General features: G+C 41.1%; 7 protein-coding genes across 9 annotated transcripts; 5 read left to right on the top strand and 2 right to left on the bottom strand.

Moving 5' to 3' along the window:
* Window positions 1-8,374: 8,374 nt before the first annotated feature.
* On the top strand, window positions 8,375-19,660 carry slc4a1b (solute carrier family 4 member 1b (Diego blood group)). The gene is made up of 18 exons (XM_071527684.1): window positions 8,375-8,450; window positions 10,224-10,276; window positions 11,355-11,535; window positions 11,845-11,980; window positions 12,377-12,449; window positions 13,077-13,119; window positions 13,289-13,473; window positions 14,105-14,315; window positions 14,751-14,954; window positions 15,073-15,221; window positions 15,499-15,693; window positions 15,940-16,188; window positions 16,407-16,496; window positions 16,643-16,809; window positions 16,929-17,170; window positions 17,826-17,995; window positions 18,477-18,650; window positions 18,827-19,660. Exons 3-18 carry the CDS (start codon window positions 11,379-11,381, stop codon window positions 18,905-18,907), a joined length of 2,526 nt encoding a protein of 841 aa, XP_071383785.1. The 5' UTR covers window positions 8,375-8,450; window positions 10,224-10,276; window positions 11,355-11,378; the 3' UTR covers window positions 18,908-19,660.
* Window positions 19,661-26,171: 6,511 nt separating this feature from the next.
* On the top strand, window positions 26,172-32,950 carry LOC139650911 (nucleolar transcription factor 1-A-like). 2 transcript variants are annotated; one of them, XM_071527706.1, is made up of 17 exons: window positions 26,172-26,542; window positions 26,788-26,963; window positions 27,252-27,323; window positions 27,669-27,824; window positions 27,933-27,997; window positions 28,108-28,228; window positions 28,536-28,615; window positions 29,029-29,170; window positions 29,416-29,457; window positions 29,542-29,610; window positions 30,688-30,746; window positions 30,857-31,046; window positions 31,147-31,194; window positions 31,307-31,378; window positions 31,472-31,543; window positions 32,260-32,334; window positions 32,434-32,950. In XM_071527706.1, the coding sequence occupies exons 1-17, from the start codon at window positions 26,515-26,517 to the stop codon at window positions 32,473-32,475; spliced, it is 1,509 nt and encodes a 502-aa protein (XP_071383807.1). In that variant the 5' UTR covers window positions 26,172-26,514; the 3' UTR covers window positions 32,476-32,950. The 2 variants fall into 2 exon arrangements, with proteins under 2 accessions (XP_071383807.1, XP_071383806.1); XM_071527705.1 differs by having other exon boundaries at window positions 28,533-28,615.
* Window positions 32,951-33,220: 270 nt separating this feature from the next.
* On the top strand, window positions 33,221-38,221 carry atxn7l3b (ataxin 7 like 3b). The gene is made up of 9 exons (XM_071527701.1): window positions 33,221-33,319; window positions 33,879-33,936; window positions 34,054-34,177; window positions 34,381-34,513; window positions 34,821-34,992; window positions 35,431-35,531; window positions 35,669-35,691; window positions 36,094-36,139; window positions 37,223-38,221. Exons 3-9 carry the CDS (start codon window positions 34,127-34,129, stop codon window positions 37,300-37,302), a joined length of 606 nt encoding a protein of 201 aa, XP_071383802.1. The 5' UTR covers window positions 33,221-33,319; window positions 33,879-33,936; window positions 34,054-34,126; the 3' UTR covers window positions 37,303-38,221.
* A 1,041-nt stretch (window positions 38,222-39,262) lies between these two features.
* On the top strand, window positions 39,263-49,663 carry smarcd2 (SWI/SNF related BAF chromatin remodeling complex subunit D2). 2 transcript variants are annotated; one of them, XM_071527689.1, is made up of 13 exons: window positions 39,263-39,826; window positions 40,970-41,193; window positions 42,444-42,486; window positions 42,596-42,718; window positions 43,038-43,157; window positions 43,879-43,974; window positions 44,686-44,787; window positions 45,162-45,323; window positions 45,587-45,684; window positions 46,479-46,614; window positions 46,770-46,892; window positions 47,609-47,710; window positions 48,223-49,663. In XM_071527689.1, exons 1-13 carry the CDS (start codon window positions 39,707-39,709, stop codon window positions 48,274-48,276), a joined length of 1,503 nt encoding a protein of 500 aa, XP_071383790.1. In that variant the 5' UTR covers window positions 39,263-39,706; the 3' UTR covers window positions 48,277-49,663. The 2 variants fall into 2 exon arrangements, with proteins under 2 accessions (XP_071383790.1, XP_071383789.1); XM_071527688.1 differs by having other exon boundaries at window positions 46,476-46,614.
* Window positions 49,664-50,564: 901 nt separating this feature from the next.
* psmc5 (proteasome 26S subunit, ATPase 5) lies at window positions 50,565-54,701 on the top strand. Its single transcript, XM_071527686.1, has 12 exons — window positions 50,565-50,620; window positions 51,352-51,423; window positions 51,522-51,591; window positions 51,708-51,805; window positions 51,913-51,969; window positions 52,335-52,565; window positions 52,767-52,893; window positions 53,012-53,202; window positions 53,589-53,687; window positions 53,883-53,993; window positions 54,105-54,191; window positions 54,509-54,701. The coding sequence occupies exons 1-12, from the start codon at window positions 50,597-50,599 to the stop codon at window positions 54,560-54,562; spliced, it is 1,221 nt and encodes a 406-aa protein (XP_071383787.1). The 5' UTR covers window positions 50,565-50,596; the 3' UTR covers window positions 54,563-54,701.
* Window positions 54,702-55,468: 767 nt separating this feature from the next.
* On the bottom strand, window positions 55,469-68,929 carry LOC139650906 (MAGUK p55 subfamily member 3-like). The gene is made up of 19 exons (XM_071527699.1): window positions 68,893-68,929; window positions 66,924-67,042; window positions 66,262-66,339; window positions 65,983-66,063; window positions 65,071-65,208; window positions 63,671-63,752; window positions 63,002-63,087; window positions 62,814-62,888; window positions 62,429-62,625; window positions 62,054-62,118; window positions 61,093-61,110; window positions 60,522-60,563; window positions 58,984-59,049; window positions 58,503-58,661; window positions 57,827-57,907; window positions 57,238-57,331; window positions 56,749-56,857; window positions 56,085-56,204; window positions 55,469-55,648 (listed from the first exon to the last, which is right to left on the bottom strand). Exons 1-19 carry the CDS (start codon window positions 68,927-68,929, stop codon window positions 55,469-55,471), a joined length of 1,827 nt encoding a protein of 608 aa, XP_071383800.1.
* A 13,220-nt stretch (window positions 68,930-82,149) lies between these two features.
* Window positions 82,150-136,976, bottom strand: lrp2b (low density lipoprotein receptor-related protein 2b). The gene is made up of 80 exons (XM_071527690.1): window positions 136,910-136,976; window positions 135,670-135,780; window positions 135,090-135,212; window positions 133,981-134,097; window positions 133,214-133,324; window positions 132,888-133,004; window positions 132,335-132,451; window positions 131,561-131,704; window positions 130,784-130,900; window positions 129,679-129,807; window positions 128,998-129,167; window positions 128,331-128,554; window positions 127,762-127,968; window positions 127,429-127,631; window positions 126,995-127,135; window positions 126,220-126,429; window positions 125,804-125,996; window positions 125,092-125,217; window positions 124,856-124,986; window positions 123,865-124,002; window positions 123,339-123,617; window positions 122,563-122,802; window positions 121,754-121,876; window positions 121,534-121,650; window positions 120,789-121,166; window positions 120,162-120,410; window positions 119,453-119,661; window positions 119,090-119,274; window positions 118,617-118,845; window positions 117,930-118,107; window positions 116,893-117,021; window positions 116,020-116,186; window positions 115,446-115,589; window positions 114,900-115,009; window positions 114,446-114,623; window positions 113,495-113,708; window positions 112,687-112,923; window positions 112,200-112,391; window positions 111,332-111,804; window positions 110,379-110,826; window positions 109,855-110,020; window positions 109,365-109,523; window positions 108,859-109,148; window positions 107,587-107,790; window positions 106,837-107,076; window positions 106,456-106,581; window positions 105,951-106,070; window positions 105,587-105,718; window positions 104,324-104,525; window positions 103,269-103,564; window positions 101,877-102,387; window positions 101,505-101,660; window positions 100,317-100,487; window positions 99,625-99,848; window positions 98,836-99,013; window positions 98,350-98,546; window positions 97,389-97,634; window positions 96,667-96,795; window positions 95,690-95,809; window positions 95,156-95,272; window positions 94,673-94,789; window positions 94,265-94,402; window positions 93,736-93,858; window positions 91,967-92,095; window positions 91,128-91,259; window positions 90,020-90,145; window positions 89,195-89,338; window positions 88,706-88,871; window positions 88,016-88,144; window positions 87,279-87,499; window positions 86,532-86,714; window positions 85,735-85,854; window positions 85,229-85,316; window positions 85,049-85,113; window positions 84,723-84,912; window positions 84,189-84,249; window positions 83,854-83,982; window positions 82,944-83,039; window positions 82,456-82,539; window positions 82,150-82,158 (listed from the first exon to the last, which is right to left on the bottom strand). Exons 1-80 carry the CDS (start codon window positions 136,974-136,976, stop codon window positions 82,150-82,152), a joined length of 13,809 nt encoding a protein of 4,602 aa, XP_071383791.1.
* Between the last annotated feature and the right edge of the window lie 6,424 nt (window positions 136,977-143,400).

Below are 143,400 nucleotides of genomic sequence, written 5' to 3'. Positions count from 1 at the left end.
CATTTTTAAAAATTAGTTTGTTTCTTTTGCTAACAAAGCTGACGCCAGGCCTAAAAAAAAAGTTTAAAAGGAAAACATTGTTCAGAATCACTAAATAAAATCCAAACAAAACAGATTGGGCAACAAAATATGCAAAAGATCAAGGGGGGGTGAATCCTTTTTTATAGCGAAGTACGGTTTTTTTTTTTGCATTTTTTTTTTTTTAGTTATTCTGAAGCACTTTATAGCACTTTTAGTTACTGTTTGCTTTTATGCATGGGTTTTTCTGGTTTACCAGAAAGGTTTTTAAGCACTTAGTTTTAATATTCTAATACATGCTTAACACTTTTCATTATATATGTAGCACTTTATTTTAAACATGCATATATATAGCCTACTGTACATAGCACTTACCTACATTAGGAAAGCCGCTCACCCAAATAGGTGAGATCATACAGCCCATAGGACCTCTCTGCTGGTGTTGTGGGGCCAAGTCTGGTCCCACCTGTGAAAATAGAATGATAATAAAACTAAACATACATATATCAACCATGCTGCTGTTGCTTCTCAACAAAGCTACATAATGGAGAGCAGAGCCAGACCAAAAGGCAAGTGCAGCCATCCTATGTTGCGGTCAATTAACCCAATTCTTTAAAAACCTAACTCAAACCTTAACCTGACCCTATTTCTCACATTAACACCAACCCTGAACATAACCCTAACCCAGACACTGAATATCCAGAGAATACTTTTCACTCTGTTGTGAGAACAGTCTGAAACTCAGTAGACTTTTTAGCAACAACACTAAACTATCCAAATAAAGTGTGACCAATATATATAAGATTGGTTGTGTGTGTGTGTGTGTGTGTGTGTGTGTGTGTGTGTGTGTGTGTGTTTTAGGGTCACTGCAAAATGCATTGCATTCACTTGTGAGAGTAAAATATAGTCAGCAGGGGAAAGGAAAAAGAGACCCACATCATACATTTCCCAATGCGTTGTTGGTGAATGACCTTTTTAATTTTGTTCAATTTATTTATTTTAACAACACATTAAATTAGCATACATTGAATAAACAAGAATGTGACAGTAAAGTTATAGACTTATTTCTGTTGTGGTTCATTTGATGTTAAAAAACCCAGGCAGGTTGGCAAAATACATTCAGCATTAGCAATAGCAAAATATCAATATGCAAAATATAGTTCAGAATGTACAACATGATACCAATAAAGTGTGGCCACAAGGGAGCACTATCCAGGAGCCATTTTTAGAGTTGGCCTCCTTATCTGTCCCACTGATGATGGCAGAGTTCATGACCAAGTGACCAAACGTCCTGCAGGTCAAGGCAGTAAAGTGGTGTGAAGGGCATGGAGGGGGTGTTGAGCTGGTTCGGTAAGGTTGGTTGGGACTTCATTCACCGACATAATCAGATTGGCTTCTTCCAGTTTTGTACAGCTTTGTATTTTTATTTTTTTTAATATATTTTTTATGATTTAATGTTTATTTTAGTTTTTTAATCTCTTAACTTGCTCTTCTTCTTTTTTTTGCTTGTGTAATGTACCGTATCCTGGATTGAACTATGATTGTTCGTTCATCAAATCAAAAAGAAAAGAAAAAATATATAAATAATCACATATGAAATGAAATAAATAAAAAGTGTAAAATAGACACTGCACAAAACAAAATAAAATGCAGACAATAACGACCCCAAAGGACCTATACAAATGAACAATACCGCATCATTATGTCTTTCTCAGGTACTATGTCATTATGCTGAAAACTACAATCATCCTGAATCTTTTGCAATGTAAAGATGGTACTTTCCCCATTTTAAAATATAATCTTCCAATCTAACTTGTTTATAAGAAGCCAAGTTCAGTGAAGTCCTGATAAGAAGGAACTCCTGCATTTTTCCAGGCCCTCATTAAAATCTGCCTGCCAACCACCAGTCTGGATCCAGTTAGTAGTGAATGAAACTAAAGAATGAAGGACGGAGTGTTTTGCTCATAGATTCAGGTATGAGCTACTTTCTTCACTGCAAATGCAAATGCAATGCCGCCCCCTGCTGATTTGCCCTTTATGGACATGCCATCATCCTGTTAAAGATCACTTTTGTTTAGAGATACAGTAGCAGCAGAAATTACTATTACTGATTCTCTACACTTTTAAAAAGTGCAACATATTTATGTGTCTTGGGACAACACATACCGTGTTATTTCACAAAACACATTAATAAAAATTCATGTTGTGTTGTACTTGCTATAGAGACACGCGTTTGCCCCAAACTGACTCAGTACAGAACAACGGCAGAGAAGAAACCTGTGACTAAATGTTCTAATACTTTTTTTATGCATTTTCACTCCCTGTAAATGCTAATAATTTATGAATGTAGGTGTAAATAAACAATGCTTGTTTTTGCTGGTGATTCCCAACAATGGCATCCAGGGACTCCAGGGGTGCTTGAGGGGCTCCAGAGGGCCCCTAAAAAATGGATTAGTTTTATTTCAATAATAATTAATTTTCTAGAAATTAGCACAATGACAGAATGTATGAATGAGTAGTTTTCACTGCCCCCTCCCCACCTACAGTATGCAATCCTATGCTTAATCATAACTAACTACATGAATCTTTTCAGATGTGGCTCTAAGGTGTAATGCATATCTATTTGGGGGTGCTTGACTTGAAGTTCGGGAAGGGGTCCTCAAACTTGTGGGTATACAAACACACACAAACACACACAGAAAGGGTTTGACTAGCTGTCTATCTTGCATGTTTCTGTTAAGATAATGGTCGGTGGAGGCAGCAACACATGGAATGCACTGATAGCCTATTATCATTTTCCATTAGCTATGATAGCAGAATACTTTTTCCCCAAACAACCATCTCTTCGCTCTACTGTATAGTGGAAACAACATTTACTTGGTGTTTTTCAACTCTGGATCCAACACTGACTAAATTTACAAGCATGTAGAAATGTCAAATATATTGCATGTATGGATTGAAACACTGAAAAACATCTCTATTGTCAAAATTATTTTATAAACCATCTTTAGTGGTACACAAATTTTTTTTTGCGCTAATAAATGACTCAGCATCACATGCATGGCCATGACGTCAACCGAGTACAAGGGTGCTAATGTGAAGTGAGATGTTTCTATTTCACCTGAATAAATTAGCAACTGGATCTCTCCTTTCTCTTTTTGTTTTGTTTTTTACCATAATTTGTCACTGTATTTTTTTTTTTTTATTTAACTTTCTATGTTCTATCACTGTGGAAATAAATAAATCCATTCAGATGTAGAATAATGCAGAGCCAGTCACTGTCTTTGTTGGAAACGATAGCTGCTTGTATGTCGTCTTTACTCTGGCACTTTGCCCTATACTCAGTAGATTAAGTCTCTCCCACTGTAGCGGCTGCCAGAAAGTTCTCAGAATAACCCCCCTCCCTGCCCTCATATCAGCACCATGACACAGAACAACTGTGATGGTGCCAGTGTGGGCATCTCTAGCTCAAATCTCAGTGTCAAATCCCTTCCACTTGACTTGAATCACCAGGGTTTATTTTGTATTCAGTTTAGTTGGCAGCATTGGAAGTACAAGTGTTGCCATGTGTCTTCATGCCATACTGCCAAATTAATGAAAAACTGGCGTCTATCACTTGTGTGGTTTGAATATTTCCTTTAAGACATGCTTTTATTTTCTTAATAGTCAAACAGTTGTAAATGTATGGTTCAATTATAAACATCGAACAAAAAGTTCGGAAATTTGTGTTTGGTAGATTATTTCTCTGTTGTAACAAGGCTTCTTGGCAATACATTTTATACCGTTGGAAAGCCTGTTTATTTCCCTTTTAAATGGTGCCCCATTTGTAAGGAACATGCATTTGTGCAATTTCCGAACTTTTTGTTCGATGTTTATTTTCAATCTCATTATCAACATAACCGAGGAATATACATTATTTACATGAAGCTATATGAGTTATATTGGCACTGTCACTGTGGCATGTTCTCAAAGAATCTGAAAAAATGGCTTTACTATCTGAAAATATGGGTGAATTGAGCTAGCCAGCATTGTTTCATTGAATGACAGGAAAGTATTCACTCAGGGAATTGATGAGCAAATCAGATGAAGCCTGGAGGCGAAACACTTTATTGGCTCCAATACGTTTATTGTTGCCCTAAAGGCACGTTAAAGATATGTAAATAACGGAGCGGCCCTTCAGCGTGTGGCAGAATACTTTCATCGCTGTGTGGATAATTATTCCTACTTCCTACTCAGCACCTGGGGGAAAGCAAAACACCAGGCATGTTAAACCTCTAGATCACCCTCACCTGGCCCCTCAAAAAGGGAATCCCCATGGCTCAGTGCCAAACAAATGTTATAACCCAAACCTGAAGATGTCATATCCTATTTCACTCCCTGTGCCCCTATTTCACCGCCTCACACTCTCCTCAACCAATAAACTTAGCATGGTGGCCTATTTTTAGTGCATTTCTCACTTCGCTGTTATTGTACGCGAGATGGGCTACCTATGGCCCCTGAATGGGTGGGGTGAGAGTTAGGGAGGGGGTCATCTTTGGTGGGATAGCACCCTGTGTGAACCAGATGTGGATGGCTGATAGTGTCCTGTGCCCCTGGACAGGTTTTATCTCCCCCCACATCCACAGAAGGGAGGGGTGTTACTGGTTTTTGACCCATACGTCAGCACTGGTCTGGGGTCATTTTATACTGACTAGCTCCTATTTACCAGAGTTAACAGACAACTGAACACACTGATCGCCTATCAGTAGGTGCTGGGTCATACTGAGTTTTGGCGAGGGGCACCTCAGGGTGGGTGGTTCCCCCTGTTATGCATCAGGGGAGCGGTGCCCGCCCAGCGCCCAGTGAACTGCCTGATCGACTTGGCACAGCGCCACATCTAGATTACTTCTCCTCAGGTAAGACTGGATTTAATGATTTCTCAGGAGTTTTATCAATCAATCTCATTGTTTTATCAATCAATCTCTCTGGCTGTTCATGAGACCTGTAATGGAAACAATGCAAGTAATTATGTATAGTTTATTGTTTTAGTGGTAATTAATTAAGGGTGAAATATTACATTGTTGTATAACTCACTGTTGCATTGATCAAAGATGTTTTTTGTATCAAAGTCACATTCCATATTGATCCTAAAATTTGATCAAGGTCAAAACACAGGAATGATCTATCCATTAAACATGACAATGAGCATATTGTAATCAATGGTGCCATGTATCCTTGATCACAACCTGCAGTACTTGACAAGGTGTGTCAAAAATCAATAAAATCAATAAATTCAAGGCTGTACATAACTCAAATATTACAGAACTGCAGACTATAAAATTATGCTTATAGAATTAATGATGCTTGCAACTGCTGTTTATGGTGTCCTGTTCCTTGCAAAGGTTTCAGTTTATATACTACAATTAAAATACGTTTATACTGCACCACCCAATAGAAAAGCCACTGTTGCACCCTATTAACTGTAGTAAGTAAATCTTTCTTATTTTGAAGTTTTTATCGGACTGGAGCCAGTTAAGTTACTCTTTTCCAAATGTGAGGTTTATATGAGGTCAGTTCATTCAAAATAAGATTAATTTGGATTATTTGGCTGCAGATAAACACAAACACATCCAGTCTTTGATGAAACCTTTTGATGAAAGGAAATGTTTCAAAACCAGTATTCATTCAGGGTATCATTCCAAAATGCCAAAAATCTATTTTGAAAGTTCACTGCTTGATATCTCAAAAGCGCAAGTCCTTGCTTCATCCGGGATATTGCTGTTTTTTAAGTGAAGGTCTTCACTGAATTAATTCATTCAGTAAAGTTTTTTTTTTTTAGGTAGAAATCATTTTCTCAGAGTGAGAGTCAGGTTTTTGTCAAATGGTGGATATCTCACTTTGGAACACTGCTTTTTTGATGAAAAAAGATCAATAAAGTTTTGAAGATTTAAAGACTATGGATTTTCAAATTGATTGTATAGGTATTTTATGACGTGTACAGGTACATGTAGAGAATATTTACAAGACATGTTTGTCATTTGTTGTATCCAGTGCTTTTCTTTTGCCATCGGAGGCCAATCAGTATGCATGTGGGAGTGAGTGTGTGTATGCATGCATACATGCAGCCATGCATGTGTATGTGCATGCATATGTTTGTGATCTCTTGTGTAAGATCTGCTGGTAAATGGAGCATTGAAGCAGAGCCCAATGCACAATGTGTTTCATCCTGATAAGAAGCTCTGTGTCAAAAAGCAGATGAAGCCCCCTTCCAGGGAAAAACACAGTGAAGCATCGTCATCTGTGACTTCTTGCTCTTTTTGGTTGTTATAGAAATTGAATGACAGGCCGCAATGTGTTGCAGGTTATGTTCAAATATTGCTGACTTATCAAAAGGAGATTGGGGTTACATATGTCGATGGCTACTGACCTCTCACTCGGGACTGTAAGTAAAAACACCCACCCAGTCTCTCTGCTACACACGCACACATACGCCCACACACACACACACACAGGCACGCACGCACGCACACACACACGCACACACACACACACACACGCACACACACACACACACACACACACTGTACATGTTCATACATAGACACATTCATCATTACATACATACATCATTGGCCTGGATCAACAACATCAGAGTAGAAACATAAATCTTGAATCAGACTGTTGGATCCTAATGAATGAAAATGAAGGAAGCCCTTGCATGACCTATTCCTAATAGGTTCATATGTTAATAATAATACTCTCCCTCCATCTATTTCTTTCACTCTTACAGAGCAATGGCACAGTGTGTGAGGAGCAGGACTCCTCCCTCTGCATAGCTTTCAGAGGGTAAGTTGCTGTGTCCCTTGTCCCTCTTCTCCTCTTCTCTCTGACCCTCCACTAGCTGGAATAGATCCTCCCTACTCTATGTTGACTGTGTCAATACATGATGACTCTCTCCATTGATACACACCATAAAGGAGATTCATTTGTGGAGGGAGGAAATGCATTTTCCAGTTGAAATGCTATTTCATTCACAAATTATGTAAAATGCTATTTGCTGAATATAGCTTAAATACATATAACACGCTAAATAATATCCTGTCCAGATATGTCCTTATAACCCATATGTGAAAATCAATCAATTTAACAGCCGGTTAAGAATACTATTAATCAACCAATGATTCTGCAGATGAAGCCCCACTCTGAAATATATTTACTCAGTATGAGTTTGTTGACCAATTAAAGCAAAGCAAAGATGCATGTTTCTATCTAAATCAATACTGTATGTTGGTTTGATTAAACATTATGACAGGCAGCAAATCATGAACAGGGTTCAAATCAAGACAAGTGCTCAACTGTGTGTGGCTCAAAGAAAACTGACAGTTTCTGCTCTGCCACCTTCAACCCTACTCCTCTGATCTAACTTATGGTTTGATAGTAGATTTCAGCTCTATAACACCTAGATAACACCTCTATAATTATTCAGTGGCTGATTTCTGACCCCCAACATTGATGCATCTAACTTGGTACAGCAACACTTCCTCCTATCTGAAGGGACTCCCCCAGCTCGGGCCTCCATAAAGTCCCACTCCCCCCTGACCCATGAAACCCACTCAAAACCCAAGATGAAATTTCAAACATTCAATTTGAAAATGATTCTGTTCTTTTGATTTCCTGAAAAGCTGACTTTTTGGTATTAACTGGACAAGAGCAATATGCCAGTTTGCAGACATTTTCACACAGTCCCTCCATATATTAGCATGGATAGCTAATATATGGTGTTTCAGAAGCCGGATCCTTGTCTCTTGTCATGTTACAGGCCTCAGTTTCAGGAGACGGACAGCTATGAGATGTCTGCCGTCTTGGAGGAAGGCGGGGAGGAAGAGGCGCTTGTGAAAGACAACTTCATCCAAACGTTCACCATCTCTCCCGGTGATGTTGAAGGTGAGCGGGTGGACCTGGCAGTGTAATCCTAGCCTTTGTTGTCCTCCAAACACGGACAATAAATGTGATAAGATGCTGGTTGGATAATGACACAGTGCGACTGGTCTGGTGCGCTTATCAAGTCGTTGTATTTACTATCAATATTATGGGTGAGACCAGAACACATTGCTCAGTTGTATGTGTGTGTGTGCATGTGAGTGTGTGTGTACGCATGTGTGTGTGCGTACCTGCATGCGCATGTAGGTGTGTGTGTGTGTGTCAGAGAGAGAGAGAGAGAGAGAGAAAGAGAGTATGAATTAGAGTGTGTGTCTGAGTGTGATTGTATGTGTGCATGTATTACAGTCCCACCCATCATCAGACAGCATGCACACACACACACACACACACACACACACACACACACACACGCAGGCAGCTCTAAAGAGGTGGTGTTTATAAAGTCACGCTTTTTTGCCGTTGTGGGGTCAGTCACTTGTCACTGCTGTCAGCTTGGCTGGTGCCTGCAACAGGTAAGTGTCACCTTTTCTGTTAGAATTACGAATGACAATAGTGCAATAATACAAATGCAGGTGTAACATTGCAGCATGAATAATGTGAGAACTGTGCACTGAAAACTATACATTTAATATTATTGTTTAACAATCAATGCTGAAGTAATGATTGTAGCTTAATGCAGGATTTTGTGCTTAATCTTACTCAAATGATGCCCTAAATTACAAAGCAATACAATATAATGTACAAGAAGGCGGCCATATTGGAAGAATGTCGCAGCATGCATGTGACATGCCATTTCCCTGAATAATATGGGGCAACTGAAGGGAAAACGTAACATACATTCCAGTTTGTGTAGCTTAAATGTTATGTTGCAACTGCTAGAAAGTCAAAGGAAAGCCTGACTTGTGTTTAAATGACTGTTCAGTTATAAAATGTGAAATGAGCAATTTGAAAAAGAAATTGACTGCCAAATTGGAATTTTATAAAACTTTAACCTTAAGACTTTGCAAAATAGTAACATTTTGGTGTGTGCAATCATCTTTATTTTCAGATTTTTTTTTAAGAATGAATATCAACGAACATTTTACATGGATTTATTCTTTGGAATGAAATCCTTCCACATTTATACTGTAGATGCAAATTTGTCACTTCATCACAAACATGATTGGACACAGAAACACTTTGTTCTACATATAAAACATCTATAAGTGTGTCTCTTTTGTGTGTACACATGTTTGTGCAGCAATGTGTACACACATTCAAACGCACAAAAATATTGTCACCTGTATGTAATTTGAGACACTTGACACTTCAAAGAAAACTGCGCAGATAGATGTGCAGACACATGCACCTGCATACTATGTGTGGACACTGGATGCACACCCACTCATACTCCGTCATGAAGACTCATTTACACTTATGGAAACGCACACTTACAGAGGAACATGCATATACACACTCAACCGCTCACATGCACGCGCGCACACACACACACTCACACACATACACAGTGAAGTCAGCCTAATCTGGCTCTTCTACCCCTTTGCTCAGCTGTGTTTTGGAAATACATCATTCTGTTGTCATAGACAACTTCAATGCTCAGGTCCAGTCTGAGACAATATGGCTGCTCTGATAGGACATCATACATTTTACATAACAAGGCTATAGTACACTTATTGACTATTAGCTGAATGCATGTTTCACATATAGACAACATATGTGTCTTTATTATGTGGACAATAAAAACAAACATCTATCATATCATCCATCATCCATCCATTCATTTATTCTTTTCATTCTCCACTATGTTTGGATAACCAAAATGCACTGTGTCATGAACCTGCTCAAAGTCTAGACAAAACAAGGGAGTTTGTTAAAAGTCCCTTGTGTGTGTGTTAAAACTTATTAAAAATGTGTAATATGTAATTTGTAATATGTAGGCTAGGTGCATGCATGCAGATTAATTCTAAAATGCCATAGATTTTAATTGCATATATACCAGCTGGCATTCTAAATATTTAGAAAAAAATAAGAAATCTGCAGTTACTAAAGTTTTATGATTTTTTATTTTTTGCATTAATTGAAAGTTTATATGTTTATCTATGTGCTGAGTATTTGTTACAATAAAATAATTATTTTCTAAATGACTGAAAAGTTGGGTGGTACATGGTCTTCATCCAGTGGCAAAAACTGAATCCACTATTTGATTGCAATATTTACTGTAAATCTGGAAAATGTGTTCCTGTGGAAAAACTGATTTCTAACCAGGCTCATTGTGTCTGTTCCAGCTGCCTGGAACATCAACACCAACACCAACGCCAACCCCGAGGGAGAGTGTCAGGTGGCGCACACACACACACACACACACACACACACCTACACACACACACACACACACACACACACACACACACAGATGGTATCATGTTCACTCAACACAAGCTTGTAGGTCCATCTGTAATTACATTTCTATAACTATCAGTTTAGAGCAAATGATCTGACACGGATGAACAACATTGCAAGTTAGATTTCTGCTGTCACCCCTATGCCACTGTTAAACATGCATATGTACACACACACACTGCATACCCACTCCAGGCACGCGACAGCTATTGACAGTCCAAACATGTCCAGGGAGAGCTGTCGGTCGTGTCCCCACCGGAAACTAGCAGTGGACCACGACCTGGAGCCGGCTGGGGGCTCAGCCAGAACAGCCACCATGTTTACCTTGTAGACACAAAGTGTCACCTGCACGTCACCTTTCCACATTAGCCTGATCCACATCCACACTCGCTGAAAGAGCTACCATGAAGTTGATGGAGAGGACAATGACTTGATGTGATACTCCATGGGTTGTTGCACTGGAAAACAGTTCCAAAAATGTCATCAAAGGCCATGTTTTAGTTACTCGGTGGAGTATGAACTTGGTTTTATCTGATCCTGACCCTATCAGAGGTCATCTTTTTTGGGTGGGTGCATAAGCCATGTCCAAAAAAAAAAAAAAATTCTACCATGGTTTGTTTCTTGCCATGGCTTGTTTTTCATCTCTATCATACATGAACAATTCAGGGACACAGAAATATTTGTTAAAATTTATTGTGTGTTTGACCCTTGTACTCCTCACTATTGGTTGGTTACAATACTGGTCATTTAGGAATTTAAAGGAAAAATCCACCCTAAAACAGTTTAACACTGTTGTGTGTTTTTTTTCAGCTATCTAAAGCATCAATAGTAAATGTCAGGTTTTAGCATCAGTCCCTCAGAATCAAACAGGGAGAAATCCATCATGGAAGAGGCAGAGATACCAATTTCTCCACCAACAACAGCCTCAGTAGACCAGAATACGATGCAGCATTTAGGCTACAACTGCCACCCATTTTTATTAGCCAGTCATCACCTGTGTTCCTCTGTGTTTTCAGGTGTACGTGGAGCTGAACGAGCTGATGAAGGACCAGAACCAGCAGACCTACTGGCAGGAGACGGGCCGATGGGTGGGCTACGAGGAGAGCTTCGACCCTCAGGCCGGAGCCTGGGGGCCCTCACACATCTCCTACCTCACCTTCAAGAGCCTCATCCAGCTCCGACGCACCATGAACACAGGTCAGCCATGGATATGAATCAACAAATGAAGACCAAACTTTAATGAGTGTGATGAATGAATCAGACTATAGTAATGAATCAGTATGACTGAATGAATGAATGAATGAATGTGAAGGTTAGTTACACACTGGGGATACAATAAATGAGATTTACCCCCTAAGTTGTGCTTTCAGTATCTCCAGCATACATGAGTTTTGCTTGCTTACTTCTTCTTCTTCTTCTTCTTCTTCTCTTAACGTTCTTTTCTGACCTATGACTCTCGACCTCCATGTGTAACATTGTTGTTTGTGGCCACGTGTCCATGTCCAGGTGTGGTGATTTTCAACTGTGAGGAGCAGAGCCTGGCCAGCATTGCTGAGAAGATGGTGGCTGAGATGGTTAACAAGAAGGAGATAAGGCCTGGAGACAAGGAAGGAGTGCTAAAATCTCTGCTCCAGAACCGCAGGTATCCTCTCCCACCAATGACTTAAATGTAAATGACCTGCCAATTCAATTTTAGGCATTTAGTTGCCGCTCCAAGCAACTTACACTGAGTGAGCTGGGAAGGGTTCAGGGTTTTTGTCTGTTTTTTTTTTTGGTCCCTTTAAGTGGTCTTTTGCCTCTTTCCAGGCCGTCATTCATTGTAAATAAGAATTTGCTTTTAATTGATTTGCCTGGTTAAATAAAGTTGGAACACAATTCCAAAATACTGTATATTGGTTGGGTGAATGTATGCATGCACTGCTCTGACCTGAATACAGACGACCAATAATTAGTGTGTTTATCCCCCCAGCCAGTCGGTCTTCTGACTGACACACACACACACACAGCCAATGACAAGCATTCAATTTTCTCCCTCTAGCCAATCAAGTGACCCAGAGAGCCAAGCCCTGACAGACGGGATGGAGTTGCAGAAGTTTTCAGTCAAAGACAGGGTAAGATGTGGCTGATGTGATCATCCCTGTGATTGGATCATTGCTGATAACATGACAGTGCTCCTGATATCAGATAACAGGGGCAATAGCAGTGACCTTAAAAGAGAAAGTGACTTCTAGCATCAGACCACTTGGGAAAGTCATTCAGACGATCAAAGGATTGAGAGTCAAAGGGGATTCAATTTTTTGGAGAATTTTCATAAATCGGTATTCAACTTTATTGTTCTATTTTCCACCGTCTCCGCTTTTGGATGATTTGATCTTTTCGGCATTTAATTATCTTTGGATTCTCAGTGGATCCTACTCAGTTTCAAGGGTTGTGAAAAATCCTCTTGAAAGTTTGGACACATTTTCTGTCATTGCAAACACAATGTCCAAGTACTGTAAGTATTTCAACACAACTTTTGCTTTGATTTGGTGAGAAGAGAATCCATTCAAATAGAATATCAAAACTTGCATTCATTTTCAAGTAGCATAGATTATCATGACAGGCTTCAAAATTCTAAATTTTCTTAAAAACATTATTATTTTACAAGCATTATGACCATGATCATAATAGGGATAGGAAAGTCTTTGAGGTTCATTCATATGTTGCTCTGCTCATGGATGCATTTTGTTTTCCTTCAGAGGGATGCATCTGACAGTGTTGAGGCCTCCATGGTTCTAGTAGGTGAGCCAACATTTTCTTTTTGGATCTGGAGTGTGTGCATGTGTGTGTGTGTGTGTGTGTGTGTGTGTGTGTGTGTGTGTGTGTGTGTGTGTGTGTGTGTGTGTGTGTGTGTGTGTGTGTGTGTGTGCATATATCTATTCCTGTATGTATGTGTCTCTCTTTGTACCAGGAGCCCTGGACTTCCTGGAAAGGCCTACAGTTGCGTTTGTGCGTCTGAAGGAGGCGGCGGTGCTGGACTCTGCCTTGGAGGCCCCAGTGCCTGTACGCTTTGTCTTTGTTCTGGTTGGCCCCACCAAGAGTGACATGGACTTCCATGAGACTGGCCGTGCCATGGCAGCCCTCATGGCTGATAAAGTGAGTCTGGAGTTAGTGAGTCTAATCATTCGGACCCTGTTGCCCAAAATCAAAATGGGAAAATATCAAGCATGTCCATAAACCAGTGTTGTAGTCGAGTCACCAATCCTTGAGTCCAAGTTGAGTATCAAGTCAAGTCCTCACCGATATGTAACATCATCCCATCAGTGGTTGTAAGATACATTTTCATGGGTTAAGTTTACATGGAGGCCTAGATTGTTAACCAATCAGATAATCAGATATAAATTTACAGCAATTTTGAAAAGATGAATCTAAGGTTTATCTAAGGTGATTGAGTCCCAAGACCAAGATCAAGTCATCAATATTCAAGTCCATGGACTTGAGTACAACACTGCCATAAACATACAGTAACTCTTTAATAGAGCTTGTTCAGATGATGTATGAACGGTAATGCTAACAATATTTATAATACACAGTATCCTCATTTATCTAAAACTCTAAAGAATGGAGGTTGCTTAGCAGAATGAAATGTTTGGAACACTGAAATGTATAGACACTCTGGACCAATGTTGGTGGATATATGAAATGCACATACACATCCATTGTGAAATTCTGTAACATTACAATACAGGCTGCAGTCTTCACCTCCCCTCCTCTCTCTCCATCCCAGGTGTTCAACCAGGCAGCGTTCCAGGCGCAGACCGCCCGCGAGCTGACGGACGCTGTGGTCGACTTCATGGACTGCAGCATCGTCATCCCGCCCACTGAGATCCAGAATGAGGCGATGCTCACCTCAATCATTGGCTTCCAGAAGAAACTGCTGCGGGACCGGCTGCGGCCCTCTGACCCCGCGCTGCGCCTGGATGTCAAGCCTCGCAAGCGTGGGTCTTCACTTACAGTCACCCGTTCTACAAATACACACTCACCACCGTATCAAACGATACTGTCACTGTCGGGTGAAAACCTTGCAACTCCAATTTTGGTGATTTTCACATTTTAACTTCAGTTGACAGATTACATGTTCCTCAAAACAAATTGCATGAACTCAAAAATGCATGGTGTCAAGCTAAAAACATGTCTGTTTTTCTGAGTTCCTGAAAAGTTGACATTTTGGAGACATGAGGTTTTCACTGGACAGTGACAATATGAGATTAAACTTTTTTGATTTTATAGGCTCTGCACTGATGTAACATTTGCAAACCAACCAGTTTTCATTTCTCAATTTGTAGTCTTCAGTGCATCACAATAGGAGATGAATAATGAAACTTCTTATGTAGATAGACTATTCACATCAGATTTAAACTGTTTTCCCCCAGTTTCCAAATCTTCCGGGCCTCCACCTGAGGACCCCCTGGCCCGTACGGGTCGGCCGTTCGGCGGGATGATGCGAGACATAAAGAGACGCTACCAGCACTACAAGAGTGACATCACAGATGCCCTCAATGCCCAGGTCCTCGCTGCCGTCATCTTCATCTACTTCGCTGCCCTGTCTCCTGCTATCACCTTTGGCGGATTGCTGGGTGTGTGTGTATTTGTGTGAGTTTTATGTGCGTGTCTGTGTTTTGCAGATACTGCATTTCTGTTAACCTATTTAGGCAGTAAATCCTATAACCATATTTGTCACCTTTGCCACTCTAGCTGATAAGGTGGACAATATGATGGGTGTGTCTGAGCTCCTCATCTCCACCAGCATCCAGGGGATCATCTTCTGTTTTGTGGCTGCTCAACCTGTCCTGGTCATTGGCTTCTCTGGTCCACTATTGGTGTTTGAGGAGGCCTTCTTTGCTGTGAGTTATACCAATGAAACATATCCACATCTAGGCTATTTTTAGAGCTTTCCATTGGCCAAGACATCCATAATAACTAGCTATGAATATGACTCATGGTGTGCAATTTAAGTGGGTCTTTGTTACTGCTTTGTGATAAATGCTAAACTTATGAGTAATCCATTCTGTTTATTCATTCCTTTTATTCTCTCAGTTATTATTTACATAAATAATATGCAGAATTTCAGTGCTGGTCTTGGCCAGAGATAAACTGAGTCCCCTTGTCCTTCCCACTCAGTTCTGCAAGTCCCAAGACATTGAGTATATTGTTGGGAGAGTGTGGGTTGGCGTGTGGCTGGTCATCATCGTGGTGGTCATTGTGGCCTGTGAGGGCAGCTTCCTGGTGCGATTCATCTCCCGCTTCACCCAGGAGATCTTCTCCATCCTCATCTCCCTCATCTTCATCTACGAAACCTTTGCCAAGCTGGGGAGGGTATACCATTTCCAACCATTTCTCACAATCAGTCATTTCATTACCCACCTTTCTGTTCAAATTTGTTTGATGACATTAACATTCATTCATGCATTTCACCCCCGTCCAGTTGAGGGAACCCCCAAAATTTCAAGCTACACAGAAACCTGAGTTGTTCTTTTGAATGTCCATGATTACACTGCTGTTTGTCGTAGGCAGATTAGAATCACTCTCTTAATCTACACTGTCTTGACCTCACATCTTTAGATCTTCAAGGCCCACCCACTGGTCCTGAATTATGATCATCTGAACTCGACGGTAGACAATCCCTGGCACCCGGTGGTGATCAAGGAGGAGATCTACGACAATGCTACTGGTAACATGACCGTTGCCACCGCCACTGTCAACCGATCTTACCCCAACACAGCCCTCCTCTCCATGTGCCTCATGTTGGGCTGTTTCTTTATCGCCTTCTTCCTGCGCCAGTTCAAGAATGGGACCTTTCTACCTGGAAAGGTGAGTACAGTTAGCATTGATGCTATATTTCTTAGGCAATCCCCAGTTGGTTTCAGAAGAGAAAGTTCTGCCCACTGGAATTAACTGCTTTCAGTTACTGTTCACCAGTGGTTTCTAACAGATTTAACCAGTTTTCCTAGATCCTGTAGGGAGACACTATCCCAAATTAGACAAAAATCTTTGCATTAATAAGAATGTTTCTGGTCTGTGATTCCCAGGTCAGACGCTTGATTGGTGACTTTGGTGTGCCTATTGCCATTTTCCTCATGATTGTTGTGGACATCAACGTTGAGGACACCTACACTCAGGTTGGCCCATGGTCCTCAGCTTTCAAGGCCAACCAGCTTCTGTTTTAAATAAGTCTACGATACCCATTTAATGAGGTTTAAGTATTAAACTTAACACACAGTATGTGTAGATCGGATTGGCCAAAACTGGTGTCTTTTCTGTGCAGAAACTGGTGGTCCCCAAAGGCCTGATGGTGTCCAACCCAGCCAAAAGAGGCTGGCTTATCAACCCTTTTGGAGAGCACCAGCCTTTCCCTGTATGGGTGATGTTTGCATGCTGTGTCCCGGCCTTGCTCGTCTTCATCCTGATCTTTCTAGAGTCTCAAATCACGACGTGAGTGAAAGCTATATCTCCACAGCAATATCACTTTTATTGCAATGAACAACTGAAATGACCAGGTCAAACATGACGTATCCACCCTCTAACCAATGTTTGTATTCATCTCTTACCAGTCTGATTGTGAGTAAACCTGAAAGGAAGATGGTCAAGGGCTCCGGGTTCCACTTCGACTTGCTTGTTCTGGTGGGCATGGGAGGGATTGGCGCTATATTTGGCGTGCCGTGGCTCAGTGCTGCTACTGTGCGTTCTGTTACCCACGCCAACGCCCTTACCGTCATGAGTAAAGGACCAAAGCCTGTGATTGAGAAGGTGATGGAGCAGCGGATCAGTGGCGTTCTGGTGGCCCTGCTGGTTGGTAGGTGCAGTCTGGTTATCCAGTCTTCATGGATCTCTTCTACTATATCTAGACTTATATGTGTAATTTGAGGTTGATATGGAACTTAATTCATGTGTTAAAGTCGAGATGAAATGAAAAATGCATTTTTAACCCTTTTAGATCACATTCCTGGTCATATTGTGCACCTATTATGCCAAAAAATATATGCCAAAAAATATACAAAAAATCCATTTCTTTGTATTGTTATATCAGAATCCAATCATGTTTTCTTCCTGTAAAACAAAATATGCAGTGTGCTTACGTAAGCATGAACCAACCAATTTCAACCAATAATATCATGACATCCACCCATCAATCATTCTTCAACCTGGTGTGTGTGGAGCCAACAGTCCTCTGTAGCTCCGTTTCTCTCTGTAGCTCCGTATCGCGCTAAACTCTAAGCCCCGCCCACTGTTTAGCGGTCCAATCAAATGCGAAGGATTTGATTTAAATCTCTCTTGTAACTGTACACCGCTCAAATATTCCATTTCACTGGGAAATACGTCACAGTACAGAAGCTAAAGACGCTCTAACTTCTGTTTCAGTGGGACTTAATGTGTGCTTTACAGTTCCATCACTTATTGTCTATTGTCCCTATCAAATAAATAAATCATAAATGTCTGTTCGTGTCAAGGTCTGTCCATTCTGATGGAGCCGATCCTAAAGATGATTCCCATGTCGGCCCTGTTTGGGATTTTCCTCTATATGGGAATTACTTCACTCAATGGCATCCAGTTGTGGGATCGCATACTGCTTCTCCTCGTTCCTAAGAAGTACCACCCTGATGAACCCTACGCCACCAGGGTAAGAGTCTCCTGATGACATCATCAATAATGCATAGCGCATGGTGCTAACATTGCCAGGATTAGGGGTTTGATTCCCACTTTGGCCTCTAATAGTAAAAATGTAGGCTATGCAGTCATGGTGCTGTTAGATAAAAACATCCACCAAATACATTTTGTGAGATGTGATGTGATGTGATATGATGTCATGTCATATCATGTCATGTCATGTCATATAATTTCATGTCGTGTTTTGTCATGTCATGTCATGTCATGTCATGTCATGTCCTCTTATACCGTGTCATTTCATGTCATGTCATATTTTGGTCATATCATGTTTTGTCACGTCATCTTATACTGTTTCATGTCATGTCATGTCATGTCATACTAACCCTAATTCTAACTATGTGCTAGTCATTGCAAGAGTCCGCTGAAGTACAATGCGAGGCAAAAAAGCATGTCTATGTTCAACTAACTTCAATATTTTTACATGTTGGTCGCAGGTTAGCACAGGCAGAATGCACTTGTTCACGGCCATCCAGATCGTGTGTCTTGCAGTTCTGTGGATTGTTAAGTCCAGTCCGGCTTCCCTGGCACTTCCCTTCATTCTCATCCTCACCATCCCGCTACGCATGTTTATGACTGGACGCCTCTTCACTGAGCTGGAAATTAAATGCGTAAGTTGGAATTTCTTGTCATTTTAATGAATACAATATGGAAATACAGGCTCAAACAGCACTACTTGGAATACATGGGTACCTGAGCCTGAAAGGTTGTGTGTGGAGGGGCTGTTTGTGCGTGTGTATGTATGTGTCTGAATGGTCCTCAATCCTCTGTGTCTGTTGTGTTTCAGCTGGATGCAGATGACGCTAAAGTGACATTCGAGGAGGAGCCGGGGCAGGACGTATACTATGAATCTCAGATGCCATTGTAGACGTCTTCCATGACAGTTCATCATCCCTTCATCATCCCTTAACTTTAACAAAAATATTTTTATTTATATTTGGCTCAAAGTCTTTGATTGTTTTTTAATCTACTTATGAGCATACAAATATTTTGAGTGTTTTTTAAAATGCAAAATCCAAATATAGATCCTATATTTCACTTGACCATTGCATTTCAAATATATAGGGCCAATATATATATACATATATATATAATTAATGTCTCAATGTTTCAAACATTCCAAAAGTTTTCAGGTGAATTCTTTGAATATGTTGTTTATTGTTTCCTATAGTAGTAAAATATATTGTATCTTCCACACTGTTGCAGTTGGAAAGATTGAGTGGAAAAAAGGGATATTGTACTGTTAAAAGCCAAAATTTTACATATTTCTTGAAGCATGGGGGTTATGCATTGGGGGTAATCTTATAACACGTGCCATTTAAATTATTGTTATATTCACTTGCATAGTAATGACACTGGAGAAAATTCAGAACTCTGAATTAAGTAGTATATGGATTATGTTGCAGTAGAGATGATATTGAGGCAGTCCAACAAACAAAATGTAAATATTCCAGCCAAAATGATCAAAATGGTAACACTGATGTGGGGGAGTAAAGGGACAACACCACTGTATAGTAACAATAACATTTAGAAAATGATGAATATCTGTGTGTTGTTGAATTTTATATTGTGTGTTATATTGCTGTCTTCATGTCATCTCTCAATAAATAATAAAACTACCTCCAAAAATAGTCAGTGTTGCATCTCCAACATGCACAAGCAACACACACACTCCCTCTCTCTCTCTCTCTCTCTCTCTCTCTCTCTCTCAATTCAATTCAATTCAGTTCAGTTCAGTTCAGTTCAATTCAAGGAGGTTTATTGACATGACATACATGTGCACATGTTGCCAAAGCATAGATTAAAACATAAATGAGATAGAAATAAAGTAAAATAAAGTGAAATAAACTGCATATTAAATGCTCTCTCTCTCTCACACACACACACACACACTCCTCTCTCTCTCCCTCTCTCTCTCGTCCTACATTTGTTTGCTGTAAAAATTCCACTTAAAAAAATACTGACTTGTGAGCTGAGATGAAATTTCAGATCTTGCTAGATCCCAATGTATATCACAATTTTAATAAGATGGGGTTTTTTTTCAAATGTATTTACTGAATTATTATTATTATTAGACAACGAGGGTGATACAATGGACACAAAACATAAATGTACACAAATACAGGCTCCACAAATGGACATACAATTAAGCAACATGAATACAAGCAACATGGCAAATTCCAAAAATTTGTTCACAAATGTTATAATGTAACATGGGGGAAATTAAAGGAAAAAGTAATAAGGTTAATCGTTGGAAATATATTAAGTATAAAATTAAGTGTATTAGCCTACTGTACTGCAAGTGTAAATGCTCAGGAATTAAACTTGAAATTAGAAAGAATTTTTCACATATGGATAGTTTTGCTGGCTTTACAATTTGCACTATTTTTCAGGGTATTTATACGATACTTATACGATACTACAACAAGCAACATTTTTGGAGAAGATGACAAAGCACTGTGCCGGTCAACAGGAATTGAAGTCAGACTTGCAACATAATACCGTAGCATTAGAAGTTGCCATGTAGACAATGTGAGAGTGTTTATCCATCTACTTGGGCTGTGTAATCCTGCAATGTTGACCAAAATATTACACAGTGTGCGTATCAAGGATATAAAAGTGCTGACACACCTGGCAGTTTTTTAGGGCAATGTAGGCTACACTCCCAATACCAACCAACTAACCAAGTCAAAACACAGGATTAACATCTATTCAAGTGTTGCCTTGCAAAAAGACATTCCTGTGTGATTAAATAAAAAATGTAAAGGCAACTTATTGATCGATCTTGATCATCATAATTGCCCAGACATGTATTTTCCCTGGTCATCTCTGCCTGAACAGTTGAACCAAAACAGGATGTCTGTCATAAATTTGCTGAATTCTACTCCCAGTGACTCAACAATAAGTCCATTCCGTCTCTCACAGAAACTTTCTCCCTGAACACCCTCAGTTAATTTCAGCCACCAGTATCAACTGTGTTTGAGTGCTTTTACCTCTGTTCTCTAGTTGTGAGTTTGGTAGTTGGTTTTATTGTGTCGTTGTTTCTGCACTGTTGATTTGTCATCCAGTAACAAAACATCGATGGACTGGATTGAAGGAGAAAGGGTCATCTATAGACCCATCAAGGTATGTGAGCATTGTTTATTGCAGTTAAATTGTAAAGATTTTGAGCTGTAATTAAATGTAGCATAAGAGGCTTTTGAGTGACATTATTGCATTTCCTTCAAAGGCATTGTTGAATGTACCAGTGTACAGAGACACTGTACAGCTTTGCTGGGAGTGGAAGTACTATGAAGTACAAGTAAGAACCACTTTTGTTTCAGGCCCGCACAAAATAAAACACCTGACAAATTCTGGTAAAGTGTCTCCTATGATTATACTATATATGAGAACATCTGATGCTTTCTATTGTCTTGTAGAAAAAAATGATGGTGCAGTTTTTGAGGCTTCAGCAACAAAAGCAGGTCCCATCTGAGCTGACAGCTGAGGACATGACTGACTGGCTGGTGGCGCAGGGCAAGACATCTCTCAGGGAGCGGTGAGACTCACTTACTGAATTTGACAATTAAATACAAAGTAATTACTTTAAAACAGTATTTCTATTTTAAAATCTTGTGCCTTTATTTTGAAGGCTAAACGGCCAAACCTGAAGTCTTATTTCTGCTAATTCGAGCAAGTCTTACCTATCGAGGCCGGCGCACACGTGATGTATTTTGAAAACAGCTAGAATGGCTAAATAATGGTGTAAATGTCTGTCTTTTCAAGTCTGTTGTATGGACTAACAAACTTTATTTTTTTATGATTTTCTACTGGCATGGGGGTGAGTAGATAATGATAGAATTTCAATTTTTGGGTGAACTATTCCTTTAAGTTAGTCTGTTACTAATGAGAAGAAAATAGAGCAACAGTTAAGATGAACCTTCTTTTTTCCTTCCATTTAAAGATTGTGGAGGTTTGATCTTGAGAGTTTTGATTCAAGTGTCCAGCCTCTCCTCACACTGGTAAGACCAAGATCATGAAAAGACTCAGTTTGGAGTAAATGATCACATAACACTAGATTGATCCTGTAAATATGTCAAATCTTAATGGTGCATCCCATTTCTTGTTTCAGATGTGGGAGGTGAACATCAGCATGAAAATGATGGTCATTGAGTTTTTAGCCCGAATCGTGCTGAACTCATCTGAAGCCAACAGTTCTTGTTTTCAGTAAGTCACAGTTATGAGATGAGATGAAACTTGAATGATTTCCATGGAGAAATTGTGTCTTTTCAGAAAATGTGTATTTCAACTCATTTTGAGCGACTCTCTTCGACAGAGACCCTCAGATCATCCGTCTGGCTGACAAAGCCATCAGGAGCCTGATGGAGAAGCAGCAGCCCAGCTCCAGCCTCCTCGGCCCCCAGAAGGTGGTGATGCTGGTTGTGCCTAAAGTGCTGCAGGGCTTCTGGATTAATCCGGCGATCCTCTTATCCGTACCCCCGCTGCAGCTCAGCGACCTGGCCGTCGGACTCACGAAGGCCGTTGAGGATAAGCTCTCCGCCTCTCTGACCTCCACGGACTGTCAGGCTGCCTTCTCCCGCTCCATCCGTGATGAGAAGGTCCTTAATATCCAGAACAAGGTCAGAGAGAAGTACACTCCAGATGTCCTGCTGGAGAAGCTGAAGCGCTTTGAGCCAGAGCTGCTGACCAGGATCGTTGACGTCACAGTGGGGGAAATCTGTGTGATGTTCGAGCCACAGAAACAAGTGCTGACCACCAAAGAGGTTCCTCTGAGCCTCCCTACTGAAGCACCTGTGGTTCCTGTGAGCCTCTCTACTGAAGCTCCTGTGGTTCCTGAAGCTCCTCTGAGCCTCCCTACTGAAGTTCCTGTGGTTCCTGTGAGCCTCCCTACTGAAGCTTCTCTGGTTCCTCTGAGCCTCCCTACTGAAGCTCCTGTGGTTCCTGTGAGCCTCTCTACTGAAGCTCCTGTGGTTCCTGTGAGCCTCCCTACTGAAGCTCCTGTGGTTCCTATGAGCCTCCCTACTGAAGCTCCTCCGGTTCCTGTGAGCCTCTCTACTGAAGCTCCTGTGGTTCCTGTGAGCCTCCCTACTGAAGCTCCTGTGGTTCTTGTGAGCCTCCCTACTGAAGCTCCTCTGGTTCCTCTGAGCCTCCCAACTGAAGCTTCTGTGGTTCTTGTGAGCCTCCCTACTGAAGCTCCTCTGGTTCCTATGAGCCTCCCAACTGAAGCTCCTGTGGTCCTCCCTACTGAAGCTCCTGTGGTTCCTCTGATCCTCCCTACTGACGCTCCTCTGGTTCCTCTGAGCCTCCAAACTGAAGCTCCTGTGGTTCCTGTGAGCCTTCCTACTGAAGCTCCTCTGGTTCCTCTGAGCCTCCAAACTGAAGCTCCTGTGGTTCCTGTGAGCCTTCCTACTGAAGCTCCTCTGGTTCCTATGAGCCTCCCTACTGAAGCTCCTCTGGTTCCTGTGAGCCTCCCTACTGAAGCTCCTGTGGTTCCTGTGAGCCTCCCTATTGAAGCTCCTCTGGTTCCTCTGGGCCTCCCAACTGAAGCTCCTGTGGTTCCTGTGAGCCTCCCTACTGAAGCTCCTCTGGTTCCTCTGAGCCTCCCAACTGAAGCTCCTGTGGTTCTTGTGAGCCTCCCTACTGAAGCGCCTCTGGTTCCTCTGATCCTTGCTGCTGAAGCTCCTCTGGTTCCTCTGAGCCTCCCAACTGAAGCTCCTGTGGTTCTTGTGAGCCTCCATACTGATGCTTCTCTGGTTCCTATGAGCCTCCAAACTGAAGCTCCTCTGGTTCCTATGAGCCTCCAAACTGAAGCTCCTCTGGTTCCTGTGAGCCTCCCTACTGAAGCTCCTGTGGTTCCTATGAGCCTCCAAACTGAAGCTCCTCTGGTTCCTATGAGCCTCCAAACTGAAGCTCCTGTGGTTCCTGTGAGTCTCCCTACTGAAGCTCCTCTGGTTCCTATGAGCCTCCAAACTGCAGCTCCTGTGGTTCCTCTGATCCTCCCCACTGAAGCTCCTCTGGTTCCTCTGAGCCTCCCAACTGAAGCTTTTGTGGTTCCTCTGAGCCTCCCTACTGAAGCTCCTGTGGTTCCTGTGAGCCTCCCAACTGAAGCTCCTGCGGTTCCTGTGATCCTCCCCACTGAAGCTCCTCTGGTTCCTCTGAACCTCCCAACTGAAGCTTTTGTGGTTCCTCTGAGCCTCCCTACTGAAGCTCCTGTGGTTCCTGTGAGCCTCCAAACTGAAGCTCCTGTGGTTCTTGTGAGCCTCACTACTGAAGCTCCTGTGGTTCCTGTGAGCCTCCCAACTGAAGCTCCTGCGGTTCCTGTGATCCTCCCCACTGAAGCTCCTCTGGTTCCTCTGAACCTCCCAACTGAAGCTTTTGTGGTTCCTCTGAGCCTCCCTACTGAAGCTCCTGTGGTTCCTGTGAGCCTCCAAACTGAAGCTCCTGTGGTTCTTGAGAGCCTCACTACTGAAGCTCCTCTGGTTCCTATGAGCCTCCAAACTGAAGCTCCTGTGGTTCCTGTGATCCTCCCTACTGAAGCTCCTCTGGTTCCTCTGAGCCTCCAAACTGAAGCTCCTGTGGTTCCTGTGAGCCTCCCTACTGAAGCTCCTCTGGTTCCTGTGAGCCTCCCAACTGGTAGGAGTTCTTCATCAGGTCCGCTCACACTGTAGCTCATGTCTACTTCCATGAAGATTAATTGAGGCATTGATTGTCCTCTTTTATATTTCAGAGATCAAAAAGACCAAGAAGAAGAAGAACAGAGTCTGGCGTTTCTTCCGTCGGCTGGTCCAAACACTGAGGAAAACAGCCGAGGACACTGAGAGGGACTGAAATCCCACTGCAAAAAATAAATTCAGTGTTGCATTGCAATCAGTCCATGTCAGTAATTTTTTTTTTTTCATTTACTGTGAATTGATGCATTGTAAATTCAGAAATGATCATACAGGAATTGCATGATACCTATACATATACAGTCAACTCCAGAATTATTGTCACCCTTCATGAAAATGAGCAAAATGTATTGTATACAAAAAACTTATTTTTTTTATTTATCTCAGAATCGAGAAAATGTATTGCTTTCATCATTTCTTGTTTCACTGGGGTCAAAATATGAGGTTGCACACATGTAAAATCCATTTGTCATCCATCACTTTGTGGAAAATCAAAGAGCTTTCAACTCAGAAGAGACAGATAGTGAAATACCACTAAGCACAGTCAGGGCAATAATCAAAAAGTTGCACAGTTGAGTGGAATGCTGAGGTTATTAGTGTCAAAATCAGTTAGACGCCTCCATCATGCCAACAAGCTCAAGGGTTGCAGGAAAGAAGACCTTACTGAGTGCAACCCATAAACTGAAGCGCCTGAACTTTGTCGAGCATCAATTGAAAGAAATGGTTGCGGGAACACAAAATCGATGTTTTGCAATGGCCGTCTTGTCTCCAGAGGTCTGAATTGAAGAGGGCAGTCCACAAGCACAAACCAAAGAATATCAAGGATCTTGAAGTGTTCTCCAACCTTGTCAGACATTATAGTAAGAGGCTATTGTACTAAACCATAAAACATTTTGTGTTTGAAGAACGTATTGTGTTAAAATGAAAGTGTACGACTCCCATATGTTTGAGCCCAAAGTTACATGTACATCATTACATGTGTTGCATGCGACCGACCGAACCTTAAATCAGATTGACTCCAGATTTAAGTTGTTATAGTTGTTGTGTTCTAGTGGTTAAAAGATTTATTTTGGAGTGGAAAATGCAGAAATCGGACATGTAATGACCCGGAAGCGGTATATTTGTTTACAAGTAGAAAACGGTGGTAATCTGTCTTGTCTTAGCTCTTGCAGTGTTCCTCAACACTAATATGAAACTTTTTCTTTAAAAATGTAAAAGTTTATAGCCTGATATTATCGTTCTGAAGCAATTTTGCAAAACGCGATTGGCAGCCTCTCGTTCTGTGAAAAGTGTCTTTAAAGACCTTGAAATTTGTCTGACCATTGATTCATCAATGAATGCATCATTTTTTTTTTTTTTTTACGTAGAACCCTTACGTAAAAACTGTAGTGGGTTACGCTGCTCTCTGCTCGTGCCTGGTTGGCCGTTCCCTCAGCAGGGACCCGCCTACAAAACGTGGAGAGAGCCATGCTTGTTGTCTACAACCACAAGATCGGGCGGGCTATATCATAATATACATGCAAGGGATATTGAACTTGGTTATTTTCGTGTTTCACGCAGTGTTTTGGATAGAAATGAACGTCACGGTAGTACCTGTAGTTTGTAAAATACCGTCAGGCAACCAATAAGCTTTGACTGGCGGCTAAGCCAAGCTAGCTAACTAGCTAATGTTAGTTGGCTTGCTGCACAGCTTCCTGGAGTCACCTTTCTGAATCCCAGTTTGAACACCAACTCATTACCTTATAGTTAACGTTTACCCCAAGATTTACATCGCTACAGTAGGAGATACTGACACCGTAGAAGGAAAATGAGTCAAATGGAGACTGAAGAGTCAGGTAGGTTCAATGAGATAAAGTATAACAACATGTCATTTCTGAGCCCATGTAAACTCTCAAGATGATTTACATGAATGACTGGAAAGTTTGAAATACACTCAGTTTTTAGCTGTATTGTACTATATCTGGGTTTTCCTTGCAGAGATGACATTATGCTTATTTACTGCAGAATGTCTCCATCTTGGCATGTATTTCTGCTGTTTGAATTTCCATGTTTTGTCTGTGTGGCCATTCTTTGACTTTAGAGTGGGCCACGGATGACCTGCAGAAGCTTCTGCATGCTATGAAAAACAGCATCCCAAAACGTGACACAATGAACATATATACCAAAGGACAGAGGATTCTTGACTGGGAGAAGGTGGCTTTCCACCCTTACTCTTCTGAAGCATGTCGACAAAAGTGGCAAGAGATTTCACAGAAGGTGAGCGACAGACTTTTTAGTGCCTTCACATTGTCTTGTTTTGTCAACCACTGATTGAAAAAAAAACTGCCTTGGAAATCCTTTGTCATTACATGATTTTTGTTTGTGACAGTGAAAAATATGAGCGTCATATCACTATTTTTGGCAATAGATGTTAGATTTGAGAATATGCGAGAGCTGATGTGAAATGTTCTATCATAATGAAATATTCTCTTAATCACGAAGCATATTTCAGTTGAGAACTCGTGCATAAGCGTACAGTGTAATATTCATGTTTTTCTTTCTCAGATGCGCAAGATTCGGACACTCACAGAGCTCATTGTAGAAGCTGAGGATGCCATTCATAGCCCTTTAAACAAGGTGAGGAAAGCTTTATGTAAAGCTCTGTGTTGTCTGTATTGAGCTGCATATTGGGGGTTATAGGTATCATGTACATAGGTCACAGTGGTAGTGGTAGCAATAGCACATTGGTCTTGCAAACAACGCACAGACATGAGTGGTTGCTGGTCATTTTCCTAGCATTATATGGTGATATGGCTTGTAAATTATGCATGCACACTGTGAAGCTATCTGCATAAGTTAAAAGTCCCTCATTGAACTCAATAAGGGGTCACTTAACAGATAAAAGCAGAAATTTGGATGTATTGTGGACTGGAGGGAGATTATGCTAATGAACACCACACACGTGAATGACTTTTCCTGCAGGTCCATCCAGAGCGCCCGAAGAAACCCAACCCTCCAAATGCCATGTTTTATAAGGAAAAGTGGGCCAAATATCATGAGAAGCACCCGGACCTGAGCGGCCAACAGCTGTTTAAGTTGATGAATAAGAAGTACCAGGAGCTCCCAGAACAGAAGAAGGTACAGGCGAGGAGAGGCCAGTGCTAAAGCAGTGGTTCTCAACTGGTATTGCATAAGGCCCCAAATTTTATGTCATGAAATATTGGCTAATTTTTTCATTTATCACAGGCTAAATATGTCAAGAAATTCCAGCTTGAACATGAAGAATATATGCAAAGTATGCTGCATCTCAGGTAGTAAATGAAAAAATATATAATTTGAAAAAAGTTGCATATACACTTGTTAGGTGGTCTAGTAGACTGCCCATATAAGTTCAGTGTCAAGCAAATCCTTTGTCTTTCAGGAAACGTCATAAAGTTAGAGACATTAGTCAGCTTTTTTTGAAGAACACTGAAAGTCCCCAAACACCTACTGGGCTCAGGTCCAGCCAGCAGAGGGAGAAGTTCCTGCAGGCCAACCCAGACGTAAGTGATACAAACACAGCTGGATTTAATCTTTTTTCTTGTAATTACCTATTAATCTAATTTTCATGTTGGTCAAATACAGTTGACATGGCAATAGAGCTGCTAAAAGAACACATCAGATACACCAGATAAAATTAAGTGGTCAACCTTTTCATAGATTGGAGCTAATATGAGGAGGTGGACACACAGACACACAGATACACACACACACACATAGAATAAGCCAAGGACAGATCTGCTCCTGAGACTTACCGTTTAAAATTGTTTTAAATTGAATTTCTAAATGTGATCTCTCTTGTTGAAGCAGGAAGAGCAGCATTCTGAAAAAGAAGGAGGACGGAGCAAGGAGGAGTCCAGACAAGCCAGCACACCTTCCAAGCCCCCTATGTAAGCCACTAATACTAGAGGAACTCAATAAAAAACACACACATGAAGTTACAATGATTGGAATTGAATATGAAAGTCCCATGTTTTTTTTTTATCTTATGTTCAGAAATGAGTAATTTGCATCTCTTACTGTGTTTTTTTTTAAATCATATTTTACATTATATTGCATATATTCAATTATATTTACACTTTTGTCTAAAGCGACTTGCAATAAGTCATTATAATCATCTTTTTTTATTTTATCATTCTTTTTATCACTTTGCTTCTATGTTTCATCACTGTGCGAGTAAACTAAGCAAAGCTAACAATGCAACCAGTTAAATGACTGGCAGCTGAGCGCCCTTTAGCGAATTACTGCAGCTAACAGTATTGTTTGTGTGTGTGTGTGTGTGTGTGTGTGTGTGTGTGTTTAGCAATGGCTATAATCTCTTCTGTAAAGAGCAAAAGTCATCCATGGAAGGTGTCTCCAGTAAAGACTATATAACTGTGTGTGCCCAGCGCTGGCGACAGTTGCCTGAGAGAGAGAAGGACAAGTACAAGACACGCTGCAGAGAGGTCTGAACACACACACACACACACACACACACACACACACACACACTCTCTCTTTCTGTCCTGGAAAGTGCTACATAAAATTGCTTGTTCTTTCCACACACAGCGCACAGCAGTGTAACACAGTAATAACTTGCCATACCACACTCACCACATGACCCTGAAATCAAGTTTATCATGTTGAGTTGTTGTTGTACAAATGAATCGGAACACAATACTAATACTATAACAATGTTTACTTCTTTCAGTTGAAGAGACAATATAAGGTCAAGCTGAGTGATTATCTATGTGTAAGTAATATTCCTCCGACTACAACATGTGAGCTGATGCTGCTAAAGACATTGTGTGATTATGAAGGTGTTTGTGTTCTTCAGGATTTGGAGGGGGAGGAGCAGCAGCAGATCCTAAAGGAGAATGGCATCGAGACTGTTAAGCAGCCAAAGGTCAGAAATTAATTCAGGGTTCCTACACTGGTCTGAAAATGCATGGAAAATGAATTTGATCATTTCCAGCTCTTGAAAAGTTTGAGATTTGCACAAAAAGCCTGGAAAAGTGTTGCTCAGTCTCAATACACAAGACATGTTTTCTGTAGTTGTAGGCTTGCTGTCACATATCATCATACCATAAAGCAAGGAATCTCTGTCTGTATGTGTGTCCTTCGCATATATCGAGAACCGTTCGTCCAATCTACGTCACACTTGGCGGGTGTATTGCTGGGGACTCAAGGACGTGCAGTGTCGGATTGGACACGCGACATGTTTAATATTAATAAACTTTGAATAAACAAGTGAACAGCGCTCTGTGCAGCAGCGGTGCTCAAAGCAAGCAACTGGAAGTGCAGTGTCGAGTGTGAAGTTGTGTGGATGAGCGGTTCTCGAGAAAGCTGCAAGCAGCAATACTGGAGGCCAAGCAATCGGCCCGTTCCGAACAGGCATGTTTTGAACGGGCACTGCACTAGTTGAGATAATTTAATTGAGTAATCGTCAGCTATTTAGTGATGTGGCCTAGTTGACAGTCATATTGCCCAGCCACTATCAGCATACATCATATCGAACATCCATCAAAATCTCTTTTGTCACGGCCATCATGTAGGAGGGCTGCTACATCCCTTCAGGTCCCTTTTTAATTATTAAAGTAGGAAGTATCACTATCCTTTAAACTTGTGTGCAGCTGTTTTGTTTAAGGCACAATCTTGGAAAGGTCTTTTGTTTTCCTATGCTTAGACATTACCAGAAAGCTATTTAAAAGGAATAGTTCACCCAAAAATTAAAATTTGGTCATTATCTACTCACCCTCTTGGGCAAAGGGGCAAAAAATGAAATTTACAACTGTTACAATATATTAACACTTCAGTACTGGGGTGGATTGTAAACAGATGAGGTGGTACCTTTTTTTTATTTGAATGCTTGTTTTTGAAATTCCATTTAATTTTCCATGCCTTTCACTTTACTTTCTGTAAACAAAAGCTAAGAATGTGAATTGATTGCCTAATTAGAAACTTGTCTATGATTAATATACAGCGCTTTAAAAAAGCAAAGCCTTTAAAGACGTTCCTCGGCGAGCCCAAGACGCCGTCTCGGTGAGCATAACTGACTTATATCTGACCATACAGACATCGTGCCTTCAAGATGCCATGCCTTTCATTACTGAAGACAAACCTGAGCCTCTGAATTGTTCTTCCTCACACAGAGCGGGTAATGTAGTGTTCTGCAGAAAACAGATGGAGCTTCTGAAGAGTGACATCCCATATACAAGGGATCGCATGGCCCATGTGGGTCGAATGTGGCAGGGCCTCTCTAAACGGGAGAAGGAAAAGTACAAGGAGAAAGCAGACGGCAACTTCGTGAAATACACAGTGGAGCTACAGAAGTGGTTTAAGGTATAAAGAATCCCCTCCACTTGCTGGCAGGATGAGCTGATTTTTGATGAAGGCCTACATTTTTTCTCTGTTATAATTGGTCACTGTTTACGTTCTGCAGACGTTGCCGGCAGTGGAGCAGGTAGCCTACCTGCAGCATAACCCCAGGGTAAGTATGTATGAAAACTCAAGTACTTATTTCTTGTTTGTTTCTTTATAAAGATGTCTTGTAGGTTGCTTTGTTTTGTTTTCTCAAATTTGTAATGTACTTTAATTTGCAGAAATCTCAATTCCTTGATGTCAAACAAATGAGTATTTATCCTGAAGAAGGACCAAGCAACCACAGACCATCTGTAAGTTGACATGTGGTTGATACAACAGTCTCAACAAAAGCTTTTGGCTACATAGCCTTTGTTCTCAAATTTGTAATGTACTTTTCTTTGCAGAAATGTCAATTCCTTGAGGTCGAACAAATTAGTATTCATCCCGAAGAAGGACCAAGCAAGTACAGACCATCTGTAAGTTGACATGTGGTGATGCAACAATCTCAACAAAAGTTTTTGGCTACAGAGTCTTTGTAGGATATGTAGCCAAAAACGTTTGGTGAAATCCGTGAAGCATCAAACTAAAAGAAAAGAGAAGAGCGTGTGGCTTGAATTTTGTTCATAGTGGTTTTTACAAAAGCCTCGACTGCACCTCGCTGGGTGTGTCTTCTTCCCATCGAAGTTTAATACAACAATCTCAACCCTACATCACCACCAGACCAATGAAAAGCTCTGGGTCTTAGTTTTACTGTGAAGTTTGAAAGACCCCATGAAACGGCATCTTTACTTCTTGATTTGATATTTACGCTTAGGGTGCAGCATGAGGTCACCATTAAAGATACTCTGTTTTCCAGGAAGTAAAAGTAATGGGAGTTTTTTTCATGGGGACTTGAAGTACAGTAAGCAAAATGTATTGTAGGCTGCTGAAGTTGTTTGTGAGGGTCACTGATGGTCATATCTCCTTCAGTCCTGCCTTCAGACTGACGTTCCCAGAACAGATTTGTCACCTCACTCATACAGGAAGTAGTCAACTGCTTAATTCTGTTGAGGATGCCTTTATGTCCGTCCGGTGTTGTATCTCCGGTTGAGCTGCTGTATAATGTATGTACTGAAAGGATATGTCATCTGATTTAGGGTTAAAAAGCCCTATTTTCAAAGCTAAGCATCCACATCTGTCTGTTCACACACAGGATTCGGAAGATGAAGACATTGAGAACAGCAGCAGTGATGAAGAAGAAGAGGGGGAAGATTTTGGCTATATTGAGGTTAGCATACCAGAACACTTTCTTTTTTCTTGTTTTTCTTTTTCATTTTGCAACCATCCATCATGACGTTATAAATAACATTTGTCTGTTGATGCATAGGTTGAGGATGAAGACGAGGATGAGATAATATGGCAGCATTAGATGATGAGATGGAGAACCACACCAGCGGCCTCGTACCCACCTCTACTTCAGAGCGGGACTTCAGGAAGATGAACTAAAGCCACACACAACATGGTGGCCATGTTGCCTGGAAAGTTGCTGTCTCTTGTCTCTGCAGTGTTTCACAGCTTCACTTTAGGTGGCTCGCTCTGTTAAATCAAGCTGTGCCTGCTCCTATATGCTCATGAATAAAGGAGACAACAAAGACTGTTGTTTAAATAATTGAATGGTTAACTCAACTTTTCTACTTGTGCTGTTAAATAAGGGTGAGCATCTATGTTGAAACTTGGAGGAAAGACTGGGCAGCTCAATTTTGCTGTTTGGTAAGGGCAACAATTTTATGATTTTATGTTTTTTCATTACTAGACTTACTATTTTTTGCTTCAATTGACTGGAAAAGATATTTGTAATTAATCATTTTTATTGCTGTAAACCCTTGCTCATGTTGTTCTATACATTGCAGCATTTGAGATGTTCCTCAAATAAACATGTATGTTATATAATGGTGTGATTCATCTGTGGGGGATTGCATGATTTAGAGAAATTCAAATAACCAAGCACAAACCAGACGGAAGAAATAAACGCAAATCGTTTGTAGTCACCACTACAAAGCGAAACAAAAAGTAAAATTTAAATCTAAACGCTACTATGAGGCAAGACGAGGTCACATGTTGGTCTGGGTGACAAATATACTTGTCCACTCAGTTGGAGTTTACTGAGAAAAACCTCAGCAGTGCAGCAAGGAAGGACTTCGTGGAAACTCGTGTAGCGATCGATTGCTACTGCCTGATCTCTCTGATGTAAAGATGGATGCCTGCCGAATTAGGTAAATAAACACAATTACCAATTTGCATGGCTGTGATTGCCGGATTCTTCGTAGATTCGTTTTATATCGGGACACAAGCGTCGTTTTTCCTCGTTCACGGCTCGTACGGAGAGTTGTAAAGCCCACAGCCGCAGTGCAGCACTGCTGTTCGGGGAAGAGCCTCGCAGCAGTCAGATGTATTTCTTCCACAGCAAAACCATTCAATGACCCTGTAATGTGTAATATTGTTTCTGTTTCTTCTGTCTAGCTCGATACATTTGATGCGTTTCATTCCTAGTGTTTGCTCCCGTTGACTTGCTGGTTTCGTACGGGAGAAAACCGCCTCTTGTAACCTTAATCCATTATCTTGGCATTTCCAATTCCTCCAGCCTATTCATAGCCATGCTCTTTGTTTTGTTTAGCAAGATTTTGGCTAAGCTACCTTCATTAGACAGCAACGCTCGGATCAGCTGGGCAGTTTGTTTGTAAATTGGCCTATCTTTTGTGTCGGGTCTGTTTATTGAAGTGATGCCGTGCTACAACTGCAACGTTAAGTTATCTTTCTATTTTGTGTTATTAGTAGGTTATAAACGTGGGAAGTCTGAAATTAACTCCCTGGCAGTGTTCAACGTGCAGTTGTAAGTCACATTATACGCGTCGGTTAGACCACACACTGATATACATTCATTGGTTAAAACATTTTTTTTTTTTTTATCACACAGTGTTGTTAACTATATATTTCCCTCTTGCTGCAGCCCTGTTTTGGCCAATGCTTGCTGCGCTACAGCATGACCACAGCAGTGTCGGCTCATCTTGTAGTTCTGGCAAATGAAAATGGAGGAGGTTTCAATGTCCAGCCTGGACAACAGCAAGCTGGAGGTACAGTAGAGCAAGGCCACGTTACAATGACTATTCAAGCAACCTTTGAATTGTACATTATGTCTACAGCACACAGTGCAAAAACTGTTGAATACAAACTGAGACAGTTAATACAACAGCCTTGTGAAGGGAACAGCTTGGCCCTGTGTCTCTTCTAATACCTTGTCTCTTGGCTGAAGTTCTCCCTGTTTGTCCCCTGCCAGGGCCTAGCTCAGGACATCCTGTCTGACTTGGTGGAGGATGCGTGCCTGGGCCTTTGCTTCGAGGTCCACCGGGCCGTCAAGCAGGGCTACTTTTTCCTGGATGACACGGACCAAGAAAGCATGAGGGACTTTGGTGAGCATGAACACGTTCTGTCTGCCCAGTGAAATAATGATGGATTAATTCTCACCTCCACTGTCACTTTATTACTTCTGGGTACTGAAACGTAGTGTGAATTCACAATTTATTGACAATGGTTTCTTATGCTATGGCCCAATCAGTGCTCTCCCCCAGGTTTTAATGTGCCATATTTGTTTGTAACCCAAGATTTGTGTGTTGTGATTTTCATGGGAACCAACCTTGCTTTTGATTAAGCCGCCACTCCGTTATAAAGAGGGAACCTTGTCTGAATGCTTATACACCTTTTGTTTTATATTTCCAGAAATTGTGGACCAGCCGGGAGTGGATGTGTTTGGCCAGGTGTACAACCAGTGGAAGAACAAAGAGTGTGTATGTCCCAACTGCAGCCGGAGCATTGCCGCCTCGCGCTTTGCCCCGCACCTGGAGAAATGCCTGGGGATGGGACGCAACAGCAGCCGCATAGCCAACCGCAGGTACGCGAGTAAACCAGCCAACCATCTTGGCCCCGAGACTGAAAACCAATATGGGCTCACTGTTAAGATGCTTTTAGGAAACTGGACTCTGATGTGCATGAGGCAGATGGAAAATGAGTACTGCAGAGGTTCAGTTCTTCCTGTGTGCCGTAGGCCTAATAAAATTCATTCTCGTTTGAAAATTAAGACAGGCAAGGGATGTGCTAGTCAACACACAAACCTGATGTGGAGGGAAAATGGCTGACAGTGTTGTAATTACATTTTCTTGCTGTATAGAGGTTATCATTGTCATTCAAACTGAAGATGTAGCCGACCAAGAAAAAAAAAAGACTGTTTCAGATATGAATGCACTTGTTTTATATTCAAGTTGTGATCTCCAGTGAGTTGTGGAATTAATGCTGAGTCACTGTGCGTCATCCCTCCTTCCCTCCTTTGCAGAATAGTCACCGGTAACAACACCAACAACAAGTCAGAGAGCGACCAAGAGGATAATGACGACGTCAATGATAATGACTGGTCCTATGGGGCAGAAAAGAAAGGTGATGTACTACTTTTGACTTCTTTTTGCTGATATAGTGTTTTGCCTGCTAATACAAATACTCTAATACAGTTGGACATGTAGGAAATTCCTCAAATGTCATCAAAACCTAAAATCGAATGTCTTTTTCTTTTGCAGCCAAGAAAAGGAAATCTGATAAGGTACATTCATATTCATTGAAAAAGCCTCTTTCAATCTGCAGGAATGTTGCATAACCCTTAGATGGCTGTGTATTCTGATGTCCTACCTACTTTATCTCTAAATGAAATCCAGTGTCCTCACTGAGTATCAGGCCTTGACACGAAGGGAAATCTAGTTGAGTTTTTGGAGGAATATTGTTTCTGAAAGCAGCACAGCCATTGTGCAAGATCGCAGCCCCTAGCCATTTTCCAAGAGGAGTCATTTGAGCATAGCATTACACTAAATGCCACTATCACCATCATCGAGCAGTTTAAACAAAATGGGGATATTATTGATCATACCCTAAGATTTGTGTGCACCTGTTTTGTTTCATTACTGGAATATACTCCTAAACAAAATATTCTTTTCTCTTTGCATCTCAGAATCCAAATTCACCCAGAAGATCCAAATCATTCAAGCATAAGAACAGTAAGTTGACATGAATCCTTTAACTACTACTGGATGGCATTGTTTGTTATGCAGTGGCTTGTATAGTATTTTGATCAAATGGATGTGCCATTTTGATAAAACCTGTTATGAAATTTGGCCGCACTTGTGGCAATAGTATGGAAGTATGCCAACACATCAGGAACATCTTCTAGATAGACCTGCATAAATATTTGCAAATAATTTTATGCTTTGTTCTATCTAAGTGAGATGGTGGAGTTTTCTATTCTCGAGCAATACAATGAATGCCTTAATATTTAGACAATCATAGCAAAATATTTGAAAGTCCATTTAGTATACATATAGCATTCTGAATAATAATAAGGTATGAGTGACAAGTTACCTGACACAATCTGAATAGTCCTGATGCTGTAAACTCCATCAGTTGTACTCCATGCCGGTTAAAACAATTTTCCAATTTTGCATGCTGGCGACTGCAAATGGCAGCATGTGGTGACTGTTTGAAAAATTTGAAGTTCAATAGCCAGAAATCATATGACGTGACATCAGTAAACTGCACACAGCACACTCATGTTGACCGACCCGGCCGGTCTGTGATGCTTTACATCAAATGATGCCAAATGGAAGAGAGAGGCAAAAGAGACACAGTTTGGATTTGACTCTTAAGTTTCATTGTGTCACTTGCTGTGGGCGGAGATTTCCTGCCAGTGTCTGCACCCAACACTAGAATTTAATTTGGCTAAATAAGGCGAATATGCGTGACCCACTTCATAATTTACACTGATAAGGCAGGTGCGTTTTTTTACATAAAAATCTTGTCTAGTGCAGCTTTAAGGTTTACTTATTTTATTTGATTTCAGAAGGGAAAAAGTGAAACCCAATGCATTTACTGTATAATAAAGGCATGCCTGTTTTATGGCCTTTGTTCATTCTTCTCACGTTGTGAGATAGATGATGCTGTGAATATTTGTGTCTTTGCTTTGCTTCGCTGTGCCTTCCATTGCTCAGGATAATGGTGGAACGAATAAGCGCTCATTTAAATCGGTGCTTGACTGGTTGTTATGAAGAACTGAACGACATGCAGCCTGTTTTTTATTCCCCCAGGCATGATGGGGCCTCGACGTCGTATGGACAACCAGGAAAGCCCACGCATGCTGATGAAAGACGAGGCATTCCCTCAGTAACACACTCAACCACAAACACACATACTCTCACAATTGTGTGTGCGCACACAAATGCACACACAAGGGGAAGACCAATAACACTTCACCCATGGCTCTTTTTGTTGTCAAATCAATGGACATTGATGTTTTAGGTGACATCTATGGTGTTTCCTGTTCTGCAGAAGCAGTCCAGATCTCCCACTGTATACTTGACTCATTTGTTCTTTTCACAAAATCATTGTACCAACACTCATTGTTTTCTTTTTTCAGTTAATTTTGTTTTGTAAATTATTTGCTGGAGTCCAAAATAATGAATAGCGCAATAGAAATGTTCACTGCACAGAGGTAGATGCTGGTGTAAGTCGTCCAGCGGCCAAGCAGAGGCAGCTGCGCAAAGAGCTTCGGCTCTTACAAGGTCTGGTTATGTGTGCACATACGTTGTTATCAGGCATGAGGTCTAGTTATATATTTCCTCACAATTTTATCTTTCATTTTTGAAAAATAATTAATGACAAGTTGTCATGTTACCTTTCAGACAATCATGACTAATGGTTTGTCTTATTTTCACATTCACTCGATCAAGATCACAATTCTCCAGCTAATGAAATTACAATACAGTGTGTGTGTGAGAAGCAACTCATGACAGTTGTTATTCACCTGTGGAAACATGTTTCGAAATGTACAGCAAATGAACCCCTTATTGTACAAGCAAGCAGATACAGTATTTGCTGTGAAAAGCGGGTTTCTTTTGTTTCATTTTTTGGTGGATAGTTGGGCTTGTTTTCTAGCATTCAAAAATGTCTTTGTATCATGTGTTTACATTGTAAAGGGTTACATGTATCCTCGGTGTGATGTGATAGTGTAAATATTCCAAATAGTTGAATTGCTGCTATCATGGCTCAGTTTGTTCATCTGTCTAGCATAATAAATGATTTGTTACCTGTCACTTGGTGTGTTGTTGACTAAACTCTGCACATGCGCTGAGTGTGGACTTTAGTAAAAGAAAAACAAGCCCCATAAAACAAAACAACAACAACGTCAACAAGGAAACCTCAGTACCCTGCCCCAAATACCAAGAAAGATAATGTAAGTCTGATTCCCATTTGACTGACATAGAACTGCCAGTAGGGGAGGCTGTTGATTAAATGATGATCGATATACAGACGGTACAATTTCGATTCTGTTGATTATGTCTATGATTGCAATTAAAATAGCGTTAATAGTATTATTGGCTGAGATGGATTAGTGTTACTGTGTAAATGGTTTGTATTAGGGATGTACCAATGTAGATGTTATGGTAGGGAACCGATGGTAAACACAAAGCTCACAGTTACAGTTGCAGCCTCTTCTTCGAAGTAAGTTGTTCTGGGTTCAGTTCCCAGAACTGCAAACCATCGGGGTGAGCCAGGTAATGCTGCCTTCCAGTGCTCCTCCTGAGCTCCTACTTTTGAGATGGGGAGTCGCAAACACGATATGTCATGGGAGTTATTTGGTCAGAAATACCAAGAAAATGGATCCTGTAACAAAAATATTTTTGGGGTGGCTGTTTTGTTTTAGAAACCAAGTAGCACTCACTTTGTGCTGTAGAGGCTAAATGAGGGGAAAATACACACCAGGCAGATGTGCAACAGATTTCTGTCTTTATTAGACAAAAGTTGTTGTGTGACAAAAGTTACATAAAGAGTGACAAGAACACATAATGCCAGTTATTTACATAAAATGCCAAACAATGACACAAGATGCATCACTTTTACTATTAATACTCTCCGCCCCCTAAACCTCACATCTCGGCAACTTTATCATTGAAGATTCCGTTGGTTTGTTTATGTGCGCTTGAACAAAGTATACCGCTGTAAATTGTAGGAGTATACCGCCTCCTTTAATTTCTTGGTCATGCCGGACGAGATTAATGTACAGCGCCTTTCGGAATTACGATATTTTCGCCAGCACTTGGAGGTAGCATGAAGCATTACACAGCGTAGTGCATGCAGCTACACTACATGAATACTTGATAGTTAGGCAGTTAGCCGTTAACGTTTTTCATGAACCAAACAGTGGAATAACTGAAAAGATAGCTAGATTTGGCAAACTCGAGGATAGCGGGAGGGAATGACAAACACAACGGCCACCACTTGGTGTCCAAAAACAAGAAGAAAAAAACAGTCATACTCAGGGAAGCAAACCCCGGAACTTGAAACGCTAGCAAACTAGCTAACATTAGCTAGCTTTTTGTTGACAGTGTGCTTGCTGTCAGATCCGAACCTGACGTTAATCTAAAGGAACTGTGCTTTCGGAGTTGTAGCTCTGACGTTCAGCTACCAGCCTGTTAGACGTCTCGTTGGACCGAGATTGTAGAAGTTTCCTCAACTTTTAACCACTTGTAGCTCTGAAGAATGGCTTCAAGAGGAGTTTTTCGGGTTCTCCGATGAATCCAAATTTGAGCCCTATGAACGCTGGGCATGCTGCGGGCATGAGGATACCAGGAATGCCGCAGCCGCCGGCGGGATTCCCCCGGACCATGAACAGCGCTCCCCAGTACCACCAGGTTGGTTTGCTGCTTACATTGCCTTTACCACAAATAACGAGCTAAATATGATCACTTTTGGTGACGAACGGAAAGTCAGACTACTTGGTTGAAGTTGCATTCTGCTGTGGTGACTGGCTTCCTTACCTTGGGCTGCTCAGCCCTGTTTAAGTAAGTTGGACTAAATGCAGTCATACATTTGGTGGTATGCAAAAGCGCCCAGTTGGAGGCAATTAAATAAGAGAGAAATAGAGTGAGAGCTATCAAAAAAAAAAGAAGAGAGCGCAATCTCATAGCTCACTATTCTTGAAATGTCAGGGTGTGAACAATACTTCCGCATTTGAAAAAGATTTGTAGTTTCTGTGGTCCTAACTTAAATAAATTTTTTGGTGGCTGTTATAGTAGTGATGGATGATTATATACCATCAGTCTCTGGGTTTGTTAATACTGCTACTAATTCGTAGTAACACATAACTATATATCTGTGCATGTGCGTGTGTGATAGAGAATCACGTGGCTGCCCCTAGCCTCCTGTCAGTTTTCTGGAAAACAATAGTTTGTAATTTTAAAACCACCATCTGTCACAAACAAAGCAGCCTGCATATATTATCTTAGTTTTTGCCACCATCTGCAGCTTCACATTATCTGTTGCTAACTTGCACTTTTAAAGATCCCAATAAAGGCCATATGGATGCAGAGATTTGCTTCTATTTTATCAGAGAGAGCAGGCCAAGTTCGGCAGCAGCACATTTAGAGACAGAAAATGAAAATATTTCATCATAAATTAGTCAGAAAAAGTGAGAAAGAAAAAGGGGAGAGTAGTGAGATACAGAGAGTGAAAATACGCTGGCACAAAGAAGAAATTGGCATAGCACAAATCTTGTAAATTCTCATTAATCTGTTTCTAAACGTATTGATTGTGATGTTAATTTAATGAGTAATTGTGAAGTTTGTTATGCAAATAAGAAATGTGCTATCAATGCATCCTTTATCCTATACCCACCAAACATCCTATATCAATTGGATACAAGAATCAATCAGTCATGTCAGTATTACTTTTATTTTGTCATGTTGTTTATCTGCTTCCAGAATTAATTCCCTTCCATTGATTTGATGTTGTCATCAATCAAAAATCATAACCTCAGCTCCCCTCGCCTTCTCTAGCGCCCAGGAATGCCACCCACCAGGGGAGGGGGCCCCATGGCGGTGATGGGGTCAATGGGGGGCCAACTGCCTGGGCCCTCTTATGGTGGTGGGAACATGCCCATACGTTCAGCCATGGGGCCCCTGACCATGGACGCCTCAAGGAAGCGGTTCCTTCATCAGCAGCAACAACAGCAGCAGCAGCAGCAGCAGCAGCAAGGGGCACTGGGAGGCCTGAGACGCGGGTAAACGATGGATTTGTGTGTGTGAGAGAGAGAGAGAGAGAAAGAGACCAATGCGGATAAGTGTCTTGATGGAATTCACGTTTCCGTTCCATTCATGCAACTTTTGTATCTTATCAGATAACTTAGAGATAAAATAACCACAATTTCCGACATAGCTAACACAGGCTACTAAACCAAATGACCCTCTGCCCCTGCTTAAACTCAAATATATTCCCTCTTTATTTACATATTAAATTAGTTACTCTTACTTACTCTTAGCATTACTTTTAGCAATACGTAAAGGCTATGCTTGCCCTAATTGCTAACAGCAAGAGCTTTGTTGTTAGAATTATTGAAGTGGTTTTGTGGCAACGCCACTCTGCATCCAGGATGCAGTCTGCAGGCTGTTTGTCGAGCTGCTGTACAGTGAAAAGCACAGATCAGATCACACAAGTGTCCTAAACACGAGATAGGAGCATCTCATGACTGGCCCTTAATGCCCTCAAAGCAGGAAAGACTAGTGGGTATTTTTGGCTTCAAAATGCTCAGTGACGCCACTTGCTCATAAATCTGGCGAGCCATGATGCAAAGCAGTACTTACAGTTTCATCCACAACCAGTCTCTTGTCTTCTGAGGTTTATCTCATATCAATGATATATTCAGTATGGGAGGATTAGGGAGCCACAGGCCTGAAAGTGACTTTTTAAGTTCTCATGAAAGTGCTTGGGAATTAAATTTACTCATAATGAGAGAGAACTGTGTAATTTAATTAGAGGAAAAGAGCTTTTATTAAGTCAGTAGTGATAAGTGGGAGCCTGAGGTTGTCAGCCTGAGGAGTTAATGAAGACATACCAGTGGCCAAGATTTTGAAAGCACAATATGAGGTTTTCACAAGTAATTGATAATCAAATGAAAGGTCTTTCCTTTCATCTTCCTTGTGTCCATGGAGGATAAATTTGTTGTGAAGGTCTTTTTATGCAGCCTTTGCAGCTGTGCAGGTTGAAAATAGTAGGATCAGTTGAAAGAAAATATGAAAATGTTTGTTCAGAAACAGTGAGACCTATTTTACAAGTGACTGAACAAAATTAAAACAGATGATGAAACTTTTTAAAGGACAGTATGCTACATAAGTTTGTGGTTGATTAAAAAAATACTTTATAAACTGAAACTTTAGAGATAGTGAATGGTGAGTCTCAGGTAATGTCTTTCCAAAATGGACATGTAATGCTTTGGAAATTAACTCCTCATATTGTCTTTCCTGTATCTTTTAGGGCAAAAAGACGCAAGATGGCTGACAAAGTTCTCCCACAGAGGGTAAGACAACTTTGACCCCTTGAATCACATTTTATATGGATCCATCCTCCATTTTTATTGTGGTTGGCCGTAGTCCCTTGATACTGAAGTCGCACTGTTGGCTTTTTAGATCCGAGACCTGGTCCCAGAGTCCCAGGCCTACATGGACCTCTTGGCCTTTGAGAGGAAACTGGATCAGACCATCGCCCGTAAACGCATGGAGATCCAGGAGGCCATCAAGAAGCCCATTACGGTATTGCTCCATAACATAAGTGAATTGTCAGCTTTTGAGATAATGAAGGGGATATTTTGAGATAACGTTCAGGCTTTGTGTAGAGCTGCGCCATCGCAACTTTTTGTGGGCTTGTGCACATGCAAGGGAAGAGAAAACATTAAATTGTTGTCTTGGATGTATAATTTATGAGTCAATTGTTTTGTTGAATTGTTGTTGAATCTGATTCATGGTGTGATTCATGGTGTCCATGGTCACTTTTTTCTCTGAGAAACAGTTTTCAATGGAATTCCTGATTATGTCTAGTTTTTGATGTGTGCCCACATCCTGCATCCCACAGCAAAAGCGCAAGCTTAGGATCTACATCTCCAACACGTACACTCCCGGCAAGCCTGAGGGTGAGGAGGCGGAGAAGGTGTCCTCCTGGGAGCTGAGGGTGGAGGGCAAACTTCTGGAGGATGTAAGTGAATAACACAATCCCTACATCTGAGTCTTCTTTCACTGTTCCGCATTGGTCCCAGCATTGTCTGACTCTAAGTATTTCAGGCTCTGTTATTGTGTTTCTCAAAAAAATTCAGAGTCACTCAGCCCTGGTTGGCCTGTGTCCTTGGCTCACACCACGCAACCAGATGTGTGTTTACCCCCACCCCCTCTAACACACATGCACACACACACACACACACACACACACACACACACACACACACGCACGCACATCTCATGTTCCCTTTTTGAAACAAGGAATTGAAACCACTGGCCGTTACGTGCCATGAGCTGACATGTATCCCCTCCCTCCATCAACTCAAACTCATTGTGTCAGTTGGGGCCACATGAAAAAGGAGGATTTTTTTCCTTTTCTTTTTTCCCCCTCTGCCTCAGTGGTTTAGGCATGCGTAGGAGTATTGGAGGGAGGAACAGAAAGAGAAAGGGTTGTGAGGGAAGGGGTGAGAGGGGGCATGTTGCGCAAACACTCACTTTGGCAGGGCTGGGGAGAGGGTGGGGGGTGCAACAGCTTTTGCTAGTTCTCCACAGCTTCGTGCCTCCCCAGCCTCAGCCGCCCCCTATGTGGTCAGAGCCAAAACAATGCAGCTGTACAGACCGACACAGCATAATAATAAAACTTAATTCACAGTCTTGTTCATCTCTGTTTTCACACTCTCTTATGCAATTTCTATTCCTAGCCTGGTAAGCAGAAGAGGAAGTTCTCATCTTTCTTCAAGAGCCTGGTAATTGAGCTTGACAAGGAGCTTTATGGACCTGACAACCACTTAGTAGAGGTATGACTTTACTTCTGAAAGCATTTGATACAACCACATCCGTGCACTTGAAATACATGGACACAAAAAAGTTGATTGCTATTTGTTCACCAACCCCAGTCCGTTTTTCAACTCTGGTCAAAAAACAGAATTCAGCTGGAATCATTCAAATTTTGGAACAAATCCTTTCGGAGCCTGTTAGACAGTGCAATGGGATTGTTAAGAGCCCTTAAAGAACCTCAAAGATGTCCTACAGGGGTTATATACAGTCCAACAACATTGCGCGAGTTGAATTTTCAACTCTTGGAAAGGATCAAACAGGTGTATTCCAAAATCTGTTTGATTCCAACAAAGTTCTTTCGTATTTTAGTAATAATACCATAGGATCTTTTTTTGTTGGACTCCAAATGGTTGTTTTGACCTTGTTAAGTGACCAACATATTCAACTGTCAACATGACGGAGTGATTACTTCTCTGTTGAGTATCTCACACACAACAAACAGCAATGGTAATAGCAGTTAGTCATGGCAACAGATCTGCAATGATAGCACCGTCTGGTGATACTGGCACCCAACCAATATCATCAATATCAATATCACTAATGTCATCATTGCAGTTTTTGCTTGTGTCTACCTACAATGACTTTTCCCTAATCATTCATTAGATGGTGAAGATTAATTTTAGATTTCAGATTAATTTTTAACCCTTTACATATTTTTTTTTTTCTGTCAGTGGCACAGAATGCCCACCACCCAGGAGACGGACGGCTTCCAGGTCAAAAGGCCCGGCGACGTGAACGTCAAATGCACCCTACTGCTCATGCTTGATCACCAGGTATGTGAGCATGCACACACCATTTACTCAGTTATCATCTTGCAAATAACATTTGCGTGCCTGCCTGGGTAGTATGACTTTATCAACCCTTTTGCAATATAAGGAAGTAGAGACCATAGATCCCCAAGGGCTTAAATCTGCCAATTGATGGACACTTCCATTCAAAATACTTCATAGTACCATGAGCGCATACTTTTTTGCTTTGGGATGCTCCACTGGGAATCAAATCAGTAATGTTAGCTGCATTATTGCAATATAGTACCTATTGGGCTACCCAGAATCATTCTTTACGTGTATGCTCCCTACCAACCTCCTACCCTTCCCACCTTCCTCCTCCCATTAACTCTGCCTGTCATTGCCTCGCTCTTTTTCAGCCCCCTCAGTACAAACTGGACCCACGGTTGGCGCGTCTGCTGGGTGTGCACACCCAGACGCGAGCCAGCATCATGCAGGCCCTGTGGCTCTACATCAAGAACAACAAGCTGCAAGATAGCCATGAGAAGGAGTACATCAACTGCAACCGCTACTTCAGACAGGTAGGGGAACAGCCCAAAAAATCCCTCGCCCCCACTAGATCCATATTCACCACTTTAATAAGCTTACATTTCCCAATGATACTTTCACTATTGCTCACTATTTCACTATTTATGTCAAATGTGACCATAAAGGAGATGAGCTGATATATGCATTCTTTTATATTGACTTTGTCGTAGTTTATTGCTTGTGACAAGATAATCTGATACAAAATTTGCCTTCAGTGTGTCCAGCTCACTCTGTTTTCTTACCTAATGTTGTGCAGATTTTTGGCTGTCCTCGCATGAGGTTCTCTGAGATCCCCATGAAACTGGCGGGCCTGCTTCAGCACCCCGACCCCATCATCATCAATCACATCATTAGGTAGGGGCGTATGTGTCACATGCTTCTCTGTGTGTATGTGCACGCATGTATGTGTGTGTTTGCGCGCGTGCCTGTTTGCCTGTGTGCGTGCATGCTGTATGGGGTTGGGTTTTGTCAGGATCTCAGTAATTATTCTCAAATACTGAAAGGGAAATTCCACCAAGTTTTTACTTATGACCTTTCATTTTCAAGTAAAATGCAATTGTATAAAATCATCGAATCACATTAGCTGAAATGGTTTGAAATGGTTGATGATTTTGTTATAGAAAACACCACATTTTTTGTGTTCAGTGAAATAGTTGTAAATATATAGTATATATAATACTTTCTTAAGCTATTGCTTCAACTACATTCACACTATAATTTTAAAGAATAGTCAACAGCTCAGAATCCATATAGCCATACACACACATGCATGACAAGACATTTCAGTAATAGCCTTCAATCTGTAGTAGGTCTTTGTCACCATAACACCCTGAGAGCTAAATTTGAGGTATACATTTCAAGGAGACCTCTATCTCTTACTTAACTCACCATTCACTCTCCATAGTGCAGTTATACGCAATATAATAACAGAAATGGATCATTTACTCATAGCTCACTTATCCCTATAGATTCTTGTAAACTGTCCACAATTACAGAATGGGTTATCAATACTCAACCCTAGTGCTACACGTGTCTACTCTTAACAGTCTGCAGTCTAAATCACTCATCCTCCCTATTGTAATCCTTATTATAATCTGACTTTTGAATTCTGTCTCCCCGTCTTTACCTTGTGTTCTCTCTATAAGCAGTGTGGACCCCACCGATCAGAAGAAGACGGCGTGCTACGACATCGACGTGGAGGTGGACGACCCGCTGAAGGGCCAGATGAACAGCTTCCTGTCCTCCACAACCAACCAGCAGGAGATTGCTGCTCTGGAGATGAAGGTATGGGCTGATTGTCGATTACTTAGATCTCGGTAGGTTTGGTCTTTGTAAAGTTCTTTGAGACATGCTTTTGTGATGTAGGGCTATATAAATAAACTTGATTTGACACATTGCCTAGGAAACTGATCACTCGTTGTTTTCTGTCTCCCCTCCAGATCCATGAGACGATTGAGTCCATCAACCAGCTGAAGACCCAGAGAGACTTCATGCTGAGCTTCAGCAACAATCCACAGGACTTCATCCAGGACTGGCTGAAGTCCCAATGCAGAGATCTGAAGGTAAACCAGAATCGTTGCCTGACATGCGATATTTCAAATAAATAAAACTGTTTTGTATGGAAATGTCTCAAGATAATCAGTAACTTCAGTAATGTTCCCAATTGTTTTATACTTTAATGCAAGTAAAAATCTTTACTTTAATGTTTCCCATACAATGTTAATATTTGGGCGGCCCGTCCTGGTAAGTTAACAGCCGGCCAAGTAAATTTTTGTCTCAGATTCATTTTGGGTGCTGTGATGCATGAAGCTGGTGCTTCTGGCCGATGTAGTTTTCAATCAAGATTTAATGCTGCCAACCGCCGAAAGCGTGTCAGTGAATTACAATGAAGATAATTCTCTGGATCTATGATGCAGCACATCTGTGCTCCTTTGTTGTGGTGTGTCAGTGCTGACTCAAACTGAATGGAGAGACAAATGTAACCTCAAAAATCAGATGGATGTATGTCAGCTAAAGTTGACATAAGATTATACTAGATGGAGAGGTTTTACTGCCTGGAAAAACTATGAGTTACTGGGCTTGCTAAATGAAACGTCAATAACAAGTCGTCAATAATCCCCCCCCCCCCCCCCCCCCCACTTTGTAATGAAACAGTTTCTATCTTCTTCTTTTCTTTTTCTTATCTTCTTTTCTTCTTCGGTATAGTTATGAAATGGTGGTTCGGTTCCACATGTGCCCAGTTATAACACGTCTCCATGTTGTATTACTTTTTTACCAGTTGATGACAGATGTGGCAGGGAACCCGGAGGAGGAGAGGAGGACCGAGTTCTACCAAGCGGCCTGGGTACCAGAGGCAGTGGGCAAATACGTTTACACCAAGGTAGGCAAACACAGAGTGCAGATCGACCAATGTACTGCTGAAGAATGTATATGTTTGATCAGTAACAGATGTTTTAATTGTAAGGCCTCAGTTAATTATTATTTACTGTATTTTTTGAGACATTTTTTGTTTTTTTTGTCCATATACATACACTACCAGTCAAATTTTGGACACACCTGATTGAATGTACTATGATTTTCATGATCTTAAAGCCATTTTTATCTAAAGGCTTATGCTTTTTGTTCTTAGACAAATATAAATAGTGAAGTTGATGTATGAATTTCTTTCCAAAGCCTTTGCCTTTCCATCAAGGCAAAGGGCGGCTACTATAAAGAATCTAAAATATAAGATAGTTTTGGTTTGTTTGATTTCATTACTATTATTCTAAAATGTGAAAAATAGTAAAAATAAGGAAAATTGTGTGTGTCCAAACTTTTGACTGGTAGTGTATACATTGTTATTGCTTTTAAAGAAGTTATTTTGCAGTAACACTACCCCCTTCTTTGTTTCAGGTACAGCAGAGAAGACAGGAGTTGGAGCAGGTGTTGGGCATCCGACTCACCTGAAGACATAATATATGTGTATATCAGTATCCCAGCCAAGGCAAAAAATGGTTCAGTTTTAGTCCTCACACATATCAAAATCTTCCATTTGAAATTAGCTTGAAAAACAAGAAGCTAATGTTGCAGCTGAAGTGTTCTCCGCGTCACGAAGTCATCCTCACAGACATGATGTGATACCAGCTTCTAAGCACAGTAAATGGCCTTTATTCTCGTCCCAGAGTATATGGGACCAAGTTGATGATTTACATGGTTTTAATAATACTTTTGCCTTTCAATGTTTGCCATTTTGAACTGCTAGCTGGTTCAAATAATCTTTGCCTTGATTTACAATATGTTCATATTTGTTTTATGGTACAGTTTTGAAGCATTGGTGCTTTCAAGGTGTTTTTTGCCATAAGTTGTGTGCCACTTTGAAAGGGTTTGTTTTACCCTAATATTTGAAAGCCATAACCTTTTAGACAGGAACAGTGACATCTGGTAACAATTGTGAGGCATGGTAGAAATTAAGAGTTTCAGTCCAAAATGCTACATATCCATGTTGGGGAAATTCTCTTTAATATTTCAAAAACATTCAGATATTTCAAAAATATTTCAGATTCTATTCAAAAACATAACCACGTTGTTAGTTGTAAGTCTTGAGGTTCTTCATTACTTAAATAGTAACCCATAAAGTGCTTTACTTTCATGCCAACAATAATTTTACAAGTGTACATGCAATTTTTTTCAAATGGTGGATGACTCATTTGGAATGAAACTCTTCTAATATTATGCAAGAAACCAGGACTTTCAGGAAAGCTTTGTTCTGGGAAATGATGTTTTGGGAGTTCCTCATGAGTCCACTCAGTCCAGCTGTTGTAATTCAGCAGAGTTTTTGTACTTCTTGAATGTTTACATGCTGTTTTAATTTGTTGTTTGGGTGTTTCATTGTCTTAATGCCAAGAGAGGGAATTGTGGCCGGCTATGTGGGTCAGAGGGGGTCTCCCTGGAAACAATACATTTGATTCAAACCTCCTAAGAAAGTTAGATACAAGTTTAATAAAATAGGAATGCAGATAGTAGTATGTCAACTAAACAATGCACCAAATGGTTTAGTGCAGTTTATAATTTCATTCATGTTCATTTTAGCTTACATTTACATTTAAATGCTGTTTTGGCGGGGTTTTACTTGAGGGATTTCTCCAAATGTCTTTGAACATTCCATAATAACAGACACGTCACTGTGCCAAAACTCCTTGTGAAAGAGGCACTTTTGAGATTTTGAGAAATGTTGCTGTTTATTATTGTTTTTTTTCTACCGCATCTTTGTAAAATATTTGCATGTTATGTATCATCAATCAAAAGCCTTTATCTTTTTATACATTTGGAGTATTTTGTACAATAAATATACTTGCAAATGATCATGATGTTCACGTTTTTTTTTTTTTTTTATCAGAATATGCAGCCTGTTTCAAAAGTAAGTATACATTTTGTATACATTATTAATAGGCACTGTATTATTAAATATTTTTCCTTTTTCCAGGTACACTTGAGATCATGGCTGGAAATCTGACAACAGTTTTTTATTATTATTATTATTATTATTATTAATAAAAAATGATTAACTACTTTTGAAACAGTATTTTCACAAGCAACACTTAAAATAATGAATTAGGCTAACACATTATTTTGACAGCTGTATGTGTTATGCCATCTATATAAGCTGTCACACTTATTACATTGACCTAATATGTGCAGCACTCTGATGCGGCCTACAGTAACGGGCTGAGGTCATGCCGTGAATGTTCATGTTCAGGCTGGCTGAGAAGCTCAAATGCCTCTGGAGAATAGGAGTGTCTCAACAGGTATGGCTGGTCCTACCTGTCCTAGTCAAAGAGTTTATAATACCTGTTTACCGCTCTAAAAAATAACGGCTAAAGTAAATACATTCCTTGGGGTTGCAGCTCAGAGTTTGCAGGCCTGTGTCTCAGCTTGTAACAGGATACTGGTCAATGAAAGTAGGGAGCCATGTGTCTAAAGGTATAGTAAACACGGATTAAAAAAAATATTCTTAGAGTCATTATGACAATACATGCAATACAATTTGATGACCATTTAATGTTTATAGAGAGCCAGAACAGCAATAATTCAAATACTTTAACTACTGAAGTCAGTACTGTGGCTTTAGTATTAGTTCATTTGACTGTTTAGGATAGAAAAAAAAACAGTGTGTATTTACCAACCAGGACTATAGGTGGCAGTGGGTGCATTCATTTCAGAAAAAATCCTCCTGAAGAAGAGTCTGTCGGAAGTCAGCGCTTAGTCCAACGGATGCTGAAATTTCAAGATGGAGGTGGACGGGATGGACCATGTAAGCGATTTTTCTGCACTTTTGTTGACTTTACTGATATATTTTCCACGAAACATTACCTCAGTACTTCGAATCGAATCGTTTATGGGAATGATTTGTGAGATAAAACGTTGGTGCGACTCTGCCGAAAGTACTGAAATGACAGATCATTCATAACAATGAATGCTCAGTCAGTATGCTGCCGGTTTGCTGTCTCATTGTAGCTAGCTAAAGAGACAGCTAACATTAGCTGGCCAGCTGAACTTCACTGTCAAATATGTAGCTACTTTGCGTGTTTAGTAGCGTTATGCCAGCGATAGTCGTCGTTATTATTTTAACATTTAGAACACGCGTAATTTGCTAAATTGGCTGGAATACAATTAACATTAGCCTTAATTCAAGCTAATAGCTTTGTCACCCAGCTAACCAGTATCAGTCTAACAGTTAGCTCCCGAGTTAGCAGTTTTGATGAAAGTGGATGTTAGCGTATTTGCTAGCTAGTAAGCAAGCTACATATGGAGTGACAGCTAATTTTAACTCAATTATCAGTCGCCGTGATAGGCATTGCTTGAAACTATTGCCAGTCAGAGTTCACAGTAATTCAATAAAGGTCTTTAATGCTAATGTAAGAAGATTTTCAAAAGTTTATTTTAATGTTAGACAGCGACTTCAATTAGATGACATTAGAATTATTAATTGCTCTTTTAGAGAGTGTTGTTTTTCATGAAGTTTGATGCTTTGTCTATTGACAGATGGAAATGGGGGACAGTAAAGGTGGCTCAGGTCTCCGGCAATACTACCTGTCTAAAATAGAAGAGTTACAGGTAAGAGAACAAGATGATAATGTAACCGTTAAACTGTTGATCTGACTCCGCATCATTCCCTCTTGCCTGTCTCACTGCAACCACTGTTTTCTCTCCAGCTGACAGTTAATGAAAAGAGCCAGAATCTCAGACGTCTGCAGGCGCAGAGGAATGAACTCAATGCTAAAGGTATGCTTCATTCATGTAATAATAACCTTTAACAAAGTGTGATTTCACTTTATCAAATGAAGCTCCGTAGAGACTGGGCTGTGAATACTTAAGTCCAGCTTTTGCTCTGTTCCTAGTGCGTCTACTTCGTGAGGAGCTGCAGTTACTACAGGAGCAGGGATCCTATGTAGGAGAAGTGGTTAGGGTCATGGACAAAAAGAAAGTGCTGGTCAAGGTATGCTGTATACTAGGATGCTTACTTACTGTTAAATACTTTGCAGAACACTTAAAATTGACCACTAGCTGACAGTTTAAACTAACTTCTCTCCTCATAATTTTCAGGTTCATCCCGAAGGAAAATTTGTTGTGGATGTGGACAAGAACATTGACATCAATGATGTAAGTGCTGTAGTTTTTTTTGTTGTTGATTTAATGACTGTTCAAATGCTTAGTTTTCCCGTTATGGTTTTTATGTTGATGTAGGGATAAGCAGAACAATTGTATAGCAATTCATTATCCCAGATGCCATTTAATTTGTCACAGCAGCAACACACACTTGAGACAGAATAAACAACATAACCAAATGCTACAATGAAGTTACAAAAACAATAAACATGCTATATTTGCTCCCTTGCACAATCACCCAATAAGATAACATAAGGAATAGATTGATAATATAAAGTAAGGAATTCTTGTAGGTAAAGATTATATTATGAGTTTCAGAATAGATTCATATCATCCCCCTATTGTCACTCTCTGACCAGGTGACTCCAAATTGCCGTGTGGCTCTGCGCAATGACAGCTACACCCTGCACAAGATCCTGCCCAACAAGGTAGACCCTCTGGTGTCCCTGATGATGGTGGAGAAGGTGCCAGACTCCACCTATGAGATGATTGGTGGCCTGGACAAGCAGATCAAGGAGATCAAGGAAGTGATTGAGCTGCCTGTCAAGCACCCAGAGCTCTTTGAAGCTTTGGGCATTGCACAGCCCAAGGTGGGTGATCGACAACAGAACTAATGATTGAAGCAAAAGAGCTGTTACCCCATGATTGTTGTAATAGTCACTTCTGTCAGAGAAATTTCTCTTTTCACTTGCCCCCTGGTCTCCCTAATCCCTTTGCCCCCCTGCTGTCTGTGTATGAATTCTCCAGTGTGTAGATGGTAGTGATCTCTGTTTTGCTCTGTGTGTCCGCAGGGTGTGCTGCTGTACGGCCCCCCAGGCACAGGGAAGACCCTGCTGGCTAGAGCTGTGGCTCACCACACTGACTGCACCTTCATCAGGGTGTCTGGCTCCGAGCTGGTCCAGAAGTTCATTGGAGAGGGTGAGCTCCAAGTGGCATTTCTGCTGTCTCTTTTTTTTATGATGCATTTGAATTCATCTCCATTCTAGATTCATTTTTTATGGTTGTATGACCATGATTCCTCTCTCTTTTGTCCCAGGCGCCCGCATGGTGCGTGAGCTGTTCGTCATGGCCAGGGAGCACGCTCCCTCCATCATCTTCATGGACGAGATCGACTCCATCGGCTCGTCTCGCCTGGAGGGCGGCTCAGGAGGAGACAGCGAGGTGCAGAGGACGATGCTGGAGCTGCTCAATCAGCTGGACGGCTTTGAGGCCACCAAGAACATCAAGGTAACACACACAGACAGGAGTTGAAGATTAATTTTACTTGGTGTTGTTTGATTACAGGAAACTCCTTTCACGTCTTTAAAGATCTATGAATATAACTACACTGTGTACCTTGGTTTGCATTCCAGTATATAGTGATCTAAGCAGATATTTATTACACATATTTTAATGTGGTTTGCAAAGGGCAACCCCTGCCCCAATTATTGGTTCTACTTATTCTACATGTATGTGTACATAATCACTGGCAGATTCCCCAGGTAGTCTATGATACTGAAGATGCTTAAGCAAGTTGAACATAAAAACTATTCTACAGCTACTGCAGTGTGTTCTGTGTTCTTGAATAATCAGTTGACTAAAATATTCTGTCTCTCTCTTTCTCTCCCTTCAAGGTCATCATGGCCACCAACCGTATCGACATCCTGGACTCGGCTCTGCTCAGGCCAGGCAGGATCGACAGGAAGATTGAGTTTCCCCCTCCCAATGAGGAGGTAGTTACTGTCCCCAAATTTGCGCTAAGCACTGCTCAGTTTCCTTGCAGCCTTCAAGATCGTTGTTTATTCATGTATTGTTTATGCCAGTTCAATAGAAAAGTTACAAATTTCCTTACAAAGTTTAGTTATTGTGGCACTCTGGCTTTTTGGATTTTGTTGGATTCAACTTTGAGCTCATTTTTCCACCGCTAGGCCCGTTTGGACATCCTGAAGATCCACTCCAGGAAGATGAACCTGACACGCGGCATTAACCTGAGGAAGATTGCCGAGCTGATGCCTGGAGCCTCGGGTGCTGAGGTTAAGGTGCGAGGCTAGGGTATTAGTTAAAATGATCCCACTGCATGGTACCAATTAGGTAGTAAGTACACAGCAGGCCTTTCTTTTCACCTTGTTACCTTCTGTGTGTGTTGTCAGGGTGTTTGCACAGAGTCAGGGATGTACGCTCTGAGAGAGAGGAGAGTTCACGTCACCCAGGAGGATTTCGAGATGGCTGTGGCAAAGGTTAGTATGACCATTAGTTCTCTAGCCTGTCCAGGCTCTGTATCCAGGCACTTCTAGTATATGGGCTTCCAGTTGGCTCAGCGGTTTCTTCCATAGCTTTTCTAAACCAATGGCTCTGTTTCCACCCACCTACATAATTCTGAAAAACACTTAACCATTTGGCTTAGCTCCACATCACACCTTTCTATATTTAGAATACATAATCTTCACTCCCCACCCATTGTGCAGTAATGTATAGTTTCAATCTTATTGTAGTTTGATAATGAACATTTCTACTACTATTTTCCCATAACCTTTTTCCTTGTTATCTTCATCAGGTGATGCAGAAAGACAGCGAGAAGAACATGTCCATCAAGAAGCTCTGGAAGTAAAAAGCCTTGTGTTTTCTTGCACACAATGCGGACACACCCCTGCGAACACACATATGTATATTTTTCTTCTTTTGTTTATGGTTGGTTTGTAATTGTTGCATAAAAGTCATTCTAAAGTAAATGGTTTCTCCAAATTATATTGGATGCGTGGTGACAATTTTTTTCAAGTACCTTCAAATAGCAAAATGACAGCACCAGCAGATAGAAGAGAAATTCAAAATGTGAACATTTCTCACTTTCTCTTTATTCAAGGGAATTTTGTCATTGCCAGAATTCATGTTTTGGTAATATAAACATAAGCACAGTCTCCAGCATGAACAGATATGAACAGTTATTCAGTTTCATTTTCTGATTAGATCTATCGTGAGTTTTACATATTATTTGATATGGCACTTTACTGTTCCATTATAGATGATACAATATACTGGATATTTTAAATTATTTGCCATACTGAGTACAACTCTTAGACTAAGTTAGTTTTAGGACCTTTGTCCTGCATGCATGTACTACATGCCCTTTCAGAGCCGTTACACTGCCAATTATGATTTGTACAGTTTAGATATATTTACTTCAGCACATCATCTGTGTAACTACCCCACTCATTTCACACTGAACAGTCTAAAATGGACAAGCTTGCCTGATATTCAGATGGATGAAAATGCGGCTCTCAAACCTCAGTCAGTGCAAATCAGTGTTCTTTTATGGTACTGACTCCACTCCAAATATAACACACACACACACACACCTGTATTGGTGGGATGGTTGTATACTATGGCAGTGAACACTGGATCACCCAAACCATCAGAACCTCCAGAGGATCCCCACAGTTTTATCTGTCCTCACACTGCGCTCCATAGCAGTATGCCTTTACAACTTGAACCAATTGAGCTCAAGTAAATGACCGGGCTAGGTCCTGACCCAACACACAGGCACCCAATGGGACTCAACCTCCACCCTCTGCAGCACGGCCTGGAGCTCTGCTAAGGCACTGACTGGGTCCTCCTTCACCAGGATGTAGTCCACCCAATGGCCGTAGCGCTCGTCCACCCGCTCCGCCGACTGCATCATCTCCTGCAGGTCCTCCTCCTAGTCAGCAGCAGGAGGGAGGGATGTTGATTTAGAGCAGTGTTTTAGATGCTACTACACTGTCCAGAGTGTATGCACTGATGGGAATTATTTGTATGTGAATTGATAACGAGTTTGGGAAAATGTGTGGGTGTAACTGCTTGTGAAAAGTCTTAAGTTAATTGAGTCTTAAGTACATTGATCCAGTATCTAATTTTGGAGTAGAGAGATATTTATGAATTGATGACAATTTAGAGTATGTACAACAAATATTTCAAATTACTAGTATTTGTGCAAGGTCTGTGTGAATATAAAGCCAATAATGGTTTAAATAATTAGCACCATTAACTAGCAGGTGCATAGCAAATACTGCACAAACAAGACATTCTGTATTGTGTGTGTTCATATTTGCCAAGACGGACAATTTTGGTGTGGGCAGTTTTCTTATGCAACTCACCGTGATCCCTACACTAAGTGATGAGGATGAGCCAAGCTTTTTGCATTGACTATTATGGATCCGAGGTCTCACGAAGATAACATATGGCTTGTACTCAGCGGTGCGTAGAGTCTTCAACGCCTGAAGGTGAGGAGAAAACCCATCATTAATAACCCAAACCACCAACCAGGCAGAACAGCACATGCTACAAAATACAACGTATTTTTAGGGATACATGTAATGTGAAATGTACAGTCTACTGTTTGCACTGTATGAAGTCCTGTTGTATTTGAACCAAGTGTATCAGTATGTACTGTGGAACTAAACTGTCGATGATGATGATAATACTTAATTTACTACTTATAAAAAAAAAGAGTTTATAAAGTGCTTTACAATAATCTATAAAAAAAATAGTAAAATATATGAGAACGGAATAAAAATGGGAAAGACATTCAAAAGAAAAGTGGTTAAAAATAAAAAATACATGAAATGAACATAAACAACAAATAAAAAGTGGGGGAAAAAAAAAACAATTAAAAGCAAGTGAGTAAAATTGGTTATTTAAAAAGATGACACTTTGTTGAATTTTTGCCTATTGTGCTTTTGCCCTGGTAGAAAAATCCCCTTTACTCTCGAGTCTAGACAGTGGGATTAAAAGCGCCCCTCAGCTGATTATGATACTAACCTCTGGCTGTACATCCACCAGACACACTTTGTTTCGATCTAAAATACTGTGGATGGACTCCAGACTGGTGCCGTACAGGTTGTCCTTATACTCCCCATACTCGATAAACCTGCAGAAATACATCATGAATAGTTCAGAAGAAGAACTGTAAAAACCTGCTTTAACTTTTCAGATGAGTGATTTTTTTCAATATCATTAAGTAGGCTATAGGTTATTTGAGTGTAGAGGTTAACAGTAAAGGTTATGGACTTGGCTATGAAAGTGATGTTTAACATTCATAATTCAAGTGATATGGGTTGACTAAAGTCAAGTTCAACTGCTCCAACAATTTCAAAACAGGCCTTTTTTACTGAAGGCTTCAATTAATCCTCATTGATAGGCCACATTCTTGTGCTCATTATATTTCTGAATCATTGTTAAATAAAAAGTGAACTATTTGATGCATTTTATGGCTTGATCACCACTATAATATCCAGTCTGAGCACTCGCCTGTTATTCTGGATGTCTGCCTCGAAGGCTGCTTTAGTAATGAAGTGGTACTCCACTCCCTCTCTCTCGTGGCTCTTCCTGGATCGAGTGGTGTCTGTGGGCCGCACCAAGGAAAGAAAAAAATTAATAACTGAATGTTTTGATGTATTTTAATTGGATCATAGGAGTTGAGGATGTTTGTTTGTTACTTTGTCCCCTGGCATGAATGCTGTGCAAAGTGAATGCTGAACTTTGGGCAAAGGAATCGCCTTGTAGGCATTGTGTGCAATACGGTCTTTCCCACTCCCAAACAGCAAATCATCAAGGATATGCTTACAAGCCATGTGCAATCATGAGTGACACATCTACTCTATACTTGTTTCTGGTGAAAAGCAGAAAAGGTCAAGATCGGTGCATATATTGCCATACCGTAGCTAGTGTGTTCATGTTGGTGTGGGTGTGTAAGAGATGATATTTACATTTACATTACTGATGCTCAGACCCAGAGGGGATAATAATGTCTGCAGCCTGCGTCCCTACAATGACAGCATATGATAGAGAAGTACAAGGTAATGAAATAAGCAGCAGGAAATGTAAAGAAAGGACTCACGAGGCACGGCCACACCGTAACGCCGAGGGTTCTCAGTGATCACCTTCTGTTTGAGCTCAGTGACGCGAGCCCCGAGGGAACCTGGGGCCAGACAGACAGTCACAGAATACACAGTTACGCAAGAAACAAATATGTATGCAGGTGGAGGTCTCTCCTAAAAAACTAGTACTACTACCACTACTGAGTCTAGGCTCTGTGGTCTTTTTCCACACCACATCTGGCTATTCAGCAACTTCTAACTGGAGATAGTCGTGTAAACAGGCAGAACCTTCTAGCTCTGGCCCACTAGCTCCAGAGATTTCACACTAAAGCCTAGATTTTAATCCAGATTGTCAGGCCAAAGATAGAGTTGAAGCCAGACTCTGAACATTTACACTCCCCGAGAAATCTCTCTGGTAAGAAGTCTTGTAGAAGCCAGATGTGAAAAAAGCCAAATTTTTACTAGTTTTATGGCATTCTGCATAGAATTTAATTTGGGCAAATAGGGCGAATCTACTGGGTCTCAATTAGAAGGGATGGGATTCTCTTCTCTATTGCAGCCCCATTTTGTGATTTAAGCTGACAAGATGGGTGTATTTTTACATATTAATCTTGCCAGGTGTAGCTTTAATAGCAAATACCAAACTGATGTTTTAAAATTAAAAGCATAGTCTCTTTAAAGCCGTAATGGACCTACCTATCAATACTATGAGGCGGGGCCTCTCACCACGGCGTGGCAGATATTGTGTTACTTCCTCATAAATCAGAAAGTCTGTCTGGTTGGCGTCCGGAGTGCGAGGTTCTCCCGGTGAACTCTGCCGATCTTTCTTGAGGCGGAAACTTCTGCGCAGGCCAGCTGTGGTCAAACACAGACAGACAGACAGGTGAGATGGACAGACACAGATCCACACACAAAACAAACTCTCTGAAAAGTCTACTGCTGATACCTGACACCCACACTGCCACTTTGAAACCTTGAAGTTGGAACTGAAAAGTAGCTAACTAAAGTTACAAGTTCGAGAAACAAACAACTGAAAATGCCCTCACTTTTAAATCACAGGTTATATCTTGGCCTCCCTGATTAAAATTCAAATCCTGATCAACGTCATTGCAGACAAAAAGCCACACCAAACAACAACGACACACTGAACAACACCAGTAGAAATCAGTAAGTGTACCTGAGTAAAAATCCCATGAGAAAGCATGACCACAGAAGGCAGGGGCTGCCTTACTCTTGGGAGAGACTACAGCTCGTATTAGACCATTTATTCAACCAGCTCATATCTCATCAACAGCATAGAAGCAGGTGAGCTTGGAAGCCATGCATGCTGTGTCTACCGATGCAAGAACCTCTTTGCCAAAAACAAAGAACCTGTAGCATGTAGCATGAAGACAGGTCATTTGTGAAGCATAATGAAACATAAATGAGCTGCCATGAGGTGCCATGAAGACCTTGTGAGAAGCTCAGTGGCTGTAGCATTTTGCACAAGAGCCTGCTGGAAACACACAGACCCGTAGATATAGTGCAAAGAGTGCTGAGCTTTTCTATACAGTGATAGGGGGTAAAAACACCCATAACACATCACCAACGATGCCATTACATTTTTAACTATTTTCATGAGCAATTCCTGACTATTTCAAACTGATCTCAATTTAAAAATGTAGAAGAATTAGCAACCGTTAAAGCATAACTCCGGCCATTTTCAACTTGGACGCTATTTTCCAACCAATTTCCATCATACCGATCAATTCAAACTTGCTTCACTATAGAACTACTTACTAATTCCTTGCCAGGGTACATGGCCCTCAAATATTGATGCTCACTCTGTAATGAGACATGTTGATTTAATTTTAAGTTTATCCATGACTTGACAACTTTCACTATTTATTTTGCCCTACTTTACACAGCGGCGCATGTAGACAGTAAAGCACCAGCAGCTGGCTGGCAAAGAGTAAACAAGGAAGTGCTCAAAATTGTATGAGAAAGGCATGACTTCAGATCATTTTCATTTACATCCTTTACCGACATGACTGAACAAGCAATCAATGTACTGACAAAAACATGCTTTGGATGCTTTTGAGGTATTGGAGAGCCACGCAAATAGCTCTATAGTGAAACAGTTGACGAGATTTTGGTCAGAATCGATCAGTATGATGGGAAAAGACAGGGAAATATGGTCCAAGTCAAAAATGGCCTAGAGAAATGCTTTGAGCCACAACATGTCACACAAAACCCACAGAAGCACGGTCACAGTGTTAAGAGCAGCCAGGAAGCCTGTCCAACAAACTGGCGAGACTGATCACTGGACTACGAAGACAACGTCACCCACTGGACAGGTGAACAGTCTACCTCTCTTTTCACTGTGTGGTTTTCCATCTACTTTTAACAGCTGCTGAGTCAGGTTACATCTGGTAAATGCATCTGGTGTTGTTTTAACTATTAACGAAATAACCCTTGATGTTTCAAAGTGTGAACGATTAATTGGAGTTGTTCAGCTGACACTAGTCTCCCACTGTCCAAAATGAAATCCAAACAAAACTGATAAAACAAAGCAGGACAAAACAAGAAGGTTTATCCTCTTAATCCACTACAACCCCACCCCTAAAAGGAATAGCTTGTTAATGTTAAAAAAACAAGGGATGGTTTAGTGCGTAGGTTAGCGGAGATGCAGTGCAGAGGTGATTCCTAAATTTCTCATTCGTCATGCCTCCTCACCTATGTCCTGTCCATTCAGAGTGCCCTCACTGTCACAGTCTTCTGTAGGGCGGCAAGCAAGAAGAGAAGATAGGGTAAGAGGAGGAGGGAGGGAGGGAGGGAGGGAGGGAGGAGAGGTAGGTCGGACGCTGAGCAGTCTGGCAGTCGCGGATTTGAGGTTAGAGGGCTTTGATGTTAGAACACAACAGGTAAGTGCAGCAACAGTGAGGGTCAGATGGGGGGCTGTGGCCACAAAGGCGATTAAAGTCAACAAAGGGTTAATTGTGGGGAAAAGTTCCACTGACACCATTCAGATAGTGTGTGAATCTATGGTGGGGTGTGAATTGTTAACAGTTTATTTGGATAGTCCAGTGTTGCAAAGTGGCAAAAAGTAGATGTAGAGTATCACTTGAATCGACTTTTTAGTGACACATTATCGTCACTTGATAAATAGTTGAGTATCATCATTGGACTATCCAAATAAAGTGTGAGAATAGAATTTCACTGAGAAATTCTGACCATTAAAACACATTGTTAGTGCATGCTGTGTTGGGATAAGAGCTTTGTTTTCCCTTTCCATCAGTCCACCTACCTCTGTCAGCCCGATCATCTGAGGTTAGCAATGCAAGGAATGACAGAGTATCACTGTAGAGAGTGACAGAATATTACAAACATGGTGCTGTCCTGTGGGTGTAGAAGATTATGAAGTATTATACACTGAATGTACAAAATATAAGGGACGGCTTCCTGATATCGAGTTGCAGCCCCTTTTGCTCAATCCACATCTCAGATGTCCCAAAGCTTAAAAATCCTTCTCTAACTAATCTGCTTCTTTTTATCTACATCTCCTCCTTTGGGGTCTTTATAGATTTAATAAGGGAAATCAATAAGGGATAATGGCTTTTACCTGGATTCACCTCCATGTACTTCATGAAAAGAGAAAGTGTCCCTAATATTTTGTGCATTCAGTGTAACTCAGTGTTGACTAAAATTCATCTTCAAACAAATATAAGCCAAATGCAATTTAATGAACAAAACATTTTCAGCCTTCCCCCCAAATGCTAGTATCTAGAGGAACTACTTCAACAAGTATTTCATCTTTCTTTTTTTTTATGCATCTCAGCATCTACACAGAGAAAGGTATAGAACAATACTGTCATCAGGCAGATATGCAGAATCCACAAATCTCTTCATGGGCAGATTATCGAATAGTAAAAGGTCACTTTAAGCAGGCAGATACAAGGAGACGGTCGGCTCGGCTGCCACACTTTGTTTGCCCAACCACTTTGTTTTCATTTTACCTCACAATTGGATGAGTGAATGAAACGATGGATTACGTATTTTAGAGATTAATTTGAGATTCCCTGCTCTCTGTTTGTAATCTCTTTTTCTGTGTCTCCTTTGCTAGATTAGATTAGATGTGCAATACAAGTGGTACAGATCCAAGAATAACAGCTTCATGTACATCCATGCTTATAGATAATGGAGTACAATTTGTGATAAGTAAAGATGGGAAGATCCCTTACTAACATGCCAAGGTAAAATAAACTTACATGTGGGAGTTTTAGGGGACACTGCAGTAGGGAAGGAGCCCATTTTCATCCTGTACCTCAGGCGCCTGGAAAAAAATGAATGAAAAGATAAAAGAGAATTTATTATTTTGGATTTGTTTGGGAAAACACTCTAAATGTGTCTGCGAGTCTTGATGTTACAACTGAGAAATCCAATCATGTGCCTGTCAACCTGGGTATCATGTCTGCGACTAAATGCATCATGACAAAATGCTTTATTACAACTGAGTATCACACTTTTTAAAACGCAATTTCTAAGCTTGTTGTCTGTAATAATTCTTAGATTCTTAAGTCGTCCTTATTATTGGCAAATTTATTATTGACACATTCTTCTTGAAAGTGGATAGGCCTGGCTACCTCTCCTGGAACTGTGTGGAGGGGATGAGTGCGGCGCGCAGGTTACAGTCTCCCACTCTCTTGGCCTGCCACCAGGTGGCGTCGTCCTGGCTCACCACCTGGAGGATGTCCCCCCTCTTGAAAGGAAGTCCCGCCTCCTGGCAGGGCGTGGCCTTGTCCTCGAAGGGCATGTAGTCGAACAGAGCCCGAAGGTAGACCTGAAGCAGATACAGTAACTCCAATAACTATTAAGAGATAAATCCTGCTGTTCATGATGAGAGATCTACAGTTGGTAAAGGTGCAAGACACCCATTAGAACCAATACCAGAGATTTAATTTGGAAAATTATTCAAAACATCAAGAATTAAATACAATCCTTTTTCCCTTTTCATGTTGGAGAACTCACCCTGCTTTCCTTCAGTCTGTCATCTTCTCCGACGGCTGGGATGATTTTGAGGGTGATGGAGCCTTGTGACTGGGACTGGTCAAAAACATCATCATCCACCATCAACTAGTCATCAGTGAATAATCACACAGTATCTGAACCAGTTTGATACTACATTGCAATTCAATAGATGTAAATGCTTCTTTTACCAGAATCTGACTAATTTCATCTGGCCTTTTGTGTATTATCAGATTTCCATTGACCTCTCGAAGCTCATCCCCCACATGCACCAGACCTGGAAACACACACACACACACACACACACACACACACAAATGAATATCCCAGTATGTGTAATGCCAACAAGAGTATTTTGAGAGTATTTTCCAAATATAAGCCCCAGATGTGAACAAAACAGACATAATTTTGCGTCGCCATAAAGTCCATGATATCGTCATGGCAACGGGCACGAGCAAACCCCTGTTTGTAATCTCCCAAGATGCAATCTCATGGCACTAATCTCAAGGATTTCATCTCCGTTGACAGTTGTGTTGAACTACTTCCATTTTAGTGGGGTCACACAACAACGTAATCTCCTCTCTTCTCTATCAGTATATCAGTATTGATAAGAAAGTCTGGTGTGGTGGGAAGGGCATTTTCTCTGTTCCCATTCAATATCTTAGAGCAGAGATTAATTCATTTTAGGAGTTAGGAGTCAGAGAAATGGCTTAAGGCCCTTTGTCAAATAATGTGATGTTTAATTGGATAGCTGGGTGATGAGCCAGGTTATTCTTAATTTGTTTCTATATATTTGACATGAGAGTGTGTGTGTGTGTATGTATGCAGTGTGTAATGTGTGTAGGTGTTGTTGCTCTCACCGCTGCGGTCAGCTGCTCCTCCCCTCATGATTCTGGCCACGATCACAGCGCCTGTCACCTCGTCTCTTCGAATAGTCGCTCCCTGGTGGAAGACACCAACCAATAAACCGGCTTTTTAGTTCATACCTAACCTTCAGTCCACTAACACAATCCTCTGGCAGACTGTTTGTGGCTGCCACCTGCTCCAAGTGTTCAGGTTGGTGGCTTTTGCAGCTCAATGTAAACAGAATTGAAAGATAAGGAACAATTTATAAAGTATGCCAAATCTCTGTATGACAGGGGTTTTTGATACTTGATCCTCTTGAGCTATGTTTTTTTTCCCCCCTGACAAAGGCTGCTATGCTGTTGAAATTTTGTGATTAAATTTCATATTTCTGTATCGTAGCAACAGCTGTGCAACCCACTTTCCTACTTTTAATCAGTGTTTTTCTACACTGGTTTGCTCTCCATCAATTTGTTGTCTGTTCCTCTCCCATTTCAGCTATTGTTGTTGTGCTCCAGCATCAACCGGTGATTATTTACAGAGAAGATTTCTTTTACCAAATCCTTAAAAGGTTTGAGTCCAGACATTCCATATATTTGAATAAGGTTTAAAATATTTGATCTCCATGTGGTGTGATTGACAGTTCAGCAGACTCAAAAGCGGCAGTATCACTTGCAAGATGAGATAAATCAAACACTTGTGTTTTTCAGAGAGGTTGTGAAAGGAATTTGAAGGATAAAACAGGAGGTTGTATCAATGGCATTAAGCTTTTAAAGCTCCCATTCTATCACTCGGTTCTAACTGTACTTTTAATAAGATATATAGCAGATATTTTGCCTTTTAACATATGTTTTTTGCTGCTGTTGTAAAACAACTGCATGACCATTTGAAAGTTTCATTCCAATAGCTAGTATTTCAGTGGTTGAACTTGAGGTGATTTTAATGGCTTTGCATTTGTTTCCCAATAGCATCATCCAAATATATAAAAGTTATTATGCTTTTCTATATTGTAAGAATTCAGAAAAATAAATTAGAGCTTGCAATCAAAGTGAGAAAATGGAAATTTTAACATATGTGTGAAAGAGGAAACAGGTCTTTACTTTTCCTCTCTGGTCCCACTCAGCAATTGTTTCTTGATAACTGCAAATTTATTTTTTGTCCTTTGCTCGAGGGGTTTTTGCTGAGCATGGATGCTCTTATTTTAGCATCACCCTGCTTCACGATGACACAGTTACATGCATTCACACCTGGTATCCTAGTTGGCCTCAAAGCAGCTCTATTGAAGCAAATGGGGTTAAAAGCCTCGCTTGAGGGCGCAGCAACAGTAGTTGTCGAGGAGGGGAGAGCGTTAGTTAGTTATTTTCCCAGTTGGTCGAGGGATTAACTGGTTTTCCTCAGGTGTGATGCCAGTTCTCACCAAGGGCTCCTTGTTCTTCACCAGGCGGACGATCTTCACCGACTCCTCCTCCAGGTCGTCGTCCAGCTCCTCCGGCAGTGGCGGCAGCACCGGGTCAAAGTTCTTCTGGGCCACCGTGTCATGAGCTGACAGCACGGCCTGCAGAGGACACACATGCACACACACACACACACATACACACACACACACACACACACACACACACACGCAGATACGATTTAAGAGGCTGACTGACTTGGCATGTGAAGACACTGAACACTGAGATGGAAAATGCAGTAAGAACGGTCAGTGTCAGAGTCTGAGAGAGAAACAGGACCAAGCACAGACAAAAGACAGAAAGAGAGCAAGAAAAATGAATAGCATTAGACACCAGAAGAAAGCCATGGGAAGGGGAAGGGGGGTCAAAAAGCAGAAAAAGACTGAGATGCAGAGAAGTGAAAGAAAAGGCAGAGAGAGTGACACAGAGAGAGAGAGAGAACATCCCCGCTGGGTACTTTTGCAAATGAGCGCTCCCATTTAAGAAATTGCTGTGTAAGTGTCACAAGCTGACTTCCCTTCCCACTCCCCACAAAGCCAATAAATTGAACATAATCACTTGATAAGTGTGATTAGGCAGGAATGTCTGCGTCTGAGGGGCGGGGCAGGGTTACAGGCAGCAGCGCCAAGGCTGGTATTATGTAATGGATGATCATCATCTTAGAGGGAAAATAAGAAGGTTCAGAAAAGGAGTGAGAGGCTCCGATGTTCAAGAGATCAGTGTGTGTGCGGGTAGAAAGGGAAACGGCATTGGCAAGCATTTGTCAGCTTGTGTGTGAGTATTCAATATGTTGCCCTAAGAGAGGGGGTCTGTGTGTGTGTGTGTGTGTGTGTGTGTGTGTGTGTGTGTGTGTGTGTGTGTGCGTACGTGTGTACCTTGAGGTGAGGAGTGCTCAGCAGGAGCAGCAGTTCCCGCTCATCATCCTCCATCACTCCACTCTGAAGCTCTTCTGCCAGCTGGCGATTCAGAAAACCATTAATAAAAATATTTATAGCTGTGTCTATGCTGTACCACTTCTTCCAATAAAGGAAAAATCAATATTAAAAAAATATATATATTATTTTTTATTTTTTTTCTCGTATGATCATATTTAATATTTATATTTGTTTTGATATTGAAATAATACAATCTGTTGAAAGGTTTGTTGCACTTACATCCTCTGCCAGACAGGAGGCACTGTGTAGAACTGGAGTCGGACTCTGTTTCTCATACTGCTTCAGTTTCTCATGGATCTGGGACATAACACAAATATGCAAGCACACATGAATGCACATGCACACACACACACACACACACACACACAGTTAGGATGGTGATGCACAGCACAACTTTTCGCACAACTCAGCATTATTACCTCCACCAACAAAGTTGGCAGGAGGTTTTGTTTTCACTGCTGCCCGTTTGTCTGTTGGTTTGCAAGATATCTCAAAAGAGTCAAGACAAACCATAACCAAACATAAACCATTAAGGAGGCTACTTTTGCAAGTTGGAGAATTGTTCAGCATTGGTGGAGGTTTGTGGTCTACCAAGTGCCTTCAAGTTGCTTTTTGGGAAAAACAATTTTTTGCAAGGAAATACAGTATGTGAATAGATGTTTCGCCCATTGGCGTGGCTCACTTAACTGCCAGTACTGAGGAATATTACCCACCTACATTTCCCTTAAACTTGTCTAATGTATCACCCTCCTTAGACAGTGGATTCAAAAAGACTTAATCTTTGCTGGACTCCGGCACTCTTTGGTACTGAGGATTTTCATATCACAGTCTAGCCACCAGCTCACACAAGTTATCAAACTATTCAAACAAAGCTGCTGTACCTTCATGAGGTAACTGAGGCTTTTCTCGCTGAAGACATCTTTGAGGAAGACCAGGTCCTCTTTATGGTTGGCATCAGGGTGGAGCTGAGAGGTGAGCAGAGCCAGAGTCTCATGCAGCCCTGCAATCACACAAAACAATCCATTTGTCTGCAACAATAATCCATAAATCACCTGTTTAACACACTCAAACTATATATGTATATGAAATGTGCCAATATATGATCTCACCAGGACAACATTTTTGCCACTCCTTTGCAAGTGATTTAAAGGTTGAAGTTAAGAAACGGCTAAGTGAGTACATGCTGAGTATATTATTTGTGTTTACATTCACAATTGTTTTATGTGAGCTCCAACAGCTTATATGGTAATATAGGAAAATATTTCAGTCAAATGCATTTGGTGTGAATAATTTTGGCAAACTGTTGATTCTATGTGGTGTAGAGAAGGGTTGGACACTGACAGTGCAAAGAATATACTGTAAAATACTGCACATGTATTATTTTTTACTTCTTCTTCTTCTTCGATCTGGAAATGTTAGATAGATAGATCAAGTTTTGGTATGCAACTGCACTTGTGACAAAGAGATAAGTCAGTATATCATCAAGGTTTGTTCAGGTCTGATTCAAGTCCAAGCCTCGCCAGGCCCAACAGAAACAAAATCCATCTGTTACTGTCAAAATAAAAGCCTGAAACCTTCCAGAAATTCAAAACATTTCCCATTTAAAAGGCATATGGTTGCATTTGTTTGTTAGAGTAATTTGCTCTCTAATTTCCGCCTGTCTAGAAGTGCAGTCACACACACACACACACACACACACACACACACACACAAATGGGAATATATCGTAACAGATGCACAGAGTTACAGCCAAAAATGAAAACTGAATACTGATACTAACAAGCCATTTCTCAATCAGCGCTAGTGACAATTTACACATTTTTGTGACAGTTGCTTGTTAAGTTGCTTATGTTATTCCTATTATACAACTGAGAATGGAAAAATGGTCCTTTCTCTCTCTGGTTGGGTTTGTTTTTCAGATGTTTTCAGACAACAAACATGGTGAGAAGGAAAACTCAGAGCAGCTGAACCCAACACTTCAGCCTGAGGAAAGGATTTCATTATTTGTTTGTTTGTTTATAAATAACTTCAATGTATTTGTGTGTCCACTGAATTTTGTGTATTTTGTGTACTTTTGTGAATTTGACTTCCTAATACAATTTTTGAGTCCATGTCCTGTTGAAAGTATTTTTCTTATCAAAAATCATGTCAGTTGCAGCACCACTTAGCCTTGACTTTCCAGACTAAGAAGAGCTGAATGGTGGTGTTCTGCTGGCATGGCTGGTGTTCTGCTGGCATGTCACCATAAAAAATAGATAAAGCTGTACATAAAGCAGGATTGATTCAGTGTAAGATCAACCAAAAAAGATCATTGAATTGTGTTCAATGATGTTTTGTGTCTGTTTTCAGTCCATTTTCAAAGTTGGCAAACAAATGCTGCATTAGTATTAGATTTCAATGATCCAATCCAATCCAAAATATGTTGATTTTTGTGTCTGTTTTCAATGTTGCATCAGTGTCAAATCAATAAGCAACAAGATGGTGAATCATATCAGGTTGCAGTGTTAATTCAGTGAAACTAACATTAAACCAACATTGATTCTAGGTTGCTTCGATGTCAGTTTGCTGGTCCAAGCCAACTTTAAAAAATGATGGTCTATCCCACATAAAAACTTGCAGTAAGCTCACTGTTGTCATCTTTGAACTTGTTATTTTTATCTCACTGTATGGTACACATGGCAGTGGGATACATATGAACTCAGAGTGTGTTTTTTCATTCACAGTATAAACATTCCTTACCGATCATACACAAAAACCCAAAGTTAAAGCATCAATTATGCATGATTGATGTATTAGCACATGCATTATGTATCCGAAACATATATAATACATCAGAGAGCATGACTGTACCTGTGCTTGCGGACACGATGGGCATGGCTTCAATCATTTAGAGGAGACTGGAGGGGCCAGATGGGATGAACAGGAGAGGAAGGGAAATAAAGAGGGTGACTCCTCTCCTCCCGCTCCTCCTCCCGGCCTCAGCTACGACCAAGCTGTCAAATCAGACACACAACAGGGAATGAAAATGCTTGCACTTTGATTCCATACACTCTATAAAGGCTTGCAAAAATAACAGTGCTTTTTGTGTGCAGTATAGAGTTAAACCCACTGAGACACATAGGCTACTGTAATTGATATTTCTCATGGGTATCTAAACGAAGAGAAATGATTTTCCATATGGGTTCAAACAGTCATGAGAAGATCAAAGAGTTATAATTTACATCTTTTCTGCCTGGGTAAATCAAGCCTTTTTGGCATAGAGATTATTATTGTTATTATGCCATGGAAATCAGATCCACACCATAAAAATCAGATTTCTGTGCCTCTGATGGAGCCAGAGACTAAAGACATCAGATTGAGTACAGTGAAGTAATACAGATATGTTTCACTAAACCAGAACTCACTTAGCAAAGTATATTATTTCTCATTTAAACGGCTGCAAACTGTATTTACATTTTTATAGGGCAACCAACCAGCCATGCTGTAACCCCTCTGACAGTGATGAATCCACCCCATTACTGCAGTGAAGCCTCCACATAATTAATCCTAGGTAATGGTTCCTGTCACTACTGAGGCGTAAGACACCAATTTCATCTCAAAACGTGTCACTGTCAACCCAGGAACAGAAGAACATGCGGGCAGACGATCCTGACCACCGCTGTCCAATAGGATCCTTCACTTCGTTTGTTCCCATGACGATGGTAACAGTCAATTCAAGTGGCTTAGAGATGAGATTGAATGAATTGCATCAGAGTTGTCTCACATTATTCACTTCACTGGCTTGGTATACAGAATATTGAGTTGTTTTGCTTCAGTCTGATATCAATACAAGAGTTTTTGTGACCATCTATTATATATTGATCAAGGCAGGTTTTTCAAAAGCCCAAGATCATATCTGTGCCACTGCAAGCCATTGCCCTTGAGCGGTGTTAGACTGAGGTTTGCCCATGTCCCAACAATGGATACACTGCACTTCTTACCCTTCTCATACAACACCAGTAAAGACAAAGCTATGTTTTTAAATTGTCACTGCACATAAATCAAATATCTAATGTGTGTTTTTGTAAGCCTGTGTGATGTTTTGAGCCATATGTGGACATCACCACTGCCAACACAGTGTAAAACATTAAGAACTGATAACACTGAAATACCAAGAGCCACAAAGAAAGACTGGTTGCATTACAAGCAATTAGCTGTGCTTTCAGTGCTTATCTATGAACTTAGTAAGATGACAGCAATGCTAAATGCTAAGATGATGAACAGATGGGAATCCATGCCTGGAGCTGGCAGTGCAAGTGTGCATGAACTTGGGCCCAGAAAGTACATTAGTGCACCAGAATTAGGGCCAAATATTCACCTTTCACAAATATATCAGTATCTGCTTATATTTCACAAGATTACAAGAGTACAAAAGTAATTTATGGTTGATTTCACATTTACAACAGACCTTTAACAAATTAACAGTCCAAAAGTCCAGCGTATAAGTGAATTTCAGAATGCTGGGTTTGATGATTTATGATTTATATTAAGTCATGAACAGTGTTAGTGACCATCTGTCTCAGTAACTCTTTGAAAGGCCAATTTAAGGCACATGAAAACAAACAACAACAACAACAACAATAAAATGGCAGATATACTGCAGGTAGAGCAGGTATGTCACTGATGTTATGGAGTTGGCACCTCCCACTGGATATTGTTAATTTTCCTCCCCAGGTGTCAGTGTAGGGACATCAACACATATTGCATTAGTCGGACCATAGTATGAACTTCAAAGCCTCCAGACTCTTATTTACAGATACCACACTGCACTGGTACATAAGGTGAAGCAGCAGTATAGCCTGGCTGACAGTCCGCTCCCTGTATACCTGCTGTAGCTGTTCCAGGAATAGATGGCTGTGTGGGTGGGAGGCCAAAACACCATTTGGAGCTCTGCTGCACACAACTGTGGGGGACTCACAGCAATAAGATGCCAGGTGAACATTGTGTGTGTGTGTGTGCGTGCGTGCGTGTGTGTGTGCTCACGTCCTGTTCCTACATGGAATATTCCCACATTATCTAATATCAACAGACTAAAGGGTTTAGCAGCTGGCAGCGAGGGGTCACAACCATCAAATCTACTCTTTGTGTATGTGGTGACAGAGAAATCAGAGTTGTTATCCAATCACATTCATCCATACCAGCAGATTAAAATCAACCATACCTATAGACACGCAAACCATAAAACCGATTAAGGATTTACAACTTTAAAGGACAAATCCACCCTAAAACATGTATTTTTCGTATTCCTGTGGATAACTGGCCAAACATAGACACCGTGACATCATGTTAAGATATTTCCAGTGTAGCAACAATGGAGTTTGATAGAAGAAAATATTCCAGCTATCTAAATCATCAACAATAAACATCAGCTTTTGGTGTCAGTCCTTTGGAATCAAAGAGCAAGGGCTTCTTTCTAGACTCACCATTTTGCACCAATCAGAGAAACTAAATTCTCCACCAACAGAAGCCTTAATAGACTAAGATGCAATGCAGCCACTGCTTTCATTTTTGAGGATCTGTCGTTGTTGAAATATAACCCTCTTTGATGTTTTTGTAATTTGAACACGTACTTTTTCACTACTGGAAAACATATTACTACTACGTATGAAATTGAAGTAGACAATGCAGGTTTAGGGAAGGTGGGTAGACAAAAAAAGTTAATTACAACATTTCATCATCAAATAACTGCTGGAATGCACTGAACATCACAGATTGATATCTAACAGTGTATGAGTATGCAAGTGTGGATTTTTCCTTCAGTCTCTAGGGCAGATGATATTTTTTTGTATGTCACTAGGACAGGATGACCTACTGGTTTAAGAGACTGTCCCATAGCTGAAAGATGACAAGTTTGATCCAAATAAGAGCTTATGTGTGTCTATCAACAGAAAGTGTCTTTAAGTGAGACACTGAAGCCCTGCCTGCTCACAAAGTCACTCTGGAGAAGCTAAATGCTTACAATACAAAGGAGGTATAGATCCAGCTAGGGCGCGAAATTGACTTTTTCATCTTTTCTTGGAATAAACATAGTGGTGTTTACTTTGAAATACAAACTGAAAAGTAAAAGGCTGTTTCTTTCTTTGTGGAAGCAACATTATGAAACAATCCCGTACCGTTTGTCTGCAATTTCCGAGCGAGGCAGATTGAGCTGGCTCATTTTTTGACACCGACAATTACCACAAACACACACTTGACTCAGCCAGCAGCACCTGATCAGTATGTTGGCAAAGCAGGTAGCTGACAACCCCTCTTTAGGTCTGATTAATGTATTGGCCAGACGGATGAATGGAGACACGTAGCAGCCTCATGATTTTCCACTCGGTTTTTTTCTTTGGCTTGTTTTTCCATGTTACTGCTGGTTATATTTACAGAAATGTTGCTGTTGTTGTTGTTATTCATGAGGGTTCATCTATGAAAACAAATAACACAAAGGCTAATTTATATTTGGAAAGAGTTGTTAAAATCATACATTTCAAATTTATTTTGCAATCAATTATTTACTCTTTGTAATTTTGCTCTTATTGTGGCATTTTATCTTAATAATTTTTACGTTTATGACAAAATGGTTATTTTCAGTTTTGCCTGGTGGGCCAGTGAAAACATACTGGCAACAAATGGAAATCTGAACTATTGGCCCAGCCGGGCAAGTAGAAAAAAATCTTAATGATGAACCCTGATTTCCCCTGATTTCCCAGCTGCCAAGGACATTTTTGGAAAAGGAAAAACTGACTGAGGACAGGTGAGCATGCTGCCAAAGTGGCAATTAGAACAGGCAGACTGACCTGCCTAGTGTTAATTTAAAGCCCAGGTTGGAACCATGTAAAATGCCTAAGGGTGTCATGCATTTACCTGCCTCAGACTGCTGATGCTAAAACAACCTCTCAACCTGCTCTGCAACATGCTGAACTGTGCTGTATCACACACTGTTATTGACAATCCCATGTTGCTGTGTGTGCAGCTGTAGTCCACCAGCCACACATGAATGCTGATGGCATCATTACACATAAATGAGAATTCAATGACCTTCCATTCAGCTAGCTGGAAGATGGACGTACCATAAATCATCTCAATTTTGTTTTTGCTTTGTTTTTGTTTTTTGTTTTGAGGTTACATGTTTTTGAGCCCCTTGTTTTTTTTATCATAAATTCAGAATTTGCACCTCTTCTTTCTGTTTTTTTTTTTATCACTGTACTTTATCTGTATTTTATATAACTTGGCTTCTATGTTTTATCACTGTGTACCCTAAACAACTACACTAAGACGTACTGTACATATGTACGTAAATACACACATATGGCCAGATAGATAGAGAGGCAGACTGGTGTCATCAGTATTCTGTAATCGTTATGCTGTTGGTGTCCAGGCAGGATCATCGTTGGATCATGACCTGACCCTTGACCTTCCCGCAGTAAACAACCCTCACTGAGGCATCAAGAATAATTCCCCCAGATTGCTTCAGTCCAGTTGCTGCACCGCTACCATCATGTCCATCCCTTCACTCCCTCTCCCCAGCAGGGCGTTTACATGGTGTCATGAAGGCAAAATGCCTATAATCAGGCAAGGAATAGCGTACATTCTGCCAAGCCTGCCCAGCGCTACAGTTTTAACTAATTACCTTGGCCAATGAGGTTATGTTTTCACCCGTTAGTTTGTTTGTTTGTCTGTCTGTCAGCAGGATACCTGAAAAACACATGGACAGATTTCCAGGAAATTTGGTGGACAGACAGGCTTTGGGCCAAGGAACAATTGATTAGATTTTAGTGGTGATCTGGATCTGGTAATACTGCCATTAGATGATTATCATTTTTTTTTGTAGGTTCAAGATATCAATTTCACTTAAAATGTAAGTGATAGGAATGATGTCTTGTGCTTGTGCTTGTGTGGAGAATTGTGCTCTTCAAGTCGTCTTCTAGTTTGTACTGTGTTTTTTGTTATTTTTTCCAGATTCAGAGATATGGCTCGTTTGTTTGTCCTATAAAGAAGAGATTAGTTTTGACAGGCTCAACATCCAGTTAGGAAATCCATGATACAGGACAAGACAAAGTTGAACAATTACAATTTCTACTGCTGCATCTTCTGTCGCTGCGATCAATCTCTCTCCGTTGTCTTAGTCACCTCGCATTGAAAATGAAAGACATCCAGCTTGCTGTCTGTCAGCCTGATGCAGCGTGTGGTGACTGATGTAGTCAAAATTCAAAAAGAGCTGCATCTCTTTTTGAATTTCAACTAGATCTCTCCCATCTTTGTTGTCACTGCGAACTTCACACGTCTCCACTCTATCTAGAAAATTTGGCTCAGACAGTAATGTTGAGGCTTAGCAGGGTGAAGAAGTCTTGTACGTTCTCTCTCTCTCTCTCTGCACACTTGGCCCACGTTCCTGACCCCCTTTCCCTCCAGCTCTCTCGCTCCCTTCATCCTCCTCTCTCTCTAATTACAAGAGGCTGAGAAGGGCTTAGAGTGGACCTCTCTCTCTCTCTCTCTCTCTCTCTCTCTCTCTCTTCACTCAGTGAGTCTATCATCTAAAGACTCAGGGTTCCCACCGGCCATATGGTGGTGTTATCTAGTCTCCTTGATTTAAGACTACACTGGCTTGTGGCTGTTATGCATCACTGAGGATTTCAATGAATACAATGCAGTGGATTAGACTTGACTTGTAGATTAGTAGAGGGATAGAATCGCACCAGGGATGGAGCCAAGGGTAAACTGAAACAGAGTTTTGCCACCTTTGCAGGCTAATATAAATGTCTATGAAATTCACTGAATACTTTGCATTCAGTATTACCAGACGGACAGTAAGAACTCTACAACCTGTGAAAATGAAGGCCAAACTCATCATACTGGAACCTACAATGTCTTCACAATTTATTCCAACTAGAGCTGGGCAATCAGTCAATATTATCATTTATCGTGATTAAATAATCATATTGAGTTATTGTGATACACGATTCTGTTGTCAATCAATGACAATGATAAAAAGAGTTTTATCATACTTCACATTACTATGCAGTTGGGTGCATATGGGTTTGCATATGTTACAAGATAGCTTATTATATCAATATCGAAATAATGCTATTAATAATTAATTTGTCCATATCACTAAGCTCTACTTACAGTCACATCGATCTGGTCACTGCTATAAGTTAACAATCACGTTCAGGTTTGTTTATTTATATAGCCCTTTATCACAAGCATGTCTCAGAGGACTTTACAGAGAATGAGCCTAGCTAGATCTAACTACACCAAAATCAGTGGTGAACAAAATTATATAGAACAAGTATAGCGAAAAGCACCAGACAGACAAGAGCAGATTTTAACAAGACAAACAATCTACATATACAATACAATACAATATCAAGGAAAAATGGCATGAAACTCCTCATCCGCACAGACACAGACAATCTGCACTTGCACTAAATACTTTTTTATTTGTACTTAGCTTTAAAATCTCCATTCCTGTTTATTTATTCATGCCTCAAAGGACTTTACAGAGAACAAGCCTACCTAGATCTAACAAATCAGCAACCGCAAGACACATGAGAAAGCAGAATTTAATACCATGCTGAAAACTATTTGTGGTGGTGGTTGCTGGCCATATGATAATCACCTAGCATTTTTCATCCACCCTCTCATTTACCACTACATGTCCAAATGGCTGACTAATATAGCGATGAGTCCTGAGCTGGTGACAGTTTTGTGTTCCTTCTTGCTTTTCATAGAATTATCTTTTCATTGTCTTTTTACTGTTTCATAACATCGAGCCTTGTTTCCAGGCATGATTTTCTTTTGTGGCTAAAAAGAGACTGGCTGCTGCCCCTTTTATGGCAGTACTTGACCATGGTGACGTTTTATATTCACATGCCTCATTTTTATGCCGTAGACACTGTGTCTCATGGAGCATCGAGGTTTATGACTGACTGTTAAATCCTCACTCATTGCACCTTTTATGCTTGGGTCTATTGTTTTAGTCATATATCCACTCATAGACTTACTCACTGGCACCACTCTGTGTCTGCCTCCTTGTTATTTCTGCTCCGTTATCTTTATAAAGCGTGGTGATTCTGACAAACTTATTCATCATGCAGGCAAACTGAGCAACGGCAGAATCTACAGTCGAGCCAATGTGGCATTTTATCATACGGACATTCTGTCCAAAGAGCTTAACCTTATGTTATTGTCCTCTCTACTTCCAAATACACACACACACACACACGCACATTCACACACACACACACACACACACACACATATACACACACACACACACACACACACACACACCGCCTGTTTGCCAGACTCGTTTGCTGGTGGACGGATCCCGAGAGAGAGACAGAAAGGGGCGAGGTCGCACACACACACACAGCCAATGCCATCTGCCCACCAGTGTGTGTGTGTGTGTGCGTGTGTGTGTGTGTGTTGGAGCGTGATACTATCTGTAATACCATCCACCACCTATGATACCACCCACATGCCTGGTCTGTCTTATATTACAATGTCCAGATATTTGGATACGAGAGATTTCATTCCAATATGTGCTTTGAAAAAAAAAAAAAAGTTGTCTGATCCACATTTCTCTATACTTCTATATAAATCAGATGATCGCATCCTCAAAGGTATTAAAATAATCTACAGTCACTCCACAAATGATTCATAGTGAGTTTCTCATTTTAGAATGAAATTCTTCATATTTCGTTCCAAAAGTGGAAAACAGAAATATCTTCGGTCTGCATTCCAAACTCAGTCAAAAGCCAAGATATTTTCTACAGCATGTAGCAGTAAGGATTTCATTATTCTGTGCAGTTCACTTCAAAATCCATTTGATCTCAACAAACCAAAATACCTTCTTGAAGCGATAGTGCTGAATACAGTCCAAATGTTCAAACCTAATCCTTATTACCATGCAGCTACCTTGAGATTTATTTGTAGATTTTAATTGCACATAGGCCTAGATAAAAAAAAACAAAAACACAGTGCTAGAAATAAAAGAAAAGAAAATGTAGTGCAGTGGAGGTCAGATCCAGACGGCTCTTAAGAGGCTTAAAGAGGAACATCACTTCAGAACACCTTCGCCCACTCCGAGACACGGCAGGGTAAAGAAGCAGCCACCCTGCACTTGTAATGCTGTGGGATTGATTTTGGCTCCTGAACAGGGAGGGAAACCAACCTTTTGACTGACGGCCAGCGCTCATCCACCAGGCTCTTTCAGAATTTCACCAGCCAAATAGGTTTCTGGAGTAGAGGAGGACTTTGAAATGATGGTGGATTAACTGCCAACGAGGCTGGTAGAGCAGCCAAACTTGAGGAGTATTTGACTGGTGGCTGATGTTAATTTCCCATTGTGCTCATGGTGAAATGTATAAGACAGATAGGATGAGGGCCAAAGGGGCGTCAGGTTCCTGCCCCAAGTGCACTCCTGCAAAGTGCCCTCTCAACAATCTAGTTTTATTAAAAAAAAGCACCACCATTTCCACCTAAAACAATGCAAAATAATCATAAAAAGGTATGTGTCTAGACACAGGACATCCCATTTGTCCTCTAACTGAGCTGCAGTAGTGCACTTTTTTTGGCAGGAGTCCTTGTTTCCCCAAAATCTCTGCGCACGGCCCTGACATTTGTTGAATACCAATCTCTTCGGCTCCCCTATCTTTCCTGCAATCCAATAAAGCAGAGACGCCATAAAAGACCTTCACCCTCTAGTGCCTCACGCTGCCACCGCCAACACAAGGCCCTGTCCTGCCTGCAGCAGTCAAACCTAACGACCTGTCCTGTCAACACACCTCGCACCAAGGACTGGAGAGTATAATACAGATCATCATTCCTATTTCAATTCATTATGGTGATATTCTTCTTAAGTCACTGATTTAGCTTGTGCAGCCTATGATTACAGTGCATTTTTTCATGTGTGTATATACTAGTATTACCAAATATTTGAGTTGGCAATGAATCACAATGCACACACCCACAAACACGCAGCACAGTCAGCCATCCACATGGCTATACAGAGACATGTGCTTGGAAATGATAGTGCTTTGTAAAAAAAAACAAAAAACAAAACAAAACAAAAAAACAGAAAAAAGCATGCCATTACAACACAGAATGAGGCTTGGTGCCTTTGCATTTGCTTTGTCCTTGTTTTGGGAAAATCTGGCATTAGACTGACAGACAGACAGTGTCCCAGGAGATCAGACACACACACACACACACACACACACACACACACACACAAAGAGATAAAGAGCTGCACCCTCAGTAATTGTGTAAGTCAGTGTACATTAGAAACCATCAGAGCGCTTCAGCATCCTCACCTTGTTCAGGCTCGCCCTCCCTCTCCGCCGCTTGTTGTGTGTTGACAGTCCCTCCGTTTCTGTGTCCTGCCTCTCTCTGGACCCGCCACCGGCTTCTGTTGTATTGATACCAGCCTGCTGCCTCCTCCCTCTCTCTCCCTCCCTCTCTCTCTCTCTCTCTCTCTCTCTCTTCTTTTCTCTCTCCCTCGCTTTCCTTTCCGTTCACTCTGTCTCTGGTAGAAACTGGCAGACATACACACACATACTGTATATCCCTGTTCCTTCACTCAGTCTCCCCTTCCCCCCTCTGTCAGTCATTCTGTCGCGCTCTCATTCACTCTCCCTCTCTGCTGCCTTCACGTGCTCCTCGTAAGCTCCAACCTCCGAGTTGCTGAGACGTCGATAAATACGATTTGTCGCGCGTTCACGTGCTTTTGGTCGGGAAAAAAGAAGAGAATGGACGCTGTAACAGAAGTAGGTCTTGTAAAATAAAACTACAGCCATGTTTTATTTTATAAGTCAAGCGGCACAGCTGTTTCGTCCTGCAGCATCAAACTGAAGAGGAGAAAATGTGCATCAGGCAATCTATTTTTTACTAGCTAAAGGTGAATTGTTTAACAACTAAAAGTAAAAAAAATAAATAAAAAGAGTGAAAATAGAGACACAGGCCCACAGCATACCAATTATTTACATAAAATGTCAATTATAACATAGAAAATCCATCACTTTTACCAACAAGTAGGCCTATGCAATGTGATACAGGTGTGTATGATATAAGTAGGATATGTGGGATTTTTTTTTGTAGGCTCCAATGTCATAAAAATCCAAATTATCGGTTGTATTCACACTAATACAATTGACCCTACTCATGAAAATCGAGCAATATCTACTGCAGTTAATTTCTAGGTGATGATTTTGGATGTGGTTGTTCCAACATATTAAACACGTCAACGCGTCCACTTCTTTCAATATAATGTAAATGTGATATGAAACCCTAAACATCTTTTTTTTTAGCCACTCGGGTATCACAGAAAACGCCCACTTTCCCAGTTGACCACTTTGTTGGGTTCATGTGCGAACCGCATGGAATTGTAACATTTATGACAGTACTTGAATGCATCATTACACACACGCTGCATACGTTTGACCCGCCCCTTTCCAATCTATTTCTCGCTGTTCAGCACCTCCCTCTCTCTTTTCTTCCTTGCCCTCCCTCCCTCCCTCCCTCCCTCTCTCTCTCTCTCTCTCTCTCTCTCTCTCTCTCTCTCTCTCTCTCTCTCTCTCTCTCTCTCTCTCTCTCTCCCTCTCCCTCAGTGAGTGGTACATGGTTTGGCCGATAACCAGAAATGCCTTGTGGGAGACCAGCAGTACCAAAACCTGGGTCATGAATCATCATGGACCACACACACAGAAACAGACTGGTCACAGCTCCCCTCCTCCTCATCCTCCCCATTATGTTTCCACTCTTCATCAATCTATCCCCTCCGTCCACTCTCTCTTTCCTCTCTCCTTCCTTTCTTTCTCGCTTGTCTCTTTTGTCCCCTTGCTATTCCCTGTGGCCTAGTTGCTGTAAGCTCAGCGAGAGGAGACCTTGATGTGTTGAGACATTTATGATGGTGGGAGAAGAGAGAAGGAGAGGAGAGGAGAGGAGACAAGAAGAGGAGAGGAGAAGAGGGGAGAGATGGAAAAAGAAATAGGAGGAGAGGAGAAAATAAAAGCAGAGTCATTGCTGTTTGCCCTGTGATCACAGAGGTAAAGTGTGGCTTTCTGTGTGACTGAATGGATGATGACAAAGCATTTGAGCTCAGTTCAGTGGGTCACCAGCAGTAGATAGGAATCACAGTCCTATCTGTAATGATAGAAGATATGCCAGTGGATAATACCAGCGGGAGCTTCAGTATTGTCCTTGATATGTGCTCCTTCCCACAAAATAAGGTATAGGAGGGTGTAAATCAAGATGAAGGGAGGGAATGAGTGTGTGTGTGTGATTGAGAGAGTGAGAGAGAGTGAGAGAGAGAGAGAGAGAGAGAGAGAGAGAAAGAGAGAGAGCAATTGTAATTGGGAAAAAGAGAAGCCAGAAATGCTCTTTGTTAATCAAATCAAATGAAGCGTTCAGTATCAGGGGCTTAATCTTGTAATACTGGTGCTGTTGAATGAATATCTCGAATATTATTAGTTGCGACTTAAATCCCAAATAATTCACAGTCAAATAATGACACTTTTTATTGAAGGGATAATGCACAAAATGCTGAAATTGAAGGTGTTTCAGTAGTAAAACTCCTACAATCAACGAGATAACGACATAACTAATCATATACATACCATTTACAAGTATTTCGATCAATGCAATTAATCAGGCAACTGCATCATCATCATCTGTACATTATATAATTAGTGTAATAATTATACAAAATCATGTCTATAAAATTGACAAAATTATTTTCCTTAAAAAATGAATGTCTGTCATACAAATTGTGTTTTTGGTGGGATAGACCATGACAAAGTTATTTAATTCAAATATATTTCACAATAATTCATTACATTTACAACAAAGGGAGAAAATGTAAAAAAGTTTGCAAAGAAACTAAGGCCATCCTGGTTAATTCATGCCATTCAGATGACGACTTACAATACTGTGAATGCATGTATTTTAGTTCTGTGTCCAACCGGCCCTCATAGAGTTAATCTAATGCTCCACTTGTTGAGCTGCACTGCTGCATCCTCCAATGAGAGTGAATGAGGTTTAGTCCAGTTTTAGTCCTGAAGTGTGGGACTGATCTGTGGTGATGAAGTCAGATCATACATCAGAATCTGCAGCGGCTGGATGTGTATTAGTCTGTTGGAAGATCACTACAATGAATGCAACAGTATATATTACCAAGCTACCAAGGTGGAACATGTCAGAAGTAAACATAATATACAGCATATAAACACAGAGTAAAATCAATTTGCATCTTGAAAAAGTCCAATTTTTGCAAACAAAAAAAGTCTTATGAGAGATTGACCCACATAGGGTTTTGATTGGCTTTCACAAAACTTACTCAATAGATAACCAATAGCGTAAGCATTGAATTGCCACTAAAATTGTAGTTACAAAGTTTTCACATGACAGCAACATGATATACAGATTCCCTTCACAATGACATATAAATTATTGAAGTTTCATGGCCAGCATGCTGTACAAAACCTTTCCAGCTCTGCAGGTAACAGTGAAATTCATCCAGTCACAGTTCGATGAGCTATCCCATGCAGTTTATTTATCCTTTTTTTCTATGACATATTCACTCTCGGCTTGGCGTTGTTCTGTACTCACCGTGTATGCGGGGTTTGTGAACGTGTCAACGAGACTGTCATCCCCAATGGCCTCAACTGTGGGGAAAAAGGACTGAATGAAATGCTTCCAAAAAAAACTCTGACACTTTTTATTTGTAAAATTACACACACACACACACACACACACACACACACACACACACACACACACACACACACACACACACACACACACAAACACGTGCACATTTTTGAGGAGATCAACTGCCTTTTCCTTGTAAAACCACTACTTGTTGGTGAGTGGTGGGAGCAATTTTAGTTTTGGTTCATGTTTTGTTTCCTGGCCTGATGTATTGTTAAAACTGTTCTCATTTCAAGTGTTAATTGTAAACACTGACCCTATTCTGTTTTGGGTTAGATGGGGACTGAATTGGGCAATTTGGTGGATGGTATATTATTAAACTGCCTTTCATGTTTTTTTTGGCATGACTGGCAAAATTCTAGCTGTGATGGTTCAATGCTGCTGAATGAATATAAGCAAATATTACACAACATGAGGACTTTCATTTTAGTAAAGTAAGGCTTCAAAAATGTGGCACCTATTCTAACAAAATGATTGCTGGCATGAAATCAATGTTTATCAATGTTCACTGCTTTCACGAAACTTACTCAATAGATAAACTGCCTATTACTGACATTATTAGATAATTTGAGACCTTTACATACAAAATACGACCATTTAGAGGAAGTAATTATTTGTGTTTTTAAATATAGAGCTATGAACATCAGGTAACATTTGACATGTTGTCTCCATGGCTACCTGTGCGCTCTGAGCAGCTGGTTGTTCAGGACTGACTTCAGCATCGTCTGAGTCTGAGCCATATGCTAGGTTCTCAAAGGCCTCCTAAAACAGACACCATGCAGGAAAATCCAAAATGGATTAAAAGAATATCAAACAAGTTGATCAATACATAATAAATCAAGTAAATCCCCCAAGGTTAACAACTGAAGAGCTGCATAACAAATCCAGATATTCAGCATTTGAAAAAATTGTCGCCTACTTTGAGAAGATGATTGCTGGCAAGACAATAAAATTCAATACGCAGTACCTTAGCTATATGAAGACCTTCTTTTTTTCTTTTTTCTTTTTTTTTTTACAAAATAGAGACATTTGAGAGAATATCATCCTCAGCATTTTCCTGAAATGGATATATCACTTTGGAATGAAACCCTTCAGTTGTAAAAAAGAAAAAAAAAAGAAAGAAAGGCGTTAAATTGGATGAATCCTTTTATAATTGTGAAGCTAACCTTGGCGGTGACGGCAGCGGCCGGCGCTGCTACACTTCTGCTGGGCTCGGCCACACCTCGGACCTCATCCACATACAGGGGATTATCAATGTTCTCCTGGGAACCAGAAAGAAAACACAGGACCACTAGATTGAACAAATCTCTTTTAGCATAGCACCTAGTCAAAATGTTTTGGGTTTTTTTTATTTTATCTTTCCACTGCATAAGTGTAGTGGACAGATAGGTATTCTGGACCATGCCTGCTCAGTACTGCAGTGGACAACCAAAGAGTGCACATGGTGTATTATCAGTGTTTATGGTGTACTGTAACTATTGTATGATGACTATACTATAGGTATAGTGCAATGCATAAATCATTCCCTAAAACTCACATTCAGACTCGAACTACAACTCATTCCAATAGCAGCTCTTAATCTTAGCATACTGTAGTATTTTAAATGATGGTGCATAGACAACACCGGGCAATGGTGATGAGCAATGTTGGAATGCGGGCTGTGTAGAATCAGCCATGATACAATTAACATCGAGTATGGACGTAATTTGCCGGTCCGGCAGACTCGTGAAATGAGAACCATGAAGACTTGCCTCTAAATTACTTCCGTATTTGACATAATTGCATCGTGGTCGATTCATGGTTCACATACCAATCTTAGTGAATGCAGCTTAAGTGATAAAGAAAACACAGTAGGTATGGAGATTAATTTTCTAACAAAAATCAATGTGGACAACATAGTAGGCAACAGGGAATAAATGTATAATGGAAAAAATACTCTCGGCCATAAGCTGTTGGATATATTGCCCATTGGCCTCAAAGCTGTTCCTCCTGCATCATGTCATATATGACAAGCAAGAGCATGTGTGTGCTAAATTGATGCGCTCTGTTGAAGAGCAGTGATTGCAGTCTATTGACCTTGTTTGTTCCATTAGCAGCAGAGACGACAGTCGCAGCGCCGTTGGCCGCAGGTTTTTCTGTCTCATACGCTGGGTTCTCAAAACTCTTATCCTCTGCCTCCAGCATGGACACAGACGTACAGGGAACCTGGCATCAGGCAGCAGGCATTAAGACGTACAGTAAAATAACAGCATTTAATGGAAGTTAGTCTAAGTGGACTAGAAGAACAGGCTAGAAAATTATATTAGTGTGTAAGGTAATGTAAAGCCTTTTGAAATAGCTCTTAGTATATTTATAGAAACGTTAATGATTGGCTGTCTATTAATGATTTGGTTTGAAGCAATGCCACTGACCGTTTCTGAATTCTGCCTTTCACTCCCCAGTGTTTTAGACGTATTCTGAGATGAAGCAGCTCTGAAAATCAAGACACACATATATGACACAGCTGGGACATGATACCTAACATGCTGGGTCCTGAAAGCCAAATAAAATACCCTCTCCTAACTCTATCATGACTCTATTTTGAAAGAGGCTGGAGGATGACATGGTTAGTAAATTGGCCAAATCTCATTAGAAAAAGAGGACTTCCACCTAAAATCTCATTAAACTAAACAAAATGTCCATTTCGGAAAATAATCATTACCTGAAGTTCATCAATATTTCTAGAATATAGAGCGTCCAGTCTGTAAAAATGTTAGCATTTTGTGAACCAAGGACTTAAGTTACCAACAATGCATAAAAAGTGTGATCATTTGTTTTGATTTTGCTGTCATTTTGTAAGAATAGGTGTCACTTTTCTCAAATGGTGGATATTTTGGAATTAAACACTTCAAATTTCTGACAGCAACAACCATTTATTGTATCTCTCTCTTCTCGCTCTGTCTCACCTGAAGCTCGGCAGGTTGGGCATGGACGGCATAGTTGGCATGCTGGGCATACTGGGCATACTGGGCATACTGGGCATACTGGGCATGCTGTTCCGTAGCCTCTCCACCAGGTTGGACTTCCTCTTGGCAGCGCAGACCAGACAAACCAGCAGAGCCACAATCAGAATCGTCACTCCGATGGCTATCCCAACTGAGACGGAGGGAAAGAGGGTGGAGGGAGGAGTGGAGAGAGACAAAAGGTCAGCCTCTTACCACTAAGAAAGGTTTACCCGTTATAGATTGCATTGAGTTTTGTTGTTATCGTAGTATGAAATTAATAATTATACTTGATGTTGTGACCACGTCATATATATTTGTCTGGCAGTAGTCTCCCTTCCACTCTGGAGGACACCTGTGAAACAATTCAAGACAAATATCAACTAGAGTTATAGCATTTCAAAACACTCTTTTTCATTCATTTTATCTATCTGTCTACCAGGTTTAAAAGACTGAAGCAAAATACTCACTTGCAGAGAGCCTTGTTGTCATCAAAGTAGCAGGTGCCTCCATTTTGACACTGGCATGGTGGAGGCATGGTGGGTGGTGGGTCAAACCCTGAAAAGTTATATGAATAAAGAAACAAGAAAGTTATGGCATTCTAACATTAAAGGGGCAATAAGTAATATTTGTACTGCCCCATAGCACAAAATGACCTTAACATCCCACAGAGGCTGTGGATCAATACCAATGACTCAACGATTACACTGTCGCCCCCAAAGTCTCGTTGGATCTCTGCTCTAATTAGCTAGGTTACTCGTCTCTATTGTGAAAATGTGACTTTATTGTTTGTGTCAATTACAGGCCTCAAGGGGACAGGAGGAGTGAGGGCAAGATAAGAGGAGGCAAGGTCTATCAGTGTTGCTGCATAATGTGCCTTCAATTCATGATACAATACCCAATTTCATAATACAATACATTAACTTGTTTTTATCCTCCAGAGAATATGGAAGAAAATAAATAGATATTTTCTTACCGGCGTCACATTCAGTGTTGCTGCCGGGGATGAAGCTGGTTCCCTCGGGACAGGCGCAGGTGTAGCCTCCGGGGCGGAGCAGGCAGAGGTGGCTGCAGACGCCTTTACATGGATTCTTCACTGCAGAGAGGGGGAATGATGTTTTAGGTCATTTGATGTGGAAGTGCATGACTCACAGTACATTCACTTAAAGTGGTCATCCATGAGATCTGTGTGGTTTTTTTTATTTTATTTTGGCGGCATCTTTGGCGCTAAGCGGTCATTGCTGTGGTGTTTTCCACTGCAATTCACAATCGAACAGTGAGGCCAGTACTTTGACATACTTTTCCTTGGATTTTCTGTTGATGAAGTTTGAGTTTCTGTAGGTGGCGCTCTTTTCTTTGTCTGTTCAAACACGGTGGCTATCACTGCTCATGCTAATGACCAAAAGCCTCTTGTATTTATTCTGAACAATGTTCTGCTGCTGCCAGAACATAAAAAAGCATCACTTATTGTCTGGCAGAGGATTTTTCCAGACACCGGGTGTTCAGAGCAGCAAATGCAAAAGCTCTGAATTGGTTGGATCCCTATTGTGTTATATCAATTGCCAATAGAAAGTAGAAACATTTACATTTATTTATATGACAATATCACATATATACAATGCAAAAATGTATCTTATGAAGGTGATATGTAAACAAAAACCACCAATGATGCACACTAGTATGCATGTTATTTTGTATTCTTATATGCACACCAAGCCATGTGTGTTATAGTGTGTATGTGTGTACATGTGGTGTGAGTAGTGTGTAACTCACTGGCTATGGAGTTGTATCTCTGCTGCTGGTAGACAGAGATCTGGGTGAGCCACGGCCCGGCAGTCAGCAGCTTGGTCTTGGTGCCGCGGCCAAACTTGTCCTGCCGAAACACCTCTCCTTTCTCCTGGGTGCTCCAGTAAACGTGATCCTCGAACACACTCACACTGAAGGGGTTTCGCACATCTAGGGTTGACAGGGTTAACAACTGAAAAATTTAACTGGACCTACAGGAATAAGGCTTTACAAAATACTGTATGGATTGATAATTACATTTTAGATTTTTTGAGGCGTTAACTGTACATATTTACATTAAGTGCAACAGTAAAATAAGCTTAAATTCCTAGATCAACAACATTACAAGCAACCAATATAATAAATATTCCTGTGTCTCTAAATTGTCATGTATGATATAGAAGTTCTAGTTATACAATTGAAAACATCGGACAGAGAAAGATGCAGACCCAATGATGGCAGTAGTTTTCACATTAGAGAAGAAGATAGAAGTAGATAGAAGTTCACTTTAGACAAAAAAGAATAAAAAATATCCTTTTAAAAATTATTGCTTGTATGTTTTCCTTTAAGCCTCAAGAGTCTACATCATCTATATTCCATACATATTTGAGATTATATATGAACATATTCTATTCTATTTCATTAATATATAGAATATCTATGTACTAAACATCATTCCATTCACAATCTAACATTCAGCATCATTATGACTGTGTCCTCCCTCCTCCTCCTCACCTATGTATACTGCAGTTCTGCGGTCTTCCCCTGACGGGAAAACAGACTCTATGCGGCTCTCCTTGGAGTCGGACCAGTAAAGTCTATCACCGTTGGTGTAGTCGACTGACAGACCGGTGGGCCAACCCAGGCCCTCCGCCACCAGGACTTTCCTCTGCTGACCGTCCAGCCAGGAACACTCGATCTTGGCCGTCGCTCCACGGTCCGCCCAGTACAACATCCTGGGGGAACATGGGAGAGAGTGAAGAGGGATGGAGAAAAGGGATGTGGGATATGTTGGGTTAAAGTTACTGGAACTTTAAAGTCTCCAGACTTCCCAATCAAGGACTTTAAATTGACATGAACTTTTCATTTCTATATCAGAGTATTTCCAGGTCTTAGAAAAAAAATAGAAAAAATGTCTGGCATGTGGTACCATTTTCCAGTTCAGAAAATATCCAAAAAGCTTCCAAGGGAAACTCAATTCTATGAAGAAATGATAACCACCAATGAATTAAGTACGTTCAGCCAGCTGTAAATCATTCTGTAGGAGATATCATTTTTTAACAAGGAATGATTAAAAATATATAATATATTAACTGTGCAACTAAATTAAACTAAACATTAACTAAACTAAAATTGCCTGACATTCCATAACTTCAGAGAATTTATCCAAGTCCCAAACCCACTCCTGCCTGGAATAAACTTTCTCAAAGTTTCCTGATAGTCCAGGTATTCCGGCCCTGTGTGTGTCTCACCCCAGTCGCGGGTTGACGGCCACAGCTGACGGGTGTCCCAGCTCGGTCTTGACCAGGTGCTTCCTGTAGCGTCCGTCCAACATGGCCACCTCTAACCTCCTCACCCTGGAGTCCGCCCAGTACAGGTTCCTACAGGCAGAGGAGATGCAAACCTATTCACATAATATGCATTGACACATTTGTTTTGGAAAAAAATCCTTAACCTGAAGCTCATCATTCAATATCTGTTAAACGTTGTGTCCAGTCTATAAAAGCGTCATCAGATACCTGAAATAACTTACTATCCTTTAAAAATACTACTACTTTTGTGCTATCAGACACTGTAGTTGTAGGTATCATTTTCCTCAAATGCTGGATATCATTCTATAATAGAAACTCTCTACTTACTGATAAATGCCATGACAATGTTGCACTACCGTCATAACAATTAATCAGCATTTGACAAAAGTTGTTCAATTGTGTATATAATTATAGGTCATAACAGAATTGCATTACATTCATGTTTATTTAAATGAAAAGGTGTTTTAATTCATAATAAACTCATTGATGATAAAGCTCATGAGCGGTTTACCTAGGCACCAAAATATTGAAGGAATGTAAACAGTAAAGAGCAGAAAACAAGCCAGGTATAAAAAAAAAAAAAAGCTAGTAGGCTACTGTGAAAACCGCCAATGGCACCTGCCGCCTCACCTGCCCACCCAGTCCACAGCGATGCCGTCCGGGCTGGTGATGTACTTGATGCCGAGGTCGACAGCAGCCCCGATGTTGTTGCTGCCGTCGTCCACTGCGGGTATGTAGGCTCTCTTAATGGCACCTGCTACTGAGTCCTTACCGGCAACAGTGAAGTACACCATGCCTGGTAAAACACATGGACATCATCAAACAACTTTCTCTGGTTAGGTTTTGCAATAACCTAACCTATCTTTTCAAAGGGATCCAGTTGTCTGTCTTGCAGATACCCTGTATTTCTCTGTGTGTGTGTGTGTGTGTGTGTGTGTGTGTAAATACAACCCTGTCTGTAGGCATATGTGGATATGGGTGTATCATCCTTCTTCATCATTCTTCTTTCTTTATACTAAAGCCTAACTATTATTCCAGTAGTCAACAGCCTGTACAGTATGTCTGTCTTGCTGAATGTGTCTGCCTGTATCCGTGCGCGTGCGTGTGTGTGTTTCCTACTGAGTCCGGTGTTGTTGTGGTCCCAGTCGTAGTCTAGAGCCATGATGCGCTCCTCCTCTTGGAGGAAGTCGTGGTAGGCCTCCGTCTGCAGGTTGAACCTGCGGATGCGAATGTTCTCTGGCAGCAGCAGCAGGGGAGCCGGTCCTGAGGGAGAGGACATTTACACTTACCTGTTTTGGCATTTAGCCGACAATCACAGTCAGGCAGCAGGTAGGGGTTCAGTCTCTTACTCAAGGACACTACAATAGGATATGATGATATTGACACTGACAGGTTGGATCAAACCTGTGGCCAGTTTAAATCCAAAGTTATAGTAAGGTGCATATGGCAATATGACTTGACCAGTGGATCAGGGCTGTTATGAGAGGTTTTATTAAAAGCACTGCACATTCTGCATTTTATAAAATTCTACTGAAAAAGCAAAATATTAAAACTGATCCTTGTAAAACTTGAAAATACATGAGGGCTGCAGAGTGGTGCCATGAAGAGGGAGACCGTCCTGCAAGCATCTGTCCTGCTGAAGTGTCCTTGAGCAACACTGAACGACTACCAGCTCCAGGGACAAGTTTCTACTTTGTAGACTAGTAGAAAAGTATGAGAATGAGGAGACAATTTCTGGCTAGATTTAGCATAATTGAGTTAGACAAAATAAATCATGCATGCGCCCTCTTTTTCTCTTTGTATTTTATTTGTGTGAAGCCAAAGGCAAATTTCCACTTCAGCGGCCACGAAAGACAATTCAATCTATAATTCGATTTCAGAAGCCAAAGTCACAGTTCTGTAATCTGCGCTTGTCTAACGACTGCTAATCAAGAGTGCGCTCACCTTCAGCCTCACACATGTTGCCGTTGCCCACCCTGCGGTAGCCGGGGGCACACTCGCAGTCGTAGCCCCCCTTGGTGTTCTTACAGGCCTGAGGGCAGGTGCCAAACACCTCACACTCATTGATGTCTGGAAAAGCGAGGAGAGAAGGTTGAAGGTGGGCTTACTGGAAATATGCACTCTCACAAACAATGTGTTATATTATTTAGGTAGAGTTTTAACTTTTTGCATTTTGATGATGTTTTTTTTACTGTATGTAACAGTAAAACAAGCTTGGATTCCTAGACCATTACCAGCAAACAACAGTAAACAAATAATCCTATGTGTCTTGAATGATCATTTAGAGAAGTAAGTAGTATGTAAGCTGTAGCTGAGAATAAGAGGGGAATGCTATGTTCCTATAATGTTTCTGCAAATACAATGACTATGATTTGGTGTTATTTGTGCTTACATCACTGCTTTACCCGAAGTTTTACCAAAATATTCATTCTTTTTCCAAAATGTAGAACTTGCTCAGAAAACGTTCCATCTGTTTTACACTCCTTCATGAGGTTATCAATAAATGAAAAAAAGGAAAAGAAATTAGAAATGACATCAAAGTCAGACTTATGAGTCATCATGTAGGCCCCTTTGCATGAAATAATTACATGTTTCTGACAAAGCAAGTTTTATTCCAAAATGACACATCTGCCATTTGAAAAATGTGTCACCTCCTCTCACAAATGATTAACTAATTATTAGCTATCCTGAGGCTTTTATTTACCTTTTATTTATTTTTTTATTACAACTAGATAGATAGTGTTTTTGGATGTTTGGCCCTCTCAAGTAGCTATGCTACTTTACAAGACAAATTACACACTTTTGTCCATGTTTGCTCTGCAGGTTTCCCAGTCAAGCCTGAAAAAGCCTATGTTGTCATGAGTTGTTTTTGAAAACAGATGCTTTTCCTAACGGAGATGGGAAAGGAGCAGTGATCCTGTCAAAAATGATATGAAATATTAATTTTGTTTATATGTCTTGGTTGGTGCTATAGTTGGAAGGTTGTTGATGTGTTTATCCATGTGCACTCGTATGTGTGTGTGTGTGTGTGTGTGTGTGTGTGTGTGTGTACCCAGGCAGTTGTAGGTGCTGTCTGGGTCCACCCTGTATCCAGGGCTGCAGGAGCAGATGAAGCCGGTGCCGTTCAGGTTGGTGCACTCATGCTGGCACAGCTTCTCCTCACAGTTGCGGTCATGGCCAAAATCTGGAGCCAGACAACACAGACCACATCCTCTGTCACATCCAATACAGTGTTTGGCACTGGGTGAGATTAAGAGCTATTTATTTTTTAACTTTAAAGTTTACATGCATGGAGTGACCCAGCTGTTGGCCATACTCTGATTATCTGGTTAAGCTACGAGCACCTCTGTACCCTGTGATTGAGTCTCCCTGTTACCATGAATAAACCAATTTACACAATATTCCTGCCTGCCTGTGGTGACCCACCCACAGATAGTATGAAAGGTGAAATGAAAACCAAAAGTGAAAGTAGTAGTATGGTTACATGCAACAGTAACCTGTTTAATATTGGAGTAAGCTGGATTTCTCAAAATCTGTGCATGAGCTTAACTGTTTTTACATGTGTCAACCCAAAACCGAGAGTAAATTCTCCATGCATGTAAATGTAGCCAATGTCAACCTGTAATCCTGACATTTGCTGCTTTCACTGTTTTATATCTACCATTACCCAGATATGAAACAACATACTTCCTGGCATAAAATAAAACCTCTGTAATTATGTTTTTTGATACTCTATGACAGAAATGTTCATGTCTTCTTCCTGAGACCTTTGCTTACAAATTCTGAAGATGCACTTATCTGTAATCTTGAAATAATGAGAGATGACTATAATGGAACAATTTTGCGTTCCCAAAATGCATTCATAGTCCCAGAGAAAACAGTGGAACTCACTGCAGCCGATTTCGTCGGTGCGGTCCCCACAGTTGTCGTTGTGGTCACACACGTAGGGAAGGGCCACACAGTGTCCGTTGGTGCATTTAAACTCCTGCAGCGTGCAGGGGGGCAGCGTGGGCTCCCGGCCTGGGAGGGACACAGTCAGAATGAGTCAAAAACACAAGGACCGAGGGAAGGTTGAGTGGGCAGGTTTCTCTGGAAACATGTGTGTCTGATCTGGACTAGGATTGAATCCAGAGCTTTATCTACTGTCTCCCTTTTTATTTTCCAACTGTCTAAATTATAAAGACAAAACAAAGCAAAACACTAAAACGGTGAGTGAACTACCCACGCTCCTTTTTAGATTAAAAAATGTAAGCACACACACACACACACACACACACAACAGTCTCAAAATTCAGGCAAGAACACATGTGTGGATTGACATATGCGTACACACACACACACACACACACACACAAGTGGGCACACACATTCATGCTCCCACACACTCAAGCACTCAAAAATGGATGCATACATACAGTGGCTATAAAAAGGAGTCACCCCACTTGAGATTTTGTTGTGCTTTCAAGTTATTTCAAAATGCATTTATTCAGTTCTGTGCAAAGCCTTCTATTCTATCAAAGTGAAAACAAAATTGAATGAATTTATGTGAAAGGATTAAATTAAAATAACAGAAACTATTCGCTAGTATAAGTAAGATAGCATAAGTAAGGAGTTGAATACTTATGTAAACTCAATTTCTCTGTTATTTTTATTGTATTCTTTCACATACATTTCTTCAGTGCTTTGCATAGAATTCACACTGAAAATCTTGAATAAATGCATGTTGAAATAACTTCATAGCACAACAAAACATGCAAAGTGAAGTGGTCTGAATACTACAAGATGCCAACATATGTTCATATGTTCAACATCCAATAAAACACTGATCTGATTTCCTCCTTTCCCTCTGTGTCTTGGTCTTTACTGTCCCTTCCCCCCCCCAACACAAATGAATGTAGACTAGCTGGCCAATGTTTACCTCTGCTCAGAACAAAACTATTTAATCTCCTCCCAAAATAATTTGCTCTGATTGTTTTTTAAGCTGATTGTGCAACAATTCCACAAAAAGACTATTTTCTTATCCCCGTAATGTTACAGTTTTTGGGCTTTCTGTCCTGTGCCGAGCGCTGATGTCATTTTGGGATTTCCCATTTCACTGGCCTTTGATATGAAACAACGTTCAGGAAGCATTAGTGTTCGGACTGATCCCACAGTGATCCTGGAAACTGATGATTAGTGGTGAATTCACTGGGCCTAAACTTATTACAAATCAGGTTACAGGCTACTTTAAAAAGAAGAAGCAGTAACATCATTTAATATAAAAAAAAAACACCTGGGGATGTTTCTGCATGAATAGCTGTATTCCTGGATGTAGGGCTGCATTCACTGGAACTCTAATGTTGTTTGTGTGGATCTGGGCTTCACTGTATGGCTGCCTGACTGTATTGTGATGAGTGTGTGTATCTGTATGCATGGGGGGTGCAGTATCTGTGTGCATGCATATCTATGTCTGTCTGCCTGTGCATGTTTGAGTATCTGCTTGTCTGTGTGTGCATGTGTTCGCATAAACCTCTGTTATTTGTGTTTGTTTCATTTCTCTCTGTGACAAATTCGATGATTTGTCAGTCAGTGTATGTACGGTATATATGTATATCTGCACATGTGTCTGTGTATACTGTATGTGGTGTGTGTGTGTGTGTGTGTGTGTGTGTGTGTCATACAGAGGTCTTCCTTCTCATCGCTGCCGTCTCCACAGTCGTCCTTCTGGTTGCACAGCAGGCCGGAGTAGATACAGTAGCCGTTAGCACAGCGAAACCTGGACGGCATCTCACAGGTGATGTTCACTGGGCAAACACACACACACAAATATGAGTCGGGACAAAACCTCTGAGAGTATAAAATATCAACAACACATTGTTAATACTGTCTCCACCTCTTTTTCTCTCAATTGTCTTAATATAATCAGTCTTTAACCCATCTTCTCTCCTTCATCTACATTCCCTTCATGACTGAAGTGGAATTAATAATGTGAATCAAGGACTAAGCTTTCATCTGGACTATTTCATGGAAAAATCAAGTGGTCTTAGTGTTTTGTATACTCGATGTAAGTGTGAATGTGTGTGCATGTCTATACATGAGAGATAAATGAATAAGTAGAAAACCCTCCTAGGTGTGTGAGGGTTTGAGAGAGAGAGAGAGAGAGAGAGAGAGAGAGAGAGAGAGAGATACAATATACAAAATGACGCTCACGGCACAAACTGAGCTCCTCATCAGATCGGTCGCCGCAGTCGTTGATGCCATCACACACCCAACCCTGGCTCACACACAGACGGTTCGCACACTGAAACTGGTGCAGAGGGCACCAACGGCCCCCTGGGTAACGAGTGGCTAGGGGAGCAGGAGGAAAAAAAGGCTCAATGTCATTGTGCAGTGGCCAGCATACATTCTCTTTTTAATCACTTTCCAGCACTGTTTACGTTCACACAATTTCAATTACAACCATTCGTACAAGCTCCACTGTTGTTGATATGTGTGTCTCATTCTCTTCCCCTGCCCAGATTTTACCCCCGCCCCACCATGAGAGCACCAAAACATCACAGGGGCCTGGCACTTTGCCAGTGGGTTTCATGTTGTTCTGTTTTCATGGGGTTTACTTACGACAGCTGGTCTCGTCTGACAGATCCTGGCAGTCAGGCCGGCCGTCACACTGCAGAGCGGCAGGGATACAGTGACCCGACTGACACTGGAACGAGCCTGGGCGACACGTCTGCAACTCTGGAGGAGAGCCAGGAGGTTAATGTGTGTGTGTGTGTGTGTGTGTGTTTGTGTTACAGAGAGAAAAAGTTTATTCTGAGGCATTAAACTGTGATTGTGTGTGTGTGTGTGTGTGTGTGTGCGTCAGTGTGGGTAACTAAGGGAGGAAAGGACATATTTTAATAGTTTTCTTTGGGTTTGACTGTTTGAGTTTCCCCTGGCAGTACGGCCTGCAAACTGAGACATAGCTCTACAGTGGAGTAATTGATGAAATTCTGATCAGAATAAATCAGCATGATGGCAAAAACAGAAAAAAAGAAAATAAGGCCCACACTGAAACCCTGAATTATCCTTTAAGTGCACAGTATGTGTGTGGCAAACGCTCACCACAGTCTCGTTCGTCTGAGTTGTCCCCGCAGTCGTTGTCATGGTCACACACCCAGTTCCCAGGGATGCACTGCTCGTTGTCACAGCGATGCTCGCTCTCCGAGCAAGGCCTTGGTTCTGTGGACACACACACACACACACACACACACACACAGACACACACACACACACATACACACAGGTTTTCAGGATATCAAGCATGGCTGAAACTGCATAAAGATTATATGGGTTAGGTTAGGGTTAGGTGAGTGTTAAAATGATGAAAAAGCTTTTTTGCAACTCCCAGATCCCATAATAGCTCAAAATAGTACAAAGTTAATTATTAAGATTCAAAATACATTTAAAAGTCTTTAACTTCCAAATACTGTCAGTTGGATTCAGAGTCGATTCATTTTAGAATAAAAGAAATCCCATGTTCTGGCAGGTGCATTGCTTGTGGCGTAGGATTGGAACTTTAAGGTCAAAGTAATGGTCATAAAATGGATGGATATGGAGATGAGTATGGAGCTGAATATGAATTACTATGTTACTCACGGCAGTCCCTCTCGTCGGAGCCGTCGCCGCAGTCGTTGTTGCCGTCACACTGCCAGCGGATGGGGACACAGCGGTGGTTGTCACAACGGAAATCTCCCAGAGGGTCACAGGTCACCTCCTCTGTGGGGGGAGGACAAAGTCAGAGAGGGAGCGAAAAGATATATTAGGGGTTCATACATGTGGTCAATGAGAAAAATAAATAAATGATTGTGTGTTATATTGCTTATATCGCTTTGCATTGCTCTATATGTTGTGCAGAGTGGTATATTAGGAGTTCAAACACTTTGTCACTGAACAAACAATCAGTAATTCAGTTAATAAGTTTGCGCTGTCACATTGTATACACATTGTAACAAAATGGTAAATTTCAGCTCTCAAAAGCAATAATAACAAATGCAAACTTACTTCTCAATTATAAATCTGAAACATTTTTTTAATCTCAATTTAAAAAAATGGGGTGGTTGTGTCTCTTCTCTCTCACCCACACAAAAGATCTGCCCTCAAAACACACACACACACACACACACACACACACTAATCACATGGCTTGTTGCCATCGACCGTACCAAGTATAAAATTGTTTTGTCAAAGAGGCTTTGTCTGTCCTCTGAGTCAACTGAACAAATGATCAATGTTTGGTCACTGAACAAGAAAAAAAAAAAATATGATTCATTGTTATGCAGATTCAGTGTCTTCTCTCTCTCGCTCACTCTCACACAGAGCTGTAGATAGCTGTAGTACTTGAGTCCAGTCTGGGACTTGGTATCGTAACTATTTTGACTCTGGCTTCAGTATGGGCTTCATTTATTTTCTCCCCAGCACTACAAACAATTTCAGGGATTTCACCTGTGTTCAGAATGCGATGCTCTTTAAAATAGCATCGCGACATACTAAAGTGGCCTTGACTACCTGCCTTGCCCTCACGCAATACATCCACTCACACACACACACACACACACACACACACAAGCACTGACCGCAGTTCTGCTCGTCGCTGTTGTCGATGCAGTCGTTGGTGCCGTCACAGCGGGCCCACTGGGGAATACAGCGGTAGTTGGTCTTACAGGAGAACTCAGTGTCCTCGTCGCACCTATATTCCGGACCGCCTAGGAGAGAGAGAAAGTGAGTGAGAGAGATAAAGTGAGAGAAAGGAAGAGAGACAGTGTGGGAGAGAACAGAAGAATGATTGAGAGCGAGGGAGGGAGAGAGAAAAAGTTTCTCGGTACCTCTTAATTTTACAATAACAAACACAAATAAACCCATAGTATGTGCAATACAACATCATTAATTCATACAGATTCCTCATGGGACATGGCTGATTGTGTATTGATTATATATCAGTACAAAACCAGATAAATCCATGCTCAATGAAGCCATCAGCTCCGCTCTGCCACTCTGCACTGGTATTGGCAGTCTCATCAATTTCTGTAATGACTCTTTCACTCTTTACGTTGACCTTGTGCTCATCTAATTCATGGTTGATCACTGGTGAACATGTTTCACAGATTCAATTGCTGCCACAGCCATCTGTCTTGTTGAAAACTGTTTGAACAAGACACTGAACCTCTACCTGCTCATAAGATTGTCAGCTAAACTCCTAAAATGTAATGTAAATGTCTAACTTTTACATCCCCCTATACAAATTTCTTATTTTTTCCTAGCATAATACACTAAACACATCCCCTTGTGTCCCACTTACTGCACATTTCAGGGGGCTCATCAGATCCGTCGCCACAGTCGTCCTGGGCGTCACACACATAGTTGGAAGGCAGACAGCGGCCGTTGACACACTGGAACTGTCCCGGCTGGCAGGTCCTCTGGGCGCAGCCCTCCGGGTCTTCATCGCTGGCATCTGAGCAGTCGTTCACCCCGTCGCAGTGCCAGGACACGGGGATGCACTTCTTGTTCCTGCACTGGAACTGGTTCTCCTGGCACCGGTGGTCACCTAGAGGGACAGACTACAGCTTGACTTGGGTTTATTAACTATCGGTATGTTTTGAGCCTGAATCCAAACCAGTGAGAAAACTGGCCAGACACAAATTCACTGAGTCCAGTCATGTCCCATCAGGTTTGGGCATCTAGGACAGACTGTGGCTTCTGAATACACCAGTTACACCTAAAATGGCCAAATAGGATGAGTCCGGTATTACTCTTTATGTTATTAAAGAGTGGCCAAACCCAAATCTGTGTGAAGCCAGACATCTAATGGTAAAAAGTAGGGTACTAAACTGTTCATCTGCTATTGGCTGGTCTTTGGTGCCAGGTGATGTCACTACCTTCAGTACCCTACTTTTCGCCATTAGATGTCAGGCCTCACCACAGATTTGGGTTTGAGGTTTAGTTACTCTTCAAGTTCCTCTCAAACTTTTCTTTGATTTTCTTAAAAAATCTCTTAAAAAACAAAATAATATAGTTTTCAATAAAAATGTTTATCTCCATGTTATACGGTTACAGTTCAATTATACTGTCAACTCTGTCAGCTAACCACAGCAAGCCCCAGTGAGTTATTTTAATTCCAGTCTCATATCTGATTTTCAAGGATTTTTTTTTGTATTTCTGCACTCATGCAGTTAACTGCAGAATAAAATTGTCTACAAATTTTTTTATGCAAAGGTTATTTGACATGAGCTACTTTATGTTGAACTGAGTGTGTGTCATACTGCAGAGAGCAGCATCCTCATCTGAGCTGTCGGGGCAGTCTGAGTGGCCGTCGCAGACGAAGCCCGGATAGGTGCAGTTGCCGTCTTGACACTGGAACTGGCCAATGGGGCAGTAGCGGGGCGGGCAGGTCTGAGGTTCATCTGAGCCATCGCCGCAATCTGATTGGCCGTCACACTTCCACCATATAGGAACACATCTAGGGAGGGGTTTGATACGTTGCCAGCTTTTATGTGAAATGACAGTGGGTGTAGTATGCATTTACAGTGTGTATTTATATGTAAATCATTTATATTTATATGAACAACAATGTTTTTTATGTGCAATTTCCCCAAATTTCCCAGATCTGGAAATTATCAAATTCATTTTCACTACTTTTCCAAGCCTTCAACTCTTGCATATGAACCATGAACAATAAGACTGACTTGATGGAAGGACTTGTGAACAATTATGAATTGTGAACAAAAGGGATTTTATATCAGACTAACTTCTCATTGTCCCCACAGCGGAACTGGGTGCTGGAGCAGTCGGCCACACACTGGATCTTGAAGCCCACAGAGAGGCCAATGAAGTGATCTGGACACTGGCAGGTAGCCCTGCTGCCACCAGGAGCGATCAGACACAGGTGACTGCAGGTCAGGTGATGGGAGGAGCAGGGGTTATCACCTAGGATATAAATCGATAAAAAGACAGTTGAGCAGACTTACATAATTGTGAATGTGGTAAACTGTGTCATGCTCACTTTTATATATGATGTGCAATATATTTTCTGTGCAAACTTTCGTACACAATTCTAAAACAAAAAGATTTGAAGCATCGAACTACAGGTGTAAGTTCTGACTGATAAGCAACAGATTGCAGATAAAAAAGGACTTCTTCCTTGCAACATTTGCAAGGAAGAATAACAAGCACTATGACTGAATTTCAATTGGGGCATGCACACGCATGCATGCAATCAAGCTCTTGCCCCACACAGTATATTCAAATTGCAATGTGATTGTTTTCTTTTTGTTTTGTTTTTACCTCTTGTTTTCATCCGCATTTACATATTTTTGTCAAGAACGTTGTTATAGACTGGCATAGAAAGGCATTGCATAAATAAAGGCATTGCATAAATAAATTTGATTTGACTTAAATATAATCCCTGCTGCACAGTCCACCTAATAAGCTCTACAGTAAACAAGCAGAACAAGCCGACTCCATTGTCACTTCATTACATGTGCAGAAATACCACGAGACAACGAGGATACAAGCGTCTACAGCTCTAAGTTACGTACTGCGTGGCTGCCTGTAGGGATGGTAGACGTGGATGTCGTGGGGCCGGTGTGTGTTGTTGCCCATGACCGTGCGCTGTGCACCGGTGTACTTGTGGGCCTTCTCCACAGTGTGTGTGTTCCAGTCAGTCCAGTAGACCCAGTCCTCAAACAGGGAGACGGCGTAGACATGGGGGAGAGAACCAGCGATGGCTCTGTGCCGGTTCTGGCCATCCATGTCTGCAAAGCTGGAGGGTGATGTAAAATTAAGAGTATAACATTTACATTTTAGGCATTACGCTTAAGCGATAAGAATTCAGTGCCATGCTCAAGTACACATCGACAAGAAACACTTTTATGAGGATAGATCCTGAAAACTCTCAAATACAGGACAGACTATCTACTACACCCGCAGACCGCAACATCCCATGTGCCCGCCAGCGCCTGCACTCTTCCAGGTAAAGGTCATGGATTCATTTTTATGATACAGTATCTCTGTGAATGAACACACTGCATTTCAACTTGACTGTAATTTGTGTCCTTTGAGTGCTGTTTTCCTATGAGTGCTGGGGCATATTTTAAATTGACTGAATTTCAATGTAAAATATGCCCCAGACCAGTGAATCTATTGTATATAGTTGTCTCTGCAATTATACTGTACACTGTCCATGCTAACCGAATAAAAATGGGCTCATCACTGAATTTCTCCAACTCACTCCAGGAAGTTGAGGTGGGAGTCGGCAAAGAAGATCTTGTTGGTGGTGTAGTCTATGGTCAGTGCATTGGGCCACTCCAGCTTGGCTGTGATGATGGCGCTGGCATTGGTCCCATCCATGCCAACCCTGCCAATGTAGGCTGTGTCACCCCAGTCTGTCCAATACAGCCACCTGGAAAAAGGGGAAAGAACAAGGAGGAACGGGAAAAGGTCCAAACACAGGATTAATTGGCAAACTGTACCGTGCATTTGAAGGAAAAATGCACCCTAAAACACTTTAACACTGTTAAAAAAAACAGCTATTGGTGATGCATTTTGCATTGGCCCATTTTGTTGTTTGTTTTAAAGCTTGGACAACTGGCCAAACCTAGATAACGTGACATCACATTGAGATATTTCCAGAGCAGCTACAATGGAGTTTGATAGCAGAAAAATTCAGCAATCTAAAACTTGGTAAACATCAGGTTTTGGTGTCAGTCCCTCAGAATCAAAGAGCAAGGGCTTCTTTATAGACTCACCATTTTGTACCGATAACAATATACCAGTTTCTCCACTAACAGTTGCCTCAATAGACCAGAATGCAATGCAGCCGAAAGACATGTTGCGTTTTGAGTATGGGGCATGGCCAAGACATACTGTTCACAAACTAGTGGCTAGCCACCTTTGATTGGAAGCAACAAGTCATTCTGGGAAATAACTGAGGTAGAAACAGACAGGGCAGGTTGAGGCAAAGTGGGTACACAAATTGATATATTGATTGCTATATGATATGAATTGATATATAACCGAGGGTGGAATTTTCCTTTAATTTCTCTGTGAGATATGTTGTGTGTTTGTTTGCGTTTGTCTGTGTGTGTGTGTGTGTGGGTATGACTTAAGTCACTTTCAGGGACACAAACCAGACTTAAGACCAGTTGATTGGGGACAGCTTGTGCAATTGGGGACAAAAGCCGTGTCCCCAATTGGTAAAAAGCTGATTTTTGGGTCAGTGGTTAAGGTTAGGGTAAGGGTTATGTTTAGGCAAGTAGTGGTTATGGTTATGGTTAGGGTAAGTCTCCAGGAAATGAATGTAAGTGAATGTAAATACCCCAAAAGTGACATAGTACAAGTACACACACACACACACACAGTAAGACTGTGTGTGTGTGTGTGTGTGTGTGTCTGTGTGTGTGTGTGTGTGTATCAGTACCCATATTTAGGGTTGACAGCCACGGCTCGGGGTCGGGTGATGACGTAAGTGGCATTAGCACCAGGGATTGCTCCAGACAGCAGCTTCTTCTGGTAGCGCCCGTCCAGCTCCATCACGTGAACTGAGCCATAGTAACTGTCCACCCAGTACAGCTTCCTGCAGCAGACACAAAGAAAGCCACTTGACATCTCTGCAGCCAGATTGAGGGCAGCCAGTTTGCTTAATTACCTACAGTGTTTCCAATCAATGAGATTCAACTTAAAGGAGCAAAGCACTCCAAAATCAGTTGATTGAAAAACTGGCCACATTTAAAAAAAAAAAAAAAAAATCAGTAGTCACTTGTATTCACACAAATCTTCTCTCTTCACTCACCTGCCCACCCAGTCCAACGCCAGGCCCTCTGCACCTCCTACGTTGTTATCCACCAACGTCTCCCTGTCACTCCCGTCCAAACGCATCCTCTCAATCCTACCTGTGTCCAGCCAATACAGCCTCTTTTCATAGTGGTCGAAATCTAACGCCACCACGTTGGATAGCCCCTGCAGCACTATACTCAGCTGTGACCCGTCGGTGGTCAGATTCCGGATGTAGTAGCGATTACTGTACAACAGGTACGGGGCGATGCCGCTGTTCTGGCGGCAGGTGCGTCCGTCCGGTTCGCGGATGTAGCCCGGGGCGCATTTGCAGTGGTACGAGCCGACGGCGTTCTCGCAGATCTGGCTGCAGACTGAGGGTGTGTCGCGGCACTCGTTGAGGTCCTCGCAGGCTTTGCCATCTGGCATGAGCTGGTAACCGGGGTTGCAGGAGCAGTAGTAGCTGGTGAGGGTGTCGGTGCAGACCTGGGCGCACTTGTGGACCGACGGGTTGCGGCACTCGTTGATACCTGGATACAAAGAAGAAAGAGAGAGATATATGATGACTTGTGTATCTGAGACATCAAGGTATGATTGCATGAGTAAAGAAGGATCTCACACAATAGAATGAACCTAAAAATTTCTACCACTGTCTCATGATGTCAAAATATTATACCCAGATTATGTGAAGTAATACATTTATATTCTCATGGTATTTTAATTAATTTCCCCCATATTTACACATGTACATCTGTTATATTATTATTATGCTATGTAGAAGAAATATTCAACTTTAACAACAGTAGCAGAGGTGCCGTCCTTGGTGGAAGATGGGCACCTCATGCTCAAAAGATTCATTCAAAAATGAAATATCCACCATTTGAAAGGAGTGACACTTACTCACCTAGAAAATGATTAAATTATGGCAATTTCTCAAGGATAGCAGGCAATCTTTCAGTTCACATAAAGGTTAATGTTTGTCTACCAACTGCATTCTCAACATTTTAGGGATAGTCAATGATGAATTTAAGGTAATCATTTTATTAAAAAAGATAAGCCTTTGTGCACAGTGTATACTCCAGGTCAGGAGGAGCTGGAGACTGCAAGATGATCATCAAAGCTAGAGCAAAAAACTCAGTTTCGTAATTTAATCCTTTGTTTGTTTCCAGTACATTAAAAGCATGAATTTTTATGTTTGGAAAGGTTATGTTTTCGGTGCCGTTTGTCTGTTTGTTTGTCTGTTAGCAGGATTATGGAAAAACTACTGGCCCGATTTTCATGAAACTTCGTGGAAGGGTGTAGCATGGGCCAAGGAAGAACCCATTAAATTTTGGAGTGGATCCGGATCCGACTCACGAACAAGCAATAATAACACAAACCTAGTTTCATAGTGTCTCTGTGTGTCTCTTACCGCAGCCCTTTTCGTCACTGTTGTCCTGGCAGTCCTTTTGTCCGTTGCACACCTTGTTGCTGGCGATGCACTGGCCCGACTTGCACATGTACTCCTGGGGACTGCAGGTGGGCTGCGGCGTGGTGCACAGTCTCTCCAACTCATCCGTCCCGTCCATGCAGTCGCTCTCCCCATCGCAGGTGTAGTAGATGGGGATGCAGGCTCCGTTGCCACAGGTGAACTGGTTGCTGCTACACGTGTCGTAGGTGCAGCCTAGCTCATCACTACCGTCCCCGCAGTCATTGACACGGTCACAGCTGGGAAGGGGGAGGAGCAATTTACAGCTTTACATTCTATTCAATACCAGGAGAAAGTTAACATTATTTTCTGGGCTTATTTTTAGTTCTTTCATTAGCGAAATAAATAATAAGGAGCAGTTGATGCAGGCGCAGTAAGGCCTGGTACAAAGTTAATCCAAGGCATGCATACGCTAACGCAAGCTCATGGCACACCCAAGCTCTCGGCTGACATAGAACATGCACCTTGTCCGAGATAATACCACTTATCCACAAGGGGGCGGTAAAGCCTCTAGTATGGAGGAGCGTTTAAAAATGGCTGCTGTAGAGGAATGTCTACATTCTCAATCGCCACCAACAGAAAAAGACAAAAAGAGGATAGTAAGTGTGTCTTTTGAATTGGTTAAGAATGCAAAATGGGGAATGTTGTTACTCTCATGCTGCCTGAACCTAAATGAAGAGAGGCATTTACAATATATTTGGACGTCAGCATTAAAATGTGACAATCTCCTTCATCATATTGTGCCTCTGATTACCCATGACAATAACTGCTGCAATCCGGCGGATACCTCTCAGCAGCTGGGGATCATAATGAGGTACTTAGTAATTAGGATCAGTCAACAGGCAGCTAGTTACAAGTAGGGTGCTATGATGGTGTGCTGCATGTGCGATATTGTAAGGTATGTTTACACTGGAAATGACTACTTTGGATTTTGGACTACAGTTAGTTATTTTGTTATTAGTTGTTTGTCTCCTCCACACACACAGTTCCCTACTTACTGGTAAGGGAGGAAGATGCAAAGGCCGTTGGAACAGGCAAACTCGTTCATATGGCAGGTGCGGTTGGGACAGTTCTGGAGCTCATCAGCGGCGTTGGCGCAGTCTTTGTCCCCATCACACACAAAGCTTAGGGGCACACAGCGCGGGTGGCCGGGGTACCAGGTGGGACAGGTGAACTGGTTGGAACTGCAGGTACGTTGGCCTGCGATGGATGGGGGAAGGAAGGGAGGGCTGAGCATGAACACATGTATATATTATTGTATGTAAAGCACTTTGTAAACATTGTTTTTAGAAAAGTGCTATACAAATAAAGTTATTATTATTATTATTATTATTATTATACATGCTCACATGCACAATCACACGCATGCACACACATCTGTCTGTGATTCACCCTCAACACAAAATGATGAAAAATCCACTTTGTGTACAAGAGAAGTCAAATATTAACATTCCTGTAATACATGGAGAAATAGGAAAACATCTGAATTTAAATAAATATTGCTATATTGATGTTTGCATACCTGCATGGTGGTATAGGAAATATATTTTTAATAATCTGGAGAAAATTTTGTCTTGTGTTCTCAAAACATCACTTGAAAATGTGGAGGAAAACCAACCAGTGCTGGTTCTATCCGTTCCTGAGATTTTCCCATTCATAAATACAAAGTTATAAACTATAATACACAATGAAGTACATTGGTGTAAAAACTCAATTTTGCCTTGGCAGACGGAGAGAAGGCACATTAAAAAAATTATAATTGTTGAACAGAAACTGAATCCCTATCATGTTTGTCGTTGTCACTCTTAATTTGCCGTCTTGTATAGTGAGTAAGGACACAAGACAACTGTATTGGCTGGAGCTCAAGTGAGTGCACATTATTAGCCACTGGTTAAAAATGCCACCTACTGGAGGACTAGAGGAATCTCTCTCTCTCTCTCTCTCTCTCTCTCTCTCTCTCTCACACACACAAACACACACTAATGGAATGGCTTGGGGTGCAAGGGGATTGTTTGTGTGAAAATTGTTTCCTAAAACCTTACAATGTTTAGTTGGTATTGGTTACGTTTTGCTATATGGATGGATGTTTGGGTTTTCTTGAGCAGAGATTAGCTAAAATATACTGAATATATACATACTGTATATACATACATATACGTATAGTGATTAAGTGGCATTTTCTAACTCATCACACAAAATGATTTTATGAGTTTATTACCTCCCTGCACTGTAATGACATAAATGTTAAAGTGCTATCTCACCACACTGCAGTTCAGGAGCCTCATCACTGTTGTCCCAGCAGTCGTTGTTGCCGTCACAGATCAGCGACTGGGGGATGCAGTTCCCATTGGTACAGGTGAACTGGCTGGGGCTGCAGGTCTTGATCTCCTCCTCTGGATAGACAGAGACATCATTTACAAAGGGGCATGTAGTAATGTATGATGTTTCTCAACCTCTATAGTGTGGTCATTTTGCGCTACGGAACAGTAAAAACTTGAAAGTAACCACTAGTGACCAAAAAATCTTAAGTTTGATCCCCTTCCATCAACTATCAAGTGTCCTGTCAAAGTATCCTGGAGCAGTCAGCTAGACGCCTAAAATCGAATGTAAATATAGAGAGCTCACCGCAGGAGGGAGGCTCATCAGTCCCATCAGCACAGTCTCTGAAGGAGTCACACACCCAGGACTTAGGGATACACGTCCCTCCGTCACAACGGAACTGGTTTGGGGAGCATGTACGTCCCGCTGCAATACAGTCACACACACACACACACACATACAATCACACACATACGTACAGTCTATATCAATACACGCTTCTGCTGAATCCACTCAGCAGGTAAATGTAATTCATGAACTTTGGGGTTGAGGAAGGATTCCTACTTAGGTTTCCCAATGGAGGTCTCTCTCTCTTTCTCTCTCTCTCTCTCTCTCTCTCTCTCCAATTCAAAGGGGCTTTATTGGCATGGGAAACATACGCCATATTCCAAAGCAAGTGTGAAATAAAAACAAAAAATGTACGCACAACTAAAGATATACTAGATATACTAGAATAAAGAATGTGTAAACACTCTCTCTCTCTCTGAACACTGAAAACAGCTACAAGACAAACACTGAGTGTTCAACTTACCACAGAAGAGAGGATTCTCATCACTGTTGTCGCCGCAGTTGTTGTAGCCATCGCACAGGCTGTCAGGGAAGATACAGATGTTGGTGTTGTCACACTTCACCTGGCCTGTAGGACACGTCCTGTCGGCTGGAGAGGGTTGAGGAGGGAAAAAGTCAAAAGATCATAACCCTAACCCACAGGCACGCTCTTTTTTTCATCTCAGAAGTCCACTTTTCTAACCTTCAGACTGGTGCAACCATATATACTGTATAGACATAATACACATGATGATATGATGATAAGAAAACTTGCATACATTTCTCTAGAATTATCCAAAATAGTCAATCTATCATCATCAACCAAGCACTCAATCCATCTATCAATCGGCCAATCATCACTCACGGCAGTTGATCTCATCGGAGGCGTTGTCTCGGCAGTCGTTGTGGCCGTCACAGACGAAGGCGGCGCTGATGCAGCGGCCGTTGGCGCAGGTGAACTCGCCGGTGGGGTTGCAGGTGGGGAAGGGGCAGCCGCGCTCGTCACTGTTGTCGCCACAGTCGTCTGTGTAGTCGCAGGCGTAGCTGAGCGGCACGCAGCGCCCGTTGTCGCAGGTGAAGTCCATGGCTGTGCAGGTGTGGAAGGCTGGGAGGGGGGGAAGAAGAGATTAGAGCTGCAACGATTAATTGATTAACTATTAAATTAATCGCCAACTTTTTTGATAATCGAGTAATCAGTTCGAGTAATTTTTTAAGAAAAATAAGTAGAAATTCTCGGTTTCCAGCTTCTTAAATGTGAATATTTTCTGGTTTCTTTACTCTATGACAGTAAACTGAATATTTTTGGGTTGTGGACAAAACAAGACATTTGACAACCTCATCTTGGGCTTTGGGAAACACTGATTGAAACACTCATTTTTCACCATTTTCTAACATTTTATAGACCAAACAACTAATCGATTAATCGAGAAAATAATCGGCAGATTAATCGACAATGAAAATAATCGTTAGTTGCAGCCCTAGAAGAGATGGAGGCATTTTGTAAGATTTTTAGAACATGGACAAAAAAAAAAACTGCCTATTATTATTTTTTTCTTCTGTTGGTCAGTTAACCCAAAATGCATTTACACAAATCAGAAGAAACATCCTCTCTCACCGCACACTCTCTCCAGCTCATCTGAGCCATCCTGGCAGTCGCTGTAGCCGTCACACTTCCAGCGCGCCGAGATGCAGTTGCCATTGAGACAGGTGAACTGGTCCGGCTGGCAGCGGCTCCCAGTGTCTCGGATGCAGTCCCTGCCGTTGTTGGCCAGGTACCAGCTCCCCTGCTGAGGACACTGGCACTCTGCACCCGACGGACCTGCAGGAGGCCGGAGAACAGTAAGAACAAAGAAGAACTGAAGGGAATAAAGAGATATTAACTGTGTTGTTAATTAGTGAATGTGCTGTGTTTTCTGTACTGGCCTTGTAAACTGAATTTCCCTTGTTATACAGGAGAGCAGAGGTGTTAACAGCTATGGGGACATGGCTACTTCATTTCAAACACTTTTTTTTGTTTCTCAAGCATTTAAGGCACAGTACTACACCGGTTTGCTAGTGGGGAAAAATTCCAAAATGTGACACCTACTCTGAGAAAATGATTGTTTATATTAAAGTAAACAACAACAACAACAACTTATAACACAGTTGCTGGCTGAGTTTTTACACTGTGTGATCAATTGTATTTTAATATAAGCAATGGTTATCAGATAAAATATAGATTGACCATATTTTGCAATGAAACCCTTCAAAACAGACATACACCTATCAAATACAGGATTATGACTCAGTGAGAAATATTGCAGTAGAATACTAAGTAAACAACCAAATAGGTCGGCCTCAGTGAGACTGAATATCATACATCTTGCAAAGAATCATACGACCATTCATTGTCAAACCTAGCTTGAAAGTAACTGCAGTCCCAACTAGCAAAGACCCCAAATAAGAAGACATGGATGTGACAATGATGTTTGTAAGGCAACATGTTTTTGAGAGATTATTTCCTGGTGCAGACTTCTATTTCTCCCTCTGGGTGTCAGGCGACTAACAGTAAGCAGAGCGTAACATAATACATGCACTGATATGAAAACACTCAACTTGGGCCCAATGAAATAACGATAAAACAGAAACTTTGACACAGTCGAAGTAAGGCTTCGTATTAAATTGTGAAGGATTATCTAGTTCGGGCAATTGTCAAGTCTGTGGAAGTTGTTTTTCATCCTTTTCTTTTGTTTTTCATATGTTTTTTATAGAAATGGCAGCAAATCTGAAGCCCTGATATGTCTAACTATTCTGATTGTACAGACTGACACCACCACAAATAATGTAAAGGAGAGGGGCAACCTAAAACTTAAGACAAAGCCTTTAAAGCCTTCATTTAGTTCCTTACCAGGAACACAGACATGACTGCAGCCTCCGTTAAACTGTTGACAGGGGCTGGAGCAGCTCTCCTGCTTGGATTCGGCATAGACGTGGATGTCGTTTGGCCGGTACTGCAGCTCCTGGGCCAGCACCGCGAAGCCAGAGCCGTCATCCTTCCCAGCCCTGTAGACGGCTCGGGTCGTCCAGTCGGTCCAGAAGATGTCCTGCTGGAAGACAGTGAGGGCGAAGGGGTACTGGATCCCCCGAATGATCACTTGCCGGTTCGCACCCGTTAGTGAGGAACGCTCAATCCTGTCTCTGAGGGAAGCAGGGAGGGAGGGGAGAAGATGGAGAAATGACATGGGGGCAAAAACAGGGCTGCTTTGCAATTTCTCCATATGTGAAAAGCTGGTGGACTGTCCAAGTAGTAGTATTTCATTTCAGGAAATACAAAGATTTCACTACATAGACAACGAAACGGCATATATTTCTACAGAAATGATTCCAGTGGAGATAGAAAAGTCTGGGACATACAGTGAAGCGTCAGCCCAATACAGCATCCTCTCCTCGTAGTCCAGAGACAGGCCGTTGGGTGTTGTCAGGCTGCTGTTGATGATGGGGGTCCGGTAGTTTCCACCCAGTGTGGCCCTCTCAATCTTAGCCGGACTGCCCCAGTCAGTCCAGTACAGGTAGCTGGACAGAGAGAGGGTGGTAAGGAGGTATGGTAAGGAGGGTAGAAGAAATATAGACAGAAAGAGCAAAGGAGAAAGAGTAGAGGAGAGAGTGGATAGCATAAGGTAGAGCAAGGAGAATGTGGTGCAAAAAAAACAAATGATCCACAGATTTCATTTTGTTTAGCATTTTGTTTAGCAGTAAACTGCATGCATGCACTGCATGCATACACTGCTCACCGGTCAACTTATAATAGAAAATAAACTGATAATCTTCACCAAAGTGAACACTTTCTGTCCAAAATGGAAGTCATTGCATCTATGCCCAGTCTACAGAAATGTGTTGCTTTTACCCATAGCAGGGGTCGACGATGATGCCCCTGGGGCGGTTGGCATGGGCGATAACTGAGCGGTTCTTCCCATCCACCCCGATGGCCTGGACATTGCGGCTGTAGTAGTCAGTGAAGTAGAGACGCTTGTGGATCCAATCATACGCCAGGCCCTCTGGGTCATCCAGAGCTGAGCAGTGTGACAGAGAGAGGGAGAGGACAGGGAAAAAGAAAGAAAAAAAAAACAATGAGAAAATAGAAAAGGAAATGAAGAGAGGAAAAGGACAGGGAGATGGAGCAGGAGAGTGAGGAGAACCGACAATAAGAGTAGAAAAAGAGAGAGGGAGAGGACAGGGAAAAAGAAAGAAAAAAAAACAATGAGAAAATAGAAAAGGAAATGAAGAGAGGAAAAGGACAGGGAGATGGAGCAGGAGAGTGAGGAGAACCGACAATAAGAGTAGAAAAAGACGAAAACGGGAAAAAAAAAGATAAATAAAGATACAGGATATAATGACAACACAGTGAGTGACACTTCATGCTAAACTTACTTGAAGCTATAATGACAGGTGGGCTGGTGATGGATGTAGTGCTGACATAGCCAATCCTGCTCCGGCCTATCCCCATATACTGGGTGAAGAAAATCAGCTTGTCCTTGAAGTCATAATCCAGTGCCACCAAGTTGTAGCCCAGGTTCACCATTGGATAAGGGACGCTGTGATCCTGGGGGTCTAACCTCAGGCTATTCAGCATGTAGTCGGTGGTGAAAACTAGAAACTCCTCCTGGCCGTAACCGCATGTTACCCCATTAGAAAGGAGGGAACCGTGGGCGCAACCACATTTGGGTCTCTCCTGGCCTGGGATGGCGAAGCAGAGCTGCTGGCAGCGCCCGTTATCTTCCTGGCACGGGTTAAAGCCCACCTGGTTGGCAGACGTCGGCTGGACATGCGAGTCAAAGACGGTGACATCCATCAGGCTGTCGATAGCATCACGGATTACCTGGTAGCATTAACAGAAAGTCATTTAGTCACTGAAGTGGACTAAAGTGAAGTGGACTAGCAGCAGCACTGAATCTCCTCTACTGAATCTAATTGCTATCAAAAATAGAAAAATCCAGTCTGTCTCTCTCCTTAGTTCTTACTTTATTACTTTTCCAAACAATTTTTTCTTACATGATCGTTCTCGGGACAGGAGAATATTTTCAGGCTACAGCCCTGCCTTTTGCACTCCTTACTATTGGTTGTTCATAATTTTGGAATTGTATCTTATTCTACTGTTGCACTCATTGTAAAAGATGCTCTGGATAAGAGTGTCAGCTAAATGCCTAAAAAGTAAATGTAATGTAGGTAAAGGTTGCTTTTTCATTCCTAATAATTGTGTCCCATATATTGTGTTTTCCCAACAAATTGTGTCATATAAATGATTTGTTATTTCAATGGAAGATCACAAAAAAATGTATTATTTTAAAGCCTGAACTGTGTATTGAATTATGTTGAACTCTCACCTCTGGCTGGTCAGTGTTGGCTGGGTCCTTACTGGCCTGAAAGAGCTTCCCAAGCTTCTTATCCACCCACAGCATGTAGTTCCCAAATATAGCCATCCCTGTTGGAGACGGATACCGGCTCCCATAGCGGACGATCTGCCTCTGCGTGCCGTCCGCAGCCATGCGGGAGATCATGTCAAGTGCGTCATCCGTCCAGTAGAGGAAGTCGTTGGTGTAATCGATGGTTAGGCCGCGGGGCGACGCAAGGCTCTCTGATGCCAGGACGGTGCGGTTGGTGCCATCCAGCAGCGCCCGCTCAATCTTGGGCGTCTGGCCTCCATCAGCCCAGAAGAGATAGCGGAGCTTGGGGCTGACAGCCAGGCCGGCGGGCTGGTCATGGGAGGACTTGAGGAGAACCATTCGGTAGGTGGTGTTGATGGCGAGCACCTCAAGGTAGGTTTGGCTCGCAAAAGCATTGGTGAAGTACAGGTTGCCTAAGGAAGTGAAGGAGAGAGGAGAGAAAAAAAGAGGAAGACAAGATTAGTATACCAACTATTAATCAAATGCTCTATTTAAACCCTTTGCTGGCTGGACCACAATATAAAACAGCCAAGGTTGTAGAGCTATAGCATGACCATTCTTCTAAGTATATTTCTATGCTAAATCCACATAGAGATTTTCAAGGAGACTTCATGCCGGTGCTGTCTGCAGAGAGATACACTGCCACCACGATATTAATTAGGGTAAAATGATATATTCCACATTAAAATCAATATACTTTAGTGCTTTATTTTATTTACGCTTTTATTATCTATGGTCTAGTTCATTTTCTTTAGACGTAATGGATAGTTGGATGGATGATGATTGTGATGAATAAGTGGCTCCATACCTGCAATCCAATCCACAGCGATGCCCTGGACGCCTCTTCTTCCGATGCCTGAGGTGACGACATTGCTGTAGCGCCCTCCGTCTGTCTTGGCCCTGAAGATGCCCTTGTAGGAGCTGGAGGTGCTGTTGTCAGTCCAGTATATAAAGCCAGACTTGATATGCAGGTCCAACTTGTCCTTCATGGAGTAGGAAGCTGCAAAGGGTAAGGTTTTGTTCATCAGATCCTGACTTGTGGTTAATTTGGTATTTACAGTCAACAGTTGCATGCAACGTTTCATAGAAAAATGTTGAAAGATAATGTAAAATAGGAGCTTTAGATGGGAATGGGTAGATTTTGCATGCAGTGAAGACATGGGCTTATCCTAATCTGGGAGCGGTCAAAAGTATGAGCAAAATAAAACACTAGGATACTAAAGAAGATATTCTGCAAAGGGAAAATTTTCATACAAACAAAGTCCAAAACAAAAAATATACAAGAGCCAACATACATCCACCGACAGGCACCATCGCCTCAGAGTGGTCGGAGCTGTTAATGTGGAAGCCGCGGATGTGCTTCGGAGTTGAGATGATGGCGAAGGATTCATATTGTTCGCAGCGGGAGCCGTCCTGAGAAGGGTTAAAGCCCGTGGTGCAGGCGCAGGTCTTTTGGTTTCCTGGCTTGGGCAGACAGAGGTGGGGACAGCCCCCGTTGTTGGAGCTGCAGCCGTTGCTGGTGCCTGCTGAGTCTGGGGACGGACAGAAAGAAGAGGTGGTGGAGGGGAAGATTAGCTGATCAACTGAGGTGTTTTCAGTACAGCTGCACCATTAAAAAATACAATTGCAATATTGACAACTACATTTTCCAGTTTTGCAAGAGGCTGCAATTCTTTCCAAATTAGCATCTTACTTTGGCTCCAACACCAGAATTTTCTATTCATTTATTTATTCAGCACTTCTACGCATCTACATGAATCCCCATGTAGGAAAATTCATATTGCAATCAGAATTCAGCAAAAAGTCAAAGTATGTGGGCTTTTATTACTATTGTGCGCAGCTGCTATTCAAAGAGGATTCAAATGCATTAATTCCTGAAATAAATGGGGAAAATATGATCATTATCTTGTTTTTTCTTGTATTTAATGAATGACACACAGGGGTAAGAAGAATAAATTTGATATATTTGATAAAGAAATATGAACACTGACCTTATGCTAAAATGCCTCATCACCAAACCTAAACTCTCATGCTTAAAAACAATTATGATTCCCACAACAACCAATGAGTTCATTAACAGCCATGTCCAGTGAGTCCACTTACTGTCTCTGGCGTGCACCTTGAGCGCTCGCAGGCCAGACATGCCACTCCTCATCACCACCATATTTCCGCCGGTGTCCTTGTCCACCCTCTCAATGACCTCGTAGTCCAGGTCGGTGTAGTAGAGGTGGTTCTGGTAGACCGTCAGGCCCCAGGGGTGAGACAGGCCGCTGACCACCGTCACCCGGCTCACACCGTCCATAGTGCCGCACTCGATCTGGGCACACGGGGAAGGAGAGCAGAGAGGGAGAGGTGGTTAAAGGTAGATGAAATAGGACAATAAAAGTTGGTCGGTTTACGACAATGAAATGGTTGGTTGGTAGCAATGATTTCTTCTCTTGTTAAGACCCTATCCTCGTATAGCACCCTAGAGAGCGTTCTTTACTGTGATTATGGGCACATCGGTGATACGGATAGGTACGATGCACAGCCAGATACCATTGGCAGCACCAAGGTAGAACATCCTAAAGGCTATCATAGCTTTTATGCAACTGTTACCAACGCATGTGTACTGTCTGAAAAGTTTTCCCCAAACTGTGTACATACATGAAAATAAAACTACAAGCGAAAGATTGCTAGCTAGCTCCCCGGTTACCACAGGAGCTGGCATAACAACCAATATGAGTATGACTAGCAATTATCAGCATGGTTGGATTACATCAGATTTCTTGAGCAGAAAATACCTGTTGTATAATGTAACTTTGAATAATCTGAAACTACTTAGTAGGATGGGTAAACTATTTCAAAAATAAAAAGGTGGGTAAACTAAGTGGAGGTGAGTTTACTTGCCACTCCATCCCTAAAAGGCAGTGTGCAATGAAATGTAAGAAATGTAAGTCAATGTGTTTTTGTTCTTCGTCCATGCTGTGTCTACAATATGCATCTGAGTGAAAGTGTGTACTGTATCTGTGAATATATACAGTATGTGCACATGGCAGAAGCATGTATACCTACCACCCCAGTGTTTACCACACCCCAGTACAGTTTGCTGGCAGAGATGTCGGCGGTGATAAATCCTATGTTAGCCAGGTTGCCTGTGTAGAGGTTCCTGAGGTTTCCTCCGTCCATGTCAGAACTGGCAACCTTAGGAGGAACCCCGCTGTCTGACCCCTTATCTGTCCAAAACAGCTTTCTGTGGAGGATAAGGGTCAATGTGAGAAACAACCAAAGAGATATGAGACTTTTCAGATATCACTATTTTGGCAGAAATAATGTGTGATTTCTGATTATGAGCATCACCATGCAGTATGGACACAGTATCTTTGTTTAAGAATGCCAAAGTTTTTAAAATCTAGCTGCATGTGTGAATGCTCTCTGGAAAAAAACAAAACATACTTTTGTCTATATTATTGAATTCAAATAAGAGAGCAAATATGTTTTATTTTTTCTAAATGAGGAGATGCTTCACCCTCGGGCGGGGTCCAGGACTATTCCAGTGGGCTCTCCTGCTCCCTCTGGTTTGCCCGTGGAGGTGATGAGGGTCTTCCTGTACAGCTGGGTTCCATCCACCCGAATAACCTGTGTAGAGAGTTCAGTTTATTTACTTGCACAGTGAGAAAACCAAGAAGTGAAGTGGCAAAAAATGGTGACAAATCACAATGAAAAAACAAGATGAAAGCAAGTTGAAGAATACTCAAGGTGCTTGTGGAAAATATCTGACATTTAAAGAAATAAAAAACAAACAAATGAAATCAGATCAAGATGACAAGCCAGTAGTGGAACTAAATGAGAATAAAATGTGTTATGATAGGAAAGGGGAGAGGAATATATTTAGAGTGTTCCTGGAGTCACTTATCCTCTCAGAGTGATCCTCTTCCTAGTCTTTTTAACTGACTTGTTGGAAGCATGCAAGCCTAGTTTTGGCCTAGTCAGAATCTATTTCATTTTGTATTCTCAGTTATCATGTACACTCAACACCATTTTTTTCTCAGATAAGACATTAATTGATCTTTACCTCTATGGCTTTAATGGTGGGATTGGTATAATACATCATGCGGCTTATCCAATCAAAAGCCAGACCAGAAGGTGAGCCAATGAAAGCAGCCGGAGCAAACTGAGTCCTGTTGGTACCGCTGGTTTTCACTCTCCATATTGATCCCTGATCAGGGGAGCGAAATCAGAGATGGGCAAAAATACATCAAAATGCAGCCTTTTGCAAACTGCAAATACTCAACAAAGGCATGGAAATTAATGTCAAGAGACATTTAAATTAACAACATACACAGTAATACTTTACTGCACATTTCAATTACATTTCTTTAACTAAATTAATGACATTACTCAAACTAAAAATTGGCTTTAAGCTAAATGTAACCCTTGAATAGAATCCCCCTTTAAAAGGACAAAATGAATTTACTATGCCCAAAACACCTCTACAAGAATATAGGACATTTAGTGAAGCATGACAAAAATATACACAGTTGTCTATTACAACATATTTTTAATCAGAAAACTAGCCTGATACCACAGTAAATTGATGATATACAATAAAAACATTGTCTGAAGGTTCAACATAACCTGTCACTCACAGTGCTCTGCACCCAATAGACGTACTGCTCCCGGTCGTCAAAGTCGATGTCGCGCCCCTGGGTGATGCCGGACACGGGGGCCATCGCGTTGTTGGAGGGGTCAGCGGGGTCCAGAGGAATCCCAAAGATCACCGACTCTCTCACCACCATCAGGAATGGCGTTTCATCTTATAGAATAGAACAATGTAGAATAGAATAGAACAGAACAATATAGAAAAACATAATAGAATAGAACAGAACAATATAGAAAAAAATAATAGAATAGAACAGAACAATATAGAACAGAACAGAACAGAACAGAACAGAATAGAATAGAACAACCTAGAGCAGAATAGAATAGAATAGAACAGTGGTTCTCAACGTGGGGTCCGAGGACCACCAGGGGTCCTTGAGGGGGTTGCAGGGGGCCCCCAGCAAATGGATGAAAAATTACACTTCACCATTGTTTCATTTATAATAACACAATCAGAGGATGTAGAAGAATGACTGTTTTGATCATAGTTTCACTGTTATCTCTCTACCTACAATACAGATAGTCATGGAATTCTGGACAAAATCATATCTAACAATAAAAATATTCTCAGATTGGGGTCTGTGGCCCTAATGTGCATTAAATTAGCGGTCCTTGATATGAAAAAGGTTGAGAATCACTGGAATAGAACACAGAAAACATGATGGATCAGAATGGAATACACCACACAAAGTAAAGCAAATGATGGTAGAGAATGTAAATTAGTAGAAACACAAATTAAATAGATAAAGTCAGTATCTAAGTCAGAATCTTAGTACATTTACATGAACTAAGATTCTGACATGGTGACATCACCTGAACACAAGTGACCTGTCAGAGGTAAAAGATACTGTAAGAAGCACCTTTGATGCAGGTCCGTTTGTCAGCGTCCAGCTTCCACCCAGACTGACAGTGGCAGGTGTAGTACCTGGGCCTCAGGCCGGACAGCAGGCACAGCTGGGTGCACAGGTGGTCCCTGCAGGGGTTGACAGCTGCACACACAACCACAGTGTCACTTTCAGATGGCCTTCATATGACTTTGAGACGTTAAAGTGATGATCAGAGAGACTCTTGAGATATTTTTTTTTGCTAAATGATCATTGCTGTGGTGATCATTTGGCAATCAAACAGCGTATGATGTCTTTGTCCTTGGATCTCCTGTTGTTGAAGTTTGAGTTTCTGTGGGCATTGGTCTATGGTAGTTATCGCTGCTCATGTTAACTACTGAGTTCCAAACAAACCCCTGTTGCTGCTTCCGGTAAGGTAAAACGCATCACTTCCTGTGCGCCAGAGGATTATTCCCAACGTGGAAAAATTTGTATCCCCTAAGAAATTATAATGGGGGAAATGTGCTTAATAAATGACAAGTAGACTGACAACTTCTTCGCACAATCAATGGGAGTGTTATGTTTGTGATATTAATTATGTGAGATACTATGTGAAATCAAAGCGAAGACACACCACCAGGGGAAACACACTTTTTTCAGGTTGAATCACTATTGTGTTATATCACACAGATATAGAGTGCCAAAACAAAAATGTATTAATATTAAAAAGTCACAGATTATTATTTAATGTTCATATAACGCTTTTAATATAAATTTCAAACTTCCAAGAAGATACTCTCCCCATCTTGCTGTACAACTCTCAACCTACTTTAACTTTCATTTACTTGGGTAAGCAGCGACATAGAAACCTGTACTGGCCTGGATGTCTCTCTCTCTAGAAGGCTCAACATATAATTTTAACCCTAACCCTATACACGCTTTAAGCACCGGTAAGACATACACTCACCCACACTAGACGTACGCTGCACTGACATACGACTGTCCAACACATTTCAGAAAATGTATACCTTGATACAATATTTAGGAGTTATTGTTGTTTTATCAGAAGCTACCTGCAGGCTGTTTGATGGGATGGTCCATGACGATGCCCATGGGCTGGTAGACGTTGTTCAGCAGAGTGGTGATGTTGCCACCGTGGAACTTGTTGGTCCTCATCACCTGGCTGGTGTAGCGCTCCGACCAGTAGATGTGGTCCTCGAAGATGGTCATACCATGTGGGTGTTGGAGAACCTGCAGGAAAGAGGGCATGTACAGGAACTTGTGGGTCACTGCTGGGTTAAGCGTTTTTAACATTTATTTATCTAGGGAAAGGTTTTGCTGAGCGCTGAGCTTGCCCCTGCCTAGATTTATCCCATTTCTCTAACTTTGTATGAAACACTACATGACATTTCTCTGAGTTTGAACCTTTTTGAAAATGGAAGAGAGGTCAGAATACTTTTGACTCAGACAGTGAAATATGATACTGCTACTGCTACTACTCCTACACCCATTCAAGGGAGAAAATAATCCGTCATGAGTCAATGAATGCATAAATGACACCAGGAACACTGCAAATGTATTCCTCTCCCCTTTCCTATCATAGTGACAAAATGATGCTTTGACACCAAGACAGCTATAATAATCTGTGCTTGTGTTCTTTTCTCAATTCACCTGCAAAAATGTGTAATCGTTTTCTCTTTTTTCTGTTTTTTGCACTGTTTTTCTCACCATGCACTCCCCCTAAACCAAAGTAAACTTACCATGTCACTAGCAAAGACCTGCTGACGGTTGTTGCCGTTATAGTCGCAGTAGTCGATGTACTTGAGGTAGGCGTCTGCAAAGTAGACCCTGCGCGTGGTGTAGTCGAGGGCCAGGCCGTTGGGCCAGTAGAGCTTTGTGCTGACGATGACCCGTCTCATGACTCCATCCATGTCAGCCCGCTCGATCCTGGGGTTCTGACCCCAGTCTGACCAGAACATCAGGTTGGTACTGGAAGGAATGACACAGTTTGATAAGAAGTGTTTATTATGTCTTGGGATTGGCTGATGGCTCAAGGTAGCTATTCACTAAGATAGCATTTTCTATGCTAATGTTGATGTTAGCTACACAAAAGGAGGATTTTCTATAATGTCTGATATTGAGAGACATATTTTTATGAAGCTAAACATAACACAAAGTCAATCTAAGACCAACTAAATGCTTTCATCACTTTGCCCCAAAAGTCTCGGCTTACTGGTCGCGGGGGTCCAGAGCCAGTCCGCGGGGGCTGGTTACATTCTTGGTGAGGAGGACTTTCCTGAAGCGGCCATCCAGAGTGGACACCTCGATGTTCTCCATGACAGAGTCGGTCCAGTAGAGGTTCCGACCCACCCAGTCCACAGCTATACTTTCTGGTACCATCAGACCAGTGGAGAACACCTGGAACAGCAGAGACGGGAGTAAAGGTTCAATTTAGTTTACATCGTTTTTTGTTTTCTTGTACAGCACTGATGTTGAGATGCTACATATTACAGAAATATAGCAATTAGCTTGCAAGTATGAAGATCATGTGACTAAATTAGACAAAAAATGTAAAATTAGCACTTCACTCTCCGACCTCCCGTCTGTCGGTGCCGTTCTGGTAGGCGCTCCATATCTTCTTCTGCGAGGCGTCGGCCCAGTAGATCCTGGAGGTCTCGCGGTCAAAGTCCACCGTCACGATGGCCGAGCCGCTGATCACCGGACGCACCTGGGGAGGTTTCATATTGATCCGGTTGGCGATGATCTGGTTACGCTTGGCAACCAGAAGCACGGCTGCCGCAGGGTCTGATGGGAGAGAAATATCATGATTCCTGCCAACTTTTACACTTGAAGCAGATCTTTGTGGACAATATTACATCTTCAGGAATTTCACATTGTTATAAATGGTATGTTTTGTTACTGTCATATTGTTTAATTGTCAGTATCAAAGAGCTAATATAACACACTCATGCAAAACAGAATATGTAAAGCTTGCAATCCCACAGCTTGGCTGTGGGATTGCATATATGGTTTTAACTGGTCTATAACTGCCACACCTGGTTATAGCTTCTCGTATATAACTGCCATGTCGTAATTGGGGATGTAATTAGGGATTTTTTGCTGATACAAAGTACAAACTGTGTTCACATTGAATCCAATTTTCTCTGTTACACAGATGTAACAATCATCTATGTATTAAAACACTAAGAAATCTCTGATACTGATAAACCTACTTTTGCCTGGGATTACATCAATCCAATTTATTTGTAATGTATTTGTATTGTAATGTTAGGTTGGCTGCTCACCAACAGCTTTGCAGGTGCGTCCATCAGGCTCAAGGAGGTAGCCGTCTGAGCAGTAGCATCTGAAGGTCCCTCTCTCGTTGTAGCACTGCTGGCTACAGAAACCCGGGATCAGACACTCGTTGATGTCGTCACAGGTCTTGGAGTCGTTGAGGAGCTGGTATCCCGACGGACAGGTGCACTGGGCCCCGAACGGCCCTTGGATACAGCCATCACTGCAGCCCCCGTTGTTTAACGCACAGTCCTCCTGGTCTATAGGGAACAACATAGAAGTGAGAGAGTTAAATGTGAGTGACACGTTTAGGATTTGTGCCAAGTTTTGATTTGGTATAGTGTCAATTTCACTGGTGTCTTTGTCTTTATGGTTTTCCCTTTTCTTTTTTTGTTTTTGGGTGAGATCTTATAAGTCACTTGAAGTTTGTTTGTCTCACCCAGACAGTTTATATTTTCTTCTTCTCTCTTTTTCAGTGTTTTATGTGTGTTTTTTAATGTGGTGTTTTGATTTGGATTCATATAAATCCCTGATCACTTTTCAAATCATATAAAACAACTTAATTGCATGGAAACTATATTCTTTCTTCACTGAGGCTTAAAAATATATTTATATAATGTGACACATTTGAAACTCACTGCAGATCGGAGACTCATCTGCTCCGTTGGGGCAGTCCCTCTGGCCATTGCAGACCTTGTCCAGGTCAATGCACACCTGGTCGGTGGGGCACTGCCACTGTCCAGAGGGACACCTAAACGGAGGAGTGGGGCAGTTCTGCTCGTCGCTCATGTCCCGGCAGTCGTTGTCGCCGTCACACAACCAGCTCTGCGAAATGCACAGCTTGTTGGCACACTGGAAGTAGTTTGGCCGGCAGGTGACCGGCGCGCAGGAGTTGTGTTCGTCAGACCCGTCCTCGCAGTCCGGGTGGCCGTCGCACTCCCACTCGTCTGGTATGCAGAAGCCGTCGGTCTGGCACTGGAACTCATCTTTGTGGCAGAGACCTGGACCTCGAGTGGCTGGGGAGCACAGACATTTCCAAATGGCTAAAATCTGAGTGGGTTTCTTTGAGATCTTTCAATAAAGCATCCAGAAACCTGAAACACTGTCTGAACCTCAAGAATTCATGTTTATTTATAAAGTAGTAGAGTAGTAGAGTTGCTCTGTTTTTTATTTGGGTTTTCATTTCATTTCATTTTCTGTCCTATACAATGAGACAGACAATAAAGCTGAATTAATTTATGGTGCAATTTATTTCTGCAAGCTGCACTGACAGTCCCCATTAGATATTTTCAAAAATACCCCTTTCAAAAATAATGCTTTCAAATATATTTCCAACATAATTTCTTTTGTTTTACAGTTTTACAGTCAGTGTAGTTGACTTACGACAGTCTCTCTCGTCAGAATGGTCCCTGCAGTCAAAGACTCCATCACACTGATATCTGGAGTTGACACACTGGTCCCCACTGGCACAGGCGAACTCATAGGAGTCACAGGCAAACTCTTAAAATTGGAGCGGAGGGAAAGGAGAAAAGTATGAATAAGAAATGTATTGCCATGCTAAAATAGAAGGCAACAAAGTAAGTAAACTTGTACTGATTCCTACCACAGTCCTTCTCATCAGAGGCGTCCAGGCAGTCCTGGTCTCCGTCACACACGTAGGAGCTGTGGATGCAGCGGTGGTCCGGACACAAGAAGTAGCCAGGAGCGCATGTAGAGATGGTTGAATCTGCCAGTCACAGATAAAACTCACATCATATATAAAACAGGCTTGCTTCAACAAGCTTACAAAAGGTAAGAACCCTTTGTATCTGCATGTGCAATATTTATACTTGACAAGTACTAAATAACAAACAAACAGATGGAAGATTTTTTTTTTTAAATGCAGAATTTCTATATGGAGTTGATCTTCATAATAGCATGTGAAGATCATATGAAAACCTTAGACTAGTGGTCTTCAATCCTGGTCCTTCCTAACCAGAGTACTGCTGGTTTTCTATCCTACCAGGTGGAAGATCATATGAAAACCTTAGACTAGTGGTGTTCAATCCTGGTCCTTCCTAACCGGAGTACTGCTGGGTTTCTATCCTACCAGGTGGATAGTTACATTCACCTAGCATCCCAGGTGTAAAATAATTCCAGATTAGATGGCTAGAATGAAAACCAACAGGGATCTGAGATTCAGTTTGGCCTAATATTTAGAGAGACTGTCCTGCAGCTAAAATCTTGCAGGTTTGATCCCCAACAGCATGTCCAATGAAGTGACTTTGAGCAAGACACTGAACCCCTATCTCCTCACTCATTGTATGCCAAACTCAGTAACACTGTCAACCAAATACCTGAAGTGAAAATGGACTGAAACCAATGTAAAAAAAAACATCTTTTCACATGTTTCTGCAGCCCCTCATCACTTACTGCAGTTGTGTTCATCAGAGCCGTCGCCACAGTCATTGTCTCCGTCGCACACCCAGATCTTGGAGATGCACCTGTTGTTATCACAGGTGAAGTAGTTGTTGGCGCAGGTGGTGGGGACGCGGGTGGGGCAGTTGATTTCGTCCGAACCGTCGCCGCAGTCGTCGTTGCCGTCACAGCGCCAGCTGGACAGGATGCAGTGCTTGTTGTTGCAGGTGAACGCCCGCGGAGAGCAGGTCATCCCTGGAGGATGGGAAGTAGTGAAGATGTGTGGGGTGGCTTAATATGCTGATTTACACTTTATACAGTTGTGTTGTCAGCAAAATAATTATACACAAAGTACACACTCGGTGGATGTTTGACAGTTTGATACACTACCAATCAAAAGTTTGGACACACCTGATTGAATGTACTATGTATTTCATTATCTTAAAGCCATTTTGATCTAAAGGCTTATGCTTAAATTTGTTTTTTAGACAAATATAAATAGTGAAGTTGATGCCTCTGTATGAATTTCTTTCCAAAGCTTTTGCCTTTCCATCAAGGCAAAGGGCGGCTGCTTTAAAGAATCTAAAATATAAGATAGTTTTGATTTGTTTAACAGTTTTTTGGTCGCTGCATGATTCCATTTGTGTTATTTCACAGTTTTGATGTCTTTACTATTATTCAAAAATGTGGAAAAAATAGTAAAAATAAAGAAAAATGCATGTGTCAAGACTTTTGACTGGTAGTGTATACACTGACAAACTTAGTAACGCCCTACACACAAACTCCCCCACCTGGATCAGTGCAGTTGACCTCATCGGTCTTATCTATGCAATCAGCAATCCCGTCACAGCGGTAGGAGTTGGGCCTGCAGCGTCCCTCATCGCACTCGAAGCTGTAGTCCCCACAGCTGGTATCGGGCGGGGTAACCGAATCGTCCTTGATGCAGTCCCTCTGATTGGCCTGAAGCTTCATGCCGTACGGACAGCCGCACACTCGGCTGGAGGAGGGGGTCGGGAAGCAGAAGTGGCTGCAGCGGCCGTTGGGCACCGTGTTGCACCGGCTGTCGTACACTGTGGGGGAGAAGGGTGAGGAAGCCATCAGTGGTGTCCCGGGTCGCCATGTCCTGCCTCTCTCTCACTCTCTATTTTGTCATTTATCCTGACCTTCTCCATCTTTGTGCTGCTCTCTCTATTTCCTGGCTCTGAAATCCTCCACTGCCAGCATCGAACATATCCCTTTTGAAGCACTGGAGTGTTCAATAAGCTTTATCTTCATAATAAATAAAGACCCCAGTGTCTCCCTGCATGGTGGACTTACTGCTGTGGAGGTCAGCGGAGTAGGCCTTCACATTCATGATGCTATTGATTCCTTGTCTGATCATAATGTTTTCTCCTCCATCCCTCTTCCTCATCCGGAATATGGCCTTGGTCCTTGTGTCAGACACAAAAAGGTAGTCTACAAGAGAACAGATGGATGGCACAACATAGTGAGGAAGACGAAGGTGCCAAAAAAATAAAATAAAAAATCACATCCAAGTTTACCAAATTTAATCAGTGAGCCATGACAAGCTGTGCTTTACAGTGATTTTAGAGCAGCTAAGAGGCATGACACAAGTGGCTTATTAAATTATTAAGTGTGTCATTTGCAAATGTGTACACAACAATGTACATTAAACACTGTAAACACATTTTAAAAGTAAAAACGCTGAGTCAGTAGCTTTGAAATATGTAACTGTATGTTATGTAGCAGGCCTAGTATAAAAACAGGGTTTCCCACAAGAAATGCAGGTAGAATTGGATTAGTGATTGAAGAGTCAGATTGCATTGGCTTACTTGTAGGCTAACGTAGGAAAGCAGAGCAAACGTCGTTCCCAATGGCATCATGGAAATAATTTGAGGTATTACTTACAAACAGAGCAAAATCCCAACGTTTAAGACAGGGTATAATATTATTGCTTTAACGTTAGCATAAGCTGGTTGTATCGATTTACTTTAGTCACATGATGTGCTCCCAAAATCTGTTTCTCGTTGGTCGCTATGTCGCTTTTGTCCAGCAGAGGGCGCGGTCGGACCCTTTGTTCATCATTGCCTTGGTCTCAATGAAAATTAACTTATATAAACAATGGAGTTGGGGATTTTTAGGGCTTTAAAGTCAAGGTGGGGTGTTCTTTTGTCAATTTGACTTACCTTGATTACAAAGCACTGCAGAAAACCCTAAATAACATCTGAATAGAGACTGAATAACATTGTGCATAGGTAACATGTATTTGAATGGGTGGGAGTGATGAGGTGAGACCAAGCTGCCTCACCTGCGTGAACTGTGAGGGAGTAAGGTTGAGTGATCTGGCCGATATTGCTGAACGTCTGTCTGTCATATCCATCGATGCCAATGTAACCTATCTGGTCCAGGAGGGCGTCCACCCAGTACAGCCTGTCCATCCTGCCAAGGAATCAACCAGTCAGTGTAAAGGGATAGTCCAACCAAAATACATTCTCATATTTTATCCTCAAGAGTAATTCACTGACAGCACATAAATGGGCTTACTCGTAGTCAACAGCGAGTCCGTACGGCCATCCCAGAGTCGTGTTGACGAGAGGAACGGCGTTGCTGCCATCAGTGAAGCCTCGCATTATGACCGCTGGACGGTACCAGTCAGACCAGAACAAGTAGCTGTGGACCAACATTGGATTGGATAGGCAAGAGGATGAGTGCGTCTTTCAAATGACAGGTGTCAGGTTGTGGATTACATGTAATGCATCAAGGTAATCTGATTACAAAATATAACTACAGTCTGAAAAAACAGGTTACTTTTAGACACAATAAACCAAATTTTTTGCAGCCTGAAATAATGCTCAGTCATGGCTGTAGCAGACATAATAACTATATTCTCTCTAGAATAAATGTCCATTTTACTTCATATTCCATACATTTTGACATAAGTGGTGCAATCTGATGAACTTAACTGAAGTAATGTGGTGTATTACAGTACTGATTAAAATTTGAAGCAATCAACATTATGTTTTGAAAGTCCATTTTAAAACCTTGGGTATACAGCATGATGATGAAAGTGACTGTACTGCTGAGTTGGCATTACTAGTCTGTGATATTTAACTGCAAATGTTAACTAGTGAATGTGTTGTAATGTGTAAGCTGTTTTCTGTGATTTCCTTGCAAACTGAACTCCCTTCAGAACAAGCAGTGGCATCTTGTACAGACATGATTAAGGGAATCTCTAGTGATGAAGTAGCGCACTCACCCAGCGCTGGGATGCACTGCGATTCCCTTTGGGTTCCTCAGTCCGTTCACAATGTCTCGTCTGGACTTGTCTGCTACTCTGAAGGCCACCACCGTCTTGTAGGAGCTGGTGGTCCAGAACAAAACTTTGGAGGTCCAGTCGTAGGCCATGGCATCCACCGTTCCCACTCTGTACCCTGTCAAAATCTGCTGACCTGGGGACCAAAAAAGGAATCATTTAGTGAATCCATCAAAAGTGACAACTGAACCACAGATTTTGGAATAGAGCTGTGAAAAATATAATTTAACCTATAACCTGCAACCTATAGATAACAAATCAACATTTGGTACAATATAAACAAAACCTCTGTATTGTTTTTTTGCAGGTCATCTCTAGTCGTAATGGTGGTTCATCACACAACTCTCGGACAGACTCACTGGTGCCATTGAGGTTTGACTTATAGATGAGGCCTCTGCCCCTGTCGTTGTAGAAGATGGCTTCCTCGTTGCCGTCAAACTCCACAGCGGAGCTGGAGAGCGTCAAGCCGAGCCCCGTGAGCGGCAGCGTGACGTCCTCCTGCAGGGAAATGTCCAGAGGGATTCCCCGCACCGCCAGGGAGGTGGCCACCAGCAAGTAGTCCTTCACCTCTGTTCAAAGAGTGTGTGAGAGTAGTGACTAGCAGGTGTACTCTTGTTAAAAACAATTAAATCCCCAGATCTTCTTCTAACTATGAGGACTGCACAATATTGACAAAAAAATCATTTTGTAGCTTATTCTTTAGCTCAATATTGGGATTGCAGGATGAATTGCTTTATATGTGCAGATAGCTCTTTTTATATAATTTTGTTGATCAGTAATTGGAAAAAAAACAATTTGAAAGAGAAAAATTATATGATAATCCACTTGACTGCTTGATTGTAATGCAAGATGGACAACTTTATTTGAAGGCCAAAGTTTCTACACAACACCAGAAATCATCATAACATCACATTGATTAGGAGGCTGTGTGACACAGCTTTACATATGATAATTAAACAAAATTACAGCCTCTTGCAATTTGGAAATTACAGTAGTCAATATTACAATTTTGAAAGATTTTCTTTTTCTAGGGGAATGCCAGCAATTAACACAAGGCCATGAGAAGTATCGTGAACTGAGTGATAAACCAGCTCTAAAATTCAGGTTATTTGTCACTTCATCAAGAGAACTCACTAAAGCAGCTGTGGCGGTCAGGCTGCAGGTCGTAACCAAGGCGACACTTGCAGCGGAAGCCCAGACCTTCGTTGTCGGAGCGATGACTCAGGACACAGATGTGCTGACAGCCTCCGTTGTGTCTGCCACATGGGTTCATCACTGTAACACAGCACAGGTTGGTGTAGTATTTGCCATATAAACTCTATGGATGAGACTCAGTGTGCTTGTGGTGTTAAACAATAAGACATCTAACTTTTTAAAAATGGAGAGTGCAAAGTACTTTTTTCTTTATTGAGCCAATATTCAGACTGAGAGAGAAACAGAGGAGGGAAGGCATACTAAACTGCAGCCTGATCAGGTGTCTGAACCACCGCACCATCTCTGAGCACTGAGTTTTACTTTAATAAAAAGATCTAGCTGACTGGCTTTGGGCTGGACGTCCCCCTCCGTACCAAAAGGCTGCAGGACAGGGTGTGAGATGACCACATGGCCCGGTCGCTTTGCTGTGCGGTAGAGGAGTGTTGGGTTGCTGCCGTTGAACCGGTTGGTTCGCACCACTCCCATCTTGGTCCAGTCGGTGAAGAACACATGGTTCTCAAACACGGCTATTCCGAATGGATGCGGAGCCTGGGTCCCACCGTAGAGCACCGTTTTCCTGAGGAACGACAAAACACCTCAGAGCATGGCCAACAAGGTTTAATCCCGGGTTACTCTCCAGGATGTCAGCCTTAATTCTTGCAAAACTACCAGCACAAGCAGCAACATTTTCAGCACAATCTGCTTACCTGTCTAACCCGCTGTAGGTGACTGTCTCCACCGTGTCGAAGTGGCTGTCGGACCAGTAGACCCTCTGGGTGACGATGTCCAGGGTAATGCCTGTTGGGATGCCAAGCCGGCTCTTCACCAGTTCGACGCGGTTGCTCCCATCCATGTATGCGCGTTCCAGCTTCATCTGCTCACTGGCATAGCCCATGTCTGTGAAGAACATGTAGCTGCAAAAAAGCAAAAAAAAAAAAAAATTACTTACTAGCAGCTATAATATGCTAGCTCATGTGAGGGTTTTATTAAAACTCTCTTGGAGTTATGAGATCTTTAAATGAATATTCAAACTCAGCCTCTCCCCCAATTTCGGGGACAGGGAACAATAATGCTAATACAATACTACTACTAATAATAATACTCATTCTAATACTACAATAACAACATCACATTACAAAGTTGCAAAGACCTGTCAGATTTCAGCTATCTGATATCTGATAATAGCCAACCCACACAGTGACGACTGATACTGTTCTGGCATGCTCAGCTGCTTTTCTCCATTAAAGAGTAAAAGGACTGAAACCCAAGCACCCACCCCTCTGTAGGGTCCAGGGCCAGTCCATGAGGAGTCTCCAGGTTCTCAGCCACCAGCGTGACCCGATTCCCCCCATCGAAGTCGCACATGTCGATGCGCTCCACCCGGGCCTCCAACACATAGAGTTTGAAGTTGATCCAGTCCACAGCGATGTTCTGGGCGCTGTGGACCGCAGCAGTCAGGACCTCCTTAATGTCGCCTCCGTCGTAGTTGGCAGAGTAAACCTGGAGAAAGAATGACAGGGTTTGACAGAGCAATGGAGGGATTTCAGTCTGGGCATGTAGGAGAAGTGAATGGGCTTTCCCTCCCTCGACAGCTACTGTCCTGCTGCCCTTGAGCAAGGCAACAGCTGTGGGTTAAATCCACAGAAAAAATAAAGAAAAAATCTTTCCCTGAATAAATAAAAGCTTAAAAGTAGAAATTAAATTAAACATTAAGCCTTCTCTGCACAAACCACTTATTCAATAAAACTGCTCAATTTTAGTGGTGCAACAGATTGTCCACTTGTCCACTTGCAAGGTGACACTAGTTACACCAAATTTGGACAGATTCACAAATTTGGATACACAAATACCTTGTGTATATACGTTTGGAACCATATGAAGCAGCTATGAAGTAGACAAAGGATGCTGGATTTGAATATCACCAGACAATTATTTGGACTGACCTTCTGAGTGTTGGTGTCGGTCCAGAAGACCCTCTGGCTGTGCCAGTGGTACGCCACGCCCACAGAGTATCCTCTGCCCTGGGACGGCACCAGAGTGTGGACATAGCGCCCGTGTATGTCGGCCATCATCACATCACCCCCGTTGGTGAAGATGAGCTGTGGCATTCCAGCTGGAAAACACAAATTGTAAACCTCAATAGTTTATTGATTTCTGTTAATTAATTTTGTTGGATAATTCTGAAACACTTATATATTTCAATAAACAGTCTATGTAGCAGACTATTTGTAAAGCCTGAGAAAAACATCAACTTTCTATGATAGCTGAGCTTGTTCAGGAATATGCATGTTATACACAACAGTAGCCTATCTTGTAACCCAATGTTTTATTCAAGTGTATGACACTTAAAGTAAATATTGTATCATATAAAGAAACAAAAATATTTCAAGAAGCAGATTCTCCAGTTTTCCTGTTAAGAATAATTCTATGTTCTTGAGGTTTAGAATAATTTCCCAAATTACACAACGGTATTGGTTCTTATAGAAGTCCTGAAGCCATACAAACTGATAACCTCTCCTTATGGTCAACACACACTCAGGTTATATCATGATCATTTTTAAGTCTTGTGTCTTTAACTGCTTTATGAAATATCCCACAAGACAGCTGCCTGCCTCTCCCTGTACCTGACACGTTGGCTCTGCACATGTGACCCTGCTCCAAGAAGTATCCGTCTGCACAGCTGCAGCGGTGTGTCCCGGGACGGTCTTCACAAAGCTGGTCACAGATCCCCCAGATCTGACAGTCATTATAGTCTGAGCAATAAAACAGAGAAATGTATTTACATTTTTTTTGATGCTATTATCCAGTGTGACATACAGCACAATGAGTGTAACAGTAGAGTACTGAAGGCTTAAAGTCCAAGATCTTTATTATATTACAAACAACCAATAGTAAGGAATGCAAAGGTCAACATCACAGCACCCAGACAATATATGTAACATATTCCTGTGTCCCTAATATGACAGAGAAGTGCTATGTGAAGAAAAAAGCACCAGGAAGAAAATATAAATAGGGTATTTTTGTTGGCAGTGTTGATTGTTGATTGTATTATTAAATGCTGTAATTATAACAGATGGTGTAGTGTACAAAAATAGCATAGCGACATCCCTGTAACAGTAAAGAGCAGTCACTGAATGACCAACATGGCAAATCATTCTTAATTTTACATTCCAATGAAAATTGCATAATAATAATAATTTACAGCGTTTCTGGATAGTTCAACGTTTTCCACTGTGAAGTAACTGGTGGCTTGGAAAACTACACTTTCAAAGAAGTTTTCCCTAAACCAGTGGTTCTCAACATGGGGTTCGGGGACCAACAGGGGTCCTTGAGAAGGTTCCAGGGGGTCCCCAGCAAATTCATGAATTGTTAAACTTAACCATTATTTAATTGACAAGAAGTTAACACAATTAGAGAATGTAGAAGAATGACTATTTTGATCATAGTTTCACTGTTATCTCTCTACCTACAACACAGATAGTCATAGAATTCTGGACAAAATCATATCTAATAATAAAAAATATTCTCAGATTTGGGTCCGAGAGACAAAATTTCATCAAATGGGGGTCCGTGGCTCTAATGTATACTAAATTAGGCGTCCTTGATGTGAAAAAGGTTGAGAATCACTGCCCTAAACTGTCTACGGCGATAGTGGCTGTCAACGAGGCCATATCACTCTGTAGCTGAGGATTGTTCTTCATAACAACAAATATCACAGTTGGCACTCACCCACACAGGAACGGCTGTCATTGGCTACGATGTAACCATCAGGACAGTAGCAGGCTCCTCCCTGAGGGGACGAGTGGCAGAGGAACTCACAGCTCAGGGTGGAGCACCGGTCCAGACCTGGGAGTAGAGACGGAATCATTAAAAATAAAAATACCGGTCAGATCTAGGTTCAAATGTCACGATATCACAAAGATGCTGCCTTGTCTGCCCGTAACCATCATCATCGCTATCATCATCATCATCATCATCATCATCACCCAGTCTGAAAGCCATTAGCGGTTCTCCTTAGAAAGTCATTGCTTTATCCAAAAGTTAATCTTAAACCAGGTGTGCGTGAATGCAGCGATAAGGAAGCGCCGTGATCATGTGTGTGTCAGACGACAGGTGATTTTTGTGAAACATTTAAAGAGCGCAATATAATTCTATCAACCTTGACACTTAACTTTACTGCCCTATGAAAATGCTACAAATGTGTTGCCACCTTTGCTACCTTTCCCCAGATTTCTCAAACCTATGTCACATTTAATTCAGTTAATTTCAATTCTGTTCACTTTTCCCTGTCAGGCTGTATTCACAGTAGGCATAAAGACATGAAAAACACACACCCTGCATATATAAACAGATACCTATACATGGCAGTAATCTCGCCATAAACAATAAATTCATCTACTTTATGTATGTGGAACTTAATGCAAGTTTTCTGTGCCATGGTGTGGGTCTCATGTGCCTAGATTTCTCAAACCTATGTGAAAATTGAACATACTATGTGTGACTTACTGCAGGTTTGTTGTGCAGTGGAGTTCGTCTCGTCTGTTCCTCCTGGACAGTCAGGTTTGCCGTCACACACTTTTCCCACTGGTATACAGACTGGTGAGCCCGGGCATCCCCACTCACCAGGGTAACAGTCTCTGGAGTTACTGTCTGAACAGGTTCAATCACAAACCAGGGAAACACTTTTACTTTTCACGACTCAACAACGTGCCTACAAAAGTGTAAGTAAAGTGTATAAATATAAGCACTGTTGTTATACCCTTGTAAGTATATATTAGGAAGATTATGTACTATTATTTCAGGTGTTATTGTGTGCTTTCAATACTTTTTCCATAAGTTAATACACAGGCTAATACAATGGATAAAGTGTTGTCCAAGGCAGTTTTCTACTTTGAACTTTAACTTCTGTGGAGTTTCATTCAAAAACTCTGTATCTGTTGTGACAAACAGTTGCCACTTGAAATTCATCATTCAGTAGTTTAAAAATATTCATGACTCTATCCCCAACATTTTTGTAATTTCTAAAGTCTTACATTGCTAGGAATTCAAATGTTTTTTTTTTTTCCAAAATGTGTTTTCTCTTCCATGTCAATAATCACTTAGTCAAAGTCACTATTTTACAATGGATATCTCATTTTGTAATGAAACTCTTCAACTATAGCATTGGAGCAAAACAGACATTTCACTGATTTGCTATTAAAAGACAGGTTGGCCATATCTTAAGGAACTTGCTTCTTCATTCTTCTTCATTTTTGCTAAATGAAAAAAAAAGCCTCTCACCACATCCTCTCTCATCACTGTAGTCCCCACAGTCGTTGAACTGGTCACACACCCAGGACTGAGGAATACATCGGCCGCTGGAGCAGGTGAACTCACTTCCGCTACAACTCTGGTACACTGAGGAAGAGATGGGTAACAATAGTTGGGTTCCTCCAACTTTTTCTATTTTGAAATTCCATACCTTTTCCAGATCTTAATTTCTTGACTGGATTTGAAGATTTATGACACTGTTCAATATAATGTATGGGCTGCATGACTGTTGTAGGCCATAACTATCTATAGCTGAAGATTATTCTTCATAACAACAAATACAATATGTGAAGTAACAGTAGGTCTACAATTAGATAAAACGTAAAAGTCACCTGACTGTGTACATTTTGTGTACATTTATATAGACTAATGAACAGTTTGTAATGAGCAGAAACAAACAAACAGTTAAAACTTAACTGTATGCTGACAGTTAAAGTGATATAATATAATAATGCAGCTACATGATTGTTCCAGTGGCATGAAAGTCTATCCATCTGTTGTCTTCAGTCAGTATCGTGCTTACCACAGCCTTGCTCATCACTGTTGTCCCCGCAGTCGTCCCAGTGGTCGCACACAAAGGACAGTGGGATACAGTAGCCGTTTGCACACTGGTACTGGTGCAGGGGGCAGTGCTGAGTCGCTGAATGAAAACACAGTATTTAAATTACTTGCAGCCAGGTAACTGATTGAGCCCCACTTCAAATGAAACAACCTCATAGAAACACTTCAGTCGATATAAAGGATGGCAACATTATTTTAGATACTTCTAAGTACAAGTTAATGAAATAATACATGTCACTGCATCGCCCAGCCATAGACACATGTCTGATTTGAGTCATTTCCACTCACTGCAGTTGGACTCATCGGAGCCGTCTCTGCAGTCCTGGAGCCCGTTGCAGTGCTGAGAGTTGTTGTAGCACGCTCCATTGGCGCAAGTCTTCTCAGTGCAAGGTGGATAGTCTGGGGAAAAAAATATACAATCTTACTATAAAGTAGAAGGAGGATGGCATTTATTTTAATATGAGGTCAGTTTATAAAGTTTAAAATTATGCCTATAACAGAACCCCTTAATTAATAGAAATCCATACAAGTGTGGACATAACTATCTGACACTATATCAATCTGGTAAACTATGAACAGGAGAAGGATTAGGGAGGAAAGTCTACTGCTGTGTTAACAAAACGCAAACATTTATTGAATTTACAACCTGACACTACAGTACCAAGCACAACCCAACATTTTTAAGACTAGTTCCTCAATTCTTGTGTAAAAACAGCAGGAATGCTCATTTATTTGTTTATTTTTTTTCATAATGAGCAAAAGAGGCTGTAAAACAATCTCAGTTTGTATGTTTGCTATTCATTCAGTATAATGAGCAGCATATATACACTGAATGTATTAAAGTAAAACAAATACATATAAATACTGTACGTACTTTAGTGAATGAATGAATTAAAATCTAATATTCTTACATTCTGTAACAACACAGCGTAAATGCAATTTATTACCAACACCAACGTAGGTTAATACACCTACACAGCGCCATGAATCGTGATTGTAAGGTATTATCACTAGTTTGTTAAATCCAGATCTAAATGTATATGTAAACTTCTTACTGCAGTTGTTCTCATCTGAGTTGTCCAGGCAATCCTTCACACGGTCACATCTGTATTTGCTGGGGACACACTGGCCCTCCTGGCAGGTGAACTGGTCCGGGCTGCATGTCCGTCCTCCTGAACCAGGAGCATATGAGGACTTTCAATTCAAAATGCTGCGCTCCAGAACTCTTTGGACAGCAACACACTCTTATTTGTTTTGGCTTCACAGACTTAAACTGCGTCATGTGAAACGACTAAAGGGCAGATTGCCAGCCTCATTTTAAAGCGGAACACCAGAGATTTGAAAGATTTTAATCAAATTTTATTGAAGATAATTTTAATCTGTCCAAATAATTTTGCCACCCTGAAATGGTGGACCGTGAACAAAAAAGGATGTAATTTTTCAACCATTCATCCAATATGTCTGGAAAATTGCTGCAAGGGACATCACACATTTAAAAAATTTTAATTATTCAGAAGGTAGTAGAATATAATAGAAAAAACACTGCTGTCTGCTCATCCTTGCACATAGATAATTTGCAGTAAAACTGCAGTAAAACTGCAGTAAAACCTGGCAGCACTCACATAAACTATGAATATTGGAAAATGAAATAACTCTCAAAGCTATTACATTGTTTCCCTGTGTTATAAGTGTTTATTGTTCACATAGAAGAGATTCAGATTTAATTTGATTGCAAATTTGATTGCAATTATATACTCCATTCATTCTCCCATTGGAAGTCTATGGCTGTACACTGTGATGACGCAGCCACTTGGTGTTTTACTGCGTGTTCTGGATGAACGTGCAAGCATGAGCACACGGCACTGTCTCTTCTGTTATGTTCTATGACCTTCTGAATTACATTAAAAATATAAAAAATATAAAATGGAAATGGCTGGTGTTCCCCTTTAAGGCAATTTTCAGACATATTGAGCGAATGGTTTAAATATTACAGCCCTTTTTGTTCATGTTTTTGTTTTGTTCCTCATTTCAGGGTGTGTAAGTGTTTGGACAGATACATTTATCTCCAATAAAGTAGGAATTTTTAGTATGAAAATCACTTTTATCTTAATTTCAGCTTCTCTTTCTAATTTTAAAACCAAAAATAAAAGAACGCTCTACATACCGCAGGTTCTCTGTTCATCTGAGCCGTCGGTGCAGTCTTCCTCGCCATCACAGACAAATCCCAAGGAGATACACTCGCCGCTGGTCACACACTTAAATTGCTGTGAGCTGCAAGATGGAGGTGCTGCCACAGAGAACACATGAGGAACAGGTGTAGGGTTTCTTTTCTCATTACTGTAATAATACCAAAGCTTCATGCACTGCTTCCCAAGATTAAGGCTAAGGTTTTATTTCTGTATTTCATAAACTACATCAATTTTTATTTTATTTCCCTTTCTTGTCAGTTATTCATTTTGTGGTTTCTGTACCATTCTGCTCCTTTATGAGTTTGTGGTCCATTTGGTGTGTTGCCCATTTTACTGTATTTTACTTCTACTAAATAAATCACCACTACAAAAAAAAGGTCATTTTGACACAGTTAAGGGAGAAATTTCATTTTCTGAGTCCCCAGCTAGCAGATTATTACACTAAAATTTGACGTTCATATCACTTTGTGGTGAAAAATTGGCTTTCTATTTCATCTCATTGTAAAATGATTTTGCTTGGTACTGTCTGTGTAGTCAGGTGGTTGTGATACTCACGACAGTTGAGCTCATCAGAGTCGTCTGCACAGTCTTTAGTCCCATCACACCTCCAGTCTATATCAATGCACTGTCCGCTGGAGCACTGAAACTCCCCACCACCACAAGCTCCTGCAGAGAAAACACACAGACAGGGAGATAGATAGATAGATGAGCACCAGCAACAAGGTCAATCTCATTAACCACCTCATGATCTACTTAACATTTAAATTGTGTCAGATAATAATAAGCATGTCGTCCATTTTAGTTGCATTTTAAACATCTATCATAATTTATCTTGTGTGTGTGTGTGTGTGTGTGTGTTGGGGGGTGGGGGTGGGGGGCAAGCTGACTTGCAAATTCAGGATTATGTTAAGTACATATTAATTTGGCGATAGTAATTTAGCACTTTCAATGTCTGTCATCCACCATTTTATTGTTTCCGTGACAAATGAGTTACCATGTTTATGACAGTTGCTTTTCCTTCTGTGTGCAACATTTGAGCCTGATCACATGTGATTGAGCCTTTAAACTATAGTTAATTCTTCACCATGAAGGAGCAGCTCATCCTATGACCTTGGAGTACAGTATGAGTGCCAATCGTTTGAAAGAGATAAATGATGTCTGAATCAGCGAAGTCAGAGAAAGTCAGAGACAACTCACTATTTACTGTGCATCTACTGTGCATTTATATCAATATTTTGTCAAATTTAGGAGAACAATGCAAACAATGACTGAACAAAATTTAAGTATTGTCATTTTGATTTGTAAGTTAAAATGTTAATGTCCATAAAATATCTTTTTAATGTTACTGTGAAGAACCTTGCATGGTTACACTAAGCAGTGTGAGCTGTGACAGCTTTAGGCATTAACTTTTGAAGGATTTAATTAAATTTGTATACCCACTTTGGAAGTAAATTGTTACCTGATGTTGACATTGTAAAATCACAGATGATTGCATCCTTTCAAATGTCAATACTTTATGATTAAGGAACTCAAAACAGCAAACATTGTCAGTAATATGCCAAAATTCATGCAATTATTTTGTCAGAGTATGTGTCATAGTATTTAAATTAAAATTAGTTTCTTCATTTATGAGGAAAAGCATTTTATTAATGAAGAACAAATAAATCCCCAACTCAGTTTCACTCAAGGGAAAATAAATCAGCTAACAGTACATGCTTAACACATGGAGTGTGTATCCAAAACCCTACTGATAAAGATCAGTCCACAGTACTAAAAAATGAAACAGACTGCATACCTTGAACAAGTTGAATTCCTTGGGAGAGTAGTAGAAGGCATAGAAGATGAAGACCTTTGAGGTCCATAACTGAACGCTCAATCTTCCTCCTCAACACTTAATGTCTCAATGTTCAGGTGTTAGTAAGACAAAGTGTTTACTCTCATGGTAAATCTGCACCCTGCCTGCTCTTACTCCCAAATGAGCCTGGGCAAAATATGTCTTTAGGTTTGAGAGTCAAACCCTAAACAACCAGGGGTCCAATAATGTGAAACGCAGTAATACAGCTTTTTATGGCTCTCTGTTTTACATAAACTTCATCTAAGATTAACTTTTACCTGTCAGGATGTTGTCTACATCAGCAAGAAAAAGTAACTACTCATTTTTGTGTGACAGTGGTGCAGGAAGGTAACACTCTATCTGAATCCTTATAATAAAAAAAACTTTATAATAGATTAGCAACAGCTGAATAAGACCTGCTTTGTTTCATTTTAACATCCTGACACATGAAAATAAAACACTACATCACAAATAACTTGCATTATTTACTTGATAACCTCAGGAAAGCTGCCATAGAGGCTGTCATTGAGTTTCTTTGCAGGTCTAATTCAAAAGGTTATGAACCAGGTTTCTCAAAGGATTTAGAGGAACACAACTTCAATCTGAATGTTATAGTTGTATGTGTGGTGTGTATGCATGTATATACAATATATACAGTATAATACTTTGTTTATATATGGTATGATGTATGTATGTGCGTGCATGTGTGTATGTGTATGTGTATGCATATTTATATATGTATACATATGTGTATATCTGATACTTAAATAGGATTATAAATCTATGAGAACACACCCACCCACCCACCCACACACACACACACACACACACACATACACATGTACACCTGCACGCACACACACACACACACACACACACACACACACACACACACGTATATGTATTATAAACTGTGTAGTGTATCAATGTATATAGTTTGTACAGATCCCAAGGATATTTGATTCTCTTGTATGTGCATGTAAAGTCTACTCTGTTGAGTAAAACAATAAAAGGTTAATCAATAACTTAAAGGTGCTAGGGGAGACATTTTAACATCAATAAATCATTACAGAGACATTATTATTATTTTTATTACAGTATATTATTATTGAGACATTAGTATAATACAGTAAACAAACAAGATTGACAGCCTCTATACTGCATTTTACACTGTGCCATCAGGTTTGATTTCACAGGATCTCAGGATTTCAGGGAATCTGCTGTTTTGCTTTATGGCACAAACAGGAAGAGGGCCGCTGTTCTTCCAGCACAAACAGAGCTAAAACTTTCAGAGTTTCTCATAATGGCAGATGGTGGAAGGAGTGAAAGACCTTTGGAAAAATCACTTCCAACATGTTCATCCTCTTCGGTAAAGCGAAAGAAAATCTCTTCAAAACAAAACACGCAGACAACCTCTTTGCAACAGGGAGTTTATTTGAATTAGATATGTATTTATTGGCTTTATGTTTATGCATTGCAAAGTGAGAGCATTTTAAAACAGGAAAATATAAGTTGCCAAAAAAAAAAAAAAACCCTTAATAATAATATTGAAGATGGGCCAATGTCTTGTGCATAAGGTCATAGAAAATATCACAGTTTTCCCTGGGTGCTTTCAACAGTGCCCCAGACAACAGTGAGTGAGAGGAAGACAGACAGAAGATGGTTTATCCAAGCAGCAACAGATACAGGATGTCTTATATCATTGTTAGCCTTCCTCAGTGGAATGTATATCACCGTCTTCTTAACTAGCAGTACATATGGGCTTTGAGCAATGTCATATCTTATATAATGTGACAAGTAGCTGCTGAAAAAAATAATCAAATTATTACTTTAGGGGAGGAAAAGTGTTTAGGCAGTGGTGTTTCCCTGTAGTCTACTTTTGTGGATAGTGTGGATAAAATGGGACTCTGAGGACAATATGTCGAGGAAATGAAGATGCAGAAGAGATGAATAAATAATGGAAGCCAATAACTTCCCAAAGACCATCCTGCATTCAACCACAAGAGGGCAGACTCACTTCATCTGGTGATAAATTCACCCCATCACTGGAGTGCTTTAGTGATTCTCCAGATAATAAACTTAATGTTCAGAGCATGTTTTTATATTATGAACAATTGCATCACAGGTCCTAAAGTATTAACATGTAGAAATGCCATTGGCTAGCCTGTGCCATGCCCAAATTATTGAGGCCCATACACTGCCAATATGATTCTGTCATGACCTTGCTACTGCTAAAGGAATTTGCAACTATAGGTGATGCTCCAGATTGGTACTTTACGAAGCCTCAATCGATATAGGCAATTTAAAATTCCATGTTTGGACCACCTGCTCTTTCCTTGAAATACACTGACTGGGTGAATTCAAGTGAAAGCTGTGATCCCTTATCGAGAGAACTGAGACGTGGCTTATGCAAAAGGATATAAACTTATAATTAGGCAGGTGGTCCTCATATTTTATACAGTGTTTTTAATTAAGTAAAATTATCCTACACTGCCTTTCACCCACTATGCCTTGGATTCCAGCAGGCTGATAGCGTCAGACAAACTAATGTTATCAGCATGCAGTGTAAAACACAAGAAATTAATTAGGCTATGTAAAGAAAAATCGTAAACTGTCAAAAACCTCAAGACACAGAATTCAATTAATCACATGCACCCATTTGAAAATCAAACCCTTAACCCTTGCAATGTTAGTGCCATGTATCCATTGAGCTACACAGGACCACATAATATAGCATATACTGTAACCGGTGTGATGAAACTGATGGAGGATAACTGTAATTGCCCACCATGACTAGACAAACACACCCGCATAAATACATCAGTGCAGCAGCATAGTACTGCATATTATGTACAGGGGGTGGACAAATGAACTGAAACACCTCACAGTATATGAATAATGTCCCTATGATGGAGCAGGGCCACCCTTTGCACTCAGAACAGCTTCAGTCTTTGGATTGCTGTCACACAATTGTAATTCTTGGCTGTTACATGGCCATGCAGAGCAATCATCAGACTTAGATGTCCTCCCATATCATTACAGATCCACCACCATGTTTAACAGCTGGCAACAGACATTATTGGTTGAAGGTATCCTGTGGCTCTCTCCATAGATAAACCCATCTATACAGTATGTCCAGGGGATCAACTTCCAGTTTGATTTAAAGTGGAAAGCACCGAATGTAAGAATTCATATTTTTCTTATTGTCTAGAACAGTCAATTTTACATGTGAACATGGCCAACTCATGGCCAACAGAAACCAGAGAACTAAGGCTTTTTTTTTTATCCAAATGAACTTTATTGTACACTAGTGTTATCAGCTCTGACCCAGAAAATATCCCCTTATCCCCAGACAGTCCCCTTTAGCGCTCTGACACCTTTACCACAGAACTAAGACTTGAACCTGTGTTGTCAAGATAAAATATCTGGAGCAAATCTAGAGAGAATTAATTAGGAAAAATCCACTTTGGAGAAGCCCAATTCATATGTTCAAGTTCTGTTTTCTTGCTTAGGAAGGAGACTTGTTCATGTTCACAAATAATTAGACTATCCTGCATGATAGGAGTAAAATAAAATTAAATGTAGAGCATACCACTTTAAATCTATACAGTTTTCTGTATAAGGCTATTCTTTATCTGGCTCCTGCAGTACATTCTGTCCTATAAGGCTTATAGCGCTTTTAATAGACTGCCAATGTGGCAAAGTCCATATTTCAAAAGTTACCGTCTATCCAAGCAAATCAGAGGAGGAGGCTGTTGAATTTAAAGGTCTAAAACACTGACTTACCAGCAGCAGCAACCACTGTGGAAAGATCACTCACAGAAATACACTGTCAGTAACGCAGAGACTGTATTGCCTACAGACAACAACAGAGAGAGCTAGATGTCTCCATTTTTATCTATTTCTCATCCTATCAATTAGTTTGTAATGTAACAATAGCCAGTGCTTAACAGGAACTTAAAACTGCTTTCAATACGCAGGAGAGTGGCACACAGGCATATTATACAGTGAGGACATGGGCTGACACAATGATCATAGCCAGTACATTCACTGAATGGACACACAATGTGATATCTTTTAGCTAATGTACTTGTCACTATTAATCCTTAGAAAAATAGAAATTCCACAACGTTTTATTATTTACATTTCAACCAACAAAACCTCAGGAGATAGACAAATCCACAGCACTCAGCAACAAATCCAATGTGTTCCTTCTTGCAACGATGTTGACAGAGACTCATCGGTGTAGATTTGGGGGGAGACATGGGGGAATATGTCCTCTTCAATTATAAGGATGAATTGTCCTCTTGTCTGCATCAAGCACCTATACTGTACTGTATTTTTATTCACTCTGAAGTTTTAGAAGCATAGTTGGTTTTGACTGAAACACATTTTGTGATTGGCTTTGGTCACAACCACAAACACCCTTGGAAAATTGAGCCCATCTAAGATAAGATAGCACTTTATTGATTTAAGTATGTCAAGTTCAGGTAATAAAGAAATAAAGGAAATAGCTACTAACATAGAATAAAGGTAGTGAACACAATATACAACAATAGAGACAATAGAGATAGTGCAAATAATGCAAATAAATGCAAATAATAAATGCAATTTGGATAGCTCCATATTCCTGAGGTACATATCCCTGTGCAATAGTCAAGAGTCAAAGGTCAAGAGTTCAAGTTATTAGATAGAGATCCTGGGTCCAAGTGATTGATTGTGCAGGTTGGGTGGAGGGTAGGGGTCTAGGAGATGGTCCAGGACCAAGTTGTATCTGGGGGGCAAGTTACTGTGTCATTGTTTATGTGTGTAATTGTTTGAAGCTGCTTCTAATGTAAGCCTCATTTTGACAACAAATTAGACTGCCACATTTTGATTTTGTTGTCCTTCAGATCATAGGTTCCGTTTAGCAGTGTCTTACTTACTTTTCATATATACACTTACTTTTCTCATGTAAATTTGTATCTTTTATTTCAATCTTGCTGATGATGTGAGTGAAAACAGAGCTGCATTTAGGATACTATTATACCCATAGTATGTCAGTGTGATCTGCTGCCCAGGGTTGTGTGTGTCCTACCCCCTAAAATTGAAATGAGACCTACAGTTACAGTTATGTACATAACTATGGGTCAGTGAGGCTGAACAATGATCATCACTGCTTCTTGTCACCTGGAAAGAGTTGAGGATTTCTAGGCAGGAGGTGACAGAGACCTTGACCTAAAAGTAAATATAGTTAGTTAAGTCCCACACCCAGGGGTCATAAGCATGACTTTTTTGGAGTTGTTTTTGGAATATTTTTTGGGGTATTGTTGAGTCTCATACATCTGTAGTTACATTTTTGTGATCGATACACCTGCAGGTATCGGCATCAGGCACCAACTATTTCCCCTCTTAGTTGCCTCATGTTGCTTTGAAAACTCAATATAAAAGCCACAAACTGCTAAGTGACATTCAAGTAATATGACTCACCTGTATAGCTGCCGTTGTAATTGTGATGTAGTTTCTTAAAAAAACTAATATTCATCCATTTATCCATGAGAGGAAAAAAGTAACTCACAAAAAACAATTTACAAAAGAACAATACCAAACTTTGAACAAAATTCAATGATTTATAAACTAGACTTTTGTGGCAATCAAAATATATTTATTTTCATCACAACTTTATAAAAGAAAAAAAGAAACTCGTCTCATTTACAAAAAGTGTTTATTTCTTTGCACTGAACCTTGAATTACATACGCATTTTGGCACATAAAAAACCTATAACCCTTTGCATTACATGTAAAATGATTACCAGCAAATTCATAGACGAGCAAGATGTTAGCTGGGCTAGAGAATTCTTCTTTTTTGGGTTCCAGCCCATTCTGAGAATATACATTTTTGGCTAAATCTCATTAGAGTATACGTATAAGTATACATTCATAAATAAGTAATATTTAAAATGACTGACATCAACAAGAGTGAGATGGAGTGAGACAAAAACCTGAAATAAGCAGTATACCTCATATCCTAAACATTCACAAACATCAGTCACGGAAAGACATGAATGATTTATGACAGCTTATATGTGTTCAGAAAGGATTTGACACAACATGGCTCCGTGTGGTGAAATGACATACCTGCACTACACTAAAATAACACTAATTAAAAGATTGGTAACACTTTATAATAACCATCATTAATAAATGGTAAATTGATAGTTAATTAAACTTTAGTTAATAGTTATTTTACTGTTAACAAACAATGAAATGATCATTAATAATGTTTACTAATTATTAGTAATGCTATAATTTATGTTATTTTATCATTCGTTTGTGTAATATAAAATCATTTGTTTATAAATTATATATTGTATCATAGCTGATAAGAGACAGTAAAAAGGGTAAAAAGCTATGATACAATATATCATTTATAAACAAATGATTTTATTTACACAAACGAATGATAAAATAAC

This window comes from Centroberyx affinis, unplaced genomic scaffold (genome assembly GCF_046629955.1).
Source record: "Centroberyx affinis isolate AG114_WGS23_722 - 3 ecotype Tasmania unplaced genomic scaffold, CSIRO-AGI_Caff_v1 ptg001571l_1, whole genome shotgun sequence".
Lineage (NCBI taxonomy): Eukaryota > Metazoa > Chordata > Actinopteri > Beryciformes > Berycidae > Centroberyx > Centroberyx affinis.
This window is presented reverse-complemented; position numbering and strand designations above follow the sequence as displayed.

Bases quoted from the DNA above. Each gene is read 5' to 3' on its own strand.
- slc4a1b (XM_071527684.1), top strand. From the start codon at position 11,379: ATGAAGGACCAGAACCAGCAGACCTACTGGCAGGAGACGGGCCGATGG. The intron at 11,536-11,844 runs GTCAGCCATGGA...GTCCATGTCCAG, and splicing joins CCGACGCACCATGAACACAG to GTGTGGTGATTTTCAACTGT. The intron at 17,171-17,825 runs GTAGGTGCAGTC...GTTCGTGTCAAG, and splicing joins TCTGGTGGCCCTGCTGGTTG to GTCTGTCCATTCTGATGGAG.
- LOC139650911 (XM_071527705.1), top strand. From the start codon at position 26,515: ATGAGTCAAATGGAGACTGAAGAGTCAG. The intron at 30,747-30,856 runs GTGAGCATAACT...TTCCTCACACAG, and splicing joins GAGCCCAAGACGCCGTCTCG to AGCGGGTAATGTAGTGTTCT. The intron at 31,379-31,471 runs GTAAGTTGACAT...TTTTCTTTGCAG, and splicing joins CAAGCAACCACAGACCATCT to AAATGTCAATTCCTTGAGGT.
- atxn7l3b (XM_071527701.1), top strand. From the start codon at position 34,127: ATGAAAATGGAGGAGGTTTCAATGTCCAGCCTGGACAACAGCAAGCTG. The intron at 34,178-34,380 runs GTACAGTAGAGC...GTCCCCTGCCAG, and splicing joins TGGACAACAGCAAGCTGGAG to GGCCTAGCTCAGGACATCCT. The intron at 36,140-37,222 runs GTAAGTTGACAT...TTATTCCCCCAG, and splicing joins ATCATTCAAGCATAAGAACA to GCATGATGGGGCCTCGACGT.
- smarcd2 (XM_071527688.1), top strand. From the start codon at position 39,707: ATGAATCCAAATTTGAGCCCTATGAACGCTGGGCATGCTGCGGGCATG. The intron at 42,719-43,037 runs GTATTGCTCCAT...TGCATCCCACAG, and splicing joins CCATCAAGAAGCCCATTACG to CAAAAGCGCAAGCTTAGGAT. The intron at 45,324-45,586 runs GTAGGGGAACAG...AATGTTGTGCAG, and splicing joins GCAACCGCTACTTCAGACAG to ATTTTTGGCTGTCCTCGCAT.
- psmc5 (XM_071527686.1), top strand. From the start codon at position 50,597: ATGGAGGTGGACGGGATGGACCAT. The intron at 50,621-51,351 runs GTAAGCGATTTT...GTCTATTGACAG, and splicing joins AGGTGGACGGGATGGACCAT to ATGGAAATGGGGGACAGTAA. The intron at 53,203-53,588 runs GTAACACACACA...TCTCCCTTCAAG, and splicing joins AGGCCACCAAGAACATCAAG to GTCATCATGGCCACCAACCG.
- LOC139650906 (XM_071527699.1), bottom strand. From the start codon at position 68,929: ATGATTGAAGCCATGCCCATCGTGTCCGCAAGCACAG. The intron at 62,889-63,001 runs GTAAAAGAAGCA...GTTTTTGACCAG, and splicing joins ATGAAATTAGTCAGATTCTG to TCCCAGTCACAAGGCTCCAT. The intron at 57,332-57,826 runs GTGAGTCCTTTC...TGCGGCCCACAG, and splicing joins TTACGGTGTGGCCGTGCCTC to ACACCACTCGATCCAGGAAG.
- lrp2b (XM_071527690.1), bottom strand. From the start codon at position 136,976: ATGGACCTCAAAGGTCTTCATCTTCTATGCCTTCTACTACTCTCCCAA. The intron at 84,250-84,722 runs GTGAGACAGAGC...CTTGATTTTCAG, and splicing joins CCCAACCTGCCGAGCTTCAG to AGCTGCTTCATCTCAGAATA. The intron at 82,540-82,943 runs GTTAGCTTCACA...TGTCTGTTTTAG, and splicing joins CCGCTGCCGTCACCGCCAAG to GAGGCCTTTGAGAACCTAGC.